Source organism: Manis pentadactyla, chromosome 1, assembly GCF_030020395.1.
Source record: "Manis pentadactyla isolate mManPen7 chromosome 1, mManPen7.hap1, whole genome shotgun sequence".
Taxonomy (NCBI): domain Eukaryota; kingdom Metazoa; phylum Chordata; class Mammalia; order Pholidota; family Manidae; genus Manis; species Manis pentadactyla.
Window position 1 is genome coordinate 185043424 of NC_080019.1, and position 124405 is coordinate 185167828.

The window sequence follows — 124405 nt, forward strand, 5'->3', positions numbered from 1 at the left end:
TTAAAATGGTGAATTCTATGGCATGTGAATTATATCTCAATAAAGATGTTATTTAAACAGCAAAAATGTCATACTGGATTTAAATATATATATATGCTGCTTACAAGATGCCACAAATATAAGAAGGTTGAAAATAAAAAGATGAAAAATAAATATTATTCAACCACTAACCAAAAGCATACTGGCATAGTGATCAAATGAGGTAGATTTTCAAGCAAAAACATTACTAGAAATAAAGAGGAATATTTCTCAATAATAAAATGTCTGTTTTCTATGAAGATGAAACTAAATTTTCCTGCATTTAATTACATAGCTTCAATATACATAAAGCAGAATTTGAAAAAGCTGAAAGAAAGGAGTAAGTCTTTTAGGAGCACTCCATAATCATAGTAAGACTTTAACACACCACTTTCAGTAACTAATAGGACGAGCAGAAGAAGTCAGTGAGGGTGTAGAAAATTTGAACATGATTAACCAATGTCACCTACTGACACAGAGAACATGATACTCCATGGCACAGAATACGTATTCTATTCAAAAGCACCATATCCTGGGCATAAAATAAATATCAGAAAATGTAAAAGGACATTCAGAGTATATTCTCTGAACACAGTGGAATTAAACTAGAAATAAATAGCTGAAAATAACTAGGGAATCTTCAAATGTTTATAACCTAAGTAGTTTATTTCTAAAAAATTCCATTTTGAAATGAATGATAATGAAACACAACATTCAACACTTGTGAGTTGAAGCTAAGGCTGTGCTCAGGGAGGAATTTGTATCTTTAAAAATACATATATTAGAAAACATGAAAGGCTGAAAAGTCAATTGTCTAAATACCTATCTCAAGAAATTAGAAGTAAAACTAAAGAAAGTATTAGGAAGGAAGTAATAAAGGTAAGAACAAACAAATCTTACCATTTGTAAGAACATGGATGGAGCTAGAGGGTATTATGCTCAGTGAAATAAGTCAGGCAGAGAAAGACAAGTATCAAATGATTTCACTCATCTGTGGAATATAAAAACAAAGAAAAAACTGAAGGAGCAAAACAGCAGCAGACTCACAGAACCCAAGAATGGACTAACAGTTACTAAAGGGAAAGGGACTGGGGAGGATGGGTGGGAAGGGAGGTATAAGGGGGGGGATAAAAGAAAGGGGGCATTATGATTAGCATGTATAATGTGGTGGGGGACACAGGGAGGGCTGTGCAACACAGAGAAGACAAGTAGTGATTCTACAGCATCTTACTACACTGATGGACAGTGACTGTAATGGCTTATATGGGGGGGACTGGGTAATGGGGGGAATCTAGTAAACATGTTCCTCATGTAATTGTTTATTAATGATACCAAAAAAAAATTCCTATTGGGATTTTCATTGAGACTGCACTGTATTTATAAATCAGTTTGGGGAACTGACATCTTAACAATATTATATTGTCTTATCCATGAACATGATACAACTCTCCTAATATTTAGGTCTTAAATTTCTCTCAGCAATGTCCTATGGTTTTTCAGTAAAGAGATTTTACATGTCTGTGCCAAATTTACTCTTAAATATTTTATGAGTTTTGGTAATATTTTTTTTTTTGAGAGGGCATCTCTCATATTTATTGATCAAATGGTTGTTAACAACAATAAAATTCTGTATAGGGGACTCAATACACAATCATTAATCAAGCCCAAGCCTAATTCTCAACAGTCTCCAATCTTCTGAAGCATAACGAACAGGTTATTACATGGTGAACAAGTTCTTACATAGTGAGTAAGTTCTTACATGGTGAACAGTGCAAGGGCAGTCATCACAGAAACTTTCGGTTTTGATCACGCATCATGAGCTATAAACAATCAGGTCAAATATGATTATTCATTTGATTTTTATACTTGATTTATATGTGAATCCCACATTTCTCCCTTATTATTATTATTATTATTTTAAATAAAATGCTGAAGTGGTAGGTAGATGCAAGATAAAGGTATAAAACATAATTTAATGCTGTAAGAGGGTAAATGTAGATGATCAGGTGTGTGCCTGTAGACTATGTGTTAATCCAAGCTAGACAAGGGCAACAAAACATCCATGGATGCAGAAGATTTCTCTCAAAACAGGGGGGATGAGGTTCTAAGCCTCACCTCTGTTGATCCCCAATTTCTCACCTGATGGCCCCCCTGTGACTGTGCCTGTCTTAGGTTGTTCCGCCCTGTCTCTGGCTAACCAGTCATCTTCCGGGGCCATACAGGGAAATGTAAAGTTGGTAAGTGAGAGAGAAAAAATATTCTTTGAAAAGGTTAGCATTTTACTTCTTTGCAGATTTATGCCCTGTGGCTTCTATGCCCAGCATTTGTCTTGAGGTATCTTTACCACTTGGAAGAATTACGATACTCGGTAATTTCGATATGAGGCACGAATTCTACTTAGGGGTTGTAATTATGAAGGAAGAAGAAAAGCTATAGAAGTAGCAGACAGAAGAAAACATGGGAAGATTGATTATTTCTTTGACATATCTTCTTGTAGAGTAACATAAGCATGTATAGGTTTTAAACTACTAATTAAATTGCGTACACACATAAACATAATAGGAATACAGCTACATAACAAAAGCAGACCTACAATTACCAGCCATATCCAGTGAAACCAAGAAAACCAGTTAGACACCCTAGGCATTTGTGAAAACTTATCAATGATACGATGGATATTGTCTAACTGAATTTGAATAGTTTGAGAAAAATCAGACAAATTATAACAACACATTCCTGGGAACTGTTCACATCCCATATGTTCTTTTAACAGTAAATAGTCTATAGTCGCACGATTTTGGAGCACTGCAACTTGCACTTCTCCTAATTCTTGGTTGAGTTCCGACAGTATAGATCCAGTCAAATTTGTTGTATTACTGTAGGCACAGGCCAGCTTAGATATCTCCTTCTTCATTCCAATGGCAAGTCCAGGAACTGGTGGGATGAATGCAGCTACAACTGCAACAGCGCCAGGATCTTTGTTGAAGTTTTTTGATGATCATCTTCTGGAATGACTCTTCCAGAGGATGTTGATGTTGGAAGTTCTTCTTGATATCATATCTTAATTCGTTTTCTGGGTAGCCAAATTAGGCTTTGATCCTCTGTATAAACACACACAGAGCCTTTGCCCACACTTTGACATGACCTTTATACCATTATGAAGAACTTATTGGAGATCACCACACAGGAACTGCTTTTTTTTTTTTAAGAGAAAGGAATATTATCAGAAAAATGTACTTCCATAACTGATCATCTGACACCCTTTAAATGATCAAAATTAAGGATAAGGATATGTAAAGCATGCATTAATCGTTGATTTGCAGTTAGTTTTATCCTATCAGGGAGTAATCCCCCTTTTCTTTCTCTTTTTTTTTGTTATTATTAATCTACAATTACATGAAGAATATTATGTTTACTAGGCTCTCCCCTATACCAGGTCCCCCCTACAAACCCTATTACAGTCACTGTCCATTCACATAGCAAAATTTTGTAGAATCACTACTTGTCTTCTCTGTGTTGTACAGCCCTCCCTTTCTCCCACCCCACCATTATGCATTCTAATCATAATACCCCCTTTTTTCTTCCCCCCTTATTCCTCCCTACCCACCCATCCTCCACAGTCCCTTTTCCTTTGGTACTTGTTAGTCCATTCTTGGGTTCTGTGATTCTGCTGCTGTTTTGTTCCTTCAGTTTTTCCTTTGTTCTTATACTCCACAGATGAATGAAATCATTTGGTATTTCTCTTTCTCTGCTTGGCTTATTTCACTGAGCATAATACCCTCTAGCTCCATCCATGTTGTTGCAAATGGTAGGATTTGTTTTCTTCTTATGGCTGAATAATGTTCCATTGTGTATATGTACCACCTCTTCTTTATCCATTCATCTACTGATGGACACTTAGGTTGCTTCCAATTATTGGCTATTGTAAATAGTGCTGTGATAAACATAGGGGTGCATCTGTCTTTTTCAAACTTGAGTGCTGCATTCTTAGGGTAAATTCCTAGAAATGGAATTCCTGGGTCAAATGGTAAGTCTATTTTGAGCATTTTGAGGAACCTCCATACTGCTTTCCACAATGGTTGAACTAATTTACATTCCCATCAGCAGTGTAGGAGGGTTCCCCTTTCTCCACAACCTTGCCAACATTTGTTGTTGTTTGTCTTTTGGATGGTAGCCATCCTTACTGGGGTGAGGTGATACCTCATTGTGGTTTTAATTTGCATTTCTCTGATAATTAGCGATGTGCAGCATCTTTTCATGTGTCTGTTGGCCATCTGAATTTCTTTTTTGGAGAACTGTCTGTTCAATTCCTCTGCCCATTTTTTAATTGGATTATTTGTTTTTTGTTTGTTGAGGTGGGTGAGCTCTTTATATATTTTGGATGTCAAGCCTTTATCGGATCTGTCATTTACAAATATATTCTCCCACACTGTAGGGTACCTTTTTGTTCTATTGATGGTGTCTTTTGCTGTACAGAAGCTTTTCAGCTTAATATAGTCCCACTTGTTCATTTTTGCTTTTGTTTTCCTTGCCCAGGGAGATATGTTCAAGAAGAGGTCACTCATGTTTATGTCTAAGAGATTTTTGCCTATGTATTCTTCCAAGAGTTTTATGGTTGCATGACTTGCATTCAGGTCTTTGATCCATTTCGAATTTACTTTTGTGCATGGAGTTAGACAATGGTCCAGTTTCATTCTCTTACATGTAGCTGTCCAGTTTTGCCAGCACCATCTGTTGAAGAGACTGTCATTTCCCCATTGTATGTCCATGGCTCCTTTATCAAATATTAATTGACCATATATGTTTGGGTTAATGTCTGGAGTCTCTAATCTGTTCCACTGGTCTGTGGCTCTGTTCTTGTGCCAGTACCAAATTGTCTTGATTACTATGGCTTTGTAGTAGAGCTTGAAGTTGGGGAGTGAGATCCCCCCCAACTTTATTCTTCTTTCTCAGGATTGCTTTTGCTATTCGGGGTCTTTTGTGTTTCCATATGAATTTTTGAACTATTTGTTCCAGTTCGTTGAAGAATGTTGCTGGTAATTTGATAGGGATTGCATCAAATCTGTATATTGCTTTGGACAGGATGGCCATTTTGACAATATTAATTCTTCCTAGCCACGAGCATGGGATGAGTTTCCATTTGTTAGTGTCCCTTTTAATTTCTCTTAAGAGTGACTTATAGTTTTCAGGGTATAGGTCTTTCACTTCTTTGGTTAGGTTTATTCCTAGGTATTTTACTCTTTTTGATGCAATTGTGAATGGAATTATTTTCCTGATTTCTCTTTCTGTTGGTTCATTGTTAGTGTATAGGAAAGCCACAGATTTCTGTGTGTTAATTTTGTATCCTGCAACTTTGCTGTATTCCGATATCAGTTCTAGTAGTTTTGGGGTGGAGTCTTTAGGGTTTTTTATGTACAATTTCATGTCATCTGCAAATAGTGACAGTTTAACTTCTTCTTTACCAATCTGGATTCCTTGTATTTCTTTGTTTTGAGTTTTGGTAATATTTTAAGTGAACCTTTAAAAATTTCATTTCCCAATTGTTTGCTGATAATATATAAATATACAAGTGATTTTTTTGTATATTCATTTTGTATCTTCCAACCTTGCTAAATTTAAGTATTTATGGTTATTTTGTAGATTCCTCAGGATTTTCTATATAAACATCTTGCAATTTGCAAAAAAAAAAAAAAAAGATAAGAACAAAGATTAAGGATCCAGATAGCAAAGGTATAACAATTTATTACCAACAAGCCAAAACTTAATTTTTTTGAAAATACCAATAGCTTTGAAAGAAAACATAGTGCAGATCTTACGCAAAAGACTCTTACAGAGAACAGAATAAAAAGTAATTCATACAAAACCAACATATGAGGCTAAAATAATGTAGGTACTAAAACCTAACAAGGACATTATAAGAAAGGAAAATTCTAGGCAAACCTCTCTCATGAAAATAGGTGCAAAACTCCTATACAAAAGATTAGCATGTCAGATCCAGGGATAAATAAAAAGGATAATAATACTACTTGATCGAGTTGGGTTTATTCCAGATAGACAATTCTGGCTTAAAATTTAAAAATCAGTTAATGAATTCACCATACTAACAGAATAAATAAGATAAATTATATAACCACTTTAATAAATGCAGTAAAGGACTTGATAAATTTACATCCTTTCATAATGAAAATTTTAGCAAACTAGGAATAGAACTTTCTCAATGTAAAGAGTATCTTTTAAAAAAAAGACCCTACATCATATCAAACCTACACCAAATATGCTATCAATGGTGAATTACTAAAAGCTTTCCACCCAAGATAAAGAATAAAACAAGAGTACCTACTTTTACCATGTTTATTCATATTGTACTGGAGGTGCTAGCCATTGCATTACGTGATCACATGACAGAGGGCAGAGAGAGGAAACAAGCCCTCTCATGACTCTTAAAAGGGCATTAACCCCATTCAGGAGGGCTCCATCCTCACGACCTACTTACCTCCCAAAGGCCCCACCTTCTAATACCATCACACTGGGGTTAGGGTTTCAACGATCAAATTTTGGGGAGACACAAACATTCAGTCCATAACACTGACTTTCTCAAGTTCAGACAGTGTGACTCACTAAAGAATAGAGGATAAATAAATCCTAGAAGGAGCAAAAGTGGGGATACAGGGAGTGCTCCTATAAAGCTGTGTGCAGAGAGTCAGGATTTAGGAGTTAGGATTGAAATCCACACCTCCTGACTTCCAGGGCTAGTTTTGGCCTCAGCTTTCTGACAGCTCTTTCTTCAGAGGAGAAAAGTAGAATACTGTACACAAGAGAGCTGACCAGACTAGGAACAACAAATGCTGGCCAGAATGCAGAGAAAGGGGAACCCTCCTACACTGCTGGTGGCAATGTAAATTAGTTCAGCCATTGTGGAAAGCAGTTGGAGGTTCCTCAAAAAACTAAAAACCCAGGAATTCCACTCCTAGGAATTTACTCAAAGAAAGCAAGATCTCAGATTCAAAAAGACATATGCACCCCTATGTTTATCGTAGCACTATTTACAGTAGCCAAGATATGGAAGCAACCTAAGTGTCCTTCAGTAGATGAATGGATAAAGAGGTGGTACGTAAACACAATGGAATACTATTCAGCCATAAGAAAGAAACAAATCCTACCATTTGCAACAACATGGATGGAGCTAGAGGGTATTATGCTCAGTGAAATAAGTCAGGCAGAGAAAGACAAGTACCAAATGATTTCCTTCATTTGTGGAGTATAACAACGAAGCAAAACTGAAGGAACAAAACAGCAGTAGACTCACAAACTCCAAGAAGAGACTAGCGGTTACCAAAGGGGAGGGGTCAGGGAGGGTTGGTGGGGAGGGAGGGAGAAGGCAATTGAAGGGTATTGTGATTGGTACACATGGTATGTGGGGGGTCACCGGGAAGACAGTGTAACACAGAGAAGACAAGTAGTGACTGTGTAACATCCTACTACACTGATGGACAGTGACTTCAATGGGGTATGGGGGGGACTTGATAATGTGGGTAAATGTAGTAACCACATTGTTTTTCATGTGAAACCTTCATAAGAGTGTATATCAATGATACCTCAATATACAAAAAAGAAAGAAAAAAAAGGTCTATCAGTACAAAAGATGATATCATGAAAAAACAAGGACTCTAGAAGGAGTTACCTAGAGAGTAGATTCAGGGACAGGCTGCTCATGTACTAGTGCCTTCTGCCCGCCCTCCCTACCCCATGTCATATTCACACCCACCCGCTTCTTAGCCTATTGAACCAAAATCCTGCTTCAGCAAAATTACAAATCAGTACGTGTCATGTTGTGACAGAGTATCTCCAATACTCTGATGTTGAAATTAATAGCTGTTAAATTCACCACTACAAAGGGTTCATTGCATGCACGTGTAAAGCACCCAGATGACTTTTGCTATGGGCTGTGTTTTAGTGACACAGCACCATGAAAATTAAATAATAAAATGTACTATTTCTTTTACCAAAAGCTATAAACTGAAAACATCAGGATAATTTCCCCAAGACATAATGAGTTTTGCACCTGTCTTTTCCCATAAACAATAACTATTAACACAGAGTGATTTATTAACATCAATTCATAAGAGTGACTTCTAATAACCATCCAAGTCTCCTAATCCAAGGAAGATGTGCTTCTCTTCAAAATGACCAGGCTGGGAGTGGCTGTCCTAACGGTGGTGTGTGATCACTCTGGGGTCTGTTCCTGAGAAACCCATCTCCCGGATCAGCTAGGGAGTCCCACAAGGAAATTGGGCCCCTGTTGGTACACCTTATTTTTGATCCAAAACTATTTCCCAAATCCTTCACTCACCTCACACAATTCCCTTTGCTTCAGGTTTAAAGGCCATCTACAGAGACGTGGCTCTGAATCACTCTGCGGTTTTCCAAACCCTAAATCTACTTTCTTTGGAGGAAAACTGACCACTGTTAAAAGTTTCTGGAAAGAGTACACCACAGGATCTGAAGGCATTTCCTCACAAACAACACAAAATATGTTTGAGACTTTGGCAACATACATAGAACATGTTTGTAATATCACTTGGGTTAATTTTATGTGTCCATTGGCACATCCTAGGCGCTGGATAAAGCATTATTTCTGGGTGTATCTGTGAGGGTGTTTCGGGAAGACATTGGCCTCTGAATCAGTGGACTAAGTAAAGATGACCCTCACCAATGTGGGTGGACACCATCCAGTCCACTGAGGGTCTGAATGGAACAAAAAGGCAGAGGAAAGGCAAGTGTGCTCCCTTCCTGAGCCGGGACCCCCTCTCCTCCTGCTTGTGACATCAGTGTCCCCGGTTCTAGGACCTTCCAACTCGGGCTGAACTGCACCGCTGGTTTTCTGATCCTCCAGTCTGCAGACAGCATTCTGTGGGCCAATTCCTATAACAAGTCTCCTCTTATATTTCTCTCTGTATATATATATGACTGTTTCTGTTTCTCTGGGGAAATCCCACTAATACAACAGGGTTAAAGAGGCTGTGTTTAAGTGAGGGACATTCACTTGGATTGTTTAAATCACCAAGTTATAGGAGTATCAGTCATTTCCAACTCAACCTCTACATCCCCTTGCTGTCATTACCCATTCCCGAGTCTCACCCTCCTCCTTCCTTCCATCAATATGGTTGTGTCAAAATAACCACTTTAGAAAGTCTCCAGCATTGTAACTGCCACACAGGACTCTCTAGGGTCCCACTAGATTATCATCCTGGGTCAGGAGATTCTGGATTCCGATCTGCCCCCAAACACGATTTGCTTTTTTTGATTCCTGCCAGTATGCGACCTTGAGGCAGGACCTTTGCACTCATCAGGGGGCAGCTAACAAACTGGGATGTCATTACCACACTGAGAGGATAGAGGAGATGACGAATAAAACGCCCATATGCCATCTTCTTACTCACTTATAATTCTGCCACCATGCTGAACAGAAAATGTCGAAAGCTTACTTTTGTTCCTTTTTAGGAAATAAGACATTTGAAGCCTTTTTTCAACCTCTGTTCTTGCATTGACCATGAAAAGGTCACCAGCAACGTCCCAATTACCACACTTAATGGTTTCCAATCTATCCTCCTCCAACCTGACTTGTGTGGCATTTGACACCTACCCACTCCCTTCTGGTAACTGCCTCCTGCTCAGATTTACACGGCTCTGCCCTCTCCCTTGCATCCCATCCCAAGGGACCACCTGGAGGTCCCACTTTCCTTTCAACTCAATATGCATAAATGCAACATATCCCCACCCCCATAACAGGCAGGCTCCCTCTGCAGAAGCCTGTACTTCTAGTATAGTAGCACCATTCTCTCAGTCATCTGGGCACAGAACCTCCCCTCCTTAGCTACCCCTTCTCCTTGTCCCTCACAGCCAGACACGAGAGCCCCCCAATTCTGCCTCTTCATGCCACCACAGCTGACCCACTAGTTGGGGCACTTCCCAGCCCCAGTGAGCTGCTGCCAGCCTTTGCCCTAAAGGCTCTTCTCTGTGTAAATCCATCCCACGTTTCTGTCAGAGATTAATCCCCTCCAACCCAAAATGCTGCTGAAGTCATTTCTGGAAACTTTCAATGGTTTCCACTGCTCAAAGTAAACACTGCAGTCCTTTGCTTGTCAGCCAGTGGGCTTTTCACCTGACCCTCATTTAACCTGGCCAGTTCAAATGATCTATTCACCCTGCCCTGGACCCTAGTATTCCAGAGCATCCCATATACCCCTTCACTGGTTCCCATTAGAGGGAAGTTCCTTCTGGGGAGGAGTAGGTTCTCTGATTGCTGGGTTTGGGAGAAGGAACAGGGCACCATAGCTTGGTGCCTTTCTCCTCCCTCTTTATCTTGGGGCCAGGCTGCCCACCTGGTGGGCTCAGGCCCACGTTTGCAGAGGCAGCTGCCCACGAGGGAGGCATGTGCGGGGGCCGGGCTTCTTTTAGGGGTGCTAGGAAGTCCTGTGTATTCGCACAACCCCCACCCTCCGATACCAGGTTTTTCAGTAATAAAAATGATGCTTTTCTTGCCTCCTATCTGCCTTATTTGTTTTTCCTGCTTCTCAGTTAGTGTAGAACCAAGAGAAGAGGGGAGCTTGGTGTCGGGCCCCTTTGACCCTAACAATGCTGCAGTTCGCTGCCTCTGGGTCTCCGCGCCCATCATTCCCCCTCCTAGGAGCACCTACCGTGTGCCTCTGTCTGTTTAGTTCTTTCCCTCCTTGGAGACCCTGCCCCATCACCATGAAGCCTCTCCAGGTTCCTGAATGTCCTGTCCTCTGCGCTCACAGCTCCTGGCTACACCTGCTGTTTAGCAGTCATGCACTGCCATGTGATAGGCCAGGAAACCTCATCCTGCGTCCTGGTGGAAATTCTTCCCTGTTTATGGTTGGCCTCCTTGGTAAATTATACCTGAGGGCAGGTACATTCCCTTCAGGCTCACAATCCTTCTTACCCTCTGTAGCACCTGCCTGGGGGCCTGTTCAAGGAAAGCTCTGGGTAGCTGGGCTGTTGGATTTAGTCACCGATAGTGCACAGGAGGCTCCCCGCCTCCCTGTCCCAGTCCCAGACAGCCAGGAGATCCAAGGGGCAGCTTCAAGCCTGCAGGAGCATGGTCCTTTTAACTTCTGACATTTTGCTGACATAGGACAGCAACTCTACCTGAAAAATGGGGAAACAATCTCCAGGAACTTAGGAGATTTTTTTGTCCCAAATCAGGAGCAAAACACAAGGTAGCAAGCACATTCAGCATGTTGCCCTCACATTTCCACGCACCTTGAGGCCCCTCAGGACAGGTCCCGTGTTCTCTCCCCCACTCCCCCACAGCGCTGGTGCTGGTGTGTAAAGGTAGGCTCTCAGGGAATACTCATTGGCTCCAGTTTTTCCTAACCCTGGGAATGACCTCCAAACTCTGACTAGGGTCATGTTTGTTCTTTGATTATCTAATACAGTATTTGGTTACTTGTGGTTAAACTTTGTGCTTCAGCTGCAGATATAATAATGAAAGAAAATAATGATGCATAAAAACCTAACTTAGGGTATATGTGTGTGTGAGAAAGAGAAAGAATGGAATATACAGAGACAGAGAGAGATGAAGGGCAGTCTTTAGACAAAGTACAAAATAACTCAGGCAAAATATTTCTCATTGTAGTCATTTTGCAATTCTCTAAGCTTCCGTGGGCAATGAATGGGTAGATATACCTCTTTTATTCTAGGCCATGGTTGGTGAAATAAATCATACGTTCTGTCTGGTGCTCAGGGCTCAGAGAGAGCCCATTCTAACAGAGAACAAAGGCTTTGGGAAAAGCAGTTCCATGCACCATGCGGCATAATGATTGACAGGCTGATTATTAGGCTGAACTGTCCTCATCTGGACTTTTTAAAGTGCAATATGGTATGCATAACATGGCATATGAATGCAAAATTCCTGGCAGGTCTTGCAAAGGAGACAGTGCAGCTGGCAGCCTGACACTAGAGCAGCTGGGAGGGGAAGGCTTGGATTCTGCACATTAGCACATTTGACATTTGGTATCTAAAGGGAAGAGCTAATAAATAACCTGCCAACGATGATACTCTATAATGACAGCTTTTATTACCAGCCAGTTAATCCTCCACTCCAGCTCCGTCCTTTCAGGCCATCTGCTGTTGAATTCTTATTTACTTATTTTTATTTTCCTGGGCCTTGACCTTTGGAGGTTTGCCTCCTGCCAGGGTCACATTTGGGAGTTGATTTGACTGCTAGGGCAGTGGCTGACTGCAGGTGACTCAGCACTAATAAGTCTGCAGAACGTGGGAGCGGACGAGGCTTTAGCAGGTAATCTTGAGTTTGGGGTTCTCCTTCACGAAGCCAGTTAATCATTCTGGGACCAGAGGAGTGAGGGAAACTTGCCTCTTGATTTCTACCTCTTTTCAGAACCATATGCATAGTTTCTGCCTCAGCTGAATTCGACACATATTTACTGAGCATCCACCAGGTAATCATATGCTATGTTCTGGAGACATAAAAACAAGACTGTTTAAGAGCAGCCTATCCCTTGAAGGCCAAAGCTGACAGGCTAGCAGAGGAGACCTTCATGTAATAAACCTCAATAATGGAACATGAGCTATCAGAGAAATAAACGTAGGGTGCCACCGATCAGGTGAGGGGATGAGACTTTCCCTGTTTACAAGCTAACAGGTGAGTTGGCCTTATGGACTGAGTATCTGTGGTCCCCTCCGAATTCATATGTTGAAGCCCTGCCCACAATGTGCCGGTATTTGGAGGCGGAGCCTTTGAGAGGTAATTTAAATCTAGACGAGGTCAGGCAGGCATGGCCCTCATGATGGGACTGGTATCCTTAGAAGAAGAGAAGACTGAAGCTTGCTCTCTCTCCACCACGTGAGCACACAGCAAGAAGGCAGCCGTCTACAGGCCAGGAAGACAGCTCTCACTGGAACCCGGCCCCGGACTCCCGGCCTTCAGAGCTGTGAGAAACAAAGTCTGTTGTTTAAGCCACTGGTCTGTGGTATTTTGCTACAGCAGCCCAAGCTGATGAAGATGGCCAGCTGGAAGTCACAGGCTCCTGGGTCAGAGACAAAGGGCTTTAGTACTCATAACAATAGCAGCGTCAGCATGTGTGCATTTCCCCCCAGCCCAGTGCCCTCAGAGTGACACAAAGAATGCCAGGTGACCCCTGTACACACAGAGACTTGCATTACAAGAAAAGAATTCTGAGCTTAGGGAACCCACATCTTTTATAGTGAGCAGTAAACATTCATTCTGTTCATTAGACCAGCATCTTTGAAAATAGAATCCGGAACAAAGATAGCGAGTACCTCTGTTGGCAGCTGTGCAAAACTATGTAAGAATTCTCTCATGGAGAACTGGCTCCCAACAGCGGCCATCAGGCCAATGAATGTGAACCTGCATAAGAGGACTTTCTAAAGCCCAAGATGCATCAGAGAAAGAAACAGAAATTTTCTCAAGGTTGTATTGCTGTCAGGTTGGGCTATCAATGGATCCCTTTAAAGTGCAGTCCACGATGGCACTTCCTAGGTAAACCCCTCAGCTGTTACCTCATGAAAGAGCAGAAGCTGCCTTGGAAAAGCAGGCAATTTCAGGAAGCCACGTGGCTCGGGGCACAGACAGGAACAGGTTTCTGGCCCTTCACGATCTGGCCTTTGTCCAGCTCCCGCATGTGTCTGGCCGCTGTCACCTCCTATTTTATGCTGCCAGGGCTTTCCCGCCACTCTGGTCTTAGTTCCACAACTCGCTGTTTCTCTTACCCCTTTACCTTGTGTCATGCAGCCCTCCTTGTCTTTCCCACCCCAAAACTCAGGTCACCTGACTCGCTCCTCGTCCTTTAAGCCCCGGCTCAGACCCTGCCACCCGCAGGCAGCCCTCCTAGGTCACCTCGGGCTGGGGGAGGCGCCCTTCTCTGCGCCTCCCCCAGCCCGCGGTGTCCAGCCTCTGTTGCCGCCCTCCCACAGCGGTCCAGGTCTCGGTGTGTCTTGTTCTCCCCACTGAACTCAGGCACCCGGAGCCACGTCTTCCCATCCTTGTGCTCCCATGGCAGCTCATCCTTGTGCTCCCATGGCAGCCCCCGCCCTGAGCACCGCCTGACAACGCTTGCTAAGTGGGCGGCCTTCACTTCCCCTCCCACCCTCTCCTTGACATCACAGGTCTCAGCGCAGAAAGGTCTAAAGATACATTAGCAAGCGTGAAGATTGTAGGAGAACTCAACCACACACCACAGAAAACTCGGTTATCTTCAAGTAGCCCCCAAAGGGCCGTGAGGAGGGGAGCCTTAGTTCCATCCCTGCAGTATGATTCTCTACAACTTCGCCCTTCTTCTTCCCCCAAGACGCACTCATTGCCAGCATCGTCCTCTCTCTCTTTTTCCTCTTTTTCCTTCTTCCTGCTTGTGGCCTGATCATGCCAGTAGCATTGTATACGACAGTATTGCACAACCCCCCTGGAGGCTTAAAGGTGCCACCTCTCTTCTGCAGAGAAAAAGTGGCAAATGGAAGTCACCCAGTTCTCTGGTGGTCCCAAAGCTTTGCTTTTGTTTTGAGACTTGGTGAGGAACACTGGTGATGGACACCCCTGAGAATTTGATGAAATTCTCTCTCCCCACCCCCAAATTTATATGCCCACCTGCCCACAAAATTTTGCAGACAAGTGCTTGGGGTTGATGGAGGTCCATAGCCCCCTGGTTTAAAAAAAAAAACTAAAAATAAACAAGGCCACCAAATCATGTCCCTTCCCTACTTTAATTTTCCTGGGTCCTGAACTTTCACAGTGATGGAGCCGGCATCTCCAGGGAGGGTTCAGGTCCTGCAGGTCTTTGTAAGGTCACCACAGGATACTACAAGGCAGCGGAGGAGCAGAGGGTGTGTGACCATGTGACGACTTTGGCCTCACTGCATGGGGGTGACAAGCAGCAGAGAAGCCATGAGAATAGTTTCACTAATCTTTAGACCCAGGAAAGTTCAGCCTGACCTAGAAATTCTGCATTCATTAATTCTACGTCCTTCTGCTTATGACCATCTTGAGGTCCTTCTGCTACTGCAGGTCCTATTGAACTGCCAAAATTGAATTATTTGCACCACAAATAGATTCCAGTCAGCCCAGGACAAGATGAGCTGTCCCACGCCTCCATGTCCCCAGCGCTGGTCATCAGTCTGAGGTGCACACATCATCCTAGTGACCCTCATACCAACCCCCCGCCGAACTGCAGGATGGCGGCCCCCTCCCAACCTGCCCTGGAACCTCCCTGAGGGGGCCTCACCTCTGCTCAGGCACTACTTCCCTCAGGCATCCCCTTGTCTCCACATCAGCCACCTTCACGCCCCCACCAAGGTTGGTTAATTCTGCTGGGGGCCCCGGTCTCCCAGGGCCCAGAAGCAACCCTGGCGCCCTGGGAGGACAGACTAGCCTCTTCCCCAGCTCTGGCACCTGGACGTGCTGCAGTCCCACCTGATCATTCCTGACTCACCTCCTTGGTTGGGCGCTCCCTCTAAGAGGCGTTCAGCCATCCAGTGGTGGATAGTGCGGGATAGGAGGCAAGCTAGCCTCACCTCTGAGCTTCCACTGCCCTCCCGTTCCCTCCCTCCCTAACTCAGGTGCCTCCAATCCCTCCTCCCTCCTTTGATCCAAACCTACAGATTTCCTTGAACAACCCACTGGCAGGAGCAGCCCCTGGGAAAGGAACAGCAGTCACCTGCCAGGTCATCTGAGCAGCAGGAGGTCCTACCAGACACAGCGTCCAGGGCGACGCGGAGCAGCCAGGCAGACACCCGCACCCAGTTCCTAGGTGGGTCCCAGCCCCCACCTGGCCAAGTCCACCTGATTAAGTCAGATTAAATCAACATCAAGGGCTGCCTGCAGGCAAATGAGAAAATACAGCGGCAATGGTTTCCTATCAAAACAATGAAAAATGAGAGAAGATGGCAAAAGGTGCTCTGATTTTCATCTTGTTTTGTTTTATTTTAACATGAGATGAAAGGTGCTGCCGCCAGGTGCAGTCAGCACAGGAAGGGAGAGGGCAGGAGAGCGCCAGCCCTGGCTCTGCACGCCATCCCATCCTTACTGGTGAGGAGAAAGGCTCTCCCCAGTCCTGGAGAGCTCGTGGGCAGAGCTCTGCATTGGTCTGAACTTCCAGCCTCAGCCGATCAGAATCAGAAATCCCAACGACATCATGCCAGCCATGTCAATAGGAACTCACGTGTTTTGGCCCAAAGGGAAATTACCTCATTCCGTTTTACCGAAGTTCACACAATTTGTTCTTGATATGGTAGATAGATGGTAGATGATAGGCCTATATGACAGACAATAATAATAATAGTAATAATAAAGACAGATAGGCGGAGATGGAGCTAGATGACAGCTGGAGCTACATCGACCGACATCCAGTGAAGCGGAAACCATAAGCAGCTCTAGAATTGCATAAATAATTTCAAGAGACTAAATCTATAGACAGCATGGTCTGCTTCCTTTTTGCCCTCAATGAGGGGCCATTCTCTTTCAGAAATGCATTTTACCTAAGAGGGCCACTGCTTTCAGCTGAACCCCGCTAATAAACTTCCTTTTCCTGAGCCAGCAGTTTTGTGGCTGCTTGTTTTTCCTGACGTTCTAGCACGTGCCTCTAAAATTCTGAAATGGCTTCTCAGCCTCCGTCGGCCCTGTTGATACCCTGGGCCTGAGAATGCACTGTTGTCCAGCTTGTCCTGCACGCTGTATGGTGCTTGGCACCATCCCTCTCCTCTACCCGCTAGATGCCAGTGGCATCCCCTCCCCAGATGTGACAACTGAAAATACCTCTGGACATTGTTCTATGTTCCCTGGGAAGCAAATTGCCCCTAGTTGAGAACCACTTTTCTCAAACAGTGAGACTGTGGCAATGGCGAGTGTGTCACCCGCACTGAAGTTTGGACAGTGTTTTTAAACTCTCCACAGCCTTCCTCTCTGGAAGTGCAGTCATCAGCCATGTCATCCTCTCTCTAGCACTCTGTCTCTCTCTTCCTCCTTACTTCCTCCTTCCCTGCCTGTGGCATGCTCATGCCAGTTGTACGCAGCAATAGTGCATAAACCCCTGGAGGCCTAAAGCTGCCCCCAAACTCTGTGCCACACCTATGCCTTTTCATGCACATCTATGTCCCTGTGTAGGAAATGGGGAACAACCATTGGCTTTCTAAGTCCCTCCATGGGGCCAGAATTAAAAAATCAAGAAGAGGAACCTTTCCGGAAAATTAAAAATCAAAGAGTACTTGTACATCCGAAATGGTCCATGAAGCTGATTGCCATCTTGAGTCCTTGTAACCCTACAGGCTTCTGTTTTCCACCATGAGGTGAAGAGCGGGCTATCAGAGACATCTCACCCCACCCCATGCTCTAGTGCTTTCCCTCCCCAAAGCAACAGCCAGCCTTAGGGCACAAAAATGTCTAAGGACAAAGTCTCTGCATTGAAAGGGTGTGATTCAGCTGTCCATGACCGAATTTCAGGCAGGCAGAGTATATCCATTCAACTGCCATTGAGCTCAGTGCCTCATCCAGAAGTGGGTGCAAAATGGATTCTCTGTAGGACAGGTAGGCAGGAATCGGTGCAAACGTGCTGTGTCCTGCCAGCAGGGACGGGGCTCTTCTTGTGTGTGCACAAGCCTTCCCTACAGGAATGGCCTTTCCCTCCATCCCGTGTGACTCAGCCAATCTCTGGCAGGGACCCCTTTGGCCATCTAGCGAAGCCTATGGACTCTTCCTCAGGGAAATGCTTTAGAGTTCATACAATAAGACATAGAAAGTTACAGAGGGAACCAGTTATCCTGAAAGACACTTATCAAAAAGATTATAATCTGTGATAAAGTTACATCCTTGTTCCTTTATCAGTGCATTAACTAACAAGGCCTGGGGCAGCCTGAAAAATTATAGCACTTGCAGAGTGGTGAACAGCACACATGGTATTTTGAGGTGGCTGCTTTACCTGTAAAGTGATACAATATACATCTTTGATTTCTCCTGGCTTCATAGTTGCAAGCACCATTAATATCACCAGCCTATGTTTGTCATTAAAGTAAATGCTTGATTGCAGTGAGAGGATACTTAAACTAAAAATGCAAGTTCTCAAATCACGTTCACTGACCTCCTGAATTTAGAGGCCTGTGGATTTCACTGGGTTCTGTGCCTTCTTGTAGGAGCTCTGCCTCCATCACAGGCACTGCCTGGTGCCCCATGCTGGCCAGCTGAAGCCCCTTCCAGCAGACCTAGGGAGGTCTACAGGGCTGGATACTGGAGCTGAACCATACCAACCAAGGTCCTCTCTGGAGCTTTTCTGGAAAAACTCAAGGAAGATTCTTTCTGAACACAGGGATATTGTGGCTATACTTTTTTTTAAAATACAGGCTTCATGCTCCCGAGAAGCCTGCAGGAATGGAGGAAGGGAGAGGGTGCTTTAAAACTCTAGTGAGGGTAAATTCTACATGTAAGGTGAATTCTACATGTCAACTTGCCGGGCCATGGGGAGCCCAGATATGTAGTCAAATATTATTCTGGGTGTGTCTGTGAGGGTGTTTCTGGATGATGTTAACATTTGGAGCAGTGAGTTAAGTAAAGCAGACTGCCCTCCCCGATGTAGCTGGGCCTCATTCCATCCATGGAAGGCCTGCATAGAACGAGGCTGGGAACATGAGACTTCATTCTCTCTGCCTGACTGTTTGGAAGCTAGGGCATCAGACTACAACTGCTTCATCAGCTCTCCTGGCCTCCAGCTTGCCCACAGCAGATCTCAGAACTCTCAGCCTCCATAATCACATGAGCCAATTCCTTATGATAAATTTTTGTATCTCTATCTATCTTTTGATCCTATTAGGATATATATATATATATATATATATATATATATATATATATATATATATATATATACACACACACACCATCCTAATACACCATCTAAGCCTAAAGTCCATGATGCAAATGTGTTTGTGTAAGATGTCGTAAGCATACACAGAAACGGACTGCAGTTTCCACTTCCCACAGCAGAGACCTAATTTTTATAGTATCTTACACCCAGGGAAGTAGGAGATTTTTTTAAAGGGCTCACTGAGAACAAAGCTGAGCCCACTCTACAGAATGAACAAGTGCAGGTTGACCATGAGGCAGACATAACTCTGAAAACTGAGTGACCTGCCGAGAGGCTGTGGGGTGAAACTCCAATCGCTCTGTTAGCAGCAGCCAAGGGTCCCAGGCAGGCCCCCTGCTTCTCTCAGCCTCTGGTTTCTGGCTCCTGACTCCTAAAGGGGTCTCAGCCTCCCCAGGGAGGGGCTGTGGGCTGAGGCCGAGCTTCCTTGGGATGGAGGGGCTGTCTTATCTGCAAGGAGCAGAGGCTGGAAGCCCTGGTAAGGAGTGGAGGAAGGTCAGAGGCGAGCACCTGGAACCAGAGTGTAGACTCAGGGGCTGAAGTCTTGGAGAGGCTGGAGGGGAGGCCCAAGGGTGAGGAGACAAATGCGAGGCGTCCTGGCGAAGTCCTGGGAAGAGGCTCTGTCTGGGTGTCATCTAGGACCCCAGCACCGCCTGCGGTGGGAGAGAGGATGGCTGGGACTGGCCCTGGGGGCACTTCGGCTTGGGCGCTAGCATCACCCAATTCCCTTTCTCAGAGCCAGTTCAGAGTCCAGCCCTTTCTTCTCTCAAGGCTGACACACTATTAGCAGAAATGCTTAATCTCCCTGTTGGTAATAAATCCAAATTCAGACTCCAAAGCACAGGCTCCTCACCTGCTGTGTTTCTACAGTTCCATCAAGCTTAGAGATTCAATCTGGGGCTGCACAGCTCTACACCCCCAGCTGTGGCCACCCCAAAGGGCATTTGGGTGGGGCCTTACCTCTAACACATAGCACTGAAAAAATCAGAATAAAATAAAATATTGCCAGCTCTTAGTCACGCAACACTGTATTTTCATTTTGTGAGTGAAAAACAAGTTGTAAAGCATTTCAGGAGACAGGAAAGTCCTAATGTAAGGATGTGTGATAACATGACAATCAAAAAACAAAAAAGGCCTGCTACAGCTTTCTGTTGATAGCTAGGACCTGCTTCTCTTCCCCGTGTTAGACTTTGGGGAAGTCTGGGCTCAGGATAGCTTTGGGAAAGAAGAAAATTTCTGAGCCCAGCACTCTCTTCACACTGTCAGTCCTCATTATTTAAAAAAAGGCATTGCCCTGCAGTGGTTCCTTAAGTTGCACTATCAAATTTATCCCCATAGCTGTAGCTCTCGGAGGCTTTGCTAGGTATGTCCTGCCCACCCACGTGCGACTGACATTTAGACATGTGCTGTCTATCCATGGGTATTGCATGATGCATGGATCTGAATCTCCACATTTACCGGTCAGGTCCAGCCACCACAAACAGAGAATAAAACCCAAGCACCCAAGAAGAAAGGTTTTGACGTGAATTCAATATTTCTGGTTCACTTGCAATACCTGGGAAATGGCTCTGTATCTGTAACACTGAAACCACATGTTTTGGGCAACTTCCCGCAAAGGAAAAAATCAAAAAATCAAATCAAAATTAGAAAGATTGAGATCGCTTCTGTAAAAAGCATCTGCCTGCTGTCTGATTACAGGACAGCAGAGAAGGGTTTCCTTTGCACCCTGAAGGTGGGAAACACGTTTCAAAGCCTCACTGGAGTTTTAAGCCAAGGAAAAGAAAACAGTACACGCCTGGATCCCAGGGCCGCACTGCAGCTGCAGAGCTGTCTTCCCCACCAGCTCCTTGTGGTCAGCCTGAACCCGGCCTCAGTTGTCTTTAGTCCCTTGCCGTGTTTCTAATTCCAAAGAAAGAGCTGTTTTGTTTGGCTTTCATTCCCTCGCTCAGGCAGTGCAACATGTCTGAGCTGCCACACGGCCAAGAAAGAGAAAGAGAGAAGATTGGAAACAGATCTGTCTGGTGAACAGGTGCCGAGCATTATCTAACAGCAAACTAAAAATAAAAAGGGAGACAAATTAGAGTTCTGGCATCTCTCCTGCTGTCGGTTTCACAGCTCTTTAACTCTTGAAATTGCTCCTCAGGCAGAGACCAGAACTCTTCAGAAAGGGGAGGCAGTGACTCCACACTCCTGTATTTAGGGGTGTGTGTGTGTGTGCATGTGTGCTCATGTGTGTACAAGGGAAGGGAGGGGGTTAGGGAGGGGGATGGCACTGTCTGCAATGCCAAACCACAAGGGTCATTGGGAAAGCTGCTAGTCCTGTGGAGAAAAAGCCAATTTTCTGGAACCTTGCTCTTTGCTCAAAGGGTGGCCATCAGACCAGCAGGATCAGGGTGCCCTGGGAGCACATCACAAATACACTCTTGGGCCCCATCCCAGAGGAACTGAATCAGAACCTGTATTTCCAACAACTAATTGCCAGTTGATGCATAGGCACATTAAAGTTTCGGGAATTGCATGAAATTCTTGCTGGAATTCGAGTTTGTAGATGGTGGGGGTGGGGGTGGGGGTGGGCTAAGGCTGAAGGAGGTGTTTCCTGCAAGTGCAGATTTGGAGGGAGGGATCCTTGGCAGTTGCCTAAGGCAGGGGCTTAGTTAACTTTTTCTGTGAAGCCCAGACAGTGAATATTTAAGCTTTGCAGGCCATATAGGCTCTGTCACAACTAGTCAACTATATCATGGTTGGGCAAGGAAACCCCCACCATATACAGTCATGCAAACAAGTGGACATGGCTGTATTCCAGTGAAATTTTATTTACCAAAACAGCCACTTGGATTCCTCAAGGGAGGAACAACCTAAGACAGGCACAGTCGCAGAGGGGCCATCAGGTGAGAAATTGGAGATCAACAGAGGTGAGGCTTAGAATCTCACCCCCCCTGTTTTGAGAGAAATCTTCTGCATCCGTGGATGTTTTATTGCCCTTGTCTAGCTTGGATTAACACATAGTCTACAGGCACACACCTGATCATCTACATTTGCTCTCTTACAACACTAAACTATGTTTTCTACCTTTATCTCATATCTACCTACCACTTCAGCATTTTATTAAAAATAATAATAATAATAATAATAATAATAAAGGGAGAAAGGTGGGATCCACATATAAATCAAGTATAAAAATCAAACGAATATTCATATTTGAACTGACTGTTTATAGTTCATAATGCATGATCAAAACCGAAAGTTTCTGTGATGACTGCCCTTGCACTGTTCACCATGTAAGAACTTATTCACTACATAAGAATTTGTTCTCCATGTAAGAACTTGTTCGTTATGCTTCAGAAGATTGGAGACTGACGAGAATTAGGCTTGGGGTGGATTAATGATTGTGCATTGAGCATTGACTCCCTATACAGAATTTTATTGTTGTTAACAACCATTTGATCAATAAATATGAGAGATGCCCTCTCAAAAAAATAAATAAATAAATAAATAAATAAAAATAAAACAAATAAATAAATAAATAAAACAGCCACTTGGCCCCATGTGGTCCCTGGGCAGTAGTTTGCTGTCCCCTGCTCTGAGGGAACAAACATGTTTTCATACAGTGTGGAATATTCTAGACCAATTGTGGGTTTGATTATACCTGATCCTAAAACTTGGGGTCTTGCTCGCTATTGTACCTAGCTCTGTCAATAAGGTTGAATATTTAAATCAGGGCTTTTTAAAAAAAATTAGGGACATATAGTCCATCCATATTCCTCAAGTATGCTTATTATTATTTAAAAAATACTAAAACCTCAGGTTATTGCATTGGCTGCTTGACGCACTCCTAATTATCTCTTGAGGTGACCCTTAGTAGGTGGGAAAACCCGAGAAGAAAGAAGTTGGCTACTTCAGATAAACCCAGCAGATCTCACCAGATTGTCAACGTTTCCATTCAGCTGCATGCTACAGAGCTGCGGGTGGCATCCTCTCCTTACTTTTGCATTTCACGGCCAGCCCTTCCAGCTGCCTACGTGCCCCATCAGGATTTCTGCCAACCTGGGCCTTGCGCTGACACTTCTTTCCCTGTTTGTCATGGATCTACATTGCAGAAAGTTGTGGGAGAAGAAACGATTCACCAAAAACTGACAGCCAGAGGCCCCAAAATGCTGGGTTAGCAGGAACTTTTGCCTGATACTCACTGCAAGGTCTGGTTCAGTTTATGCAAAGAGCGCACGCATGCTTCTGGGCTCTCTCACTTTCAGGACCTCAGTGAACCCTTGTGAAACCCCATTATATTGGTTTGAGTTCCTCCAGGAGCAGACACTGAGACAGAGATTCTAAAGCAAGTAGTCCATTTGGAAGGTGACTCCAGACAACCCTAATAAGGCAGTGGGGAATGACACAGAAAGGGAAAGGAAGCCACAAGTATGTGGCATCAAGCCTGTTGCTACTGTCAGCAAGCAGAACTTACTTCTGCTTCAGGATCCCTGGGGCACCCTGGAAGCCAGTGTGGAAACTGCCTCAAGACTATCCTGCCTACAGGGCAAGGGAGCTGGGGTATTTATACACCAACCCCATCAGGCACGTGTGAAAGGATGCTCCCAGATGAGGATGAGGGTATTCCTGGAACATCCTTCCAGCCTGTCCCATGGGTAAACAGAGCAGGCCCCAGTGGCCCAAGGAAGCGTTCAGGCAGTCATAGGTGCTGCCCAAGTGGAAATCAGGCAGGCATGCAGAGAAATGGTGAACAACCAGGGGTGGCATTTGGGGCACCAGCAGCATCTGCCCTATCATCATAGAATGCAGCCTCTACAGCCACCTGCTGTGAGCATAAAACTGAACACAGACTCAAATAAAAGACACAGAGGAAATCTGTGCCAGTGTGGGTTGCACCCAGTTGCAAGTAACTGAAAATGCGACTAAAGGTGTTTTAAATATACAAGAGGCTTTGTTTTCTCATGTAACAAGACATTCAGAACTAAGCTGAGCAGGTCTAACATGGCATCCCCCACACTGAGGTCAGACCCAGCCTCCTTCCATCCCACGCTCAGCCATCTCTACTGAGTGGCTGTGATCCTCAGGTTGGTCATCTAACGGCTGCAAGTGGTTACTTCAACCTCAGCACCCTGTCCACACTCTAGGCAAGAATCACGGGAAGGCAAAGTTCCAAAGATTCATGGCAGGCTAGTTAGCCCCATTTAGAACTGCTTTCCCAGAAGCCCCACCCATCTTGCATCTCATAAGTCAGGAGTCTTTTATCTGTAAAGGAGACTGGGAGATGGAGATGTAATTTTAAATAATTGCTGCCCTAAACAAAACTGAGCTTTCATTGGTAAAGAAGCAGAGGACAGATTGGGTAGGAAATTAAGTTTCTACCACAAAATGTTTCCCGCACATACACTATGATGTTGACATATTGCCAATCTGAGCAAAAAAACATGTATACACACACATACACATTTGAGGAGGGGCAATGAAAATACTTTCTATGATATCATAATGATAGATACACATCATTATATGTGTGTCCAACTCATAGAATATACACCAAGAGTGAATCATAATATGTAAACTATAGACTTGGGTGATTGTGATGTATCTGTATAAGTTCATTAATTGTAACAAATGTCCCACTCTGGTGGGGAATGTTGATTGGGAGGAGACTATGCATGTGTGGGAGCAGGGATACATGGGAAATCTCCATACCTTCCCCTCAATTTTGCTGTGAACCTTAAGCTGCTCTAAAATATTGCCTTAATTTTTTTTCAAGTACAGGACTTTTCCCTAAAACTTAATGAAATTTATTTCTAAATTGAAAGGGCTCACTGAGTGCTTAGTACATGTTGTCATAAACTTTCAGACCCCAGTGAGAAAGAAAAGATATTAAAATTTTTAGGGAGTTAAATACTAAGGGGTGAAACTTAGAATGATTCTTTCCTTCTCAATATTATCCCCAAAATCTAGAAAACAAGAGAGTGATACCTTTAAAATTCTACATAAAAATGTTTCCACTTAGAAATCTATACCAAACTAAATTATTATTCAAGTGTGAATGTGGAATTTAAACATTTTTTAAATGCAAGGACTGGAAATTTCAACTTGCAGCATAGATTTTTTAAGACATGGGAGATTTGTTCTACTGAACCAAGGGGTAAACTAAGAAACACAGAGGCATAGGACTCATGGGTTCAATCCAGGGAGAGGCACATGAAAGTCTCAGGAAGTAAGCAAAGGGCAAGACAAGAACAACCATCCTGGTGAAGTTACAGGCTCTAGAAAGGAAGTCAGTAGGAAGAGGAAATGAAACAAATAAATTGCAGGACATGTTTGCCTGTTTGTAAAATAACAAACTGCTGATGAGACAATTAGAGGAGTTCATGGAATATGAAACAAATGGAAAAAACTGATGCAATTATCTCTGAAAAAAAACTCAAAAAGTTGTACAAACTGTGTGTAATCATTCCACTCAAAGAATCATAACTTAGATGTAATTCAAAACAACAACAAACCTAAAGCACAGTTTTTAACAGTGGAAAACCATAATTGATAGATAAACAGCATTGCCTTCTATGCACTGCATGGCCATTTCTGTACACTCCTCAGAAGACCTGGCAGGATTGAGCCACCCTTGCCTACTGTGTTGACTTTACTGATACACCTTTATGTGGTTTTGTCCTTCTCTGCTATTCTCCCTGCTCCATCACTCTTGGTTTCTGGGATTGCATCTTAAATAAATTACCCGCTCTGGAAACAAACTCCATTTTAGTCTTCTTCTCCCACCCCCTACTCCATTCTGCAAAGCTAATTTTTGCCCCAGATTTTGAATTATCTAGAGCGGTCCTTTGATTTGTCTGTGTGTGGGGGTGGGGGATGGGAGGGTCTTTACTAAATAATATAAAAGCTCCCTGGTCATCTAAAATCATTAAAACATCTCATTTTGGTAATTATATTTCCAGAATGATCTAATGGTATGCATGTCCAATATTATGCTATGCCCCACTGACTCTTCAGGACAGCCTTGGGGTCCAGCTCCACTCTGACTATTCAGGTCAGCCTTGAATTTCTTCTCTCTACTCTCAGCTTGCTAAGCAAGGGCTTTGGCCCCCTTCAGGGTGGGAGGTAGAGGAAAAGGAGGAGAAGGAGACCCAGAAAGACCTTATTTGATGAGAGCTGTCATGAAATGGCAACGCTGTTTCTGAGCTGGCTGTGTGTCCGAAGATGATGCCTTCTCTTATGGGGCACTTTGGGGGGTTTGGGGACACCCCCCTCCCAACAATTCTTGGGGATTTCTTGCCTGTAATTCTCTTAAAAGAGACAAAGCTGGCCACCCATGATTTCCCCTTCAGCTCCTGAGGCCCCAGAGGTCATGATGCTCTTCCAGGCTGTCCTCTTGGACATAAGGTGACCTCTCTCATGGCAGCCATGTGGCCCAAGGAACACTGTCCCTCAGCCTTTGCTCTGACAAAGTCTGAGTATGGAGCCTCCCCAGTGTTGTCACCTCTTTTGTTCCCACCATCAAATCCACAGGGTCTCACCTTTACTTTTTCAGGAGTGATTCAGACACTACCTGCTAAGTCCCCTCAAGCTCGTGGAGACTTGGTTCATGCTCTGAGGGACCCACCAAAGCCCCTTCCCTTGGCTGACATCAGGCAAGAAGTATCTCCCACCCTCCCTTATGTGTTAATGGGAGTGGGGAATGTTGGTGTTAACGATTCGCAGCACCCTGACAGCTCTCTCCAAAAATATTCATTTGATCTCCAACTTCCTGGGCTTCTGCAGCCTCTTTTTATATGCTGGAGCTGGGTGGTCAGCTAAGGGCAGAATCTACTTATTGCATTCTCTACTGCTAGTCCTTCTCTTTGGCCTCATGCCTCACTTTACAATGTGGGAACCATCAGCATCTGTTATTGGAGGTTCAGCCTAAATTGAGCAGAAAAAAGGTGGAGGTGGTCCCATTTTAACATCCAATTACACATAATATGCAAATTGGCTCAGCATTAAACATTTACATCATCCTCCTAATGTAAACACAGAAGACTGATTTAACCAAAAATGATGATGGAACCATGATAGGAGTGAGAGAGCAGGGCAGAAAGCTTCATCCACTAAGTGCGTAAGTCAAAGCACCTAGTTGCAAACAACAGACTCCACCCAGACTTGTTAAAGCTGGAAATGAGTTTGTCAAAGGACATCAAGTAGCATTCCAGAATCTCCAGGAACAATGCCCAACACACTGCAGGCTGCACTGCATGTCCCTCTGTCCCAGTGCCTAGCTCCACGCCACAGATAGCACATCCTAGCACTGGACCCTGCCCCCTCAGCCTCACACAAATCCCCAGACCCTACACCCATATGGGTGCCAGAAGAGTCCTTCCCCAGCATGCCTCTTTCCTCATGTGCTTGCGTCAGAATCAAAACTTGAGCAGGTGCATCTGATTGATGAAGTCTAAATTTCATTCCTGCGCCCAGCTGTAGGGAAGGCTGAGCACGCAATTTTTATGGCTTCTTTCCTGGGAACACAGGAAATGACCAGAATACGAGGAGTGTTCAAAAATAGCAAGCCTCTACAAGTAACAAATGTCTACTTCCAGACATCAACAGATAACAATGAAAACTGATAAACCTAAAAATTGCAGATAAGCATCTTCTGTAGAAAGATGAAAGTAAATATCACAAGGAACAGCTCAAGAGTTGAAAGTCCTGGAAACAAGGATGGAAGGTAGAAGGTAGTAGATTAAAGGACGGCTGTTTTTTTCATATAAGTCATTCATAAAATTAGTTTTTTTACACCAGGTGTATATGATACTGTGATAAATATAGAACTGTTAAAGGGGTCACATTTCATAAGCATCAGAGTTTAAAGGTGATGCATCTCAGATAGCCCAGTGCAGCTAGCTTGGCAGAGCCACTTGCCCAGTATATCTGGCATTTTGCCAATAATGTGTTTTCTGCTATATTCCCCATAGCTGCCTCCTGGGGAGGTGTTGCTTCATCTCTTACTGACAGTTCAACATTGGCATAAGCAGGGAAACAGATTGGCTTTGTTGGCTTTTTTTTGCTTACCACAAATATGAAGATCATATTGAAGTTTAAAAGAATATTGTGATACCAAGTTCACCAAGCATTGCTCAGTGCAGAATGTTACATTTTACAAGGCTATAGTTTCAGAAAGACTGGAAGAGTCCGCTGTACCTCTTTTCCTCATGTGACTGTGCAGAAGGACCCCATGCTTGGTTTAATGCTCTGCCACTGCTGTCTTAAAATTCTTAATAATTTTTGAGAAAGGGGCCAGCCAGACATTTCATTTGGCCCCAGGCCCTGCAAATCCTGCAAATTCTCTAGGCAGTTCTGCATGTGCCTTAAATTCAGGACTAAATTTAAGGCTTGAACAAAGATAGCACATTAGTTGAGGTTTTAGTGTACTTCTTTTCTATTCCCCCCACCCCCACCCGTCTCTCCCTCTCTCTCCCCTTCTCTCTATCAGCGTTTCTTAATCCAGGTGCTCCTGATATTGTACGCAAACTTCTCTGTGGACAACTGAACATGCAATCTTTTGGAGAGTCTACTTAGTTTATGTCAGGATTTCAAAAATTCTGAAGCCCTAAAAGTTTAAGAACCACCAGTTTACATGAGCTTTGACCAGCTAGTTCCTCTTTATAACTCAGCAGAAATGTGTAGCCCATTCTAAGTCCCCTCTCCGTTTTGTTGGTTGTAGGTGGCATTGAATTATAACTATATCATGTGTTCATTCTGTAGGCTGAACCATGTGCTTGCATCTCATCACCAGGCATCCCTTCCAGGCGAGGAGATCACACCAGGCAATGGGCAACCTTCCCTTGTTAAAATGGTTGGAAATGGCCCAGCTGCTAGTCATATTCTCTTCTTAGGCAAAAACACAGGTGCTTAAAAACAAAGTTCTTGCTGTGACTCTCCATTCAGGAGAAGTCATTTTATTTATGTAAGGCAGCTCATCTAATGGAAAATTCATTTGATAGAGTGTGGCTTTAAGAGTTACTTGCCTTTAATGGAATCCTCTTGATAATAATAAACTCTGAAAAATATACTCAAAGCCTGTTAAAACTGGATGGGTTCCTAGAGACGGATGGGAACTGCTCTTGCAAAAGGCTTTAGCGTATGTTAAAGCATTTTAGGGACAATTTGCCAAAGTTTATTTAGCCTTGTGATTTTGACAGCTTAAATGGACCCTTTGAGATCTATCTTCCTCAAACACACAGATTCACTTGCTTAATTAACAAGAGTCCCAGAAAAGCAGGGGACCAAGTCTTAGTTCTAGCAGCTTGCTTAGAATTCTAGAGTTAGCAAAGGCCTTTCACATGCCCAAACTACTACCTTTGATCTCAATTATCTTGGGGTATGTAGGATCATTCCCAAAGTTCAGGCAAGGAAACTGGAAGTCAAAGAAGTGCATAACGTGTCCAAGGCCACAGAGGAGGGGATGGTGGCATTGGACTCCTATCCAGTTGTCCTTCCACCTCTCCGGCTATGGGAGGCACCCGAGGTCATGACCCTTCCCAGACGGGTTCTCTGCAGTCTCAGACTTTGTGGTGGGAAGCTGGGTGGCTCCAAAGGCTCTTTTGGGAGGCACTGGCAGCCACTTCTTACCTGTGTGCCCTTAGGCAGGTCACTTTACCTCTTTCTGCCTAAGTTTCTTCAAGCTTACAATGGAAACAGTAATACTCTCCACCACATAGAATTGCGATGAGAATTAAAGGAGCTGTTATTTGTAAAAACATTTTTTAAAAAGCTCTAGCTCATAATAAACACCATGGTATCCACTGGTAGTAATAGGGATGCTAATTATCCTTACACCTACCAATATTGGAAATCATTTTTAAGAGCTTCAGTAGTTTGGCAGCAAAAACAATTAGGAGGCAAAAAGGAGAATCTTGGTGTTGTTTTGATTTGCACACTTGGAAACCGAGGTGGGGAGACTGTGTTCATTGTTAGCCCTTTGTACTTTGTGTGTTGCCTCACAGTGTCCTCAGGTGGTTTCGATGCAGAGCTAAGAAAGGCTTTGGGCTGACACTGCCCATCAGATGGCATCAATGTATTTTAATGTGCTTTGCCTCTTCCCCCATCTGCGCAGTGAGCAGTGGCTTTAGGATGTCATGAGCACAAAGGTCTCTTGAAAATTAATTTTGTTGTTCATGTGGAGCAAATTTTTGGAGCAGAGATGTTTCCTCTGATAACTCAGACTGCTAACAATTCTGTGGTTGTCAGGTAGAAAGTGAACAATAGGACCTGCTCGTTTTTAATAGAGGCATTAAAAGGAGATTGAGGTCATTCCTTTAAAGATGACTTTTAAAGTCACATGCAATCTGCTGCCCCTTCGTTGTCTAGCCAGTCAGCGGCCCCACACAAGCCAACCTGCAGATGGGATCTTTCCCTGGAGAAAGGAAGAAAGGCAACTGGTAGCTATTCTACCAGATCACCTTCTCTCTTCCTTCTCTTGGTCAGTTTCAGCTGGGAAGTTACATGCACCTCCCACCAACCGTGCCAGCTGCATTCTTTAACTGACATCTCAGATGCCATCTCTTAATGACAGGATCTGTTTTGGGAGAGGGTACCTCCTCCCGGAAACCATGTTTTCAAGGTGCCCAAGAGGTAGGTGCACTGAGCACCTTGCCCACCATTTTGAGCTGTGTTCGGAGGAAAATCCTAGTAGGTAACCCATGAAGGAAGCCTTAGGAGAGGCTCTGTTTTGGACAGGGAATTCAAACCTTCTCTTCATAAGTTTCCTATTCCAGTTGTTGACCATTGGGCCAGACATTCCTCTGAGGCACGTCATAATAATGTAAGCTGAGAAAGCAAAACATAGAAGGAAAGCAAGATGACAAAAATACCGTGTACAAAGAGCGTAGCCTGATGTATATAATTTTGTCCCCATCCATATTGAGAATCACTTTAAATTCTTCAGAGATTGAATATCTGATAAGACCCAAGACTCAATTTCTCCTCCCCACCAGGCCTAATATCTCAATACCACCCAGAGACCCCCCAGCTGTGCTCTGATTTCAGCATCATGGATACATTTGGAAAACTGTTTGGTACATAAGAAGTCTTTGGTAAGAGAGAAGGCCTAGAATTAATGTCTTTTAACCAAAGGGTGAGTGTGGGCTAATCACACTGCTTGTGAAGTAAACCTGCTGGCGGGAAGCAGGGCGGAGACAAGTCAGGGAGGAAAGGCTTCCGTCAAGACAACCCAGCGTGTGTTTGTTGGAGTAGCTTTGTGTGACTTCCCCTTGGGTAAAGCTGTTATTCAGGTAACGAGGCGAGCTTGATAAGCGTCAAGTGCAGAGCAGCAGAAGGGGTGACTTTAATGAGTCCTGAAAATGCCATGTGCCTTTGTCCTTCTACCTCCCAGGGTGGGCAGAAACACACAGAGCTCGCTGCTGCTGTCCTGTCCCCAGGGCCCAACTTTGCTTTCTCAGCTACAAGGCCCTAGTTTTACCCAGCCATAATGGATGCTGTTCAAGAAAAACCTGGAGAAGTCAGATTCTTGCACCTGCCCCTCTAGGGGAGCTGAGGGCCAATGGGGGAAGATGGGGTGCATCTCAGTTCAGAAGCCCCACAGCCTAGGTCGGCGTGCAGGAGTCAGGACAGGACGCTTTCTGAGCTTGGAAACTGGTGACTCACGCAGAGATCCAGTTCTTCTCCAGACTCATTTTCAGAGTTGATCAAGGTCTCAAATTTTTCCTCTGTCAAATTGTTAGGGAAGATTGAGTCAGATGATGCAGTGTCACCAGGGGCTGGGGAACAGACTCTTTCAGACCTTGCTGCTAGCAGCATGATTTGGTAAGATCTCCAAGGCAGGCACCTTGGCATTACCTGGCCAAAAAAGAGAAAATGCACATGCACTCTGGGAAAGCCATCCCACTTCTAAGATTTAGTCCTGTCAATACTCTACACATACACAAAATGCAGTATTACTAGGATAGTCACTGCAGCATTGTTTGAAACAGAAAGAGAGTAGAAACAACCCAAATGTCTGCCACTACATGACTGGTTGGTAAATGATGACACAGACATACGAAGGAATTCAATGCTGCCATTAAAAATGAGGGTCAGCTCAGTACATTCTGATACAGAATTAGCTCCATGATAACACAAAATGGAAAGAAAAAGTGCACAATACTGTGCATGATATACTATTTGCACAAAGTGTACACTTATGTATGTATAGGCTTGTGTATGCATGACATTCCTCTGGAAGTATCCACAAGAAACTGGTTAACTGCTGCTCTTTTTTAGGGAGGAGAAGAACATCGTGGCTGGAAGACAGGAGAGGAGAGAATCTCTTTGCATTAAATACCCTTTTCTAACTTTCAAGCATGGACTATATTCAAGTATTCATTTTTTTAATATGGGAAAAAAACCCACTTAGCTATAAAAGGCATAATGACTATTACCAGGAATTCTTCTAATATTCTCAGAAGTCCCAGATCAGTCTCAGTGCACTAAAGTCCAAGTATTGGCAGGGATGTTTCTTTCTAGAATCTCTAGGAGAAAATCCAGCTCTTGCCTTTTCCAGTTTGGAGAGGTTGCCTGCATCCCTTGGCACATGACCATCACTCTGACCTCTGCTTCCATGGTCACATCTCCTTTCTGACTCTGACCCTCTAGACTCTTAAAAGGACTGTTGTGATTCCACTGGGCCTCCCAGGATAATCTGAGGTAATTAACAGATTCTAGGGGTTACAACATGGACATTTTGGGGGGCCATTATTCAACCTACCACAGGGAGTATGGAAGGAAACACTTCTGTTTCCTCTTTATTCCTTCCCACCCGTCCTCTAGGAAACAGAAAGAACCCTGGTAAGCACCTGACACTGCCAGCCCCAGCTACCTGCGGGAGGGCTCACTGCATTAGAGGCCACCCACCCCCGCACCACCCAGGCGCCCGTGCTCTTGACCCAGCCCTCCTCCACTTCTCCTCGCTGATGAGCACGGCAGTCAGGTCCACCCGGAAGGCCTGGAGGCCCCCACCCTGGGACAGGACATCTGAGGCCCCACCACATTCCCCTGGCGGTTCACTGGGACCTCTGCATCTCAGCAGGGGCTGAGGCTTTCCCTGGAGAGTGCACTGCATCCCATCTGTGGATGTTTCTGGCAATGCCAGACCCACTGGCCAGAACCTTGGAGGGTAAGAGAGCTAGGATTTAAACAGTGCCACAGGTGTCCCAGTCAGGGACCTTTTTTATAAAATGTTGACCAGTGACCCCTGTATTAATGTTCTTCCTGTGAGCTCTTGGGTTTTAAAACCTTTCTGCCTTCCAAACAATTTACATTTACTAAGAGACCATGTATACAGTCACAGACTAAGACATAATTTCTGTTAAGCTTTTTAAAATACTGAAAAGTAAAAAAATCCTTTCCACGATCAAAGTGTGGGCAAAGGGTTTGTTTGTGTTTATACAGAGGATCAAAGCCTAATTTGGCTACCCAGAAAATGAATTAAGATACGATATGAAGAAGAACTTCCAACATCAACATCCTCTAGAAGAGTCATTCCAGAAGGTGGTCATCAAAAAACTTCAACAAAGATCCTGGCGCTGCTGCAGTTGTAGCTGCATTCATCCCACCAGTTCCTGGACTTGCCATTGGAATGAAGAAGGAGATATCTAAGCTGGCCTGTGCCTACAGTAAAACAATAAATTTGACTGGATCTATACTGTCGGAACTCAACCAAGAATTAGGAGAAGTGCAAGTTGCAGAGCTCCAAAATCTTGCGACTATAGAGTATCTACTGTTAAAAGAACATATGGGATGTGAACAGTTCCCAGGAATGTGTTGTTATAATTTGTCTGATTTTTCTCAAACTATTCAAATTCAGTTAGACAATATCCATCATATCATTGATAAGTTTTCACAAATGCCTAGGGTGCCTAACTGGTTTTCTTGGTTTCACTGGATATGGCTGGTAATTGTAGGTCTGATTTTGTTATGTAGCTGTATTCCTATTATGTTAATGTGTGCACGCAATTTAATTAGTAGTTTAAAACCTATACATGCTTATGTTACTCTACAAGAAGATATGTCGAAGAAATAATCAATCTTCCCATGTTTTCTTCCGTCTGCTACTTCTATAGCTTCTCTTCTTCCTTCCTAATTACAACCCTTTAGTAGAATTCGTGCCTCATATAGAAAATTACCAAGTATCATAATTCTTCCAAGTGGTAAAGATACCTCAAGACAAATGCTGGGCATAGAAGCCACAGGGCATAAATCTGCAAAGAGGTAAAAAGCTAACCTTTTCAAAGAATATTGCTTCTCTCTCACCAACTTTACATTTCCCTGTATGGCCCTGGAAGATGACTGGTTAGCCAGATACAGGTAAGATTCCTCAAGGGAGGAACAACCTAAGACAGGCACAGTCGCAGGGGGGCCATCAGGTGAGAAACTGGGGATCAACAGAGGTGAGGCTTAGAACCTCATCCCCCCTGTTTTGAAAGGAATCTTCTGCATCCGTGGATGTCTTGTTGCCCTTGTCTAGCTTGGATTAATACTTAGTCTATAGGCACAGACCTGATCATCTACATTTGCCCTCTTACAGCACTAAATTATGTTTTCTACCTTTATCTTGCATCTACCTACCACTTCAGCATTTTATTTAAAATAATAATAATAATAATAAGGGAGAAATGTGGGATTCACATATAAATCAAGTATAAAAATCAAATGAATAATCATATTTGACCTGATTGTTTATAGTTCATGATGCGTGATCAAAACCGAAGTTTCTGTGATATGACTGTCCTTGCACTGTTCACCATGTAAGAACTTATTCACTATATAAGAACTTGTTCACCATGTAAGAACCTGTTCATTACGCTTCAGAAGATTGGAGACTGTTGAGAATTAGGCTTGGGGTTGATTAATGATTGTGTATTGAGTCCCCTATACAGAATTTTATTGTTGTTAACAACCATTTGATCAATAAATATGAGAGATGCCCTCTCAAAAAAAAAAAAAAAAAGTCCAGACCATTTGTCACTTGGATAAGAAAATCTAGGGTGAGTGGAGGTTAAAAGGAGGACAAAAATAAATATGGTCCAATTTCAATTAAAAAAAAACAAAACCTTTCCACGTCTAGGAATAAAAGTCTTAACAGTCCAAGAAATCTAAGTTGGAAAACCTGGACACAGAAATAACAGCAGAGACAACAGCAATATCAGTACCAGTGCACAGGACACTGGGCTGAGCGTCAGAGTGCCTGGAGTCCAGTCCCTCTCTGCCATTCACTAGCCATGCAAAGTTGGAAAGTCATTTACCTGCTCATGGCCTCAGTTTTCTTGTCTGAAAATCACAAGCCCCTTCCAGACCCTCTGATTTAAGTGGCTCAGAGTAGGATTCAGAACTGGTATTTTCAAAAGTCCCCCAGAGGATTCCAGTATGAAGCCAGGTTGAGACCACTGGTTGGACAGGATCTAGCTGCCCAGAAAACACCCCCGGCCTGTGTCTGGTTGCTGGGTCCAGCGCACCAAAGGGGAACACCTGGGCCTCTAGGAGAGTGAGGGCAGCTGGGAAGGCAGGTGGGGTGGTCTGGAGGAGCAAAGCAGGCCAAGAAATGCCTAGAGGCTGCAAACATTGGCTCCCAAGGGGCATGGGCCCCCGATGAGGCCATGCAGAAGAGCTCTTGGCACTTCTGACACTGCTCATCAAGTCAACAACAGCCAGAGCCGAATGTGATTTGAAAGCTTCTGAAAGAGACATTGCAAATCAGGGTCACAGCCTGGGCCAGTCAGCAGGCTGCTGCCCACACTTGCCCTGCTCTCGCTCCAACCCTTCTTGAGGGGACATCTCCCCACTGCACTCACCTTGCCTGAACTGAATGATTTTTCCACCAAGTCATACAGAGGCAGCATTTGGGAGCAACATTTGGGAGATATGTCTGGCTTTGGCTGGCTACTAAAACTTCTCCACGAGCTGTTTCTAAACAGGAAAGCAAGAGACTCCCAGCAAGGCTGATTTCTCAGACAATGGGACCCTAGTAGGCCAAGAGGCAAGGGATAGAGGTGTAAGCTGGATGTGAGTTGAGCCGTGTGCTAATGTCTACTAGGGAATAGTGCAGAACTTAAAGGAGGCCAGGATAGGGCAGGATATGTCACCCTAGCTGAGATCATATGACAAGCTGGTGTCCATATCAGAAGGAGATCTAGGAGGAAGCCAAAGGCAAGCTGAATGTAAGAGTCTTCTTTTTCTGGGGACATAAAGGGAACCACTGCATTTCTTCTTTGCCCTGTTACTCATACCCTTTGTTCTATAGAGGATCAAGAGGAACCCCTCGCTTATTCTAATTAGCCATTAGCCACCTGTTTCTCTGACATGTGATGATTTTGTCCTATGATTAGAGTGACCTAGGTATCTAAACCAAAAATTGAGAAACACAGTTTTTTTGTTTCTCCATTGTTTTGGTGGTAGGTTTTTACCATTATTTATGTAATCTATGTAAACAAAAAGATTGCAAGATAGAATACTGAAATTTAACCCATGATGAGAAACCTAGGATTCTAAGATGAAGTTCTGAGACTTTGTGGTGCCATATCATCAAAATTCATTGTGGGGGATGTCAGCAAAAATGATGAACTAAGGATCTCTGAAACCCCTCTCCATAAAAATACTGGCAAAAATTATCAAAATCAATTTTTTCAGAAATATATAAATTAACCAAAGGCTTGCAGCAATCCAAGGTGCACTTACTCAAGAAAAATGGTGAAATCTTGTTACAAACAGCTTTCTGGCATTTTAACTTGCTCTAGCCCCACTCTCAGATCAGCCGAACTCTTGAAAACCAACAGCCCATAATCACAATGAAAACCAGCAGCCTGGCAGCCACAAGAGAGGTCAGAGCAGGGTTGGAACTCCTTCAAAGCTCCATTTCCAGAGAACTTTCATTATTTGACCAGTCTGGTGGGTCCCTGGAAGACCCTGCTAAGAAGGCTGTCTTTATTTGACATGACTCAGACCTCCCTAAGTACAAACAGTGTTTTCTTTAAAGGACATTTGTCAGAAACTATCAGAGACAGTTGTTTAACATCATGGCTGCCTGAGACAGTAGATAAGACTTCAGGCAAACAATAGGCCAACCAAAAAAACTTAAAAGGAAAAGCTGAGGAATGAGTTGTACACAGGAGGCTTTGAAAATTTCTGAAGTATTCTGGGGAATTTAGAAAGCTGCACATTTGAATAGGACTCTGGGCCTTCCCAGACTTGTGTCATGCTCAGGAAAGACCTGAGAAGGCCTTAAGCTTTCAGCTCTGACTGACCTGGAGGACCTGTGCAAGCAGGAAGTAAAGACTAACACAAATTTGTAAACTATTGTCTGAGTGTTGAGAATATGCCCCCAATACACACACAGAGCCCCTTGCAAAGATTAGGAGACATACTGGTTCTATGCACTTAAGGAACCTCTGTCTAATAATTAGCATACCACTAAGCTAAATGGGGCGGACTTTTTGGCTACCTATGAGAAAAAATACAGACTTTACAGAATTAATTCAGATAAGCCAGTAAACAAACAACAACACAACAATGACAAATGCAGGAGAGAGGCAATAATCTGATTCCCAGAGTTGCCACATTATATTATTTTAAAGGTCTGACCTATGACCTAGCAATTCAACTCTTAGGAATATATGCAAGGGAAATAAAAATATATGTTCACTCAAAAATACGTACACAAATGTTCCTAGCAGCCTACTATTTGGTCAAAACCTACTATATGGTCAAAAATAAATAAATAAAAGGAAACAAATAAATGTCCAAAATGGATGAATGGATAAATAAAATGTGATATATAAATACTATGAAATATTACTTGGCAGTAAAAAGTAATGGGGTATTAAAACATGTTACAACATGGATCAACCTTGAAAACATTATGCTAAGCGAAAGAAGCCAGCCACAAAAATGGTGGCTTTAAACATTTGCCTTTCATCCCTCCTACTCTGCATGATATTAGATAATGAGCAGAGATTAGAAAAATGGTCAGGATCCTGGAAATCATCATTTTATCTCATTCAGCATTGATCTATATCATGAGATTATTTCTATTTGAAAACATAATGTAGCCACAGAAAAGGCAATTATCTAAGCTGCCTTAACCTTTACATCCTATGTAAACAATAATAGTTCAGTTTATACAAAGAGCAACAGGTTTCTTTTGATAGGCCAGAGTTTAATTGCTTTCCTGGATAAACTCATTGTTTTCTAAATAAAGGCACAAGTCAATGAATTCAATGAATTCATCTCAGTTCAGTGAGCACTACAGTTTTTGGCTGTGCTAATGACTTATTTAGAGATGCATCACGTTTCTGAATTTTCCTCAGCAGTTGTCTTTAACCAAGGGTCTTGCACATCAATTGTCCCATAATCTTTAGGGCACTGGTGTGGGAAAGAAACAAAAGAAAAAACAAATTAATTGTATTTTATAATTGGTAAAAACCTACCATTTGAGGGCAAAATCGTTATGTGCGTTGATACTGTAATCAAAATGACTGGCAATGGAGAAGGCTTTCAGGCTTACTGGCTTATTTTAAGCTTGAGCACAGAGAATAAAGTGTGTAGCAGCCACATATTTGGTTCTGATCAGAATCACTCAGGTTTTTTCTCTATAATTGCATAACCTTGGCCATAGGTCTGTGCTGCTTTTTATTCTACTATTTTGGGTATTGGGTGCATCTAATCATCCTGCTGGGAGTTCTAACACAGGTCATCTAATTTTGCAGGGACATGGCTCTGATTAAATCACCATGGTATTAAGCACAAACTGAAGTCTCTGGGATTCACAAAAGTCTGCCCTGGACTCAAGCCATCTCTCTACCCTCCTGTCCTGCCACCCTGGCACAGTCTGCCGCTGCCTTGCCCCTGGCTATGGCCACTTGATCCAAGAAAGAAGAACTGGAACTGGGCCAAAATTTAAGAGACAAAATGTGAAGGACATTTTACAAAACACCACCTGTCCAGTATGCCTCAAAACTGTCAAAGTCATCAAAAAGAATGTAAGTCTAAAAAACTCACAGTCTAGAGGTGCCTAAATGTAATGCAGTTCCCTGGATGGCATCTGGGGACAGAAAAAGGACATTGGGTAAAAACCAAGGAAATCTGAATATACTACGGAGTTTAGTTAGAAGAAAGTGTCCTTGTGACAAATGCACCATAGTAGTGTTAACAATAGGGAAACTGGGTATAGGAACACTTTCTAATATTCTTGCACCTTTTTGGGAAATCTGAAACCTCTCTAAAATCAGGAGTTGATTAAAAATACGGAGAGAAAACCACAGAGACCAAATGGGATTGGAGCTGAGTATTCTGGCGCCACCATTCTGTTGCCGAGGTCCTTGGAGCAGCCCTAATTCCTGTCTAGCCTTATGGTGTTTCTCTGATTACACAAACTCTCTCAATGTCCTCCCCATCGTCTTCATATGCTGAAGTTACCAAGGGATGAATTCTGTTGCAACCAAAGGCTTTTACCATCAGGTTCTGTTCTGAGTCCTTAGGAAGGAGGTAGTGGCAGCTCACAATTTTCAAGGCAATGTTTGGGCCATAACACAGTGTTCTATAATTTTCATGCACTTCTTAACCAAACTTTTTAGTAGGCTTGCATGGAGCAGCACATATTTTAGCCCATCCTCTTCTCATAGCATGTGATCTCTACACACTTCTCTACAGAGATGGCCCCATGCCCACGGCAGACATTGCTAACTGATCACAACACTCATTCCCTGAGCATGAATGCAGAGATAGATGGTGGGCGATATTGTATCTTTGTATAGTGACAGTTGGTAACTACACTTATTGTGGTGAGCATTTTGCCATGTATATAATTGTTGAATCACTATGCTGTACACCTGAAATGATGTAATATTGTATATCAGCTATACTTAAGTTAAAAAAAAAAAAGATGCTGGTGGTGTCCTACCCAGGTCCGCTTTGTCGGCAAGTACTTCCGTCTCGCAGCTGCTGTGAGTGCCAGCTGCTAGAGGCTCACAGCTGTCCTCATCTGCAGAGAATCATGCTCAACAAAATGAGAGGTGCCTCACCCCAGGCAGCCTGCAACCAACAGCTAGTGAATAAGGGGCTACTCTTGCCCTGGACTAGTAAGTCCAGCCTTCTTGCCTCAAGGTGGGACCAACTCTGAGGTGTGATTCGTGCACCAGGCCCCCCATGGGATCAGGCTGAAGCTAGGCTGCCGCCAAGACCACTTCCTGATGCAGCTCCTTCCCCTCCATCTGGCTTCCTTCACCCCCTTTTGCCAGAGAGGCTTCCCTCAATGAACTCAGAGCATCTGAATCCATCTCAGGGTCTGTTCGGGGACCCTGAGCTGGGGGCATGTGATGTGGAGTCCTTCTCAAGATGGGGCCTGTCCAGCCACTGGCACACATGAGGAGAAACCTATTTCACATCTCTCCTGGGGGTATAGTGACATAAGAAACAGGGCAAATTATTCCAGCACTAAAGACATCAACAAAGAGGTGAGAAGACTAGATGACCCACTAATATGACCACTGGCCTCTGCAAACCAGAGAAGAGTCTGCAGAGTGGAGAGTGAGCAGCCTTGTGACTTCTTTGTTGAGACACAAGGTTTAGGTATAGTTTGGAGACCTGTCCATCCATATTTCTTCTTCCTCTGGCCACCATGCAGGACAAGTTTTTCTGCAGGAGTGATGTCTGCAGACAAAGTGGGAAAAGGTGAAGTTATAGAGATACAGTCCTTCCTCCAAGAAGCTGTCCTGTCTAACAGAGGAAGGCACTTCTCACTCCCTCTGGATGGCTGTTCTAGTTATAGAGAAGGTTCCCTATCTTAACAGCAGCCCTGCAAGTGGCATCTGGGAATAAAGATGCAGTTGAGCATCTTTATTATTAAATATAATCTTGCTTTTTCCATGCTATTGCTCAACATCAGCTGAGTTTTACAAAAAAAAAAGGAGTGTATGGGATAGGAAATTGGTAAGACTGCTAAAATTCAAACCCAAAATAGTAGTGGAAACAGATAAATCGAAACCGATTTCTCTCAGGCTGAAATGTGGCTTGATGGCATAAATCTTGAGGAGGGTACAAACTCCTGGCACCTTGTTGATTTGTCATCCCTAGAGTGTCATGCTTATCCACTGGGCGCCCAACATGGTTCTAAATTTCCGACGCCGGGAAGTGGGAAAGGGCAGAGGAGGGTGGACCTGCGCTTCCTTTCAAGAAAATGATCTGGATCATATTTCACTCTGGCTCACTTTCCATTGACAAGAGAGTCGGATACACAACCTCACCTATACATGGGAGGCTGCGGAAAGGGGGGTTCAACCTGGGAGTTCAGCTAAACATTGAGTGTTCTATCACTGTGCAAGACAAGAGATGGGTATCTGGGGACAGCTAGTGGAGAGATAAGATGCCAGGAGTACAGGTAATGACCTCAAAGGAATGACACCATCTTAAGGAAACTGGGTTCACTTGAAGGCCTCACACAGTCCACCCAGTGCCTCTGGAAGACTGTTCACCAGATTCTGTCTTCCTCTTGTAGCATCCTGCCCTCTGCCATCCATTTGCTTTGGCCAGTGAAATGTGGACAGAAGTGATCTGTGTTACTTTGGGACAGAAGCTTTAAAGGCCAGCACATGGCTCATGGTCTGTCTCCTCCCTCTGCCACGAGACCAGTGATAGTCTAGACACAGGCTGCCGGATCAGCCTCTGGACTGCAGGTGATGTGAGCAAGGTCAGCTTCCCTGCAATGGGCTTACAGCCCGAGTGAGAGATAAACCCTGATGTTGCTGCAAGACGCTGTGGTGGCCGGCTTGCTGGTGTCATACCAGCATATTCCAGCCAAGCCTGACAGACTCAGTAACACGTCCTCCTGCCAGGGCATCTCCAGTGGAATCTTTGTTCAAACAGTACAGCCTGTTGACCTAAGAATAACGGTACAAATGGCTGCCTTTTATCGAACACTTATAATGGGCTACGCCCTAATAATGGATCATCATTAAACGTCTCTCGAGGCTGATAGTCGATTTATGCTTGGCTCCTAATTCTTTCCCTTTATAACTCATCCTTTCAATGCACACATGTTACTACTATGTTACAGCTCAACCTGATGAATGTTTATAAAACCAGAATCTTTGCAAAATAAGCCCTACCCATAAATATGTTTGTTTTCTAAGTTCAGCTTTTCATAAATGTCAGAACTGTAAAATGATATCCTACTAATTAAGAAAAATGTGATAATATGAATGATTTTGTTAATGTACTACAGACAGACCTTGATTTATTGTGCTTTACTTTATTATGCTTTGCAAATACTGTGTTTTTATGAACACTTGTGACCATCCTGAGTTGAACAAGACTATCAGCACCATCTTTCCAACAGCATCTGCTCACTTCATGTCTGTGCATCACATTTTGGTAATTCTAACAAAATTTCAAATTTTTCATTATTATTATTATATGTGTTACAGTGATCAGCGATCAGTGATCACAACTTGCTAAAAGCTCAGGTGATGGTTAGCATTTTTTAGTATTTTTAAATTAAGGTGTGTGTTTTTTATGCATAATGCTATCGCACACTTAGTAGACTATGTTTACTGTACAAACATAACTTGTATATGCACTGGGGAATCAAAAAATTCATTTGACTCACTTTACTGTGATATTAATTTCTCTTCAGTGGTCTGACACAAAACCCGTGGTGTCTACAAGGACCTGCACTTACCATTAAATGGACAGCTAGGATCCTTTGACTGCAAGCAGGAGAAGACCCAACTAGAAGTAGTTAAAATTATAAGGCTGTCCTTCATTGACTCCTTCAAAAGCAAGGGCAGGGGGGCCCTATGATTGGTTCATTGGCTCTCTGGTGTCATTGACCCAGGAGCCTCCTGTCTGTCTGCTCTGCAGTCCTTACCTCAGTGGTGTCTCTTCTCCCCCTGCTGGTCTGCCACCACCCAAGCACTATATCCACTTATGACAGCATCTGGCAAAAGAAGAGAAGACAAAGTCAGTGTTGTCTCACTTATCACTTTCCTAAAGCAGGAAACCCATTTTCTGAAGCCCCACGTGACCCCCTCCTGTGCCACACAGGCACTTTGCTCACGCCAAGCCACAAGCAAGACTAGGAAGACAACATCCTAGCTCTTTCAGCCCCTGCTGTGGGAATCTGTGTGGCTACATCAGTCAGAAGAAGCTAGGTTGTGCTGCAATAACAAACTCCCCCAAATCTCAATGGCTTACTACGATTCAGTTCACTTTCACACTTTCATAGTGAAAGTCCATGAAGTCTCTCAGGGATCTAGAGTGCACCATTCGTACCGTGAGGCCTCCTCAGTCTGTACAGCTGGGGGAGAGGCGGCTGGAGGGTCATCCATCAGTTCCTCTTTATTTCAATCTGTAAGTCATTTATGTTATTTCCACCTACTCTAATCATACCTTGTCCCATGACCCTGCCTTGCTGCAGCAAGCTGGACAGTATGTACAGGGACAGAAGAATCCCTGTCTCTACCATACTAGCTTTTCCTCATAATCGCCACTCTCTCTGGTTTTCCTGTGCCCCTTCCTCCATAAACTCCAATACTATCACCACTACCCCCTAGTTTAAGTTGTCTCCCCACTCCTCAGATCCCCCGTGGGTCCCCATCCTTCTTGCATCTTAATGAACACAGCACCTCCAGTGACTTCTGCTAAGTCAAAAACATTCTTTTCTCCACCTGCTGCTGCTCTCCAGAAGAGGGAGGGGTGAGTTTGGGGAGCCGTGGACAGAGGAAGGAGGACATTGGGAGTCTCCCATTTCAAGTGCAGTTTGCTTTTCCCTAAAATGTCTAAAGAACCATTCCAACTTCACACTGCGAAAATTGGTCTCCTGAAGAAAACCTGTTTTAGCTCTACACAAGAAATGCAGATTCCTCCTGTTGACACTAATAACAACTTAATAATTTAGTTGGGTTAAAAAAAGATACAATAGTGCAATGAAATCTTAGCAAAATATTAAATACATTTATTTCTGTGCAATGGGATTATGAGTAATTTTAATTTTCTTCTTAACATCCAAATGTAATCCTTTAATAAAAGGGATGGGGGAGGACTATTTTGAATAACTCAAGCTTTTTTTTTACAGTTCCAAGGTATCTCTTTTCTACATTTGCTTTCAGGGTGCTTTCTGGGTGACCAAGAGAAGTTCACTCCCAGCACAAATATCAAGTATAATTATCAGGGATTAGTTTTCTTGTGGGGAGGCAGGAGCCAGGGACAGGGGGAAGGATATTTTACCTGAACTTGATGTTGAAACCATCTATGCAATTTTCGGTTCCCAGAAACAATCCTTCAGCCTGCCTAAAACATCTTCAGAGCCTAGCTGACAGTGATGAGGTTTGACAGAAAATAAAATTCCAATCATTTTTGTCCAGAATTTTTGAGAACAAAGCTGAAGAGAGAAAAGAATCTCCATCACCCCAAGGCTTTCTTGAGCTGACCCCTGTTATTTATGACTCTCACCATGAACAGGTCTCACTGTTTAAAAGGACAGTGCTTTGGAGACTGCTGGCTACAGACTTGAGCCCTCAGCCTTGGGCCACCACCAGTTCCAGCCCCGTTCCTGTCAGAGTGGATGGAGAACAAAATGGATTCCAGTGACAGACAACGTGCTGTGGATGGTGCCTCTCTCGCAAGACTAACTGGACTGGAACAGGTCCCCTCGAGAATGCCCCTGGGCCCTTCTCACCCACTGGGTGTGTTCCCTTTGAGCTCTCCACTCCTCTGAGGCAGGAGGAATGGGGGGATGGAGTTAGACCGTCTCCACTCTGAACAAAAACAGTCGTGGAGTTCTCCCCTGACATCCCAGCTCACCAAGCTCAACGTTTGTTGGCTTTTCTGACCATAACTGGTAATAAAGAGTGTGAACTCAAAAAAAAAAAAAAAACCCTCAGAGTCAGATATGTGTAAGCTGCCTCAGAAGAGAAAGGAGATCTTTAATGGACTGTGAGCCACGGGAGACTCTGAGAATATTCGGGCCACACAGAAGCCACGAGAAAGAAAACAGAATGGGAGAAAGGCTCAGCTGAGTGTCACATTCAGGTTTGGTATTTGCTGCTTCTACAATAAAGCAAGTTCAAACTCGAGCCTTTCCTGGAGTCAAAGTGCAAAAGGTTGGCACATTGACTGCACACCAAGGGCATTTTCCTAGGGAGAAGATATTTAGTGTTCAAAAGAAAAATACACTGTGATTAGACCGAAAGAGGTTATCACATTTCCTGAACTGCAGGCTGCTGTTTCTTCTTGGGACTGTGGAAACCAAAAGAAGTTCTAAACTAAAGAAATGGGAACCTTTGATGTTAGCATCGGGTCTTAGTTGTTGGGAATCATGTAGGAATAATAGGCCCATGTCCTGGGGGGAAGCACTCAGTGATGTCAAAGCCATGGTGCACAAAGGTTCTGGAGACAAGCAGAAGCAACACTGTCCAGTTATGTGATGCTGGGCAAAATCCAGGGATAGAGCCAGTCTCAGTTTCTCCACCTGTAAGAGTAAATAAGACCCGGGTATACAGTGAAAGCTGGCTGCTTCCCTTCTGCTTACAGTGGTACTTCCCTGTCTGTACACAGGTGCCCTCGGCTCTCTGTATACACAAACTGCCACATGCACTGATATCCAAAAGGTTTATTTAAGTCATGGTTTCATTGCTATTTTTTAGCATTAGTTCATTGGGGTTTTTGTTTGTTTGTTTGTTTTTAATAACTTAGTGAAGAAAGTTTGTCAGGTGGTCATTTATCAGTGAACAATACTGCAGAGTCTATTTACACGCCTCCTCCCTGGATTCAAGTATTTGTGGTTTATTTTCCTAGTAGCCACTGTGATCCCCATAACCCAGAAAGTCTCATTCATGGCTCTCTCCTGAGAGACTTGACAGAGGCTGGTTAAATATTTAGAAATTTCTCTTTAAAGAAAGGATCTGAAAATGAGTCCACTCGAGCTGCTGGAATGTGGTCCTCAAAGTGACATTTAAACATCAAGGTTGTAATTAGGCTTTGAGGATTTTTTTGAGGGGCCACGGCGATTTTATAGTTATTACTTTTTTCAAAGTCAGTATAGATGATACTTACCTGTGCATAACTGTCATACACAATTCATGGCTCTGAAGATTAAACATATAACTGAGTGTTCACTTTCAGATTTGAGTGAGTCATTTCTGCTGGTTCTTATGAAAGTAGCACTTCAAATTCTCTACCAACTGAAGAAAACACAACTAGAAGTCCAAATCCACAGCTAGACTCGACAGTTCCAGCAGACACTGCTTTATTCGAGGAAGCGAGATGTCTAGTTGACAGAACCGCTCAAGAAGATAAGAGGGGCAGGCCTCACAGATGGGGCACCAAGGTGGCAACTTAAGGATGATCACTGACTAACAATCCTCCGTCGGCGAGGATGGTATGCTGCAATGGTGTGTTATATCCTGGGAATCTCCCTTTCTTGAGAAGGAAGAAACATGCAGTCCCTGAGAATTTAGAGAGACCCAGAACCAACTTCTCCAGGCTCAGCTGTTAAGACCTGGCTGCCCGAAGCCAAGATGAGAGAAACTGAACCTCAGAGAGGGAACTAGGGATTATTGGGCTGAGCTTCTGACACACCTCCTGACACATAAGAACAGAAGCACATGTCAGCTCTCAATAGCTCAGAGATGTAACAGGGAAAATTTCATTATCCAGAGCACCACTATGAAAAACTGCCTCATTGAGCTATTTCCATGTCCCACAGAGGACTCGAAGAAATTTTGCTCTATTCATCTCTGGACAATTAATTCTTTACCAGAAAAACTCTTCACAGCAGCAGGAAACAGCCTGAGACTGACTAATTTCCCAATATAAGCCATACCCCACTTCAGGATGAAGGATGATAAAGCTTCCTTGGGCTGTCACTTCTCAAATAGCCCTGGGTGTAGACATCCATCATCATTACAAGATGAAAAGTAGAGCCACCTTCCTTATTTGCATTCTTTCATTGAATAAAACAGATATTCTCAGACATAAAAAACACATCCTCATTTTTTCCATGGGATTTAACATAACTATTTCATTTTGATTGAAAAAAAAAAGAATAGGCCATACATACATTTCTTTACCAGAATTATGCTTTAAAAAATGTTTTTTCACCACTGCAGCACAGCAAAATGTCTCTGATCTGCTCCTTATTGGGAAATAGTCCCTCTATGAGCAAAAAGCCTCCCTTAAGTGTAATTTCTTGTGTGTCTTCTTGAATATAGATAGTAGTATTCAGCCAGCCCATTGTTAGCCATTCTAGTTAGCAAAGATTGTTGAGCACCACAGTGTGACAGGCGCTATGCTGGGCTTCTATACAGGAATGTCACAGGGATATGGGATATGACAGCTGCACAGGGGCAGCAAAATACAAAGGTGAGAAGGCAGTTCTGCCTGGTCATGTTTTAAGAGAATTCTTCCAATAAGAGTGTGATTTGAATCTTAACAAATGAACTATTTGTCATTTGTTTACCTCCCCAGGACACATGTAATAATGAACCTTGAAAAACACCAGTGCCAATAGGACCAACTGATTTTTTACAAAGCTGCAAAATCAATTCAGTGGGATAAGGCGGCCTTTTCAGCAGGCAGTGCTGGAGCAATTGGATGTGCATATGTAAAACAGGAAACAAAAAAACCCTTCAGCATGTAAACCTCACACTTTCTACAAAAAATAATTCAAATAGTTCATAAGCCTAAATGAAAAACATAAAACTTTAAACTTCTCATAAGAAAACTCTTTGTGATCTGAAGTTAGGTACAGAGTTCTTAGGACAGCAAACAAGATACAGCTGTTAAATTGGACTTCATCAAAATGTAAAACTTTTGCTCTGTGATAAATACTGCTAAGAGTATGAAAAGAAAAGCTACGTATTGGAAAATCACACACCTGCAAAGAAGGAACTTGTATCTAGAATTTACCAAGTGCTTCCCAAAATCAGCAGTCAGAAAATGAACAGCTCTGTTTTTTAAAAAAGTGAAAAAGCTTAAACATTTTACCAAAAAAGCAATATAGGTAACAAACAAACACATCAAGAGCTCTTCATTTAGTCCCAGGCAAATGCAAACTAGAATGTTCAGAAGGTACCACTGCACACCTATTAGAGTAGCTAAATTAAAAATCTGGCAACAGCAAGTGCTGGTAAGGAGGCAGAGAAAGCCTAAGCATGTCTTATAAAAGTAAACATAAGCTTACCACATGACCATGGCCCAGCAATCCACTCTTAGGCATTTACACAAAAGAAATGCAAGCAGATGTCCAGTCAGAGATTTGTGTGCAAATGCTAATTCTAAGTTTTATTCATAATAGTCAAAAACTGGAAACCACCCAAATGTCCACCATCAGGTGACCGGGTAAACAAGTTGTAGTTTACCCACCAGCAACTTGGGTCAGCACCAGCAGCAGAAAGGAACAAACCATGGACTCCTACAGCAGCATTCGTGACTTGAAAGGCCTCCTGCTGAATGAACAAAAGCCAGATGTCAAAGACTACATACTGCGTGACTCCCTCCACAAAACATTCTAGGAAAGGAGATGTCACAGTGAGAAAAGGAAAAGCAGCAGTTGCCAGGGGCTGGAGGGGAGGGCAGGATGGCCTGCAGCAGGGCTCAGGGGAATTTTTGGGGTGGCAGAAATGTTCTGTAGCATAATTACAGTGGTGGTCACATGACTATATCCATTTGTCAAAACTCATCAAATTGTACCTAAACTTATTTCCCACTAATTTTATTGCATGTAAATTATACCTCAAAAAGGCTGATATTTTAAAAAATCAAAGGGAGGTAAAAACTCATACCTGAGGCCAAGAAATTTGGAAAAGACACAGCAATGGAAAGATTTGCTCTAAGAGATACCAAAATATACTCTAAGGTTATAATGATTTTAAAAGTGTGTTGTGGCACTGCAACACACAACTAGATCACTTGACATAAAGAGTCCAAAATTAGATCAACATACATACTTAGCAAATGATATAGGCAGCAATTTACATTAGTGGGGGAAAAAATGGACTCTTGAAGTAGTGGAATTGAAATCTGGATTCCATTTGGAAAAAGAATCAGCTTAGCTCCATCATTCACACCATTCTCAAAAATTAAATCTTAATTGGCTAATTGATCATTGACCTAGTTGTGAAGGCTCACTCCATTGATTTCATTACTCCATTAAATGTTTAGGAGACCACTTAGCGGGTTACCGTAGGGTCTCACTGTAAACAAGAAGAATTCTACCCAACACCCAGACTGATGGTAGTCACGCCTGCCTTCTCCTGGGGGGGCGCTATTCACCACAGCACACAGATGGAGGCGAGAGAGACGCAAAGTCCCTGCTGGCTCTCATGAGACGCTAGAGGGTGAGCCCCGAGACCCGAAGTGAACAGATGACGGCAGAGCGCTTTAACATCACCCGGTGAGGCGGGAATAGCTACAATTCTGTCTCTTTGTAACAGGAGGAATTTTTCAAAGTCCCTTCAAGGAGCAGAGGGGAGGCTGCAGCTTGGGATGGAGGAAGCCAGGGAAGTATTCCTGGCGGCAGGTTAGCCAAAGGCCTTCTGCAGACAAGGAGGGCTAATGGCTGATACTCCGCGTTAAGCTGTTGGTGTCCTCCAGCGTGAACTCCCCTCCGTCACGTCAAGCCGTTTGTAAAGACTCCTCACGCCCAAATATCTTGCCTGGGTCGTCTTGGGGAAAATGACAGAGTGCAGGAAAAGTTCTTCTCCCCTATTCCTGACACTCCTTTCCTGCACACTTAGCCTAACATGGATGTCACTTAGCATAACGCAGGCCTCTCTCTGGACCCACCCGCAGTGACAACGTTATCGTTTGTTGGAAAGAGTTACCAGGTCACATCCCGCTGCCCTGGCTCCCTCCTGGTCCGTTAGACCCAGCCTGATGGAGATCTGGGACCCACGCCATTTGGTCTGTTCCTCCTGAAGGTCAGATTGACAGGCCTGTGTCTGACCCCATGGTTTCTATTAGGAAACGCATGACTGCGCCTGGGGGCCAACTCTCCTTCCCTTTTTTCGTGTCTTCGGTTACTTCAGGATTCAGGCAAGGAGGACAAGATGTGATTTACTGAGCTCCCCAAACCCCAGCAAGGGGTTCATGTAAAATAAAAGCCTCAAGAGTCATCCAAGTAAACAGCAGACCCAGGGCAGGCTCCTGTGGGAACATTCCAGAACACAGAATTGAGGAAATTTTCCTTCTCTTTGATAGTCTTTGATTCTTGTTCTAACTCCTTTACGTTGTCTCCAGCGTCCTTGCAGACCCTTTCCAGAGTCTTCTCTCTCAGGAACTTGCCTCGAATTTCCAGCACAGCATCTGGAGCTGTGCAAAGAGACCCCAGCAGTGTGGGCCAACAGCTGCCGCCAAGCGGACAGAGTGACCGCTGAGGCGACAGTCAGAAACGGCCTTTCTCTGACACTTCTTCCCAAAACCGTGCTGCTTTGGCTCCAAATGGCAGAAGTTTCTTTGTTTGGTTTTGGATTTTTGGCGGGGGTGAAGAGGGTGCAAAAGAAAAAGGCGTAAGTTGTTTTTAATAAGAAAAAGGCAGTCAGTCATGGAGGATGTCTGGCTCCAGCCCAAACAAAGCTTATGGGAAATACTCCATTCTGAGCAAGCCCAAAACCATTCCCAGTAGCTCCAGCCAGCACCAAATACGTTGCCCTCACTTTGGCACTCTGCCTGTCACCAGTGCGAGGCTTGGAATCGTTGAGTCATTGGGTCATTGAGTCCACTCACCTCTACCAACCCTTCCCACCTTGCACATGGGAAACAGACTTGGGAGGTGACCTCTCTTACCCGATTGGTAAACAGTGGCAAGACCCAGCCTGGAAGCCCAGACTCCAGAGTCCCAAGTCTGCATCCTTCCCATGGCCCAGGATGTCACGGCTCCAGGCTCCAGCTGCCCTGGACAAGGGTGAGCTCCTTGATGACACAGGCCTAGTGTCTCCCAGGAAGAAGAGGAGAGGACCAACACTGGAAAAGAACCCACTGTGTTCCCGTCACTGGGCCAGGGGCATTGCTAGAGTAGGCGACTTTGGGCCTGTCCTTCCAGCCTCTTCATTGGAGGGCATTGTCATGGGCCGGACTGCATATCACAAGCAGCTCACAGGCTGGAGCCCGAACCCCCAGGACCTCAGCATGTGATGTCTTTGGAGATGGGGTCTTCAAGAAGGTAACTAAGTCACAATGAGGCCATGTGGGTGGGCTCTAAACCAACAGGACTGGTGTCCCTATAAGAAGTGGAGATTAGGCGCCAGACATACAGATGGAAAGCCACATGGAGACACAGGAGATGGCGGCCATCTGCAAGCCGAGGAGACAGGCCTCAGATGAGACGAAATCTGCTGACATCTTGATCTCAAATTTCTAGCTTCCAGAATCATGAGAAAACAATTTCTGTTGTTTAATCCACCCAGTCTGTGGGACTTTGTTATGGCAGCCCTAGCCGATTAATACAGGCATCCACCCCCATCCAACTCATGCTTCTGCACCAGACCCCTGCCCTCTGGCTGTTGCTTACTGAGCCACACAGACTCGGTTTCAAGAGCAAGAATTGAGAGTCACAGGGAGCAGCCCTGGATGCAGAATCTTGTCTCTAGGGACACAGGTACAGAAGATTCTCCTGCTGCCAGGACACCCCAGATCAGGCCTTGCCCTCCCTGTGGCCCCCAGGCTTCACTGCTCAGTGAATTCCAGGAGAAACCCCAACACCCTTCTAACACCCAACTCCCTTTCTTGGTTAAACTTGGTTAAAGTGTGTTTTGTGCCTTGCAACCAGAAGGATTTTAACCATGACATTTAGGTAGGTTATCTCATGCAGCTTAATGTTACCCCTGGTGTTAGTGCCCCATCTTAAGATGAGGAACTGAGATTCCACCCCATTGTGAAGCTGGCCCAAGGTCGCAAGGTGGCAGAACCAGGATCTGTCGTCATGCTCTTTCCACTCTCCACACTGTTCTTCACCGTACATCTCTTTGGTATGCCCCTGCAGTGCTCAGCTAGGAGACAGGTATATAGTAGGTGCTCAATAAAAGTTTTTTCAATCAAGTAGAATACATGGACATATGTTCCACTGACAAACCACACATAGCTGAAAAAAGAGCCCATTCACACATTTGGAACCAAAGGGAAATGCAGCTCATGATAAATTCATTCACCTTTCCACCCTTCTCCATTCAGATGGAACGAGGTTGTCAGTTGATCTGCTGATCCCTGGCGTGGAATGCAACTCTCTAGTTCACTCGGCAACACCAAGACATGATTTTGGCCCCACTGACTTCACAAGTCCTCTCTGGCTCATCCTATATATATGATGTTTATTCAACCTATGGCCCAGGGCAGCTACTTCCTGACAGAACTTCATATTCTCCAAAAGGAAAGATGTGAACCCTAAGTCTCTCTTTCTTCATCCCCCTCCCTCATGTGTCTTATAGCAAAAAGATATAAACCATGCTTTGTTCAGGACAGTACACTTGCCTTACACAAGGCTTAGGAAGTTACAGGAATTGAGAAGCAAGGAAAAACATAAAGGGTTTGGCATCTGGGTATTTCTCTCTTCTGTCTAAAAATAAAACTACTTTTCCCCTCTTGCTTTGGAAAGCCCCCCAAATAAATCCAAGATCATTTGCATAGCTGTCATTACACTTCCCAGGCTGACCAGGACTCCAGACTTTGCTGGAGAGAGAAAGATGGTTGATATGGCCTTACCATCTTGTACTTCAACACGAGGGACTAAAGATTGGGAAGGGGACGCTGGTCCCTTACCACAGCCTCACAGAGCAATGAGGGAGCAGTTCATTTTCCTCTGGCATTTTACATAAAAGAGAGACTGAGTGTGGGGCCCTTTTCCCCACCATGCCACCCTGTACAGAGCCCTCCGTAGGACTTGCTGCATCTCCTTATCTCCCATATGCTAAAACAGTATTGCTGGGTGAAGAAAGACACAGTATAAATGCAATAAAAATGCTGAGCAGGCACTCATTAACAATGTGTGTGTTTCTAGTATATGGAAGCCATGACTAACTGTTTTCGAGGACGCCAAGAGGAGGAAGCATAGAAATCCCTTCATCAAAGGAAAAAACACACAGCTTGCCGGTCAGAACTCCAAGTTTAGGTGGCAATTTACAAGGCAATGTGTATGGGGAGTTTTCATCTAAGCCTCTCGACCACGCTGTGAGGTCTCATTTAGGCCGCTCCATTTCAGAGGAGAGAACTGAGGCTCAGCAGATAGCTGCTTCCTGACAGAAAGGAGTGAGGCAGAAACAAAAGCCCCATCTCTGACCTCAGACTTGACATCCTCCCCCTTGCATTACACCCAACACGTGTGAACCACCAGCGTGGATGGGGGTCACTAGCCCCCAACATGTGAACCTGGTTAAGCCTTAATTTTTGTCCCAATTATTTTTTCAAAAGTGAAGATGTCTAAAATACTGTGTATTATCCTAATTATACAATAAAACACCTGTAAATCAAATTCTAAAAATATACATATTCTGTACCAACCAGTCCTCCCTTTCCCCACATAAAACCCCTGAAGTCATTTACAGTTGCTTCAATCACTATGTTATTCACAGTCACCTTTATAGACATACCCACAGCCGGCAGATCCCATTTCCTGTGTTGACCAGCTGGGATCCGGACCAGCCCCCCTACCCTGATGACCCAGACTGCCAGGCCTGAGCGCTCCCACAGCCCACGGGACCCCCGGTCTCCCCTGCCCCCCAGTCACTCTCAGATCCCCAGGGCTCACACAGGGGCCACCCCCAGAGCTGCCGGGCAGCCGCCTGTCCTTCCTCTCCAGCTCTGGCTCCCTGTGGCTGTCTTCCAGGTGCTTCACCCTAAATCCGAACCACCACTTCCCCCTTAAGCGCCTCAGCCCAGAGTCTAGGAGGCTCAAAACATGACCTCGCATCTCTCAGCCGCCAAATGAAGTGTCTGTATATCTCTTCTTGAACTTAATCATCTAACAGAATAAAGTCGAATAAAATCTACCCCTTCCTTTATGATTTGTCAGCAGTTGAAAAAATGAAGTCATCAGACGAAACAGAAACTTGGTATTTGAAAGCAACCCCAAAAGTTAGCTATTTCCACCAAACCAATGCCTTTTTCCAAACTGTTTGCTGAAGACAGGAGACTGTTACTAGGTGCACGAGGGATTCGTTACTCTGAGGAAGTGCTCGTGTTTTCCTGTTTAAGGCCCATAATAGAATGCTGCCTCTATCAGGTACTCTAGGCCTTTCTTTGGACTTAAATAGCAACTCAAATAAAAGTCAGTTTTACTAGAAGGACTTCCTTTCTTCCATATTTTCATCACTATAATTTTTAAAATTGGGGAAATGTACCAGTACATTGACTTGGTCAGCATTACATATACTTAAATAGCGGGGAGAACTTAGAATAAGTGCAACAGAGATATCTACAGTTAAGCAAACAAAAGTCTTAAAAACCCAGCCCTTGTTCAGCTCTGCTCGAGCAGCGTAGAAGTACTCTTACCCCTTGGCTCCAGCACATCCCCCCCAGAAATGCCCTCCCCTTGCTCCCTTTCTGAACCAGGAGGACCTCCTGCCACCGTGAGTTCAAGTGTTTGGGCCTCTCCTGGGAAGAAACACATGTTGGCCTTACAATGCACCTTTCAGGGAACTTAAACTCATTGTCTTCACAGTTCTGGGTTTACTCGTTTCCTTCTAACCCAAGACATTTTCCTTCATGGGTGGGAATAAGCATTACCTTCTTTCAGGGCTCCGAGAATTATTGTGAAATTCCAATTTTTGCACACCACAACACTGGCAAGGTGCAGTGCCAAGATCTTCCGTGGGTGGGGGGTGGTCCTCAGCCTGCCCCCCTCTCTGTGTCTCAGGCCGCTGGTGATTATGCAGTGAGCACCTACTATACATGCACATCACCCCCAAGCAAAGGAGAAGGAGAGAACAGGAGCCTTGGGCCTCCCAGCCAGAGGGGTGGTGTCCTTCAGAACACCGTGTGAATGGCCTCCCTCTGGGGCCACCACCAGAGCTGGGCACTGACGAGGAGAGGGTCAGAGGCACCGAAGGCTCCAGACCCCTTCATGTTTGGTCACCGGGATTGTCCGCCTTGTTTTTCCACTCATGTTTGGTCACCGGGATTGTCCGCCTTGTTTTTCCACCATCTGGATGAGTAACAGGTATGTGGCAGGCACGCATAGTTCCCAGCTGTCAGGTTGTCTCCTTGGGGTTAATTCAGGCTTGCCCCGGGGAGACCCTCTCACAACTGGAGCAGGAATTCCCAGGATTCTTTATTAAAATGTTTTCCCCAGACTTCCCTTCCAACAGCCATGTTATCTCTGACAGCAGGCTGGCCTCTGTCTCTCTCAGACTGGACAGGATCAGGCCCAAATCACTCTCCAGTTTCAGAGTAGACTCCAGGCTGCTGGGAGGGTGAGGGAGCGAGGGAACGCACTACCCACCCGACGCCAGGATCACGCAGCGAGGGTAACTTCCTTTGTAAGCCGCAGGCTCCCCCTGCCGTTGGTTTGTGGTAATGCAGAAGGCGGTCGGACGATGCCTCCTTAGCCTGATCCACTCCTAGTAGCTTCTCCTGGAAGCGCCGCCCATCAGTGCCTACAAGGTCCAAACGACCCATCGCTTTTTTATTGGTTCATGAAAATCCGTTATCCTGGAGGATGTCCAAAAAGCGGAAGCACTTTTAGTTGATTTAATAGATTTTTTAAAATTGCATTTTGAAAATAAAATAACTACAAAGATAAACTGCTTTCTAACTTTAAATGTTTTTCATATCTTTACCCTATTTAGTCCAAAGACTTGGAAAGCTCCAGACCCTTTCATTAATTATCATTAATTATCTCTAACTTCTGTGATGTTGTTACAAATAAGAAAACTAAAACATTGACAAGTTAAGTGATGTGCTCAGTGTTATATGTTCGGGCCAAAACTAGAACCCGTGCCTGGCCTTCCTTCCTGTGTTCACTCCCCAACTGAATCATAAATAAATACAGCCCAGAGTTAACGAACCCCAGATATCCACTGAAGTCACATATTTCACATTCATTATATGTACACAAGGATTTCACCACAAGATGGTCAATACCACATCATTCATAATACAAAAGTCTGGAAACAACCTCATACCTAATGCCAGGAATTTGGTTAAATGAACTATTCAATACTGTGAAATATTATAGTTATTAAAAGTGTTTTTGCTAACATGGGAGACTTCATAATATAATAATAATTATTATTGTAGCTGTTATTTTAATAATTCTATGTATAAATGAAATGCAAAGGAAATAGTGTGGAAGGATATGCATACTAAAATAGTAGTGCTTGGAATACACATGATTTTATTGTCTTCAGATCAGTTACCTAGTTCTTCTAATTGTTCTACAGTGAAAGTGTATTTCTTGAGTACTTTGCAATGGACTAAATGTTGTGTCCACCCAAATTCATATGTTGAAATCCTATCCCCCCCATGGTGATAGTCCTGGGAGGTGGGGCCTTTGGGAGGTGATTAGGCTAGGGGGTGCAGCCCCCAGGACTGGGGATGTATGCCCTTATAAAGAGCCCCTGGAGAGCCCCCTGGCCCTCTCTCCACCACATGAGGACACAACAAAGTAGCCATCTGCCACCTGGAAGAAGCCTGTCCCCAGAACGACCCTGACCTTGGATTTCCTGCCTCTGGAACTGTGAGAAATACCAGCCTATGGTATTTTGCCAGAGCAGCCCACAGACTAAGACACACTTTTTTAAAGTTTTGATTTTAGGATTATCAGGAAACCTCAACTGGTTAAAGGACAAATGTGTGTTTACACATGAAGTATGTATCTGATACCATAAAAGTACAGCCTTACAGTTTATTTTAGCTTATAATTAGCTTGTAGATTGAATAAACTCAGTTTACTTCTTTGGGGATAATAATAAACATATTTCATAAGCTTACTGGTGTCCACTTTTAGTGAATGTCTTTTAGGAGACAGAATTAACCATAAACCCAAAATACTGTTTTCATGCTTATTGTGTTAGTTTTCCCTCAGAAACCTTATGTATTACTGCTCAAAAGTAAATCAGAATTACTATATTATTTACCGGACAAAGTCACAAGACCACTGAGTGGGGTCACCCCAAACTGTGCTCCCTCAGAGACAATCAAGCCTCAAAGACTTTTTAGGTCATTTGTTTGAGTCCCTTTCCAAATTTCCCCAAGCTGCTGTTCACACCCTCCCAGTCTCTCCCTGCCCGGCTCCGCTCCCACCCGAATGCATCTCATCAGATAAACTGGAGTCTTTGTCACGTGAGTCTGGTGGTTTTCATTCTCCATTAGCTGAGATCCTTGTTCCAGGGCTTCCTCCCATGCTGCTCACAGGTAGGGTGGCTTGCCTGGGACAGTTCTCGTCTGTCATCCCGGCCTCATGACTAAATCCCCTTTCCCTCTCTACCGGCCCTGGCTGGGACAGTAAATTTCATGGTCCCCCACAGTGACGGAGGCCCTAACAGTGGTGCTCCTCCAGTTGGGGACTTTCCTGCCCTTTTCTCTGCTTCCTGGTTTCCGCCAGTCCTGCCATTCAGCAACAAAAAGTATTTCCTTCTCCCATGAGAATTCTGTCTCTGTTACTGTTCAATCATTGGGAGATCACCCAGTGATTCTCAGACCAGTGGTCTGGCTCTGTTTCAGAGATGCTGTTGACTGCCCACCACAAAACAGTTCAAGTCTTCATTTCAGAGTCAGAACCAAGAGAAACAAGACCTATCCTTACAGACAAAAAGCCAAAGAGTATGAGAACCAAGCTTCCTTCCCAGGTTGTTTCACCCCACGTGGTTCTGTTCAGAGGCACGTCAGGCCTGCATTCTCCAAGAGTTCCCCTCAGAGTGCAAGGGACGACTGGCTGCCTTGGACACTGGCCTGTGGGCTGGCATCACAGCACATTGCTCGCCCTGCTCCAGGGCTCACATGCACCCCTGCCTCATTTGGTTCCAGCTGGTCCGGGCTTGGCTGAGGGGACACAGCGCTGGCAGGGAGAACACGGGCCAGCGGGGGGAGGTAAAGTGACTGCCACAGGGCACAGCCCTCACAGGAAGCAGCTCCAACGATGGTGTAAGAAGCCACCAGTGTATTTTAAAAATTAACATTCGCTTTGAAACCTTGGTGACCAGACAGGTTGTTAAACGAAGTATTCATGTGCACATGTGCTCATTCTATTCAGAATTCCAAGAGCTGATTCACAGACATCCTCAAGATGCATCTGCCAGGCACCTACCACTGTTAACCAAGAAGCAGCACCACATGGGTGGCACCTCCACTCAAAGCCTGTTGTGGTCTTGGTTCTCCCAAAGGTAGGAGATTGCCCATGCCCGTCAGGTTACAGATGCTTCGGATGATCCCTCTGTCGGCCTCTGATCAAGTTTTCCATTTTAAGTCAACGCTTAATGAAAACAACAAAAGACTTGCACTGCTTGTGCCAGATTTGAGGAACCTTACAGACCCTTGCCGTCCTCATTACATGGATGAGGGAACTGGGAGCTGGGAAGCCAGGGATGGGAATTGCTTGGCCGGTTAGAGGCACAGCCTGAGTGTCCAGGCTTCCTGGTCCGGTCTGACCTCACAGCACTGCCTCTTTGCCCCAGCTACAGCCTGGTGAGATAATTTAATGCCTGGATATACATATGTATCCTTTTCACCGACAGCGACTTAAGTGATAACAAAAGATATCACTAATGTATTTTTTAAATTAATATTTTTGATAAACACTTGGTGACTTGAGATGCTGCTAAAGTGTTAAATATACACACACATACACACACACACACACAAACTGACTTCTGTTTCAATGAATGAAAGTCTGACTTAAAATGGAATTGTGAGAATTTTCTTGAAGGTTTTGGGAAATGTCTTAAATCTAAATAAAATGCTTTTGCTGTCTCATCCCATAAAGAGGTAACAGTGTTCCTTCATCTTTTCAAAGAAATAAATGGCATTAAATCAGGCTAGCAGTCCTGGGAAGTCCTGTGACCCAGACATGTGATTTTTCAGGAGAGCTGACACCTCTCACTTGGCAAGTCCAACGGGAGCCGACAAACAGCACGAGGGACACGGATAGCATTGGGGAGGGATTTAGTAATGAACCTGAGTCATGGAAACTTAAGAAATGACTGAAAGGGAAAGCATAATTCCTTTCTCAGGGCAGAAGTTAAATCTCTTGGGGAAAATGTTGGTGGGAGGGTAGGTGCAGACAGTTTCAGGAATGAACACTGAATAACCTAAGGTGTTGGCAATCTGGTGGGAGATGGGGGCAGAGGCCTTGACTGCTTTTTTAATTAAGGAGCTTAGCTACAGAATTGGAGAGGGGTAAGCTCCAGGCTGTGCTAAGACAACCTATCTAGGAGGGGAGGGGCTACTCAGTTTGCTGCTGTGCAGCCATCAGGCTGGACACTACAAATACTGAGGTGGTGAAATGAGGCCCCTTGTGGTCTGATGAAGGAAAAAAATCCAACTCAAAGCGAGAGAGTAATACTAACCTACTTTATAGGGTGTCCAAAGGAGACACAGAAAAAACAACAATGGTATTCAGAGAAATTAATAATCATGACAAAACAGATGAGCACACGAAAGGGGCATTTTATTCACTATCCTCTAAATCAGCACACCTCAGACTTGACCGAGCATGGGACCACATAGGGTCCTGTTGAACTGGGTTCTGGTTCACAGCAGTGGGGCAGAGCCTGAGCGTCTGCATTGCTAACTAGCTCCCAGATGATGTCCACCTGTGAGTCACCAGGGGCTCAAGGGAGGCCCTGCCCTTTGGTAGGCCAGGTCTGCTCCACCAGATCCCTTCCCTCCAGGGACCACAGGTCCCCTACAAAGCATCCTCAGGAGCTACAAGTCCTTCCCAGGGTTCCTTCCCACCTGAGCACTAAGGAGCATGACAATCACTTTTCTTTTGCTTCTTCAAGCTTAAGGGCATCTCTCCCCAGCTCTGAGGTGAACCTTTTCCCTCTTGAGAAGACAAAGCTCACCTCCCTGACACTGTCCTATCCTATCAAGGACCTTCTTAGACGAAGCAACTCGGCCTTTCAGGATGTCACATGACTGTGGCTTATGGATTTCCAGGTTAATGAAGCCTGGTGTCCTTACATAGCTTTCCTGACTGCAGAGGGCCACAGCATTTCCAATGCCCTTTACTTCCAATCCTCCTCTTGAGCTTTGCACGTGTGAACGTGGCTTATGATGTCCATCTGCTAGGCTTCTCATCCACACCACAGCCCACGTGAGGCCCACTGTAATTCCACATCTTTCAAGTGGCAGAGTTCCATTTACACAGCCCCTGCCAATTCCAAGAATTCATTGTATTTGATTAGCAAAAGCATTTTTGATATAAAGTATTTTTAACTTACTGTGGGAGGAGAAAGATGGAATAAATAGGACAGTGGAATGATCACAGGTGGGTAATTACACATGTAAATTAGTTCAATTTGGTAATTTCTCGAATTCCTACTTCCATGGTTAACTGTTTATTCTAACGCCACAGCACAACTGCATTTTGGGATAGTTTCTTTTTATCCTTATATGTCAATTCTGAAATATTAAAAGCAATTTAGAATGTTTTGGCATAAAAATTTTTCACACTGTAGATTTTTTTTTTTCAGTTTTCCATTTGCCATCGTAATTATACAAAGAAAATAGGGGATGAAAATTCATTTAACAAATATTAATTACCTCTAGCAGGTATGGTTCCATAACATGTTGGGCCCTTGGAAAAAAAAATGAGTTGCAGGAAAGGTTCCCACAAAACTAAAATATGAGGTCAAATAAGGCAAGAACATTCTGAAGTAATTTAGGAATGAGGAAATGGGAGTAATTACTTCTCACTGGAACAGCAGCAAGGGCTTCCTGGAGGAAGTGTTGTTCAGGCAGGACCTTGAAGGACAAGAATGGTGTATGTAGAAAAAAAAATGCAGGTGTCAGTCACAGAGTGTTTAGGTTAAGAAACAGCTCAAGGGCCAGATAAGTGGGAGACAGAGCCAGGAAGGCATCTGGGGCATATCAAGGGCCTCAGATCAAGGGAACTATATTTTCTTAATGCAGGACATGGGGAGACACACTTGACAACGTGTGTTCACTGGATCAGGAGGTCAGCTATCAAAGCATGAAGCCCAGCTAAGAAAGTCAACCAAGAGATAATGAAGTCTAAGGGAGAAATGGGCGGACGGAGGGGGGGGGGGGCACAAAAGGCCCTGGGAAAGAAGGGCTGACCTGAGAATTGACTGGAGCTGAGCAATGGGGCAGAGGTCATGTGACTAGGCAGGGTGTTCCCGGAAATGCAGCTCTAGCAGGAAGGGTGTTCCTGGCCCAGGCAAGTTCCCTATGAATCTACGAAGACAAGGGTAAGGACAGGTTGGAATGTGGGGTTTTATTTCTCACCGCTTGCTTGGGCTTGCTAGCCAGGTTCCACACCGTCAGACCCCTCTGCCTGCTGCACAGGCTCTCTCCCCTCTGCCCACCCCTTCCGGCAGGAACTCCATAGGCAGATCCAGTGGTGACTGACTGGCACCAGACCAATTAGGTACCAGGAATGGAGGGGAGGAGACAATGGCTGTTTTGTCTCCACCTTTGCCCCACGTAAACCAGAGGCTCTGCTGTGGTAAACATCCATTGGTATGTAAATAGTAAAGCCAGGAGGGAGATTCTGGAAACTCTGGGTGAAAACTCCCATTTACCCCATACTAGGTTTCGGGATCACGGCACAAGAAGGACAACTGAGACCTCAGGAAGCACCTGAAGGGGGACAGGGCTGTGCAGGGCCTTGAGAAGAAAAGACAGTTCCCAGTAGAGCAAACATGCTCCGCAGGTGGAGGACACCGGGGGTGTCTGCAGGTGGGAGGGAGCTCAGAGCTAGGCCCCGGGAGACAGGGCCGAGGGAATTAGGGACACAGGGATGGTCGCTGAAGTCAGGGCAGCATGGAAGTATCCAGGAGACTGGAGAGAGAATGGCCAGGGGTGGGAACAAGGGGAGCAGGAGGAAGGGGAGTGGCCAGAAAGGGCGGCTGGCGGGAGGAGGGCAGATGCCACTAAAAACAGCAGGAGAGCGCACTTATTGTTTGCTGGGCAAAAACGTTCAAACTTCAGTGAAAGACACAATGAAGCTCTCACACGCGTTCAACAGTGACCGACAGTGATCAAGGTTGGCCACGCAATCCCTCCTCTTGCTGTGTGGTTACTTCACTGAAATATAGCAAATCCTGTGGATTTGCCCGGCATACCTCATTGCGCATCACTAAGAAATATGGACAGTTGAGAAGAGACTTTTAAAACAAAGACAATTTTAAATTGTTGCACACTTTAGGGATTTCAGACACAGTAACACTTGGTAGGAACCCATTGAGACAGGGACCCTGGATGTAGTCAAAGTAGGGTGAGGGCCTCCGGAGGGAGCAGGGCAGGTTATTTGCAGTCAAAGCAATGTAACTACATGCAAGGAAACCCCCCTACTAAAACTCTATGTTAAACATTGAGCTCTAGAATCATTCTTCAGTGAGATCAGTTAATGTTCCCCAGGTAAAGAAGAGTAGCACATGTTTTATTATGCTAATCATTTGTAACCATGTGTAAGATTCACTTTAGCATGCTAAAAGGTCCAGGCCTATGTGCTGTCTTTCCTCCTTCAGATCTGACAAGGTGATTTTGCAAGCTGGGCAACTAACTTAGCATGCAAACCTAGCTGTAGACAGCATAGTAAAAGGCAGGAAGAAGTCCATGTTAAAGATAAGATTGCATTTTAAAATCCAGGAAGTTCAAGAGGCAGGATTCTTTAGCAAGTAGACAATACCTCAGCCCACCTTGGGGGCTGGGCAAGCAGCCTTTTGATATGCTCCCAGACCAAGGCACCAGTGTCCCAGAGAGTAATCAAGGCAGGAAATTCCTTACGTTAATTTTTAATATTCAGGGACCACTTAACAAGTCCACACCCCTAAACTCTTTTTCACATTCTCGAAAAATCCTCAACTGCCTATAAAACCCCTAGACAACGCACCACTATGGACTTTCTTGTCCCCTCCTGGCGTGATCCTGGAGCTCTGTCCATTCACTGTATCTCTAAATAAAAGCCTGTACCTTGCTCTCCTACCTTGACTGTTTGTGAAGCTCATTCTTCGGCTCCACAAACAAGAACCCCAGCGTCACCATCATAGCCTTCAGGAGAGCGGTTTCAGCAAAATACCTGGCATGGGCGACCGAAGGGGAGGGCTTAAGTCCTGAGTGGGTAGAGTGGGTGCAGTTGTGAGGACAGCAGTGCAGCAGGTAGCCGGGCCACGGAAAGGATGTGTCACCAGGAGACCTGAGCGTGCTTGCAGGGTGACACCCAGGAACCCACAGAGTGGGCAGTGGCTGAAGACAGGAGTGTACACAACAGACGCCAGCCTTGGTGGCGCTGGTTCACTCCAACGGGTATTAAGTGAGCGGCGCTTACTATGCAGCTGCATTCCGGCCAGCATAGACCACCAGACAGATGAACCTCTGCCTGGGGCACATATCCTCCTGATAGGGAAAAATTTACAAGGACAGCAGTCCAGTCCAGGTGGCTCCCTTCTGCTTCTCTTCTTGGCAAAGACAACAGAAGCTCCCCCTTCCCTTCCCTTCACTTCCTGCTGCGCCAGGCACTCACTCCCTAAACTTACTTCCCCTTGCTTGCTCGTTTGCTGTGCACATAGACATGTCACAGATACAGAAGCAGAAAGATATATATTGCTCCCCTTGCCTTTATTCGGGGCTCAGACCTTGGGAGATTACTCCCCTCTGAGCCCGCCAGTAAAAAATAAAAACCTCAACACTCCAAGACCTCCAAGTGCCACTTGACGATCCAGTCCAGGTTTTCCAGGGGTTTTTCCGTAACACTCCTACACAGACACACAATAAGAAACAAGGCCTATGTAATGAATGGATCCGAGTAAAATCAATGAAGCAAAGGAGGTGGTGCCAGGGAGAGCCAAGGCCTGCAGCAGGGAGAGCTGCACCAGGCTGGCCCCGGGGCAGCAGAGGCGAAGGGCTGGGAGGGGACCAGACAATCCCAAGGTGGCAGCTAAGGACAGGGAGGGAACTCACATCAAAGGGGCTTCACACTTCACTTTACAGGAAAAAATAAGGGAGCAGCTCATGATTTCTAGGCCCTCCTAGATGCTAAGAGTTGAGTACTAGCGATCCCACTCCCCCTGACATTTACTGCTAAGAAATAGGAAGACATCACAAGCTCAGCGCAGGCAGAGCAAGGAGGCAGCCATGCAGGGGGCGCCCTGGGCATCCACTACCCGAGGGACTTCAGGCCATTGATCCCACTTCCCTGAGTCTCGGTTTCTGCATTTATGGAGCAGCAGTAATGACGCCTATGTGAAGGGTTTTGTGACAGCTGGCTGAGGTGCACATGTGGATCTCCACCCACAGTGCTTGGCACCTTGAAAATGATCGTTAGATGCTATGTAAAGACAGAAAAGTCACCCCAGGGAAGCAACTCTGACAGTCACAAGTAAATGTCTGTCTCCTCCAGGGAAAACCCTTTGAAGGCTTCCTGTCATTTCTCTTCAAAATGGTCACTGACCCTTTTGTTTGGTTTGGACTGTGTTCAGTCCAACATACCAACTACTTTTTCCAAATTTGTTCTCAAGAAGCCTCCAAAACCCCAGGCCCGCAGCTCCTGGTAAGAGCAGACAGTGGGTAGTGGAGAGAAACGTGAAGGTGACAGCGAGAGCTGGGAAGGGAACTGAATTACTCCATGTCCTCGGGTCTGCAAAGCTGGTTCATGGACTGCCATCTCCATCCTTGGGACCACGTCCCCTCCCTTTCAGCTGACATGAGTTACAATGTTGCAAGGGCCCTTAAGGGGTCACCTTGTCCATCTCTCTGACTTAAAGTTGGGTGGGGGATATCTAAATCCAGGGTGGTAATTGTTTAGGGGAAACAAAAGTTAATTTAATTTTGTCAAGCTAGCAGAGGTCAGTCAATAGGGGCTGACTTGAATGAAATGAGGCCAGTTCTGTATGAATCACATTTGGGCCAATCTCAGGACTCCAGACACCTCACTTCACACTGTCTTCTAGTTTATTATCACCAGAATTTAGACAAGCACAAACACTCTGGGGACTACAATTACAGAGACTGGCCTTGACTACACTTGGACCACCAGGATCGGCTGCCGAGTTAGCACAACACCCTACAGATACAGGGAGCTCAGCTCTCATAACCAAAATAAATGATCAGCACCCAAACCATGTCTGGGTCAGTTCAAAGAATAAATGTGCTTCGCTCAGCTCAAAAGTATTTGCTAATGATCTTTCTCAGCTTGTTTACAGATATCCAACTTGTATAGCATAAAACCTAAATGTGATTTATTCCCACCAGGAGGTTTAAACATTTTAACAGTAAGGTATTAACAAAGGGCCACGTGGTGGAAAATACGCCAGGAAGCTGCTCAGGCTGAGAGTGGGGGTGAGGGGAAATTGATAAGGGCCTGGCTATACCTGTTTGAGAAGAGAAAGTAGTTTTAAACTTATCAATAAAATTAAGACAAATGTAAGGGAAAGCCTAATATGGATATAACTTGCTTAGGCGACGTCTGGGAAAGAATGTGAACCCTGCAGTACTCAGCCAATGAGGAACCAGGGGAGGGACTCACGTGCTGGGGAATAAATTATTTGCCCCAACTGCCCCAGGTGTGCGTGCTCACCAGACACCTGATCTTGCAAGATCGTCATTAAAGCCTCACTCCACTGTTCTTTGTCTCCGTGTCCACTTATTGAGTTTGGACCAGTGAGTGTGTTTCTCACAAACTGTCCAGGTATTTATCTCATTTAAGAAGAATAAAAAAGATGTCTACAACACTGACTATTTATATACAATTTAAGTCATTTGCTTCAGGTATTTAACTTTTTCTCCAGGTGAAGAATGTGTCTGTAATCATTTAAGTCTTAAGATAATATAGTTTCATTTTATATTTACATGAAAAGATGTTAGGACTTGGTCTTCTGGGTGTTAAAAACAAATTTTTTCTTTCTCAAATTTTAAATCAAATGGCATAGAGGAAGATTCAAAAGGTACAGTAATATGCTTGGAACCCAGCTTTGTGTGGGGAAAGTCCTGCATTTTAAGGTATTTTTACAACAATTGCATCTTAAGAGTAGACTGTCTAGAAGATTGAATCACAACAACTGTGTTCAAACCAGGCTGTCAGTTATGTTTGTGATACTTTAATGTAGTTTTTAAACTGCTGTATAAGCATTAATTTGATTATCTGTAAGGCATTATACCCTCGTTTTATACATGACAAAACAGAGTTTCAAAACGATTATAATTTGTGCGGGGTCACTTGGCTAAAAAAGCAGTTAAACTGGGATCCTGACCCAGGATTTCTGGTATATCTGAGATCTTCCCTCAAAAACAAGCTGAGGAGGCTTCACTCCTGGCTCCTTTGTTCAAGAAGCTCCTACTGAACATCTAGACCCAATTCTCAAGGAGGCACTCGGCTGGTTTTGCCCATTTTAAATGCTCCAAGCTGGACCAGAATCATCCAGAGGGGTGCACCCCAGTCAAGCATTGAGCTACACGGAACAGTGCCCACAGCAGGCTCTTAGCTTGGTAATTTATGAACATGACAGGGAATTTGCCGAGGACAGAACCCACACCCAGCAATGAAAATTGTATACAATGTTCTACACAGTCATATTTACAAGAATCTTTAGAGGCCACATAACCAGCTCTGGTACGTGTCCATAGCGGCTTCCTGAAGAACTGGGGACTAGTCCTTATGGGATGGCCAGAGGAACACTTTCTGGGTAGATCCTGTCTGAAGCCTTTTTGTTGGGTCCTGTATGATCTGGGCTGGATGTCTGTTTCTTTCCTCAGGACCCTCATTTCTGCCCACAGGAAATGTTTTTTCAGGGCTTGGTAACCAGGAACAACAGCACATTGTGTTTTCCAGGTATGAGGAATAAGAACTCACTGCCTCAAGTCTTACAGGATTTAGTATGTGCGTCTACAGTGCAAGATGAAAGAGCTCTCTGATGAGACCTCATGCAGTCAGGGAAGCCAGGCTACCAGGCTTCAGGGGAATAGGCGGCCCGAGCAGAGGGGGAACCTAAGTGAGGGAAAAGGCCCCTCTCCTTCTGCAAGGGTCACAGTGCAGTGCACAGGGAGGACAATGCAGTCCCACCTGGACCCCTCAGGGTGGCAGTTTGGGACCCTCAGGTGACAACACTGTGACAACAGGCAGAGGCTAAAGACGAGGACTTTACCTTATGAAACATGTTATGTCCTGGGATTTACTTTTAGATGCTTCAGGGAAGACCATGGGACACCAATGTGTGTGAGCTTTCCACACGCGCCCCAGGAGTGGGCAGCTAACTTCGTCTGAAGGCTCCCGACCGGAAATACAGCTCCAGGACGGTGAGTTGGCACTGCAAAGGCCAATCAAAGGCCCCACCCCAGGAAGCCACTGAGGCACCGGGCTGGGCTTCCCTCTTGATCCACAACAGAGGCTGAGTCAGCACTTCGTTGGTAAAATGAATAGTTTCCAAGATGTGTGGATTGGCTAGAAATCCTGTTCCGGTATGAACAGGGTAGAGCATTTAGGGAGCCAAACTCCCTCCCTCTTTGTAGCAGCCCTAAAAATGATCGCTGGAGGATCCTGTTGCCCACACAACCAAAAGTCAGCTGCATTTTCCTGTTAAAATACTCCCCCAACTGTCCTGAATGAGCTTTCATGCAAGGGGCCATCAAAACACCTAAGAGGACAGACACTGGGGACTTCACCAAGCTTCCTGTGACAGGGCGTCCGTCTTGCTGCGGGTGGGCACTGACACGTGCCTCCCCTGAGCCACATTCTACCTGGTTTCCAGTTTGTGAGAAAGGAGACCTAGAGGGCTCAGTAACCTCTAATAACCAGGCACTGTTGACAATCTACCAAAAAGAACTCAGTAATTGTACATAATCCAGTTAGTTTGACTTTGAACCTTTAGTTATACCTTTAAGTATTCTCAGAAATGATTAGGGAACTCTGAGCAGAAACTGAGTTGAGTTACTCACACGTAGTTAATACCAACATTATGTGGCCTCATCTTCACCACAAAACAGCAAGGGGCCTGGGAAATTTGGGGTTACCTTTATGTTACTAAGCAGGCCTACCACTGCGCCATTCCCAGTAAATGTGTGGAAGTCATGGCACCAGGATTTCTGAGCTCAGTCAAATACCACAATTCAGTTTTGTAAACATCAATCTTAAAGCACTTTGTTTTAATCTTTATTCTTTTTCTGATTTTAAAGATAACAATGCCTACTATATTCTCACATAGAAAACTTGAAAACTGAAAATTCCCCCCGAGTCCCATCCTGAAATGATGGCTACCCTCTTCAGCAAATATTATCCCAGATTTTTTGAGCATAAAGTAGTAAATAAACAGGATCAAATAGAATTCTAGTACTATAATATATGCTATTCTGCTCTTTGCAAGTTTTGAAATGCTTCTGACAAGTAATTCAACTACCAGTTTCACCCAAGAGCTTAATGCTTTAGTTTTCAGAGATTCCACTATACAGTGGGTGGATAACCTCTAACATTTTCTTACTATTCAATATTAAATATCACTCAAAGTATTAAAGGGGAAAAAAAGTTAAAAAACAGGAAATGAAGAATAATGAATTTGATACAGAGGAGAAAACAGTCCAGAAAATCATTTCTTATCAAAACGAAAACCCCAAAATTCCAATTTCAACAAGTATCACAAAAATGGCTTTGGAATTTGAGTTTGGTGAAAAATCATCTCTTTACTATGAATACCCAGAAAAGCAGGTCTACCATCCTCTCCAGAGAAAGCACGTATGCAGCCATGCAGAACTCCATCCTTCCTGCTGAGTGACGGGAAGTGGTAACAGGAGCTGGTGTGTGTGGCAGAGCTGTCCCCTGGGGGTTGGGGGCCAACAGGGGACATGGAGCAGATTTCAGCTTTGACAACCAGTAAAGGACAACTTTGATTCAATTTTCCACAGCTTTGTTTGTAATGCTTTCAAAACATCTTCCATCTATTGAATTGGAGAAATATTTTAAAATATAAATATGATTAAAATTATACATAGTTAAGTATGATACACCCCATTAAAAAATTTCTGAATATATTAAATATTACACACAGATATTCAGTATTTATTTAATGAAATTATTTAGAGGCATAAACTAAGACTTATTTAAATAAAACACAATCCTATTAACAGTAGCTTTCAACCTCTAATCTATAGCTCTTTTATACATTCATCACCAGCTTACTTGTGTGGCCATGATAAGATGTTAACATTCAAAAATAAGGCTGTTTATACCATGAGAACTAAGTTAAATGAAACATGGATTTGATTCAAAGACATATTTCTAGTTTAATAGTTTTAGAATAAATACTGTTTTGATTTTGGCATGCAATGTCTTATTTTTCTGAAAAAGCTTTAGCTTAAGTTTTAGTTTGATTCCCAAAAACTCAACTTTACTAAAAACTGATGTAAAACAGGCACTCTCTTGTTTTATTTGTGGAAGTGCTAAGATCTACACAGAGGCATTGTGAGGATTCCTTGCAGAAGACTCTTGTTCAGAAACAAAATGGTTCATACAAAGATACTAAAAGTGCAGAACAAAATTACCTGCTCTAGAGATTTTTCTATTTCAGCTCTGCTTTCCAGATTAAAAAGCTCTTTATCTTCTGACACAATCTGCTTTCCAGAGGACCCTAAACTGTAACTGAAGGAAAGTAGAGGACAGGGTTAATACACGAAAAGGGCACAAATGTTAAATTCATGTTAGTTAATATAGTAAAACTCTAGATTACACTAGGTATTAGTACCAAGTAAACACAAAATAACTATTTTTCTTAACAGTAACCTACATAGGAAGCTGTATGATATAAAATCATTTTTCCTCTTCAAGGCCTCATCCAGGTATTCCTACGTATTCCCGATACTGTAACTATTTCGTGATGAACAAACTTGCTCTCTAGGAAGCTGAGTGGTGAAACATTAATGTTCACAATTCAAAATTCTATTTTAAAGTTTAAAAGTTCCTGAAGAAGCCACAGGCTTTTTCCTCCTTATATGACTTTGGGGAACATGGGTACCTTCAAATTTAGCTTTTAGTAAATACTTTCTGGAGCCAACTCTTGATCACCCAGGTTTGGGCAAGTTCAAGAGTTATTCCCAGTTGTATTTTGCTTGCCTCTGGATTTAGGAGATGCTGTGGTTTAGAAAACTGAATAGCAGAAAAACTGGCCAGGCAACTGGAAGAAAACAGCCCTAGCCCTGGCCTTTGTTAAATAAACCACATAAATCTGAATAGTCAGGAAGAAGGTGCGAGTATTTCTCAAAAGGAAACTTGATTCATTTGCATTACTTTAGAAGTCTTTTATCACCTGCAGCGACTTCAGTGTGTCACTTCTTTTGTCAAATAAGAATAGTCTTCTCTGGGAAGTTCTATTGATTATATTTCTAAAAAAAGGGCAAGGCAGGCAAAACTGCAGAGGGTTAACATTCTTTTTTAAGAAAGAAAAATGAGGTGAGGTAAAAAAATTAAATGGCATTGAGTAATTTATAAAATTGTAAATAAACAGTACAAAGGAACCACTTCTACAACCAGCCGGGTTCTTTGGCATAAAAATTCTGCTCAAAGAGTAACTTCTACCCTAAATTTAAAAATACCTTCAATACTAAGGGCTCCCAGGGCAAAAATCTGCTGCACACTTCTTTAGGCAGATGTGGATCACTTATGAGTGCCGTGCAACCCCCGGGATTGAGAGCTCACGTCTTCGGCACTTGCTCGCTCCCTCACTGGGTTTTCACAGGTCTGGTAAAACTCTCACGGACATTAAGGGAGCCCCGCTTGGGCCTGAGTCCCCTACCCATATGTTAAAAACCAAAAGAGACCTGGTATCTCTCCACACAGACCTACATGCTTTACAATGAGCAGCACTTGCTGTACACTATCACGTAAAAGCTGGGAAAGGCAGAGTTCAACATTTTGATGTAAACCTGTCTAGTTTCAAAGAAGGTGGCAAACTGCAGTTACCAAAGAATAATCAGATGAGAAGTCATAATGATAAGAAAAAGTATTATTTTAAATTTTCTAAAGAGAAAAATCTAAGCAATTCCACAGGAATGACAAAATACCTCAAGTAATGAAAGTGTAGCACTTCTCAAATTGTTCTTCTTTATAGGGTTTCTTAGGCACTTTAAAGTGTCGAAGGTTTTATCTTTTCCAGGAGAATGAAAATACACTGGGGTCAAGTCATTTACTTAATTTTGTGTTTCCTATTAAAAAAGGCTAATGAACTGGAGGCTGCTAAGATACTTGAAATTCTGTAACTAACATCTGTCATCAGCTCCTAACTCACCTTGTTTCCTAATATTTACCTTTTAGAAATCTTGGAGAGTGAAGGCACTTCCTTGCATCTCTCCTTAAAAAGCAGATGATTCTGTACTGCACTCAAGGAAAAAGTTAGACTTCATATTTCTACTTCTCCTGAACACCAAAGGGACTTCTTTCCTAACCAGTTTTGAAATCCCTATTTTTTCATGGTAGTCTAAGTGGCTAAAAACTATAGGAGATGGGAAGGAATAAAATGGACAATACATACTGACTGACACAACTGCTTAAAGAAAATACCATTAAAATAAATTCAATTTTAAGATCAACTGAGCATATTTATCTATGAAAAATATTCTCATGGTGTTTGCTCCTTGAAATTTAGAATGTGTGCCTTTCCCAATAGCAAATAAATCAGGTCAAAACAAAAACATTCTGGCTTCACTGTCAGAAATTATTACGTGAAAATATATTTTAACCAAATAGTATTAATCTAGTTCTGATGTTTTCACACCAGATTCTCCATAAAAAACTTTCTGAGAAATCAGTTACGAGGTAAGCACTTATATCAAACTTGCCTTTCAATGGCTTCAACACTCAGGCAGAACAGGTCCCTCTTGTAGTCTAGGTGCGTGGGGGTGCATCTGTACACGTAGCCGAGACTTAGGGAGCACCCGGTGCAGTACAGAGCCTCCAGAACGCTGCAGTAAAGAACCGCCATTGCTGAGCAAACAGAGCAGCAGGCTGTGCTGACAAAGTCCCGCTGCCGACACCCATAGACACTCAACATTTAAGTTGCTACAATACAATTCTGTGACCTTACGAAGCCAGATGCATAATGAAGGGGGAAAAAATGATAGCAAAATGTTTATATTGGGAATGTAGAGAGTCTCCTCCAAGGCCACACCACCTTAGGCACCTAGGGACAAGGGACATACACAAAAATGACAAGAAAGGATATCAAAGGGGTGTTTTCTAAATATAAATCCTCAATCTGGTATTACAAAAAATTATCTAAAACTTGGAAGTAAGACAAAAAGGTCCTAGTGTCCAACAAGCCCACTAGGAATCACTAACACCCTGGGTAGGGGGTGGCAAATTTTTCTATAATGATCCAGAGAACAAGTATCTTAGGTTTAAAGGTGATACGGTATATGCCACAATGATGCACCTCTACCACTGTAGCACAGGAGCACCCACAGACAATACATAATGGAACAGATGTTGTCTGTACTGCAATAAAAACGTATTACAAAAACAGTACCAACCTGTGTTCGCTCTAATAGAAGGAAACACTGTTTGTTTACTACTATTGATCAGGGCCAGATTTTCTAAAGTTAGATGATGACTTATAAAAAAAAGATTGTAAAAAGTCACAAATAATTTTAGATGCAAATATTTTCTGCTAGTAGAAAAGATAATCCCAAAGGTTGAGGCTTTAGTGTCCTGCAGGACACTAACTAGGTTTGTCCCACAGAGAGTATCCTTCTCTGACCAGCTTGGCCATGTTCTGCCTCCCTCATTAATGAGTTAAATAAATATTTGACACCTGCTCGGTGTGTATTTGTTAGAGTTGCCTTTTTTTAAAATTATGCTTTGGTATTAACACTCTTCTATCAACCACAGATATGTTCCACATAAGCAATTCACAGATATTTTACTTAGTGATCCAATTTTTCAACCAAATTGTTCTTTCATTCCAGTTACATCTTAGCTCGTGCTCTGCATATTTGAAAGTACCCTCCCCACCTGTGCCAATTCACGTCTTCTTTAGTCTTAGAATCCAGTGTCTCCAAATGCTTTGTCAAACCAACCCAACCAAATTTACTGTTCTATAAATATCTATACTAAAATTCCAGCTCCAACACATAGCAAATTGGTGATGACTGAGGATTTAAATCTAGTAATGATCACAATAATGTAATATGTGCCACACAAGACACCTATTATTTCAAAAGAATTGTCATTTCTATTGGTATATGAGCCACTGTAGTAACTAAATAGCTGTTCCTGCTATCAAGCAAACTGGAATCAACCAAGGCTCAAGCAACACATACAGATGACATTACTGTTTACCCAGAGATACTGTGCAACATTTTTAGCTACTGCAGCAACATATGAAACAAAGAGCAAAATGGATCACTGCCTGATCAACGGCAAGTTCTTGCCAGTGATATGTTAGCTGGATAATATGCAACCGACCATGTATTAGCCTCCAGTGGCTTTCATAAGCTTCTGTATTCTTTACGTAAGAAATATAAAAGCATCCTAGTAACCCCAGAGGGAATCCTATACACACTACCCATAGTGAACAGGAAAATCTCCATACCACACATCAAACCTCATAACCAAACACAATAACCAATACTGTGAACTAACATCTAATGTGGGAGTCATCAGCCAAGAAGGATCCTTAGATAAACCTAAAATACAAAATACAAACACCAAGAAAACAAATAATCCCATTAAAACATGGGCAGAGGACCTGAACATTTTTCCAAAGAAGACACACAGATGGCCAATGGGCACATGAAAAGATGCTCCTCATTACTAATCAACAGGGAAATGCTAACCAAAAACACAATGAGGTATCACCTCTCACCAGTTAGAATGGCCACTACCCAAAAGACAAGAAATAACAAGTGTTGGCGAGGATGTGGAGAAAAGGGAACACTCCTACACTGTTGGTGGGAATATAAATTGGTGCAGCTGCTGTGGAGATTCCTCAACACTAAAAACAGAAATACCATGTGACCCAGCAATTCCACTACTGGGAATTTACCCAAAGAAACAAATTTACTAGTTCAAAAAGGCATATGCACACCTACATTTATTGCCGCACTATTTACAATAGCCAAGATAAGGAAGCAACCCAAGTGCCCATCAATAAGTGAACAGATGAAGAAGATGTGGTCCATGTACACAATGGAATATCAGCCATTTGTGACAACATGATGGTCCTAGAGGCTATCATGCTAAACAAAATAAGTCAGCCAGAGAAATACAAATATTGTATGATTTCACTTATATATGGAATATAAAAAATAAAAACAAACAACAACAAAAAGAAATAGACCCATAAATACTGACAGACTGGTGGTTACCATGGGGGCGTGGGGGGGGTTGGATGAAATAGGTGAAGGGAATAAAGAGATACAAACTTTAAATTATAAAATAAATTAGTGAGAGGAATAGAAATACAGCATGGAGAATATAACCAAAAATACGATATTATCTTGGAATAGTAACAGGGGTTAACTACACCTACTGTGGCAAACATTTAGTAATGGATATAGTTATCGAGTCACTATGTTGTACAACTGAAACCAATGTAATACTGTATATCAACTATATTCCAATAAGTAAATAAAATACAAAATACACTGATCAATGGAGAAGACTGTTTTATCCTGAATTATCGAAATCACACCAACACCACTGAAGAGCACACACAAACCTATCCACACTTCCAGAGTAATCCTGAGGAGCAATGCAGAGATGTTCCCACTCTTACTGCAATGTCTTTCTGCCTTCACAGTTGGCAAGAAATTGGCCAGAATCCATCCTTACCACTGAACAGCAGAATTGAGAAAGCAGGGCCAGAGCCCTGAGGTGATGTCAGTCAAGGAACGAGGGAGCTTGCAAGAACCTTAACAAATGACGGATGAATAGAGCAAACAGCTGCTTGAGCAGCATTATCACTAAAGCCCACGAGTGCTCGCTGACCAGCTGCCAAAGGGCACGGGCAGCCCTGCAGTAGGATGGACCCACCAAAAAGCCCACGAGCATCCGAAAGCACTGCGGTATTTCCAAAGCTGCGGAACATGGGACCCCAGTGAAATTCAAGACAATGTAAGTGGTCTAAGCCATGGGTTCAGGTGATACAAAATAAAGTGCTAAATAAATAACATTGGCTCATGGATGAGAGTCAATTCCCTTTTTAATCCTGATGGTAAAAAGAAGAAAGTCTCAGTTTGGTGCTGGAAAGTGTTTAACATGAATCTCACAGTTGCAAATCTTTTAACAGTAATAGAACAGACCCCAGGCTCAGCCAGCCAGGCAACAGCATCTCAGCTAGACTCTAATAACATTTGCTTTCACTGTGATTATCTTCAGTTACCTTCTAGTTATGACAAGTGACATATTTCTGGCAATAATACAAAGATTACTTTTCAAGTAAATTTCAATAAAAATCCTGAGTCAATTTAATAAAAAATATTAAGTACATGATGGCACAGCTGGTACATGGACAGGGCAAAAGTAGTGATGGTGACATCAAAAGACTAGAATTGGGAGGCAGAGAAGAACGATTTGCAAGAAGTGAGAGATACAAGCAACATCCTAGTTCTTATTACTAATGAGTCCCGTGGCCTTAGCAACGTTCTCACCTCCCCAGGCCTCACTTTCTTTATCTACAAAATGAGAAATGATCTAAGACTAGATTTTCCCAATTTTAATCACCTGCTTGCCACCAGCACAATTTTGTCACATCCACATATTACCTGTGCTATTGTGAGTTTAATCCTCTTAGAGCAATTTTTTAATTGGAATATACTTTATGTGAAAAGGACACTCTACCATTATTAATAATTAAAACCCAGTGTTTCTAAATACACACTAAAAAATACCATTATTAATTTCCGTTTACCTGTACATGTACCACCTAAAGGTAATTCACATATATCAGTGAGGCACTTTTTGAATGGAAAGACAGAGCTGCCCATTCAGCTTGCTGCGGAGGCCACTTGAGGCAGCTGGGTGGCAGGTATGCCCAGATATTGATCCCTTCAACCCTCAGAGTGACAGCACAGGGCCTGATATTGCTGGAGCCCCATGCTGGTCGCTTCGGGCCACAGGCAATCTTGTCTATTTACTGCAATAGGCCACATGTATGTGTACCTGTGTGTACATGGGCACCACGACAGGAAAACGGTAGGTAGGTGGCACTGTCTAAGGCACACTTTGGCTCTGAGATTTTATGATACAAATATTTTCTTTCTCTATTTTTCTTTTCAATTTCTCAGCACCAAGCCCAAAGACCCAAAGAGGGAGAGACAAGAATGTGGTTTTAGAAATTTACAAATTATTCCATCTTCCAATATCTAAAAGAGACCACCATCACTGAAAAATTAGTACCTTAAAATGACTGATTTTATACTGATATCAGGAATAAGGTTCTATCCCAAGTAATCCTACCAGTAATGGTCTTTTTAAAGATTTTTATTTGAAAAATAAACATTTTCTCTACCATACATATTCACATAGATCTAGCCTTACTCACCAACCATGTTCATTCTTACGTTTGGATAATATTTGTTCCTTATTCACAGAAACATTACAGGAAACACCTAGAAAGAAGTAAAAATAATTTATTAGTATGGTTTGTTATAATACACATGCAGACATTTAGTAAACTTCTAATTCAACTTTTAGTTTAGAACTCAGAGGGCCCAAAGTCACACATATAGGGTGGTTCAAAACTAAATGTTCAGGAGTCTTCTGGAAAAAGAGGGCAGAATAAGAGTAATTTCCTTCTCTTCTCTGAAAACAAAGTGAGTACAATTAGAGGGAAAATTCAATCAATAGGAAAACTTGGAGCAATTAGAACCTCCAATCACAGACTACCAAGAAACCTGTCAGGTTCCGTAAATTTGGGATTAAAACCAAGCAACATGCTAAAAGCCAACGCATCCATCTCCAGATCTCAAATGCAGAGCTCTCAGGAGTCCAGCCAGAAATCTTTTATTTAGATCATGGCTTGGAGAGGGTAACAGCTGGACCCCAGAAGCAGCAGGAAACGTTCCGGGAGGATCCAGGTCCAGAGCTCACTGCAGGAGGGGATGAGGGTGGAGGGAGATGGAGGACGACATCAGACCTAAAGTGGCTAAAACAGACGCGACTTCATCTCCTTCCACAGTCCACCTTCACTCGGTAAATCCCACCTACAACTACCAGTCGCTCAAATCAGGAACTGGGGTGTCATCCTTGATTCTTTGTCTCCTCATGCTGCTCCCCCATATCCACTTCACTGGCAAGTCCTGTCAATTCTACCTCACAAGTCTCACTCCAGCCCCCAAAACACCACCACCTCCTCTTGCCTGGACTACAGCACTAGCTCCCGACTGGCCTGTGCTTCCAGGTTTATTCTTCCCTTCAATGCTTTTCCCAAAGAAAAATCTGGGTCACAGCACGGCTCTGCTTAAACACCTCACTCACTAGAATAGATTCTGATTCCATAGAACAGCCTACAAGGCCCTCAATTTTCTGGCCCCTTCCTTCCTCCCTTTTATTAATCCTCTTCTTTATTCTATTCTTCAGCCACACTATCCTCAAAGCCCTTGCACTAGCTGCTCCCTGTGCCTGGAAAAAGCAAAGACCACGACCCCAGACCCACAATGCAATCAAGCTGCCTCCCATGTATAGACACAACAGAAAGACATTTTCCAGCGCTCAAACTTGTCGTTTTCTTGGGGATGGAAGGGACCACTGATGATGATAAATCAGATAAGCATCTCAGAAATGAGAAAGCTATTAACATACTTTCTTATATTAATAGACATCCAGTTTGGGAAGTGAGCTCATATAAACATTACATTAAGTCTCAATGACCATGCTATGGCTACAAAACGTAAATGTTATAAACCTTGACAAAGTAAAAATAATTAAAGTAACTCAAATTTGATCAGGAGGGAGTGGAAGTCAATCAAAAAGTTTATTTATCTTTCGTGGGGTGAGGAAGGTGGTAAACTGAATTATCTAAAACTGATCATTTTTAAAATTTAAGAACTGGTATAGAAAAACTAAACAGAATAGTACTTTTATATATAAACAAAGAAAAGAGCTCATGTGGCAAAAGACAGACAAGATGCTGTAAAAACAAAAAGTGTGAGTAAAATGAAAGATTTAACATCAAACATTTATTCAAAAGCTGTAAACAAGAGAAACTCAGCTTTTTTAAAAAAAGAGCTTCTCCTACTGTATCAAAAATCTCAACCCAAATACATGCTGTTCTAATGGTGGCAATACTGTAAATGGCCTAGACCTCTTTCAATAGGGACAGACTGGGGAAATTAACAGCATCTCCATGACAGAAACTGCTCTAGCGGCATTTGCTACACATTCTGAGCACATGATGCATATGAACTCACTTAATCCCTCTAACTACCTATATACCTATCTTTCCCATTTTACGGAGAAGAAAACTAAGTCACAAAGAAACTACAAAGCTCACCGAAGGATACACAGATATTAAGTGGCAGACCAGGATTCAAACACAAGCAGTCCAGGGCTTCCACCACCAGGCTATATTGCCTCTCAGCAAGGGTACACCAAGCAGTGTAAAGATGCTAAAGATGTAAAGTATATCTATACAACAATTTGGAAAAATATTCAGAATATGTATGTGGAATAAAAAGGATGCTTAACAGTATAAATAATATAATCTCAGGTATGTTCTAAAAATGTACATGTTTAAATGTGCACATATATACATGGGGCATATCTGAAGTGTGAGAATAAACCATTTAATTCTGCGGCTATGACAGTGTCAGGGTCAGGTGGGTAAGTCCTTTTTACTTTTACACCCTTCTGCACTTCAATAGGTGCAAAGTGTTAATCCCAGCGAATTACTATGGGAAGTGTATGTTCTTAGGCTTCTGTTTAAAAAGTGAAAGAGACTCAGCAATTGTTATTAATGAACTAATGCATTTTTGGGAAAACAGCAGGTCCCAAAAAGTTCCAGGTAACTAGTGGACACTGGTGTCCTCCTTTCTTCCCAATATTATGTCCCAAGAAGGAAAACATTCCACATACATCAATAAATCCATGGTGAGTTTCTGAGATCAAAATATTCACAGAATTCAAACAGATCATAAACTTCATCTTGAAAACCTCAAGTCCAAAAAAGAATAGCTATTTTTACACCAGTTCAGAAAAAAGACAAGGGAACCACTGTCCTGAATAAATACTGTTGAGTGCAACGATATGAGGAACAGTGGGGAAACATGGGTTACCGGTAGAGCCATGATTAAAAGCTAGAACTCCGGCCTTCTCTTGCCATTTGATAGGGTTGTTAGTGCTTTACTGCAAGTTTCCTTCCTTTTGAAATTTTTTGGACAGCATCGTATTCTGCCAGCTATGGTTGTAACACTTCAGACTGTTAAGGCAGCCGCTGATACAACTAATAAGGTTGGAGGAATCAATCCGGGCATCCCTCCGCAGGAAGCAAGTGGCTGAAAAGCTTAACTTCCTAAATAAACTGTTAACAGTATTATTTACCAACTAACAACCCGCTAATTTCTATAGGGAGTGGCCACACCCCAAATGCTTACAATTTAGTTGGTAATTTTTTACTGAGTAGTACTCACAACGATGCTGATTCAACCGCTGCTCTTCTGGAGTGGGGAACTCCAGAAGTTCCTCTCGGATTTTTTTGCTTTTAAAGACCCTAGGAAGCCCCCAAGCATCCCGTTCCCCATCAGCCCGCGGGCCGCCCAGGTGCGTCACACCAGGGGAGAAGGTGGCCCCAAACCCCCAAGACCCGCAACTGACAGCGCAGCAAGATGCAGTTGGTGTCCTCCTGGCTCGTCACCCAGCTCAACGAGTCGCCCAGGGGCCGCCGGCAGCCGGAGCACAGAAACACCAGCGGCCTGTCCTCCTCAGCCGGCTCAGCAGCCTCCTCGCGCCGCATCTTTTCCGGGCAGGCCACCGACCCGTCCCCGCCCACGGAGCTCCACGTGCTCGCCCACTTCTGCAGCAGCTGGTGGCGACTCGAGTCTTCGGAGACCCGCTTGTCCAAGAGCGAGGAGTCGCTCCGCTTGCCCTTGTCGCCACACGCACAGATAGTAGAGGAACAGCCTTCGCAACAACCTGGAGACCAAGAACTCGCCATTACTTACAAATGGCCCGGGCCACGAAGCACCACGGGAAAAACGTTCCTGCGCCTGCGCAGACCGGAGCCGAGGTCGGGGAGAGGGGACCCGAGCCGAGGTCTGAGGAGGCGGAGCCTTAGGAACTGGCAAGGTGGGCAGCCTGCTAGTGCGCATGCTTTCCCGGTCAGCGGAGCCATACCGGGTGGTCATTGCGCTTGCTTGGTATTTTTCACTCTTTGGAAATTGAAGCAGCAGGAGGTCCGACAGTCAGTGTGCTGTAGAACCTCTTCCATAGGAGGGTCTGCGTCTTTAAGAAAGTTACGGGCTTCAGACTAAATTACCAATCCACCACCGAGACTTTCACAGTGGTTACGAAAGAGAACACTCCGCCCCGCCTACCACCCAGAGATAGAGGAGTTGGGGCACGATCCTCCTTCCTATATGGCCTCGACCCCCCTGAGATACTACAGCCCATCAAACTTAAGCGTCCCTGAGTCATTTAAGAAGCTAGTTAAAACACAGATTGCTGGGCCTTATCTTCACGGATCTGGTTCAGTGGGTCGGGTGAGCACAAGGATTCGCCTTTCTAACAAGCCCTTGATGCGAGACAGTGTTGCCAGCTCCGCTTCTGATGACCACTGCTGTCAGTTGCCCAATTGCCTCAAGCTGGAGTGTGTGATCCGAAGTCAAATCGCATGCCCAGGGGATTTGAGGGGAAAGAGCTCGCAAGACAGAAGGAGCGACCCAGAGAGGTCATTTAAGACATGATAGTTAATTGGGACTGATTGACTCCGGGAGGGCCGGCTGGCGGAGGTTGCACACCGCTATCGAGGGCAAGGAAGGAAATGCTTATATAGGGTGAGAGGACAAACACTACGTGTGCGCCAGGGTGAGGAGACAGACTGGCTATGCTAGGAGGGATCATCCTCCTGCCACCAGCACCCCAAGGAACAAAACCTTGCTCAGAGCTGCCTGCCTCCCAGTGTTTCAATAGAAAAGGTGGGAGTGAATTGGGACAGCCGCGGACCATTCACATACCCTGTTCCAACCGTACCGCCCAAAGGAAGGGGCCATGTGGACACATGGTTATTCTGGGGCAAAGGATTAGAAGCAGGCAGTGTTTGTCCCCACATGGAGAACACAGGGATTGTTGGGGAGCCATCTCATCACGCATTCGTTTTGCCGGAATGAGACCCTGGAAAGGGCTCCAGATCACTCAGGCTAGCTCTGCAAGTTAAAACCTGGAGAAGCGGTGTGGCCAGCTTCAGTGTGCTGAAAGCGTGGCAGAGAGCCGGGAGCAAAGGGCAGAGCCTGGGACAGAGAGTGAGGGAGAGCCAGGAGCGGAGGTGAAGGCTACAAGGTGGCAGAGAGGCCCGGAGGCAGAGACCACCTTGCCGCAGGCAGACTTGCCCTGAGAAGGAGAGGGGATTCTAGCTCTTGACCTGCCACCACTAGTATAAAACTGGGTATAAACCCCTTTACCCCATGAACGTCCTGTTGTCATTCTTGGGTCTCACTGAATCCGTAGTGAACTTGCCCAGAGCTGAAACCCTTAGGCAAAAAGTTTGGGATCCGGGGCAGCCATTTGCCCCTTGCACAGAGTGAGCACCCTCCCCGGTGGTAAGGCAGACTTCCTCAGCTGCCCCAGAAAGCCAGCCTCTGCCTTTAAAGGACCGCAAATCGGGGTGGAAGGGCTGCTGGGGAACAGAGCAGCGGCATCCAGGACAACCTGGCAGCACAGCTGGGGAGAAAGGTAGCCCCGGGTCCTGGCTCTGCTCACAGAACTCTTTGGGTACCAGAAGTAACATTGGTGCCCGCTTTGCTTGACCAGACACACTATTTACATAAATTTTACTTCCAATTTAGTGCCTTTGGTACTAACAAAAAGCAAAAGCTTTGGAGTCAGAAGTTTGGAGTTGACCTACCCCTCCATGAAGTAGTAACCGTGGAGGGAACTATGGAAAGACTGTTTGCCTTTGCATTCCTGGGCAGCCGTTCTCACCCTCCCTCTTGGTTATACAACTAGAGTTTTGGATAAGGTTGAGTCTGACTGCGATGGCCTCCACTACCATCATCGCCAATTCTAGGAATGGGTCCCTAGAGGTGAACCCATCAGGAGAGCTCACCTCTTCTCCATGGTCCTTGGTGCAGGGATGGCTCCTTCCCCAGCCTGGAGCCACTCAGCAAGCGCTGCTCTGCCAACGATAGGGATTGGCTCACACAGCAACTTGACCTACGTGGCCAGGTTGTGCCCAAGTGTGTAAGTTTCAAGACTCTTGCTCAGCACTTGAGAGAAGGGATGACTGCTTTATCCCCTGCATGTGACACAGGCAGCATACACTGGGGCTGCTTCAGGTGGTCATCTGGAAATCAAGGAGACAGGCGGGACTGAGAGAATCCCAGAGGTGGGAGCACCCAGCCTCTGAACCCTTTCAGTTGTGTGAACCAGCAAGGTCTCTTTATTGTGGAGGCTAGTTTGAACAGGCTTGTTTTTACTAGCAATTAGAAACATAGGGAACGAGAGGGTATTACGCTCAGTGAAATAAGCCAGGCAGAGAAAGACAAGTACCAGATGATTTCACTCATCTGTGGAGTATAAGAACAAAGCAAAAACTGAAGGAACAAAACAGCAGCAGGCTCACAGAACCCAAGAATGGACTAACAGTTACCAAAGGGAAAGGGACAGGGGAGGATGGGTGGGAAGGGAGGGATAAGGGGAAAAAGGGGTATTAAGGTTAGCACATATAATGTAGGTGGGGGGCACGGGGACGGCAGTATAGCACAGAGAAGACAAGTAGTGATTCTACCGCATCTTAGTATGCTGATGGGCAGTGACTGTAATGGGGTATGTGGTGGGGACTTGATAATGGGGGGAATCTAGTAACCACAATGTTGCTCATGTAATTGTACATTAATGATACAAAAAAAAAAACAAAACGTAGGGAATCATTTGTTACAGTGCATTCAATCTGAGATTTTGACTGGGACGCCAAGATGAGGAGAAAAGGCCACACCCAAATGTGTGTGAGACCGACAGCCTCCCTCCCCTGGAGGTGGCTTCACAGCTGCTATTGGAGAACTGACTCCCTCCTCCCACATTTTGGGAATACTAAAGACAGGAGAAAATGGTGACCTAGTTGACTTCATAAGAAGGGTTTCTGTAGCAACAGGCTGGGTTGTGGGGTCCACTTCTCTCCAGTAGAGAAGGTCCAGAGTATCTACCCCCTTTCCTCAATCTGGCCGAGAGGAGGCTTTGAGGAACTGTTTACAGAGCCTGCACGTTCCCAGGTGTCTGGGGACACAGCGGCAAGCAGGAGAGTCAGGCTGTTGAGCTGTTTTGATGGCACAACAAAGGTGAGCCAGATAGGCTGCCAACCAGCTGTGGACCTTGCCAGTGGGAAGGTCACTGGAATCATGAGTTCTGCCCAAGAAGAGAACCTGGAAGGATGAGGATTCCCGAGCAGTGAGCATCCAAATGCAGAAAGACCCCAGAGGAATCACAGCTGAGTGGAACAGCCAGCTCAAGGGGAGACCCCCAGGGACCTGGGGGTGCCCAGATTTTCCAGGCCGGGGGTGCAAAACCAGGTTACCATAGAACCAATTCACGAGACAATTGTCCTGCCCCCTTGGTCCCCTGTTTCAGCCTAGGAATGGAACTAGCAGGAGGCAAGGAGGTGAGGAAAAGGGCAGAGCCCACCACACACCCTTCCCCGTACATGGGCCCTCCCACATGTCATCCCTGGGGGAGGAGGGCACCACTTCTTATCCTGGAGTGAAGATAGCCATGTTGGTTACTATCTTGGACTGGATGTTATCATTCTGTCATTGATTCTCTGTTTGCAACTGAAGTGGCTGCAGAATTGTCTCTTCCCTAAGGTAGTGCATTCAAATTCCAATAACATGGGAAGGGTTTCTTTGCAAAGTGTCAAATGAGAAAGGTGTAGACAGCATGTAGGAGGGAACCTGGAGGGAAGGCACGGGAACCTAGGTTAACAGCACTGGAACTAACACCACCTCTCCCTTGACCCACCGGGAAGCCAGAGAGGTTGAACCCCAAAAGGAAGGAATTGCCAGGAGCCAATCACCTTGGGAGGATCACCCTTCTGTGAAGGGACACGGTCAGCTGAGATGACCTTGCAGGGAAGGAGGTGAGAGATGAAATGCCCTGACCTCGTTCTCACCCCCTTTCTCCAGTTTCCTGTTGGGGCTCCCCCACTGCCCAAACTCAGCTGGAATCCAGAGGGCACAGAGCATATTGAGGTGATCCATACAAGTCAGGTTGATGAGTGAATCTGGAGGAGCAACAGAAATCCCCTGACGCAGACTGCCCTTGTCCTTCTCCAGCTGTAAGGGAAGGGCTGTCCCCACCAAGTAAGTTCTAAGGGCATAATAGGCAGCAAAATTCAAAATAAAGTTCCATTTTGATTCTGTCCTTCACTCCTTCTTCCTGAACAGACCAGTTATTCACACTACCTGATTCAACCCTCATCTCTGGCTGGCTTCAAAAGCCTTGGTGTTCTCAGCAAAGCAAATGCTAGTCTAATGCAACATCTATGGCTAGCACTAGTAGAAAGAGAGAGATAAAGCAAGAAAAAACAGCTGGGGGAGAGAAGGAAAAGGAAAAAAGGGAGAAGAAACAAATGAGACCTTGTCAGCTTTGCTGGGAGAATGTATGGTTTTTTTAAGTGTGCTGGCAATTGCACTGCCAATGTGGAAAATCAGAGATTAATGGCTACTGATTACAGTAATGGACTAGATATTAACTGCACAAGCTCCTTACACTTACACCCAAGAATGACAATGAGGTGTGATTACACATTACCGGAGTCAGTGGCTGGCCTGATAGTATTTACAGAACTGGCTGCAGCTGCATTTGAGGGCTATTTAGTTCACCCTCACTGCTTGAGAAAAGTCTCGTAGCCAAATGGCATCCAAGGCTGCCTTCCCCGACCAGCTGGCATCAAGAGAATGCCATGCTGGGCACTCAGCCCCCAGAGACCTTCTGCCCCAAACAGAGCCCTTCTTAGGGGGAAACAGTGTGCTGTGGGAAAGTGTGGTTAGATATTTTTGTCTGTGTTTCAGGCATGAGACAATAACTACAGGAATATGCTTCACCTTCTTAAAAATCCTCAGAGGAAGGAAGTTCTTTAAATAGTTCTGTTTCCCTTTCTATTTAATAAGTGGAATCATGGTTTTCTGGTTCTTAACAAAGATATTTAATTCTCATTCAAGTTAGAAAAAAACAAGAAGACCATGTGATTTTCAGCAAAATCAAAACATTTGAGCTGGGAGCAAATCACAGCAATGCTTAATCTACATTCTCCCTCCACAGACAGAAAGCTGAGATCTGCTGTGGTTCAGGATCATGGATCCAGTTAGTGGCAGGTATTAGTGGACATCTGGGCTGTAACAGCTCCCACTCTTCCCCACACTAATGGTGTGACTGTGCGGGGCTTCCCATCTTAAAGGTCTGACCCCACTCCCGTCCCATCTGGAGTATGAGGATGAGCCAGTCCTTGTCCATCCCTGGGACTTTTCATGCTGAAGCTTGGAGGGAGAGTCCTCTGCTGACCCTTTCTTCTTACATCGTGATCCCAGAGCTGTCATCAGCAATGTCCCCAGCTGTGTGGAGCAGCCTGGAGTGACACAGATCCTCAGAGAGAAGCAATGTGTGAGGTGGAGGTCAAGACCCCCAGCAGCAGCCCACTGCCCACTGCTCTCCCTATGTCTTGGGCACTCCTGTTCCTATCACCCACTCCCCTGCTGTTTAAGCTACTTAGAATTGAGTTTCTGTCACTTACTATCAGGTCCTGGGATACTCAGATTCTAGTCTAGAATCTAGGGCTCTGGACCCTTAAGTACAATGGCCATGCCACCACCAAATCATCAAAATATAACACCAAACATTTGATCGTGCCTGGTAGTTTTCAAACTGTGGTCTTTCAGTGGGGCTGACTCTGGAGAATTACAATATCATGTCATAGAAGAATATATTCCCAGTATAAAATTCTTAAGTCAGCTGTTCATTTTCTTTACAGCCACTCCTATACTTCCCCCTTGTTCTTTCCATTTTTCTGTATATAACTAGAGGAAGGTCTCAATTAGGGAACAATAGTTTTTAACACCTACAACAAACACCTATAGATCTCCTGTTTAACTATGAAGATGTTCTCTAAACTGAACATAGTCTAATCAAAAAGTGAAGATTGTGACTCCTGAATCTGGAAGACTAGAGAGACTTTAGGTATCAAACATACAAATTATGTATCTTTAGAGAGATTTGAGGCAATGTTTCATCCATAGTAGAAGGAATGGAAGATAATGGTTATGAAAGTTCACAAAAAATAGAATTTAATAACTAAGAATATAAAAAGTAGGAAAAGATAAGAGGCATAAATAATCAATCCAAGAGGTCCAAAATCTGTCTAAAAGGCCTTCCAAATAGGAAAACAAAATAGAGAAGAACAAATAATCAAAGAAACAACACAATTCCTCAGAGAAAAAAGATATGAATGTTCAGGTGGAAAGGATATACCAACTGCCCAGCACGAGTAATAAAATAATCTCACACCAAGACTTAGCATTGCGAGGTATCAGAACTCCAACCTTCCAGAAGACTCCAAAGTTTCAACGAAGAAAAAAAAGATGCAAGTATCATAGTAGCCTTATAATTTTCATCAGCACTCAACTTTAGAAACTAGAAAGGTCAAAATTCAGAGGGCAAATGATTTTCAGACTGGAATTAGGTACCCATGTAAATCATGACCTATGTACACTTGACATTTTCAAACATAACGGAACTTTGAAAATGTATCTTGAACATATCCTTTCTTATACAAAAATGTGCTGCAATGAGAAATGTGAGATGTGAGGTCATAGGAAAAGCAAAGCAAATATTTAATGTATGAAAAGATTCTGTACCACTAAAGTGTACCATTAAGCTACACTAAAAAACAGTAGCTCACCTGTCAGTTTGATAAAATTCAGATTGACAACATAATCTGTTGTCTACAATATTGTCCAAGAAAACAAGTTGCTTCAAACATTGCTTTGGAATACAAGACATTATAACTTCCATGGAAGGGAACTTGGCTATAACTAATGCACTTACGTATGTATTTGTCCTTTGACACAGAAATCTCACTTTCATGAATCAATTCTGAAAATGCAGTGGCAAAAATATGATATAAACGTGTACACAAGGCACTGCAGTACTATTTGCAATAGCGGAGACTGAAAGCGACCCAAACACCCACCAACCGGAACAGGGTGAGGAAGCTGTAAAAGAGCCATGCGATGGCAGAGTCATGCATCTGTAAAACAAAAACAAAAACAAAAACATAGTAATATCATTACATGTCATGAAGAGGCCTCCAGAATGAATAATGAAAAAAGCAAGGTTAAAAAATATATAGTTTCCCATCGCACATCTAAAAGGGGAGAAAGAAAAGCTTAAGTATACATTCATATTTACTTACATTTTTTAAAATTGAAGGAAAAGGCAAAAAGTTTTTAAAAGTGCTCACTTGGGTGAAAGTAACAGGAAGAGACAAGAAGAATAGAAGCTGGAGTTCTACAAATATACCTTATTTTGTGTACTCAACTTTGGAATCACATAAATACTTTAATTATAAAATAACATTTTTAAACACTCTAAACATTGAAATATTTAACATATTAAGTGGGTGACATAACTTCATAGAAAAGAAGTATTTCAAGTGACTTTAAAACACAAATTCGATTAAATATATCTTGTAGACAGTACTCTAAGGAGAAAACAGAAAAACTTCATTCCAATAAAGTATCTTAAATTGTTTTTAGTAATCACTGTGTTCTTTTTATTGATACCAATAATGTTATTCTGAGACTGCATATATTTTATATTTAGTAATTATGTTAGTATCTTAGGGAATAGGATATTAAGTTTTGGAGAAAAGTGATACAGCTAGAATAATGTTAAGTAAAAACTGCATGTTTGTGGTTTTGAATTGGAAGTATCAGTATGAACCCAGGATACTTTTTATTTAAACATAAATATTTTCTAGCTCTCTACATTAAATAAGCCTGAACATTGCAACCAACACAGGACCAGTAATCACCTTTAGCGCCCAGATTATAGTAACTAAACACCATTTCCTACTAAAAGAAACCAGGAGTCATTGGAGAAATGGTGGAATCCAAGGTCTGGGGTAAGAAATGGATAAAATGATCCTGAAACATCTTGTAATTCTAGAAAGCAAGGAAGGTGTAAAAACCAAAACAAAGCCAACTACTACTATAACCAGCATGAAGAGGCTCTCCCTGTCCACATATGAGTTAAATTTGTGCATCATCAGAGATCATAGCTGGAATGGAATGGAACACACAAAATAGGATTACTTCCAGAAGTTCATGATGATTTCTAAAAAAACAAAGCTCTCACAGTTCACTGTTGGGTGGTACTGGAAAACCCAATCATTATTTTGAAAACTAGCAAAGAAAGAAAAAGAAACAAACAAGTAGATCAAACATTTTTCCCACCTTGCTATTGTTACCGGCTAAGATGTGGCACTTCCCAGGGTTGTGTCTTGGAGGCCATGTAGAATGAAGCCAGCAGACAAGAGCACAGAGCAACCAGCAAAACTTCTGATGAGGAACAAGAAGAGAGTAACTCCTGCTGGCCAGGAGGGGCTCCAAGAGAGGATGCTGCCAGGCCTGCAGTGTGTAGGGTTTATAGAGCTTCTTCAAAGGAGGAAGTCCATGCCCTGTGCACCTAATAGACAAATGAACCGACGACATCACAACTCATCCTGACTGACCGGAAGTACAGTGCTCCATTTGTATCGGGCGACTCACTCCTGGTGGGCTGAAAGTACCGTGCTCCGTTTCCATAGGGCATAATCGATCAGCGCTGAGGTTTAGCTGCCTAAGCGGACTCAGAAGGCTGAGGGGGTTGGAGATTTTTGGAGGAAGAAGCCGCCAGGGCTGGCTGGGAGTCGCTGCCAGCGCCGAGATGGGGATCGGAAGACCTTCCCATCTTCCAGGCCCGGTTTTCCAGGAGGTGGTGTCTTGTTAACTAGGAAGCCCTGGTTGTAGTTGCCTCTGGCTATGTCTTACCAGGGCCGTGAGTTCTACCTGCCTGCGTCCCAGCAACTCCTGCATCAATGTGAACTACATATACCTCAGGTTTATGGAACAGTTGATGGAGAAAGACCTTCCTTCCTCCCTTGCTCCCTTCCTCCCTCCTTCCTCCCTCCCTGCTTCCTTCCTTTTCTCACGTGGTGTGTGTGTGTGTGTGTGTGTGTGTGTGTGTGTGTGTGTGTGTGTGTGTGTGTGGTGTGTTTAGAAGGATGAAATTAATAGATGAGGAAGGAATATGGAGACCAGGATCACCATTTTCACAGGCTTAATGCATCAGAGGATCTCAGCAGTGATCGTCACTGTCTGGTAATATCACACAAAAAAGAGACACCAAACATTATGTGTCCTTGAGGGGAGGACACCCCCCCCATTTTTGAGGTATTCTTTCCCCAAAACTGAACTAAGTCTACACTAATCTCTAGGTGTAACTTCACTTCCCAGGGAATACGGGGAATGGGGAACATGAGTAACAGTGCCATGGGATCAGTGGGCAAACCCTTCATGGGGGAATAACCCATTTCCAAAACAAATAAATCTCAAGTTTAAAAAAAGGGGAGAGAGAGTAGGAGGGAGAGAAAATTTATTAATTTAACAAGATTTCAGAGTCATATCAACCAGTTACAACATGTGTACCTTGTTTTCTCCTGATTAGAGCAAATTAATAATAAAAATAATTGTGATACAAACTAGGAAAATGTGAACATTGACTAGGTATTTTATGCAATTTAAAAATTATTATTAATTTTTAAGGGGGATAATTCTATCATTGTTTAATTTTTTAAAAAATCTTCCTTCAGAGATGCATATTACAATACTTATAGATGAAACAATAGATTTAGGATTTGTGCCACAGAATGGAGGGGGTGCTGGATGGGTATAGATGGCACTAAATTAGCCATAACTTCATCATCGTTGCAGTTAACTGATGGTTACTGGGACTGTTACTGTGCGACTCTTAATGTATTTGCCAGTGTTTGAAATTGTCTATGAGAAAAATTATTTTTTTAACAGTCATGCAAGTTTTCCACTTATTCTGTTATATCCCTATGCTTATTTCAAAATTAAAACACAACTATTACCAAAAATCTTTCATAAGAATGGACACTTCAGAGAAAGGCGCTGTGTTTATTTTAAGGATCTGTATGTCCACAACATGACCTTGTTTGACCTATGTGGGTAGCCCCCCTAAAATATGCACATCCTAATCCCCAGAACCTGTGAATGGTACTTTATATGGCAAAAGGGACTTTGCAAGTGTGACTAAACTATAGATTCCGAGATGGAGAGATTATCCTGGATCTTCTGGGTGAGCCCAGTGTCATCATAAGCGCCTTTATAGAAGGAGGAGGAGAGAGATTTGGCCACAGAAGGTGATGTGACAACAGAACCAAGGATGGGGGGAAGGCCGTGATGTGGGGCCACAAGCCAAGGAATGATAACAGCCTCCAGACGCTGGAAAAGGAAAGAAAGGGGTTCTCCTCCAGGGCCCAGAGGACCAGCTCTGGAAACACCTCGATTGCAGCCCCATGAGACTCATTTTGAACACCTGACTTCCAGGAATGTAAGATAATAAATCTGTGTTGTTTTAAGCCACCAAGTCTGTGGTGATTTGTCATGGCACCACCAGGGCACTAATACACCCCTGTCTGCAAATCCCAGCATGCTGGGCAGAGCAGGGAGGCCGCCCCACTGGCTGGATCCCCCCTTTCTGCCTGGAAAATGGGTCTCCCACCCGGTGGGGTGCAGTACTGAGAGGGCCCCATGCACCACCTCCCATGGGGCCAGCCCAGGACCCCCAGCCCTGCCAGGCTTCTCCCTTCCCCTTCTCCCCCCTCTTGATGTGCTGTCACAATGACAGCTGACAGGAGTACACATTTCCTGGAAAAGAACACCCCAGGAAAAACAACGTCACCTTCAAGCTTAGGTTATAAATTAAAGTGGGAGGACAAACAGTACCAAGAGTCAAGGTCTTTGAGGTATTTGTTAATATAAATATGTCATTATTATCTCGGAGAGTTGACCTTGATGGGAGTTTTAAATCTTACTAATGTCAAAGGGGAAAATATTTTTACAATTTGTTTTTTTATCAGGGCACTTCCATGGGTATTTTAAAGCCAAGATGATTACCAGACTGATTAATTCATTTTAACAACCAGTATTTTGTCAGGTAGAGGGAAGAATTCCAAACCAATGGAATGAAATTACATTAAATAGGAAAATGTATCAAGGAAGGGAGGGAGGGAGGGAGGTGTGATCATTACTTTTATGTGTCAACTTGACGCGATCAGGGATGCCCAGATAGTGGGTTAAACACTGTTTCTGGGTGTGCCTGTGTGGGTATTTCCCGAAGAGATTTGCAGCTGTGTCAGTGGACTGAGCAAAGCAGATGACCCTCCCTCCCCAGTGTGGATGGGCACCATCCGTCCCACTAAGGACCCGACTAGAGTAAAAGCGTTGAATCCATCTCTGCCTGGATTGCATAAAATGGCACATCGGTCTTCTCCCACCTGGTTCTCAGGCCTTCAGACTCGGACTGGCATCTCCTACCATCTGTTTGCTGGCTCTCAGGCCTGTGAACGGCACCACTGGCTTTTCCAGGTCCCCAGCTTGACACATTGAGATATATATACATATATATAATTCTGATGAGATTTGTTATAAGAACTAGCTCACAATTATGGAGGCTGAGAATTCCAGATGCATATATACATATCCTTCTGTTGGCTCTATTTCTCTGAAGAATCCTGACTAATACAAAAGGAAAGAAAGAAAAGAAAAAGGTACATTGCTCTATAATCCCTCAGTTTTGGAAAGGTTACATAAAGATGTAAAAATCCTCCTCTAAACCCCCACCAACCTCAAAATTTCAATCCATAGATTTACTTACACAAATCTGATGAGCACAGTCCATACACTCCTGAAAGTCTGCCCCTGAGCAACGGTAATCCCATGTCCCGGCCGTGGGCCACAGCAAAGAGATGAGGCCCCATTTCACAGATGGGGAGGCAGCTGCAGAGGAGCAGAGCCCCCTGCCCAGGGCCACCTGCTGGTAAGCGGTACAGACAGGCTTCCAAGTCTGCGGTTGGGCCCAGAATCCGTGCTCCTGTCCCCTACACTCGACTGCCTCTTGACCAAGCACACCTGGGAGACCTCTCACCCCTCGCTTTGGAAACCCAGGACCAGACGACGCAGTTCAGCTCAGGGGCAGCGGCCCCCAGGGAATGCCTCAGCAAGCAGGCCGAGGGGTACAGGATCGGAGCCAGCAGAGGGCCTTAGCTTACCTGGCGTGGCTGTCTACGCTCTCAGTGCCCCACTTTACTGTGGCATTGGAGGCCTGAATCAAGAAAGCTGGCATATTGGATGGAGAGCCCCATAATTCTGTGTATTTTGACTTCCTGACTGATTCTCAAAGGTTAAATCCCAGGGCTCTGCTCATAGTTAGTCTTGCTCATTTCAAATATTTGGAATGTTCCTTTTGATTACGTCTGCGGCTCTTAGAAAGATGAGTGCAGAACTTGGAGTCAGGCCCTACAGAAACCCAGAGGAATCCTTCTCATACTTGTCAGCCAAGGGCTGGGGGGACCCTCGGGCTCTGTTTCCCAGGAGCTCAGTCCAGGCGGGATCCTGGCCCAGGCAAACAGCCTCTCCAGCCTGGGCGAGTGCAGCTGAGTGGCTGGTTCTGGGGCTTAGATAAAAGCTGGGGGGTGCTCAACTGAGGAGGGGGTGGGGATGGGTTCTCATAATTGGCTCTGTGTACATGAGAGAGCCTCCAGCTCAGGGCTGACAACACTCAATTTCTGCCCTTGGATGTTGAATCTAAGCCAGTGATTTGCTGGTTGCTTAACAGCACCAAGAACTGCCTTAATGTAAGTCAAGGGCACCACCAGGCTTTCCTTTTGATTGTATTATCCTTTTAAGTATTTTAGGCAAACAGCGATTGTCCTTTCTAGCTGTATTCGGCATCTTGTCTTTCAAGGGGCCTGGGTACCCATTTTCCTGTCCTCAGCAGGGGCCACCCTCGACCTGCTCTGGGAGCAGGACCTCCCGCCTTGCAGCTCTGTTTGTTTTGGAGTTTTATCAAGGAAAGACAGGATGGAAAGTTTTCCTCACCTGCTGATGTCAGGCACAAACCCCTGACCTTTCTCTCAGCCACACAGCTAGGAGGAGCAGGCAGGCCTTGAGCCTAGAGACCCACGGACACACTGCAATGACGACAGAAATCACTTAGGCAATCTCCGCATAGGGCTTCCAGCAGCTCTGATGTGCTGCCTCCTGGCACTGCGGACATGGCCCACAGGCCCAACACTTCCACCCTGGACTATAGCTACGAGTACTACCTGGACTACTTGGACCTCCTTCCCGTGGATGAGAAGAAGCTGAAAGCCAACAAACGTGAGTCCTGAACTGGGGCAGCAGCCAGGCGGGAGCCGGGGTTTGTCCACATGACTCATTAGCTCCAACAGATGCCATGGGTGAGCCGGACGGAACACAACCCTGCACACATAGGTCCATGTGGACATGGGGAGAGTGTATCTGTTACCTTCTAAGAAACTGCTAAGAAACTAAGACACTTAGGGAGCAGAGTATGCTTTTAAGAGAGATTTCTTGATAGAGTTTAATTGATGTGGGGTTCCAATAACCCAGGTGAGTTTCTTCAGATTGTGGATTTCATGTTTTCTCTTGTCTCTGTGTACATTTGGGGGAGTAACTATGTCCACCCCTAAGATGTGTGACTTACTAATGTCAGTTAAAATACCAACCGATGTTTAGTCTTCCTGGTCTCAGGAAGGACAATCTGATGTAACAACCTTTTGCTCATTATCCTCCAGTCTTTATTTCTTGGGTAACTTGGTACCTAGTGGACAGTCTTCTCTGATTCTTCAAGCTACTCAGCCATGATAACAAGTCAGTGGAGGAAAAGAGCATGAAAAGCAAATCAAACCAAAAACAAAGCCTCAGTGCTGAGCAGCCATCCTCGTCTCATTTCTAGTGCCTTCCACACGTGGAAGGCGGGGACCAGCTTTTCAGCAACGAGGAGACCCACTCTTTCAGAACTCACATTGAATCTCATCAGATTTTTACCCCCAGGAGGTCCCTGGGGGATAAACTACTGACATCAGCTTTCTCTTCTCCTCTTCCGGGACGACTTGTGGGGAGTCCTCAGCCAGGGACACTTTGCAGGCATCGTCAGGGGTCCGCCGGGTGTGGAGTTCCCGGTCGGGGTGCCCATGGGTGGCCGTGGCTGAGGAGTCTTGTGTCTGCAGGGCCACAATTCTTCAGGGCAAACGTCCGACCCTGTTGGTCCTGACTGGCCACGTGGCTCACGAAGGAAAATGCTCTGAGCTTTGCAGCAGAAACGACCACTCAGGGCGGCCACGCGCAACCCCAGCAAGACCCAGAAAGAGCTATTTCCAGAGAAGTTTCTCTTCGCGCGCGGGACACATGGGTTCATTCTAATGACTGAGAGGAGGGCGGGCCCTCTGGGGACTCGGGTCTCTGCGTGCACGGCTCTCGGCACCGCGCCTCTTGGCCCTGCCTTTACCTACAAGGGTGCCGCCCCCATTACCCCAGGACCCCAAGGCGCGGCCAACCGACGGTTCCGCCAGGCGGATGGGCCTCCGCCCCCGCGCCGAGGCCAGGAGTCGCTCAGAGAGCGGGGACTCTCGCCCGCACCCAAGCAGCTGGGCCGGAGAGACGCCCACTCCACACGCCCTGCGCCACGGGAACGGACCCGCGGGAAGCGCCACCTCTGGGGACAGGCTGCGGTCTAGGGCCCCGCCCGCCCCCGCCCGCCCTGCCTCCTCCCCCAGCGGACCTCTGTGAGCTGGGTGGCCGCTCCCTGGCTCTGGCCTGAGAGGTGTCTCCTCCGTGGCGCCCTCCCCACGTGCTGTGGGCGTTAAGAGGGGTGACAGGGCAGCCCCCAGGAAGGCCTGCTCTCCCGCCGGCTTTGATGCCTGCCTCCCCTGTGCTCTGTCCCCAGGAACAATGTCCAGCACCAACGAATGCGCCCCTGGAGCCCCGGCCTCAACTGTCCCCTCTGCCTCCGGAGGCACCTACCGCGCACAGGGGACGTCGGGGACCCGGCGGGCTCCCCCAAGCTCGGAGGAGGAACCAGACAGCAGAGCACCCGGCCCTGAGCAGCAGCTGCAGCCAGGAGCCCCTCCGCCTCTCCCGCCGCTGCCCCCAGCCCGAGGCTGCTCTCCTTGGGAACTGGCCCTGGATGGGGACCCCAGAGCATCAGCTGACTTCAGGAACAAGCCCAGAGAGCGTCCCCCGGAAGACAGAACCTCTCTCCATTGTAGAACTAACACCAGCAAACTATGGCCATTGCTGAGTGAACCGGTGAACGAGGACCCACCTGGACACACGCGTGTGCTCTGAAAGCCTGTTTACATGCGGGAGAAAGTGCAACTAGGTCAAAGACTCTACCAGGTGGCGTGTGATCGGCATTTTACCCAGAGCTTGTAATAATAGCCCACAGCATAGGTAGGCAGTAGCTGCCAATATTGCTGGTTTTATTAAATGCACCCAACCTGCTTACTTACTGCTTATGTTTGCTTTGGGAAGGATAGAAAAATAAAATCTTTATGAATTAAGATCTTAAAAATGTCGCTAATCTTTACTATGCCACTTCTTAGCTTTAACTATTACTACTGTACTATTTCCTCAACCCTGAGCTCACTGGGCCCATCTGTACGTTTTCTAGGATGCCCATGAGTGCCTGCTGAATTCCGTCCTCCACTGCCGCCCACCATGACCAACAGGGGGCAGTGTGTGCCCTGCAGGGCGAGGCACCAGAGTCACACTTCAACCTGCCCAAAGCCTTTCAAAAACAGAGCCCAAGGAGGTTGTCTTCCCTGGAAGGAGCAGCCAGGCACAGTGGGCAGGACATAAGCCCAAAGGGAGATTATCTACCTCATTTAAGCTGGTACAAAGGGTCCCATCCTGGGTGAGACCATGTGACCTCTGATCTGAGACACTGTCACCTCCACATGGATCTGGTCCTCTGGTGCCCAAAAGCCTACCCCTGGCAGGGAGCCAGCCCCACACTACAAGGCCCTAAAGCCCACCCCACCCTAAGTGGTAGAGAGAGAGAATCCCCCAAGTCTCATGTGCCACACTTGGGCAGTGGGCTAGAAGGGAACATGTGGCTTCCCCAGTTGGAGGCTAAGTGTAGGATTCTGACCTCAGAATATTCTCCAAGAACACTGACACGGGTATTCTGGGGAGAGGGGAGGTAAATGCTTTCTAGATAATAAGCCCAATTTGTGGTAAGGGGACCAGCAGGTAAGCATTACCTGTATCTTGGTTAAGAATCTTAAGTCATTTAAAAAGAGTCTAAAGAACACTGGAGGCATACAAAGTGTAAATGTTTAAGCCAAAACCAAGTCATTCTCGGTGCTAACCATGGTATTCAAGCAAATAAACACCATCTCCCAGGTGACAGGAAACACCGCTCTGCAGGCAGACCCCCAAAAGCCAGGGTGTGCGGGAGGGACATGGCTGTAAGCAGAGCTTTACTGACAGGCTGGAATTTCATCTGTGAAACCATCATATTCGCCGTCTGTCAGCTACAACCACCAATTAATACAGGAACCTTAGGAGTCAAATCCTCATCTCTAACATGCAGGTCTCTGTGGAATGAAAATAGCCTTCCAACATCAATTAAGCAAAACACAAAAATCTAACAAAAATGGACATTTATTAACAAGTTATAAAATTCCAAATCCCCTCTTTGAAACACAATTAAAAAAAATACAGTCTGACTTCCCAAAGCAGAGGGCACATCAACTCTATACTTAAAGGATTTAGTGTTAACATCTTTTCAATAAAATAATGAACACTGGCAGGAGCTTCTTAGTGAAAAAGTTATACCAACCTTTCTTTTGACTTCTTATAGAAAAAGAAAGCTTTAAACATCTCTTCATGCCCTTTTATCCAATAATTTTTGGACACTTTAGAATTAATACCCACAAATCCCTTAAGTGCTCAGAAGTGTTACCTCAACTTGAAGTATTTCCTTTGGAGAACGATGAACCCGACAGGAAGGGTCTTGCCTAACTAAACACTGGATGGGCTCATGGCCCCAAAGACCCCATGCCTACTAGGACTGTGGAAACAGTCCCTTGGGTTCATTATTTATTGGTCAGTTAAATAGTCCACTTTTCTTGTCAGGAAACCAGCAATATCCAGAGCCCATCCTTTTGCATGCCCTCCACAGAAACGTTTGACTCAAACTTCTAGAACCCGGCACTGCAGACAGCAGGCAGGGCGTCAAGCATCTGGGGCTGAGGCGGCGAGTTCCTTGCAGTGCACGAAGACGGCCTCGTTACCACTTGGCACGTCCTCTGCAGAGTCACAGACCATCTGGACATGCGTTAGGAGGGTGTCTGGCCGCTGGGCCCCCAGCCAGACGTCCTTAATGTACAGAGACACCAGGAATGCTGCTGCAGCTGAGGAAGAGGTGACAAGGCCATTAGGATGCAGATCTATTCAACTGAAAAGCAAGTCATTCTGCCCACACACATGGGGACACTGGGGCTTTGATAAGGCACCCAAATGAACTGTGTCACATACTTGGGGCAACGTGAGATAAGCATGCAATAAAACACACTAATGTTGTCTTCTCTTAACGATTGGGTTAACTTTTTCTGTTCCTTTTAGGATGGATCTTTTTATTTGATGAATGTGTTGGAATGTAAAGAAGTTGCAACAAGCCGGGTCTCCTCTTGGTTTGACCAACAAGCAAGACCCGGCACTGACATTTGCAAAGAGCGTCTCAGAATCACTTGACATCACTTCCTTGGTGGCAGGGTGAGGAGACCATGCCCCACAAGCAAAGATTCAAGTCCCCGACTGCAGCCAGGTGAGGAAACAGGTTGGCCCTGCAACCAGGTGAGTTCACCTCCTGGGCTGCTGGCCGGTCCCCCTTGTGCCTCAGTGAAAGGGACAACCCTCCCAGGAGGAGCCACACCACGGTGACAGCCTCCCCAAGCCTTTGCCAATCATTCATTTCTGTGTTTAGACGTTTATTAAGCACCTGCTACCTGCCAAACACCTGAACTGCATTGGTGCACTTGTGCATCTCTGGCTTGTGAACACACCCATGTGCGTATAAACACACATGTGCTTCTGTCCACACGCAGACATCTGGCCACAATATGAACATTATTCCTCACTTGGGTGACAGCTGACACGTAGGAAAGCCACTGTTCTGCAGGGTGGAAGCCCCCATGGACACAAGGTTGGGAAGAGAGCACCTTTGTCCCCTGTCAACATGACCACTGAGAGCAAAGGGCAAAGACTTCCTTTGTCTTCACCCTCAGTGCCCGAGATCCCCAGCACTGTGGCGGGGGGCCTGAGCACTAACCAAAGTACCTGATGGGCTCTAAGGGACAGAGTCACCCCAGGCCTCAGCCCCTCCTGCACTTCTGCAGCCTCTGACCTAAGAACCAGCATTACCTAGTGTGGCTTCATCCTCCTCCTTCAGAGAAGCCAGGTGGAGAGCCTCAACTGCCGGCCGGAGGGAGCTCCCTGCTGGGCCCCGGGCCCCCACAAGCTGCAGCATGACCGTGTTCAACAGGCAGGCCACACTCTGCACGGGCCCGGACAGCCCCTTGGTACTGCAGAGCCGGCTGTACAGCTTAAATATGCCACTCCTCACACGACTGTCCCCAAGAAGGTCAGCCACAATGACCGGCTGTGGCAAAATGTGGGTCTTAAGCCATCCAAGGAGTCCGGCAGCATCTGCCCTGCTGAGTGGGTCAATGGTCACTGAGCACAGCACCCAGGTGGTTGCCAGGGAAGCGGTGGCGTGCACAGGGCCCGGTGCCCTGCTCTCAGGAGTGGTCCTGTCTGCAGGCTCCTGAGCAGGCTCACAGCTGGGGAACACTGGCCCCCAGTGAGTCAACATGGACCTCAGGAGGCCCTTGCACGTCTCCAAGCTGGACACCTGCAGCTCAGGGTCAGCCGCCTCCTCTGCCTCCCCAGGCCTCCTCCTTTGGCCCCAGGGGCCTCTGGATCGGGCTGCCACCACAGGCCTGTTCTTATCCTTGAGCATTTCTGTTATACACAGAGAGAAGGACAGTGAGACTGGTGTCCTTCCCCCACACGGACAGGGAGAGGCAGCTCACAGGCACTGAGCGCTCGGCCAGCAGGACTGGCTACTCTGCCTGCAGCGCAGGCGGAGCTAAGCGTCTGTGAGCATCATCACTGTTACTACAGTGCCATTTAATCCCTGCCGCAACCCTCCACCCTTACCCGGCCTGCCCCTCGCAGAGGCGGAGCTGCATGCAGCGCCAGGTCTCCCGGCTCCCTCCTCAGGGCTGGGAAGATGGACACGCACTGTATGTAAGCCTCACCAGCTTTGGAAATGCTGCTGAGGGAATGATGCGCCTACTCTGGGGGGAAGGAGCACAGTTTGGGGAGCCCGCAAGGAGGCCCCGGGTCCCGACACTCACTCAGGAGCTCCTTGACTTGGTATTTCTCAATGGCTGCTCTCAGGTCCTCTTGGAGCCCGGTGTCCCTCCCGATGAGGCTCCACTTGTGCAGGAGGATGAGAACGTTCTTGGTGGACAGCACCGTCTCATTCACGGTGAAGCGGTCCATGTCTCTGAAGGCCTGTGTGACGGTGGCCCGGTACTTAAGGACAGAGTTGAGCACCCTGAAGAAACTGGCCAGCTGGGCAGAGGGCAAGGCAGGCCTGTGGGGAGCCAGTGTCACACCCTGAGCAAAATGCTTCCTTGTCCTGCAGCCAAGGACCGGGGTGGCCAGTGAACACCACCCACTCAGAGACACAAACGCTCCACCCACGACAGGGAGTTTCCTTAGCAACAGACTTGCGACGTGGACCCCTAGCACAGACCAGGAAGCGAGCTGCTCCCGGACAGGTAGAAAGGGGACCGAAGTGTGACCTGCATCCTGGAGGCACAGGAATCTCCTTGGAAACCATGGCCAACGGTGTGCACTGGGCAGAGGGCCTGAGGGGCAGAGCACCAGTGCCTACCAGGACATGCAGGGACTGCGGGCCCCTCCCCTTCTCGTGCGTTCAGACTCCAGGGAAAAGGCTCAGGAAAGCCTGGGACAGCCCCAGCCATGGCCCCAAGGATGGGCCCCGGGGAAGATACATACATACCTGTGAGCTCTTCCCAAATGAGAAACATGGGGGCTCTTCGATCCTGACTCAATGGTTTACCCGAGAACAGCACAAAACCAAATGCCCTGTTCCTTCCTGGGACCATCTTCATTCTGAGGGCACATTCCACTGGCTACCAGTATACCTCTGAGCCCAGATCAGAACCCCAGGTGCTCACTGCAAGTCGGAGAGAACTTAGCTCTCCTGAGGAAACCAAGAGCACTTTTCTAAGGGGTCAGATGAAAATACTGAAATTGTCAAGAAAATTCAAGTGCAGGCTGATGAAGCAGGGCCAAGCTAGGAGCACCCATTTTGGGCAAAGGTTGTGGGCAATCCACTCTTCCTACAAAACACCACTTTGAGCACCCAAATGAACCATCCAGGTAGATGGTCTGCCTGCAAACAATGATCAGGTATGGCCTGTTGTGGGTTTTTAAAAGCATGTTCAGTTCTCAGTGTCTTCCTGCCTCATAAAGTTGAGGTGGAAATGAGGAAATGCTAACATACCTGCCTGATGTCCCCACAGCTGACGGCATCCCTCTGGCCCAGCGCCCACCTGTGCAGGCGGGACCAAGGGGAAGGCTGAGAGATGATGGCCACAAGTGACTGACACCAGGGGCCTTACCTGGCGGGCGAGGGGCTCACCTCAGGTGCTTCATGAGCACGATGAGAACGTAAAGGAACTCATTGACCAGGTGCAGGGCGAGCAGCTTTGGTGGCTCCTGGGACCCAGGCTTGCAGCGGGGCTGGCTCCCCAACTCCACGCCTCTGTGTCCCAGGTTGGTCACCCACAGAGTGTGCAGCAAGGAGATTATGCTGCAGAGCAGCGGGGTCTCCAGAAACCTGAAGCCAAAGAGGAAGGCTCACTCTCTGTCCCATCCCCTTTGCTGACAGCTGCTGGGTGAGGGGTGGCGGGAAGCACGGAAGACTGTGTCTGTGGGGGCAGCACCAAGGGGTGGCCTGGCAGCCTCCCCCACCAACAATTCTACCTGCTCAGCCCCACAAAAGTCCAGGATCTCAGTATAAAAACGGGGTGCCTGCTGCACAAGTGCAGCTGCAGTGCAGGATGAGGCCCCAGCTCTCCTTTCCAGCCAGACGACCACCCCGCGTCCCACGCTGGAGGGCAAGTCTGGAGCCACTGTCCCACTCATGCGAACAGCTCTACTTCCACCAGGAACAGAGGAGGAGCCAGGCATGCCTTCGATACATCTGCAACAGTCTTGGAACTGATGTCCAATGATTAAAGATTTAGGATATTACTTTTAGAAAAAAATTTTTAAATACTTTAAAATAATGCACAGAAGGGTTTGGACATCCCTGGGCTTATCAGAGTAGTTAATTCTTTGAAATAAAGATTCCTCCCCCCAAGTGCTATCTGCTGAGACAAGGCCTTCGTCTTTTCAGACAGCCTCAAACTCAGGAAAGTATTAGGAAGCAAAAGAGACTATGCTGTGGATTATATTGAGCCACCTCCCCACCTCCCCACATGCATGCACTGAAGCCCAACCCCACGTGACCGCATTTGGAAGTGGGGCCTTGGGAGGGAACTAGGTTTAGATGTGGCCATGAGGGACGGTGGAGCCCCTGTGATGAGATCAGTGTCCTGACAAGGACAGGAAGAGAGCACAGCCTTCTCCCCGCTTCTCGGCCTCCCTGCCACCTGAGGACAGCGAGAGCGGGCTGCAAAGGGCAGGAAGAGAACCCCAGAACCACCGGTGCTGGCCCCTGACCTTGGGCGCCCAGTCTCCAGAACTGTGAGACAGTGAATTCCTGTTTGGACCTCCCCGTATGTGGGTCACCCACCCGGCAGCTGAGGTAACTATGACACACACCCGCTCCAGCCCCTTGGTGCTGCTCCAGCACCAGCTCCTCAGGAGTACCTGAACCGGTGCGGGTGGTGGGCTCTGGGACCCACCCTCCAACACAGGGCCAAACAAGCTCCTGAACCTGGAGGCTTCCTGTTCTACTGCAGGGATGGCTGCAGTCATGCACCCTTAGATAGCTGATCCCACTCCAGGGACAGCCTGGACTGTGCAGAACACACAGACACGTTGGCTGGCGAAGCCTCAGCTGAATGCAAACAGCAGTGGGCACGTCAAAGAAAGATTTAAGGTGATGAAATGTCACTGCAGTCTTCCCAGCGGGTGGGTACCCAGGCATGTGGTGGAGCAGGAGGGCACGGTTGTGGGTAGCATGGATTCTACTGGACATTTCCAGTGGCCACTGAAGCCAGCAGTAGACACCGCTGCCTCGTCCCCCATTCCAACCTGACACATGCCTCTACTGCACAAGATGCTTACTTGTTCTCAAGGATGCTTAAAAGCCATGTTAAAAGGCTATAGTCCTGCAGTATCTTGTAGGCAGATTTGGCACTCCAGGAGACATTCTGTAGGATTTTCAGAATCCAGTTCTGAAAACCCAAAAGAAGAAGTTATTCATCAGTTTGGAAAACCTAACTTATTTGATCAAAGGAACAATTTAAGAATAGAATAGTAAAGGTCGATTAAAGACGGCAGCGTGAGAGGTGAGGCAGAGGCCTCCTCCTAAAACCACATATAATACGAAAATATAATTAATACAACTAATCTTGAAAGAATAACAGGAAAGAAGGCTGCACCAGACTGCATATACCTGGAGAAAAGAACAGACCTCAGCGAACAGGGTAACGTACCAGAGCTGTGGCCCCGTGGGACCCAAGCCCTTTCCCCACCCCAGCTCACCAGCGGGGAGAAGAGAAATGGAGCAGAGAGGGAGTGGAGGCCTGGGACTGCTGAACATCCAGCCCTGGAGATCTGCTCTGGGAGCACAAACCTACATTTCACGGTGCTCTGGAGATTAGTGAGGTTGGAAAGCTAAGACAGGCAGAATACCTGGAGAGACTGAGATTCCAGCCACTTGTGGAACACAGGGATCCACATCCAGATGCTCTGGGACAAAAGAAAGGCGGGCACTCTGAGACACTTCCTAACAGCGAGAAGGCTGCTAAATGGGCAGGGATTGCACAGAGCTTACTGCTCAGGAGAAAGGACAGGTAGACAAAATTGTCCAGGCACACTCTGCCCAGCAGGTTGGGAAACTTCAGGAGCTTCAGGCACTCCATCCCCCTGGCTGGATACACAGGCCCCCCAACATGATACACAGCCTGCTGTACCTTCCTCCCAGCCAGCCCACCCCTGGCTCACAAACTGGCAGCCTCTGCCATGGTGTCAGGCCAGCCAGAGGGAAACCCCACCTACAGCAACTATAATCGCAAAGCATAGAGGCTAACACCTGTGTGTTCAGCCCACTGGTTCTGGCGGTGGAGACAGGCATAGCAGCCAGAAAGTAGGAAACAGCCCTTTCCTCCCCCAAAGGCACAAACACCGCTCGCTCCCCTGCGACCCCTGCCATTGCTCCAAGAGCTGAGTAGCTCCAGAGAGTAGAGCTCCTGAACACTAGAGGGTGCCACACACAAATACGAAACGTCAAAGGAACCTGGTTCAAAGCAAAATCCTACATACACCAGAAAAAGAGTCAAATGAAACTTATCTCATCAATCTTCCTGAAAGAGATTAAAAAATAAAAATCATAAACATGCTGATGGAGGTACAGAAAAATATTCAAGAACTCAGGAATGAATTCCAGTCAGAGATCCAATCATTAAGGAATACAATGGAGGGTTTTAAAAGCAGATTAGATATGGTGGAGGAGACGAAAATTGAAACAGAAATTAGAGAAGAGGAATACAAAGAAGCTGAGGCACAGAGAGAAAAAAGGATCTCTAGGAATGAAAGAATATTGAGAGAACTGTGTGACCAATCCAAATGGAACTATATTCATATTATAGGGGCACCAGAAGAAGAAGAGAGAGAAAAGGGATAGAAAGTGTCTTTGAAGAGGTAATTTCTGAAAACTCCCCCAATCTAGGGAAGGAGATAGTCTCTCAGGCCATGGAGGTGCACAGATTTCCCAACACAAGGCACACAAGGACAACAACACCAAGACATGTAATAATTAAAATGGCAAAGATCAAGGATAAGGACAGACCTTTAAAAACAGTCAGAGAGAGAAATAAGATCACATACAAAGGAAAGCCCATCAGGCTAACATCAGACTTCTCAGCAGAAACTTTACAGACCAGAAGGGAGTGGCATGATATTATTAATGCAATGAAGCAGAAGGGCCCAAACCAAGAATACTCTATCTGGCAAGATTATCATTTAAATTCGAAGGAGGGATTAAACGATTTCCAGGTAAGCAAAAGCTGAGAGAATTTACCTCCCACAAACAGGCTCAATAGTGTATTTTGGAGGGACTGCTACAGAAGGAAGTGCTCCTAAGGCTAAACAGCTGTCACCAGTGATAATAAAACCACAGTAAAGAAAGTAGAACAATTAATTACTAGGGAAATGCAAAATTAAATCAACTACCCCCAAAGTCATTCAAGGGATAGACAATATGATACCTAAAATATAAAGAATGGAGGAGAAAGAAAAATGAGGAGAAAGAAAAATGAGGAGAAAAAAAAAAGAACCTTTAGATTGTGTTTGTAATAGCACACTAAGTGAATTAAGTTAGACTCTTATATAATAAGGAAGTTAACCTTGAACCTTTGGTAACCACAAATCTAAAGCCTGCAAAGGCAATAAGTACATATCTATCGATAATCACCCTAAATGTAAATGGTCTGAATGCACCAATCAAAAGACATAGAGTCACTGAATGGATAAAAAAACAAGACCCATCTATATGCTGCCTACAAGAGACTCACTTCAAACCCCAAAGCATACACAGACTAAAAGCGAAGGGATAGGAAAAGATATTTCATGCAAACAACAGGGAGAAAAAAACAGGAGTTGCAGTACTTGTATCAGACAAAATAGACTTCAAAACAAAGAAAGTCACAAGAGACAAAGAACGACATCACCTATGATAAAGGGGTCAATCCAACAAGAAGATAACCATTATAAATATTTATGCACCCAACACAGGAGCACCTACATGTGAGAAACAACTACTAACAGAATTAAAAGAGGAAATGGAATGCAATGCATTCATTTTAGGAGACATCAACACTCCACTCACTCCAAAGGACAGATCAGCCAGACAGAAAATAAGTAAGAAGACAGAGGCAGTGAATAACACATTAGAACAGATGGACCTAACAGACGTCTACAGAATTCTGCACCCAAAAGCAGCAGAATACACATTCTTCTCCAGTGCACATAGAACATTTTCAAGCATAGATCATATACTAGGTCACAAAAAGAGCCTCAGTAAATTTTAAAAGATAGAAATTATACCAACCAGCTTCTCAGACCACAAAGGTATCAAATGAGAAATAAATTATGCAACAAAAATGGAAAATCCCACAACACATGGATACCGCATTCGCCCCTTGTGGCAGTGATGACAGCGATACGTACACAGACCTGGTTCACTTCAGTTCTTTATTGTTGCTTGGAAGGCCGGGAGAAGGTGAGTGAGAAGAAGCAACAGCCGGGGGGAGCGAATGAGAAGAAGAATGAGGGGAGAGAGTGAGAGAGTGAGAGAGTGAGTGAGTGAGAGAGTGCTTCTCTTTCCTGCTTATGCCTTATATAAAGGAAGCTGGCCTATGGTGATCAAGATCATGCAAGCCTATAGGAGCAACTTCCTTATGCTAATGCCACCAAACCAGGCAGGGTGGCGCCCAGGAAGCGTGCGCCATCTTAGGGCATTGGTCAACTAGAGTGGAAGGGCGGTGTTTAGCCATAGTGGGACTCAGCCTCGGCCGTAGGCCGGCCCCTACATCTCCCCCTTTTTTGTTTTTTAACACAATGAGGCTCGGGGACCATGCCTGTCTTAGGTTGTCAGGGAGGCGCAGCATCCTTACCCATCATAAGGCAACAGACAGCTAAGGTCTGCGCCCTGTCTTAGGTTGGTATGCGTACCTCCTGATCTTACCCGTCTTTGACTACTGGTCCAACATATTGTGCTACACCCTAGGGGAGATGCCTTCTTCTATAGCTGCCATGGCCTGCACCAGAGCCATCCTCACTTTCCGATGTTGCCATTGCATGGAACAGAACACCCATGCCTGACCAGGCTTTGGTGGCATTTAGCACGGCTTCAGCAAACTGAGCTACAGACAGCGCCTCTAACTTTTGGGGACTAACATTCAATATTTCTAGCCGTAGCTGAGCGGTGAGCACATCAAACTCACTGGACCAATTGGTGGATAACATCTTGCCTAATTTCCTGGACAGATTGGCAGCTTTAGAGAGGTTATGAAAGGAATGCCAGTAACACATAGAGCTGTCAAAAGGCAGATATGGGAGATTAAGTGTACTATAGGTAGAGAAAAAGGCAGGAAAGGTATGTGCAGTTTCAGTCACCGGGAGTGGAATAGGCCAAGCCTTCACCAGACCCCATAGTTCTCTGGGTTCTGCTATCGCCTGCTGAAGAATCAGTAGCAGGATGAGCATCAGTGGCATCGGCATCTCGCACTTCCGGTTCTGGTCTTGCCACTCTCCGTGTCAGGCGTTCAGGCACTCAGATGGGATTGTTTCGGTCTTGTGGGAAAACACAAACAGAGCCTCGGTTCCAGATTAACACTGGATCCGGGCCTTTCCATGATCCTTCCAATACATCTTTCCACATAACTGCGGGCATGTCTTTAGGCCTGGAACGGCGATTATGCCGCTCTGCTGCACTGTGGCCATCTTTGTCCAATGTTAAAAAATTTAAAATGAACAATATGATGTTAAGTTTGTCTCTGGGGGATCTGAAGTCTGCCCCTATTCCCCCTTTTTGTTTATAGAGAGCATTTTTAAGGGTCAGGTTGGCGAGCTCTACCACGCCTTGCCCTTGAGGGTTATAGGGAATGCCCGTGGTGTGGGTGATATCTATTGTTTTTAAAAAGCTGAGGAGCGATTGGGATGTATATGCTGGCCCATTGTCAGTTTTTAAATGTTTGGGCTTTCCCCAGGCCGAAAATGCCTGGAGGCAGTGAGATATGACATCTCTAGATTTTTCTCCTGTATGGCAAGAGGCAAAAATGATACCTGAGCAGGTGTCTACAGACACATGGACATATTTCATCTTACCGAATTCTGGAATATGGGTAACATCCATTTGCCAAATGTGATTGGGGAGTAGCCCCTTTGGATTAACTCCTTCTGAGATGGAGGGTAGGAGTGTGACACACCATTTGCAACTGACTACTATGGCTCTTGCTTTGTCTCTAGTAATATTATATTTTAGGCGAAGGGTATGTGCATTGACATGGAATTGTTTGTGAAATTGTGTGGCTTGTTCTACAGGGTCAAATAGAGCTAAGATGTTAAACTCACGGGTCAGGGCATCAGCATGTCTGTTTCCCTCAGCAATGGGTCCTGGGAGGGAAGTGTGGGCTCTTACATGTCCAATAAAGAAAGGTTCTGATCGAGTCCATATTAGTTGTTGTAGCTTTCTAAAAATGAAGGCAACGTGGGAAGACTGGCTAATATAACTTACATTCTCTAAGATGGACACAGCAGTCACTACATACTGACTATCTGCTAAAAGGTTAAAAGGTTCCTGTGAGAAAAGCGTAAAGGCTTGTGCTACAGCCAACAGCTCTGTTTGTTGGGCTGAAGTGGTTGGAAAACTGAATGTCCAAGATTGGTCACCAGTGACCACAGTCCCGATGCCATTCTTTGACCCATCAGTGAACACCACCTTGGCTTTGGGTATGGGATTACATCTTGTGTTTTTAGGAAAGATGACGGGATTAGAGAGGCAGAACTGTAGCCAAGGATGTTTTGGGTAGTGGTTGTCAAAGGAAGCATTGGTGATGGTGTAAGCAACACCCCATGCATCACAGCATGCAGTAAGACATTCAATCTGCTCAGCAGTATAAGGCGTTATTATTATGTTTGGGGGAATCCCAAATGTTTTTATAGCTGTCCTGATTCCCTTGATGATCAAATCAGCTATACTCTGAGGATACCATCTTAATGTTTTTCCTGGAGAGTGGGCCAGATATACCCAGAGAATTGGCTCTTCCTGCCAAAGTACCCCTGTTGGGCTATTATTACTGGGTATCACTATAAGGAATAGCAATTTGCCATAGTCTATTCTATCTACCTGGGCAAGCTGCAAGCGGGATTGGACTAGGCTCAAGGCTTCCTTGGCTTGCTCACTGAGAGAGCACGGAGATGATAAATCAGAATCGCCCTTCAGTGTCTCATATAATGGACTGAGCTCTTCATCTGTAAGCTTTAGGAATGGCCTTACCCAATTTATATCTCCAAGTAGTTTTTGAAAATCATTAAGGGTTTTTAATTGATCTGTTCTTATGGTTATTTTTAATGGCCTAGCAATAGTATCTTCCAATTTAATTCCTAAATACTGTTTGGTGCAAGTGGCCTGTATTTTCTCTGGTGCTAGTTCCAGGCCCCATATCTTAAAGTGTGCTTGCAAGAAGCAGAGGGCTTCTTCTACTTTAATATTCTTTTCATGACATAAGAGAATATCATCCATATAATGATGATAATTACATCAGGGAAATTTTTTCTAACTTCTGCCAGGGCCTCATGCACATACAACTGGCACATAGTAGGGCTATTTGCCATGCCTTGTGGCAACACTTTCCACTCATACCGCTCATCTGGGCAATCGTGGTTGATGGCTGGTACAGTGAAGGCAAACTTTTTACAGTCCTCAGAATGAAGAGGGATGGAAAAGAAACAATCTTTGATATCTATTACAATTGATTTCCAACCTTTTGGCAGGGCCATAGGCAATGGTAAACCTAATTGCACTGATCCCATGAGAATCATCTGATTATTTACAGCTCTTAAATCATGCAGCAATCTCCATTTTCCTGATTTCTTTCTTATGACAAATATGGGTGTATTCCATGGGGAAGTAGAACTTTGAAGATGCCCTGCAGCAATTTGCTCTTGCACTAATGTGTGGGCTGCTTCTTTTTTCTCTCTGGTAAGGGGCCACTGAGGAACCCACATGGGCTCCTCTGATCGCCATAATTTCAGGCAATCTCGCTTTAAATAACCCATCTGCTTGCAACAGAAGCATGCCCCGGAAGGGGTAGCCCTGCTGCGTGCATTTTGCAGTCCCTGAGTTATGGCTGCAGCCATTACCTGTCCTTGCACTACAGTGTCATTGATGTCCCTGCAAACTTTGAGGTACACATTTAAATCTTTATTTTTCCAAGGCCTGATAGCCTCCTTACACCATCTATTTGCTTGCTCATAGGCCAACTGGTTTACTAGGGGAATTGCTGTGTCAACATCTCCAAATATACGGCCTGCAGTTTGCATCAACCTTGCCAAGAAGTCTGCATAAGGCTCATTTGGTCCTTGGAGTACTTTAGATAATTGACCCTGTAAATCACCAATGCCCTGGAGTGTTTTCCAGGCCTTGACAGCTGCTGTAGCTATTTGCATATACACAGCAGGAGGGTAATTTATCTGATTATGCTGTTCTAGGTAAGGTCCTGTACCCATTAGCATCTCTAGGTTCCACTGATTGTTCCCTGCGGCAGCGTTGTGCCGAGCAGTGTCTTGAGAAAGCTCTGCCCACGCAGTTTTGAATAGCAGGTACTGACCTCCAGTAAGGCATGCTCTGGCTACATTAGCCCAATCATCTGGTGTTAGATTCTGAGTGGCTAATGACTCCACTATGGCCACAGTGAACGCTGCTTGCACTCCATAGGTGATGGCAGCTTCCTTTAGGCTTTTAACAAGCTTAAAATCTAGGGCTTGATGGTATCTTTGCTGGGTGTTTGGATCTTCTATTACTGGGAAGGCTGCATTCCCCTCCATGGTTAGCCATTCCCTCCATCTATTCTTGCCCAATTGTTCTTGGCACCCCTGGCCACCACAACATGAGTAACTCTGGTAAAGGGGTGGCTCTGCTCTATAGGTTGGAGAGCAAAATGGATAATTTGGGGCTGTTGGCACAATCTCTTCTACTTTACCGCTCTTATTGGGGAGAGGGGCTGAGCTAGTCTCTCCTTCCTCTCTGCTTATTCTCAGTCGGCTCAGTGAGGAGCACAATATGGGCCGATGTCCTCTCTGAGCAGCCCTAGCCTCTAACTCTTCTCCTGATAATTCTTGGTCCTCTTCCTCATCAGAGGACCCCCCCTGTGTAGATCCACTTTCAGATGCTCTCACAGAGGCTCTTTCCTCTTTCACTTCCTCAAGAATCTCTTCTCCCTCCCTTATGGCTTCTCTACAACTAGGTTTATTTTCCTTTAGGCAGCTCTTAACCAGCCCCCATATGGGGAGCGTCCCAGCCGGGAGCGGCTCCCTGCGATCTGCGTTGCGCAGATCCTCGCCTAACTTTTCCCACACGGGGGTAGTGATTCTTCCTGCATCTAGGAACCACGGAGCATGCTTCTCCACTGTGTGGAGGAAAGCCCTTGCAGTTTTTGTTTTTAATGAGGTTCTGTTGGCCCTCAGGAGTGCTCTCAAAGGCTCTTCTACTCTAATTCTAGACTCTTCAGATCTCATGTTAGCGATTAAAGGATAAAAGGCTACTTCTAAGTTTATGGGTAAAGGGTACTCTTATCGCTAACCTGCATTCGTCGCTATCCCGCGAACTTTCCTTGCTTCGTCGCTATCCCACGAACTTTCACTGGCGCCCTAACTTTTCATAACATTTTTGACAAAACAAAACAGTACAACAAAGAACACTATGACGGACAGACAAAACAGAAATCCCCACCACAGCCGCTTGCTATCTCCTTTCCTACTCCTACATTTGCTTTGCTCGTTGGTCCACTCACCCTTCTCCTCTGAGGCGCCTTCCCGAGCAATCCTTCCGAACGGGGTCCACAGGTACTGCTTCAGGGTAAGAAGCTCTATGGCGTCCGCGTCCGGCAGATTCTCCTCTGGGTGGTTGGAGAAAAAACTCCCGGGTTTCGGCACCAGATACCGCGTTCGCCCCTTGTGGCGGTGACGACAGCGATACGTACACAGACCTGGTTCACTTCAGTTCTTTATTGTTGCTTGGAAGGCCGGGAGAAGGTGAGTGAGAAGAAGCAACAGCCGGGGGGAGCGAATGAGAGGAAGAATGAGAGGAGAGAGAGACAGAGATTGAGAGAGAATGAGTGAGTGAGAGTGCTTCTCTTTCCTGCTTATGCCTTATATAAAGGAAGCTGGCCTATGGTGATCAAGATCATGCAAGCCTATAGGAGCAACTTCCTTATGCTAATGCCACCAAACCAGGCAGGGTGGCGCCCAGGAAGCGTGCGCCACCTTAGGGCATTGGTCAACTAGAGTGGAAGGGCGGTGTTCAGCCATAGTGGGACTCAGCCTCGGCCATAGGCCGGCCCCGACACATGGAGGCTTCACAACATACTCCTAAATAACCAGTGGATCAATGGGGAAAACAGTGTAGCACAGAGAAGGCAAATAGCGAATCTGTGGCATCTTACTACACTGACAGACAGTGACTGCATTGGGGTATGGGTGGGGACTTGATAATATGAGTAAATGCAGTAACCACATTGTTTTTTCATGTGAAACTTTCATAAGAGTGTATATCAATAATACCTTAATAAAAAAAACCAATGGATCAATGACCAAATAAAAACAGAGATCAAGCAATATATGGAGACAAATGACAACAATAACTGAATACCACAAAATCTGTGGGATGCAGCAAAAGCCATGCTAAGAGGGAGGTATATTGCAATACAGGCCTACCTCAGGAAAGAAAGACAATCCCAAATGAACAGTTCAAACTCACAATTAACTAAACTACAAAAAGAAGAACAAATGAGGCCCAAAGTCAGTAGAAGGAAGGACATAATAAAGATAAGAGCAGAAATAAGTAAAATCGACAAGAATAAAACAATAGAAAGAATCAGTGAAAGCAGGAGCTGGTTCTTTGAGAAAATAAACAAAACAGATAAACCCTTAGCCAGACTTATCAAGAAAAAAAGAGTCTACACACATAAACAGAATCAGAAATGAGAAAGGAAAAATCACGACAGACACCACAGAAATACAGAGAATTGTGAGAGAATACTATGAAAAATTATATGCTGAAAAACTGGATAACTGAGAAGAAATGGACAACTTTCTAGAAAAATACAACCTTCCAAGACTGACCCAGAAAGAAACAGAAAATCTGAACAGACCAATTACCAGCAACAAAATTGAATCGGTAATCAAAAAACTACCCAAAAACAAAACCCCCAGGCCAGATGGATTCAACGCTGAATTTGATCAGACACTTAGAGAAGACATAGTATCCATTCTCCTTAATGTTTTCCAAAAGATAGAAGAGGAGGGAATACTCCCAAACTCATTCTATGAAGCCAGCATAATTCTAACACCAAAACCAGGCAAAGATACCACACACAAAAAAAATTACAGACCAATATCCCTGATGAACATAGATGAAAAAATACTCAACAAAATATTAGCAAACCAAATTCAAAAATACATCAAGAGGATTATACATCATTATCAAGTGGGATTCATCTCAGGGATGCAAGGATGGTATAACATTCAAAAATCCATCAACATCATCCACGACATCAACAAAAAGGACAAACACCACATGATCATCTCCATAGACACTGAGAATGCATTCGACAAAATTAAACCTCCATTCGGGATAAAAACTCTCAACAAAATGGGTATAGAGGGCAAGTACCTCAACATAATAAAGGCCATATATGACAAACCCATAGCCAACATCATACTTAACAGCAAGAAGCTGAAAGCTTTTCACCTAAGATTGGGAACAAGACAAGGATGCCTACACTCACCACTTTTATTCAACATAGTACTGGAGGTCCTAGCCATGAAATTAGACAAAACAAAGGAATAAAAGGCATCCAGATTGGTAAGGAAGAAGTCAAAGTGTCACTGTTTGCAGATGACATGATATTGTACATAAAAAACCCTAAAGAATCCACTCCAAAACTACTAGAACTAATATCTGAATTCAGCAAAGTTGCAGTTATAAAATTAATACATAGAAATGTGTTGGATTCCTATACATTAATGATGAACTAGCAGAAAGAGAAATCAGGAAAGCAATTCCATTCACAATTGCATCAAAAAGAATAAAATACCTAGAAACAAACCTAACCATGGAATTGAAAGACCTATGCTCTGAAAACTAAGAGAAATTAAAGAGGACACTAACAAATGGGAATTCATCCCATACTCTTGGGTAGGAAGAATTAATATTGTCAAAATGGCCATCCTGCCTAAAGCAATCTACAGATTCAATGCAATTCCTATCAAAATACCAACAGCATTCTTCAATGAACTGGAACAAATAGTTCTAAAATTCATATGGAACCACAAAAGACCCTGAATAGCCAAAGCAGTCCTGAGAAGGAAGAATAAAGTGGGGGGGATCTCGCTCCCCAACTTCAAGCTCTACTACAAAACCACAGTAATCAAGACAATTTGGTACTGGCACAAAAACTGACCCATAGACCAGTGGAACAGAATAGAGACTACAGATATTAACCCAAACATACATGGTCACTTAATATACAATAAAGGAGCCATGTATATACAATGGAGAAATGACAGCCTCTTCAATAGCTGGTGTTGGCAAAACTGGACAGCTACATGTAAGAGAATGAAACTGGATCATTGTCTAACCCCATACACAAAAGTAAACTCGAAATGGATCAAAGACCTGAATGTAAGTCATGAAACCATAAAACTCTTAGGAAAAAACTTAGGCAAAAATCTCTTGGACATAAACATGAGGAACTTCTTCATGAACATATCTCCCCAGGCAAGGGAAACAAAAGCAAAAATGAACAAGTGGGACTATATCAAGCTGAAAAGCTTCTGTACAGCAAAGGACACCATCAATAGAGCAAAAAGGCATCCTACAGTATGGGAGAATATGTTCATAAATGACAGATCCGATAAAGGGTTGACATCCAAAATACATAAAGAGCTCATGCACCTCAACAAACAAAAATCAAATAATCCAATTAAAAAATGGGCAGAGGATCTGAACAGACACTTCTCCAAAGAAGAAATTCAGATGGCCAACAGGCACATGAAAAGATGTTCCACATCACTAATTATCAGGGAAATGCAAATAAAAACCACAACGGGATATCACTTCATACCTGTTAGGATGGCCAGCATCAAAAAGACTAAGAACAACAAATGCTGGCAAGGATGCAGAGAAAGCGGAACCCTTCTACACTGCTGGTGGGAATGTAAATTAGTTCAATCATTGTGGAAGGCAGTATGGAGGTTCCTCAAAATGCTCAAAATAGAAATACCATTTGACCCGGGAATTCTACTCCTAGGAATTTACCCAAAGAATACAAGTTCTCAGATTCAAAAAGATGTATGTACCCCTAAGTTTATCGCAGCACTATTTACAATAGCAGAGAAATGGAAGCAACCTAAGTGTCCATCAGTAAATGAATGGATAAAGAAGATGTGGTACATATACACAATGGAATATTATTCAGCCATAAGAAGAAAAGAAATCCTACCATTTGCAACAACATGGATGGAGCTAGAGGGTATTATGCTCAGTGAAATAAGCCAGGCAGAGAAAGACAATCATCAAATGATTTCACTCATTTGTGGAGTATAAGAACAAAGAAAAAACTGAAGGAACAAAACAGCAGCAGACTTACAGAACCCAAGAATGGACTAACAGTTACCAAAGGGAAAGGGTCTGGGGAGGATGGGTCAGAAGGGAGGGATACTGGGGATAAAGGAGCAATATGATTAGCACACATAATGTAGGTGGGGGGCACGGAGAAGGCAGTACAACACAGAGAAGACAAGTAGTGATTCTACAGCATCTTACTACACTGATGGACAGTGACTGTAATGGTGTATGTGGTGGGGACTTGATAATGGGCGGAGTCTACTAACCATAATGTTGCTCGTATAATTGTACATTAACGACACCAAAATAAAATTTTAAAAAAGACATATGCACCTCACCCCTGTGTTTATCACAGCACTATTTACAATTGCCACAAACACTTTGTCGGCGCACCTACCTTTCAACTCCAGCACTTGCACTATGGTGTTGTCGTCAGTGGCAATCAAAAAGGAAATGGCAAACTGAACACAGGCCAGCCGGACGTCAGGCATTCCCTGGGCGAGGAAGGAGTGTCACAAGCACATCAAAACACACCCGCCCAAGCAGGAAAACGGCGGCAGGCACGCCCTCCCGTCCTAATGTCACAGTGGCCTCTCTGTGCCACCAGAGGGCGCTAAGTGTAAAACCAATGGGCGTCTCCTCATGGAAACAAAGGGCTTTTCTTTGCGCTTTCCCTTCAATCTTCTATTCATCTTTACCTTCTCATTACAGCTTTCTCTTTCTCAATACAAAAAGATGGGGGGAAATAGAGTTGAGTCCCCTACCCCATACATAAACATTTGTTAGCTTATGGGACACTTTGGTATGGAGAAGATTCTCAACCCATCTAGGTACCATCTACTCTCACTTGCCATGAAAATATAAATGTACCTATATATTTGAAAGTACAAAAATAATGGGCAGGCTGATGCTGCTCTTGATGGGACACCAATGAGGTGGTGTCTGGTTTTATAAATTCACACCAGACACAAAAGCACAGACATCGTCATATCACAAACCCAGCGTAGCCTTCCCAGGACTGCGGCGTGCACTGTCCCGCAGGCGTCAACCATGACCCAAGACAGTGAGATCCTCCACGGGGTGCAGAGGCCATGGCCAGCAGGCGACACCTGCGGGGAAAGTCGCTAGGGCCATGTGATCAGCTTCCCTTCAGGTACCTTTAAGACAAACCCACCTCATCATCTGTTTTACATCCCAGGAACCCACATGTGGTCACGTAGGTCTCTTGTGCATCAGCTGTACCAGAATTAGCAGTACACTTAAATGGAAAACTTTACCCTACCTCACAGCTATTCCAAAGGTACTTTAATTTGCTGCCATGAAATAAGTTAGTATCACAGAGAATTATGGCCCTGACTGCCTGAGAAAATTGACAAGTCTATGCCTGCCAGATGGCTCCATTCCACTTAGTAGTGGCCACAGAGGTGGTATTGGTAGTGGTGAAGTTAACGGTTTCAATAACATTTATTGAGCAGTTACTATGTGCCAGACATGAGGTCAAACGCTGCATGTGTTACCTCATTTACTCCATGTAACAATGTGACACAGAGATGACACCATAACCATTTCACAGATGAGGAACTGAGGCCTAAAACCTCACTCAAGGTCATATAACTACTAAGTAAGTACTGGAATTGGGATGAGAAATCATGGTGCAAACATACTGCTTCACGCTTGACAGTATGTCTGACTCTGGAGAAGACTGTTCTTCTCAGGGCTCCCATGGCATTTTCATTTCACTTTTTCTCAAGGAGCAAGGGCTGTTTGTTGAACCATTTAGGCCTCAATGTGAGTATTCAACTAATTCCGTCTTATTTTATCAGTTATATGCTTCTTCTGAAAAAGAGAAAGGCTGTGTGACCCATGTTCTCTAACATATACATTAACTTAGCCTTGCACACTCGTGGCATTTACTGAGTCTATCTCCAAACACTCCACACAGCATTTCACCAAGGCCTCATTAGACCAATGCAGGCTTACTCCAAATACACCCAGAGCTCTAAACAAACCTCTCCATTCTGGGGACTTATCTGGGGGCCTCTTCACAACATGGCCTTTGGGTAGAATAGTCATTAAAATCTTGAAAATGACTTGCACTTCCTCAGAGTATCTGGCAATGCTTCACTCACTTAATTGAATGTCTTTAAAACACCATTTACACTCAAGATGCCATCACCTGCGCTAAGAAGGATGCAAAGATGACTAAGAGTCTGTCCTGTCCTCTGGAGGCTTCATGTAACTGCTGCTCCCAAGCTATCCAGATGCCTCATTGTTCAAAGAAACACCTCACCTGATTCAAGTGCAGTTAACTTGTTATCTGTGTTTACATATGCCCTTTGTTTCAGAGGAATGCTGGTAAAATGATAAAACTTGCAGGTAAAATTATATTAGATTTTATGCTGTCTCTGTTAGATGGAAAGGTTCCACAAGTTTTGGGGTTTTTGGTCCACTAAAGAAACAATTTAGAGAAATAAGGGCCAAGGAATGCTGGTCCCGGTTATTGCCATTCTAGAACTTTCTATCCTGCTAATATCCAGCAAATTTGGACTAGATCCTCAGGACGGTCCATCCAGCAATGAATTTCAATCTGACACAGAACTTAGTTCTCACTAAATATCTACATTGTACATCCCAGATGACCCCAAATTATAAATTCCTAATATTGTGGAGAAACAAGACCCGCAAGACATAGCATCTGCCTCACACCAAGCAGCCACCACTATGCGTCCCGCTCACCCACCTGACCACAGACAACCCCGACACTGCCCCCTGGGCCTCTGCCCTCCAGCTGTCCCATCAAAGGCAGGAGGGCCACATGCCTACTCATCATTTCTATCCTGTGACTTCACAGGGTTATTATACCAGGAAAAAAGAGTCCTAAACTTTTTACAGCGTGTTCTGCAAAACATTGTCTAAAATAGACTAACATATATTTGGTAAAACTCCTCTTTGAAAAAAGATTCTAAAAATGCTTTCTTTTGTTCAATAGGTCGGTCAACGATCCTCTCTCTTTATGAAGCTTTAATAATTTCCTCCAAAATGTTAACAGTACACTCATTAAAAATAGTTTATCTACAAGCTAGAACTAAATGGCGTAAGAGAAAGATCCACCCATTCAAAGATCCAAAAACTTGAAAGATTCAAAGAGATTTAGGAAATGCATCAACCAGACACAATGTGTGGCCCTTGTTAGGGTCCTGATTTGAACCATGAAGTGTAGAGACATTTCTGAGATTGTCAGAAAAAAGTGGGACCAATCAGGTATTAGAAGATGCTGAGAAATTATTAATGGTGTTAGGAGCACTGACAACACTGTGGTTTAGTTTTTTAAAAGGTCACTCTCTATTACAGATGCACATTAACATTTTATGGTGAATATGATTCACATACAGGATTTGCTATAACAGCCTGCAAACTAACCAACAAGTGGGGAGGTGACAATGTCAGAAGCTGGATGACAGGTGCATGAGATGTGAAATAACTTGCTGAGGCCTGAGATGATGCAGCGCACGTGCGGCCTTGCCGGGGGTTCAGGCACGGAAGCCCTAGTTCTCTTACCAACATGTGTCTTGGTGGAAGGCCTGGGTACCAAGGCCTATTTCACTTGGATGGCCAGACTGGTTGAGGCAAAGAAACAGGGTGGGAAGAGGAGGGGATCTGAAGCATAATTACTGCCAGGCTGGCGGCTAGGGAGGACCAAAGCACCATGATGTCTGACCTCACATACAAACAGCATACAAATCCTCATTGGAAATGTATTGAAATGAAATGTCAGGAGCCATTGCTCATTGAACACGATCCGTTGACACACTGATAAAGCACTGTATCCACAAGACACTAGTACCTGGAAGTTTTTCCCTCCGAGAACACCTCAGTCATAATTTCAGGAAAACCACCAACACAGGGCCAACCTCACAGAGCCACAGGTTACCTCACGTTACCACGTTAACACTTCACACTATCCCCTGGCCATGTGGAATGCTTAACTCCCAGGAAGGTGTAGAGAACAAAGGGACACAGGGCCCAGAGGTCAGTTACTCCAATGGCAGCTATTTCCCACCCTGACAGACGGGCCTGGTGACCACCCGTGTGTGCCCTGTGCTCAGGTCGTGGGTGGAGAACTGACCCGGGGCTGCTCAAGGCTCAGGCGGCAGAAGGGAGAGATGCCCCGGCAAACAGAACGAGGCCCTCCTGCAACTGCCGCTGGTGCCCACTGGGGGAGGCCTCAAACCTGGGCTTTCCCCCCAGGACTTTCCAAATGCCAGTGACACCTCCAGAGCCAGCAGGGAACTTTTTTGAACAGTTCTCCTGAAAACTAAGCTTTCATACTTCCATCCCCGTGGGCACAATCCAGCCCCTACGCATTAAACGACCCGTAACTGGGAGGCACAAGTCACCCAGTAAAAAGCCAGAAGAGCCCTCTGGGTTTTCTCCAAAGTGTTCCGAGTATGAACAGGGGTACAGGGACCCTCCGCGAGGCCCACCACCACGTGGTGCTCGGAGGTTACGTCCCTTTCCTCTGTGAGACTCTCCCCAACTCAGTCGTCCTCACGGGCCAGGAAGGCACTGCGACACTGGGCCCCCAAGAAGCCACCCTCAGACGTCTCTGTCATGCAGCCTCTGCCAGGCAGCGGGGCCCCCACTGCAGGCCAGGGCTGAGGCCCACCTTCCTCACAGGCTCCAGAGGCACACGCTTCTCCACACCGAGGCCTCCTCCTTCTCCGTGAGACAAGCACAGCCCCACGGCGCAGCCGGGAGGTACGGGACGCTTGGGGCTCCTCACCTTGGAATCCTTCTTGGTCGCCAGGCTGTACAAAGACTTTTTATTCAAATCGAAATGGCTGCAGACATCCCTGGCGGCCTTGGGACCCTGGGTCACCATGGCAGCCATCAGGTTCAGACAGGCTTGAGCCATCCTGCATGGGACAATGGGGACACAGAGCACGTCAGGTCCGGCAGGAGCACAAAGCACCTCCCCACAAAGCCTGCACAGAGGTGGTGTACTTGGCTATCCCCAAACCAGGGAAAGGAAGGCAGGGAGCATGCAGACAGGTTCTTTTTTAAAAAATCTTGACAAAATCTTCAAATAAAGCTAAAAACTGAGTCTGAAGAAGATCCATGACTACAAAATGCAAGATACCAAGAATGGCAAATTCTCTCTCCTTTAAATGGCCGGGGATACCTAATGGTGAGCAGGAAGCAATCAGGTAGGCTAGGAAGCCATGGCAGCGCAGGTGTGTAACTGGTGGGCTGTACTTTTCACCTCTTCCTCTGTAACAGGGAGACCTGCCTTTGTGGGCCCAGAGGAAGGTTCATCTCTTGGCTGCCTTTCCATTCTGCAGTCATCCAGCATTGTGGTTTACTGAGCACCTGCTACATACCAGGTGCTGTTTCAGGTGCTGGGAAAACAGCATTTTCTAAGAGAGTAAAGCCCCCACCCACATGTACTTTACATTCTAGTGGAGGGAGACAGTTGGCACGCCGACATAGAATATTACATACAATGTACAGCGATACAAGTAGACAAACAGACACTGTTCTCTACTGGCTAAAGGGACAAAAAGTGACACTGAATATAGGATGGTCAAAAAAGGCCTCCCTGGGATGGTACTTCTGCAAAGCCCTGAAGGCAGAAACGGAGCCTATGACCATCTTGGAGAAGGGCCGTCAGGGCAGCAGACAGACCACATTCAGGACGTCTAGAGTGCTCCCCAAACAGCCAGGAGAGCAGCAGGACATGGTAGGAGGGGAGCAGCGACAGTGAGGGGCTGGTCACCAGAGGAAGGAAGAGCAAAGCCACAGCCACAGTGGCCTCAGAAACACTCAGTGCTGCTTCGTGAGTGGAAGAAAAGCCAAACGTACTTGTGCACAGAGGAACACAGACCAAGAGCTGAGCGCAGACCACACCCAGGGCGAGTCCTACTGGGTACAGGCGGGCAACTTACCTGTAACCTGAGGCGTATGTACAGCACTCACAGATGAGCTTCATGTGGTTATTCATTAGCTTTTTCACGATGTTGGTCCCCACAACATGAAAATGGGAAAGATCGCTTGCCGTCCGCAATAATATGGCCTCAAAAACTTGAAACATTAATAGCATCTACAAAGACAGAATTATAATACTTGAGAATCACCTTGTTTCTTTTCCTCCTCTACACACACACTCCTCCCGCCTTACCCACAGTCACTGCAGATTTAAAACACCAACATGTGGGATTCGGTCCATCCAAGGGCAGGAAGGTGACACTCAGCAGGCTGACCTGCCAGCTCTCAGGGTCTGAAACTGGTCTTGCTCCCACAGTCTAGCTAAATAGGGAATTTCAGTTTACAACTGCACAAAATGAGAGAAGGACAATTTCTACTAATCATGTGGCCTCACTGCTTTGGGGATATTCAGGCCTATAAGCCTTACAGCAAAAACCCTGAGATTTTAACTGGTGCATAAATATCCCAAATTTGAACCTCTTTGGAAACAGAAAACAACAATTAACTCACTATGTACATGCACCGGTGGTTTTGCCTCCTTCCCTCTAGTTAAAACCATGGCAAAACCAAGTGCAGTCAGATGAAGAGTCTATGAACCCTCCTGCCAGGATCACTCACTGAGAAGTTTGCGCTTTCCCCTAAGACGCTTTCTAAGGTCATGACCCAAACTGAATGGATTCCTGCAGCACAGAGACAAAGCATCAATTCCTGGAGGAAGCTAGAAATGTCTTGGAAATTTGTACCACATTGCTCCCCATCAAGCCTGACACGACAGTAGCATTAACTTGTTCTTCTCCTCATCACGCCAGGTAAGGGAAAACGTACTTCACTTTCAGGCCGCTTCTCCCCGCCCAGGAGCTGGAAGAGCTCTGCACACTCCACAGAAATCTTTATGTACCCTTCCACAACGTCATACACGTCGTCTCCAGGTAGCTTCTTGGCAGCAGAGACAAACGCTTCCAAGGCTGAAAGAAGAGATACAGTCCAACGTTAAGATGAATGGTCTTAGAAGTAATCACAGGTGCTACTGCCACAGGGGGATTTCTGGCAGGAACATCCAGGTGACTGGAAGTGCCTCCTCCTGAGATGGAGAAGCAGAGTGACAACACAGCCTTTCTGCTACCGTCAGTGAAGTCCCGGGCAACAACTTTCAAAGCAACTGGTTTAGAGCAGAGCCGTTCTTGACCCAGGGATCCTCTGTGATGCTGACAGTGATCCACCCCTGAGCACCCTGTGGGTCTTTCCCAATCCAGCCTTGCAGCTCTCCCCTCAGGCATAAGAAGTCAGACGAAGAAAGACAAACAGTGTATGGGACCACTTACACGTAGAAGCTAAAAAGTCAAACTTATACACAGTAGAATGGAGGTTCAGAGGCTGGGGACTGGGGGACATGGGGAGATGCTAGGCAAAGAGTACAAACTTCCAGGTATAAGGTAAGTATATTCTGGGATCTCATATAGAGCACTGTGGCTCTAATTAACAGTATTGCATTACAAACTTAGAAATTATTTAGAGAATAGATTTTAAACATCATCACCACACAAAAAAGATAATTATAGGAGGGAAGGGAGGTGTTAACTAACAGTACTTCGGTCATCATTTCACCACAGAAGTGACCAAATCATCACGTTGAACACCTTAAACTTACATACATATGTCCATAGTACCTCAATAAAGCTGGTCACAAAAATAAAACCAAGAACAAAACCTTCCCAAATGCTTGAATAAAAACAAAACCCCCTCCCACCCCTCAATCCCACTTTCCTGACCTTCAAGCAGACATCACAGGAAGTTATGAGGGCATTTAGTGATGGAGAGTCTAAGATAGAGATCAGACTGAAGCACAGGTCCACATCTCACACGAGGGATTCGCACTTCCGCCCATTGACTTCAGCCTGGCCACACCTTCCAACTACTTCATGTGCACCCACCTACCGGGATTTCTTCTGAAACCTGTTCACATGCAGCACCGAGTGGCATGGAGCTCCCTGGGCAAAACGAGGAATGTACATGTGATACAATCTTTGAAATAATTAAACATGCTCTTTCCTCTGTCACACAGGTTCCTGTCCCTGTCCCTGTCCCTGTCCCATCCTACAACTCTGCTGAAAAGCCACATCCTCAAGGGAGACTTTTGGCTATTCCCGATCAGGTCCGAGGCCCACAGGCACTGTGTCCATTTCCTTTGGGGCACTTGTGTTGACAAGCGCTCCCGTGTGATTTTACTGGCATCTGCCCCCCCAATGGACTATGTGTGAGCTCCGCAACAGCAGGGCTGGTGTCTGACTTTCACTCACCATTTCATCTCTGCCTAGCAAATAACAGCCCCAAGTAAATAAGGAATTAAGGAATGAATGAATGAAATGTATTAATTCGGTGCTAAACCAGGTATCATATTCCTAGCACTGGATAGCAGGTATAAGTATCAAACATTTAAAAACCTGGTCAATGAGAGAAAAACTGAAAACTGAAGGTATTTTCTTCATTAATTTAATCATTTCCCTAACCTGGAAGAAACATTGCCACTGTTTTACTTAGACACAGTACCGGTGTTTCCATATACTAGAATATTCCATTTTTTTCCCCCTCTAACTTACATACTTTCTAATGGATTACAAGGAGCTGTGCAGGGTGGTCACACTTTGCAAAAAGTGAAATTAAAGCATCTGCTCCACAGCAGTCACTAGTCCACCTCGGTCAACTACCAAGTCCTCGTGGTGGCTTCACCTGGTAGCTTACTGCATGTTCTCAGGTCAGTGTGAGTGTCGGAGGGTGAGAGTTATTGAAAATGGCGCTGACACCCTGGAGGAATAGTGTGTCCCTGAGCGGCCCCCAGCAGATTCACAGTCGGGACTCCTTAAGTATTTGTTGTGTGATTGAGCAATTCAATTATATGCTCTCCGGACAATAGCAATAAAAAGGTTTCAGCACTTGCTCAGGGATGCTGCGCGGGCCAGGGTGGGGGCGTTAAATCGCGGGGACCTGTCACAATCTAGCAGGTCGAGTCCTCCAGCCTTGGCTGACAGCCCAGGGCAAGAAATGCGGCGGGCAGATACACAGCGGCCCCGGCCTGTCCGGGACCCTGGGAGCCCAAGCACCGGGCCTCGGTTTCCCGTTGGCGGGTCGGGAGGCTGGGTTCCGACCCTCGGTGACCGCAAAGCTGCAGAAAGGAGGGTCTGTGTGGGGCGGACTGAGGAGTCCCCACTCTGGGCCTGGAGGCCGCCTGGCTCGCACCCGCTCCCGCCCGGGCCTGCCCCAAACTCACCCGGCCCCGCGCCTTGCGGGTCCCTCAGCTGAGCCTTGAAGCGCACGCCCGTGAACTCTTCGCGGAGAGCCCGCTTAGCCGCGCCGTCCTGGCCGCCCGGGCCTTCCTCTTGGGGGTCCGCATGCCTAAGGTCGGGGATGCCGGGACACTGAC

The 124405-nt window shown here is 45.0% G+C and overlaps 3 protein-coding genes and 1 long non-coding RNA gene across 8 annotated transcripts; 1 reads left to right on the forward strand and 3 right to left on the reverse strand.

The window, feature by feature from the left end:
* Positions 1–32061: 32061 nt before the first annotated feature.
* On the reverse strand, positions 32062–61404 carry LOC118909619 (uncharacterized). Of its 3 annotated transcripts, none has more exons than XR_008998296.1 (5): positions 61341–61404; positions 55375–55583; positions 42814–42882; positions 40425–40598; positions 32062–38312 (listed from the first exon to the last, which is right to left on the reverse strand). It is a non-coding gene; the product is annotated as an uncharacterized LOC118909619 (long non-coding RNA). The 3 variants fall into 3 exon arrangements; XR_008998295.1 differs by having other exon boundaries at positions 54660–55583; XR_008998297.1 differs by having other exon boundaries at positions 39850–40598; positions 54660–55583.
* A 7299-nt stretch (positions 61405–68703) lies between these two features.
* Positions 68704–80183, reverse strand: LOC118909628 (protein Mis18-alpha-like). 2 transcript variants are annotated; one of them, XM_036880292.2, is made up of 5 exons: positions 79843–80183; positions 76574–76640; positions 71871–71993; positions 69582–69678; positions 68704–68978 (listed from the first exon to the last, which is right to left on the reverse strand). In XM_036880292.2, exons 1-5 carry the CDS (start codon positions 80180–80182, stop codon positions 68898–68900), a joined length of 708 nt encoding a protein of 235 aa, XP_036736187.1. In that variant the 5' UTR covers position 80183; the 3' UTR covers positions 68704–68897. The 2 variants fall into 2 exon arrangements, with proteins under 2 accessions (XP_036736187.1, XP_036736188.1); XM_036880293.2 differs by lacking the exon at positions 71871–71993.
* A 14097-nt stretch (positions 80184–94280) lies between these two features.
* Positions 94281–95889, forward strand: LOC118909634 (uncharacterized MRAP). Of its 2 annotated transcripts, none has more exons than XM_057498523.1 (2): positions 94281–95101; positions 95263–95889. In XM_057498523.1, exons 1-2 carry the CDS (start codon positions 94893–94895, stop codon positions 95417–95419), a joined length of 366 nt encoding a protein of 121 aa, XP_057354506.1. In that variant the 5' UTR covers positions 94281–94892; the 3' UTR covers positions 95420–95889. The 2 variants fall into 2 exon arrangements, 1 of the variants encoding a protein (XP_057354506.1); XR_008996492.1 differs by having other exon boundaries at positions 95066–95139; positions 95263–95390.
* A 1076-nt stretch (positions 95890–96965) lies between these two features.
* Positions 96966–111369, reverse strand: LOC118909625 (nucleolar pre-ribosomal-associated protein 1-like). The gene is made up of 7 exons (XM_057504054.1): positions 111167–111369; positions 106770–106946; positions 102717–102826; positions 101062–101259; positions 99743–99984; positions 98745–99344; positions 96966–97735 (listed from the first exon to the last, which is right to left on the reverse strand). The coding sequence occupies exons 2-7, from the start codon at positions 106872–106874 to the stop codon at positions 97557–97559; spliced, it is 1434 nt and encodes a 477-aa protein (XP_057360037.1). The 5' UTR covers positions 106875–106946; positions 111167–111369; the 3' UTR covers positions 96966–97556.
* Positions 111370–124405: the final 13036 nt, after the last annotated feature.

Bases quoted from the DNA above. Each gene is read 5' to 3' on its own strand.
- LOC118909634 (XM_057498523.1), top strand. From the start codon at position 94,893: ATGGGCCTCCGCCCCCGCGCCGAGGCCAGGAGTCGCTCAGAGAGCGGG. The intron at 95,102-95,262 runs GTGAGCTGGGTG...CTCTGTCCCCAG, and splicing joins TCCTCCCCCAGCGGACCTCT to GAACAATGTCCAGCACCAAC.
- LOC118909628 (XM_036880292.2), bottom strand. From the start codon at position 80,182: ATGGCGAGTTCTTGGTCTCCAGGTTGTTGCGAAGGCTGTTCCTCTACT. The intron at 76,641-79,842 runs GTCAGTTGCGGG...ACTTCTTTCTAG, and splicing joins CAACTGCATCTTGCTGCGCT to GTGTTTCCTGTAATGTTTCT. The intron at 69,679-71,870 runs GCAAGTTTGATA...ACTTTCCTTCAG, and splicing joins AGTGTTGAAGCCATTGAAAG to TTACAGTTTAGGGTCCTCTG.
- LOC118909625 (XM_057504054.1), bottom strand. From the start codon at position 106,874: ATGCCGATGCCACTGATGCTCATCCTGCTACTGATTCTTCAGCAGGCG. The intron at 101,260-102,716 runs GTAAGCATCTTG...CTTTGGCTTCAG, and splicing joins TTAAGCATCCTTGAGAACAA to GTTTCTGGAGACCCCGCTGC. The intron at 97,736-98,744 runs GTAATGCTGGTT...CCTCTTCCTCAG, and splicing joins GGAGGATGAAGCCACACTAG to CTGCAGCAGCATTCCTGGTG.